This window comes from Lissotriton vulgaris, chromosome 1_1, assembly GCF_964263255.1.
Source record: "Lissotriton vulgaris chromosome 1_1, aLisVul1.2, whole genome shotgun sequence".
NCBI classification, from domain to species: domain Eukaryota; kingdom Metazoa; phylum Chordata; class Amphibia; order Caudata; family Salamandridae; genus Lissotriton; species Lissotriton vulgaris.
Genome location: NC_141685.1, coordinates 105,418,940 through 105,563,118, shown reverse-complemented (window position 1 = coordinate 105,563,118; position 144,179 = coordinate 105,418,940). Strand labels below are relative to the sequence as shown.

At 47.7% G+C, this 144,179-nt stretch overlaps 1 protein-coding gene across 1 annotated transcript; it reads left to right on the top strand.

The window, feature by feature from the left end:
* Positions 1–37,189: 37,189 nt before the first annotated feature.
* LOC147737618 (uncharacterized) lies at positions 37,190–105,674 on the top strand. Its single transcript, XM_086938748.1, has 5 exons — positions 37,190–37,333; positions 58,968–59,018; positions 60,848–60,966; positions 73,532–73,650; positions 103,061–105,674. Exon 5 carries the CDS (start codon positions 104,415–104,417, stop codon positions 105,516–105,518), a length of 1,104 nt encoding a protein of 367 aa, XP_086794874.1. The 5' UTR covers positions 37,190–37,333; positions 58,968–59,018; positions 60,848–60,966; positions 73,532–73,650; positions 103,061–104,414; the 3' UTR covers positions 105,519–105,674.
* Positions 105,675–144,179: the final 38,505 nt, after the last annotated feature.

Here is a 144,179-nt window from a genome sequence, read left to right as displayed (position 1 = left end):
CGCAATTGCAAAGGGAGGTCAGCGAGCTCCAGGACTCTCGCAAATTTGTGGATCTCAAGCTGGATGATTATGAAGGCCGGCTCCGGCGCAATAATCTCCACATCCTGGGAGTTCCGGAGAAATTAGAGGGGCAATTCTCGGACCTGTGTGTTGAAGTCCTTATTCTTAAGCACTTGCAGCCTAAAGGCCTTAGTAAATTCTTCATTATCGAACGTGCTCACAGGGTCCCGGGCGGCCCATGCTGGCTCGAGTCTTGAACTTTTGCGACAGAGATGTTATTCTCCAAAACTCCAGAGTAGTGGCCCCCCTCCGCTACAAAAATGCTGACATTTCCTTTTTTCCAGACTTCACACAGAGAGTGCAGAAGCAAAGGAGGTCATTCATTTCTGTAAAACGCGACCTGAGAGAGAGGGGCCTGAAATACTCAATGCTGTTCCCGGCACGCCTCCGGGTCGAAGCGGAGGGAAGAGCATGGTTATTCGACCAACCAGAAGCAGTGGCAGAGTGGATCGAATATCATGGAGCAAAGAGCCCGACGGATCTCGGTGCGGGGGAGCATGCGGACATCCAACACGCCTGAGAGAAAAGACTTTGAGGACGGCGGGCTTGAACTGAGTAATGGGAATTTGAAGTGGGGCAGGCTGGGGTGGGAGGGGTATTTGTGTCTGATTGCGGGGACTTGTGATTTCATATGGCTTTAAGCCACTTGCTTACTAGGGGTGCTACATGTGACATGGATAGGCGCCGGGACACGGAGCCCATTATTTCCCCTCGCTTTCTTCCTTTGAAATGTCTTTTTTAGGGTGACAGGTACTCTGCAAGGTTTCGATGAGCAGTTCTAAGCCCAGAGTGCAGGGCAGCGGGGTGGGGGGTTGTTGGGTTGGGGTGTTTTGTTTGTTTGTTAGTTGCTACACATGTTACATCGGTGCGGTATATGGGTATACCCGCAGAAGAATTGCTGTAAGAGTGCATGCAGCAAATTTCTGGACTTACGATTTGCATGACAAGCGTGATGGGGATAAAAACGTTAAGATTTTGAGATGGAATGTTAGCGGGTTAGGGGACTAAATTAAAAAAACTGTGGTTCTCCAATACATTACGAGGCATGCACCCGATATAGTCCTGCTCCAGGAGACGCATTTGGTTGAGAATCTATGTAAGGCAATGCACAGGGGGGGTATAAGATGATTGCGCATTCTGGATTCACCTCGGGTTCCAGGGGTATGGGTATCATGACAGGAAATGCATTCCCTCTGGCAGTGAGTTCCACGTGGGTGGATGATCGAGGCCGATACATTGGTGTTTCCGGGATGTGGGAGGGCCGGTTCATTACCTATATGTCCATCTGCATTCCCCAGGCTTGCAGGGCACAACATTCACTGACTTAGGTGCGGTCCTGCTCACATTTCCGGATCGGCTTTTAGTCCTAGGGGAGGACTTTAATGCAGTGCGGGTACATTAGATAGATATCCCCCTCGTGAAGTGAGACCTCGTTGGTTACCGGATTTCCTTGAGGCAATGGGACAGGTTGATGGCTGGAGAGTATACCATCCGGACCAAATACAGCACACCTTTCACTCTGGGGCACACCATAGTCTCTCCCGTTTAGACTACTGTCTTGTACCAGCCACCTACATAAACAAAATTAAACACTTAGACAGAGGTATCTCCGATCACTCGCTTGTTTGGGTTCAACTACTCGTGAATGTGGGTAGGGTGGGAAGGCTGGCCCAATTAACCCTTGGTACCTTCGTAACCCGAAGATCTGAAAAGACCTTATCAAGGCTATTGACAAATATTTTTCCAATAATGTGGGGTCTGTGTCCTCTTCCCAGACCTTGTGGGAAGCATTCAAAACTGTAATTCGAGGACAAGCTTTGTTGTTAATATCTGGCTCCAAGAGAGACAAGCAAAAAGAAGTCTTTGAGCTTGAGGCTGATGTTTATAGACGGGAGGGTGACCTGGAGTCTGGGGTGATGCCGGAGAAGCTCCATCTGCTGAGCTTGAAACAGCCCGACTACAAAGCTCTAGTCTCTGAGAGGGCCAAGGCCCTGAGCAGGGAGCAGCAGGGTAGTAGGATCTACGACTTGGGAGACAAGGCCGGGAAGCTCATAGCGTGGCTGGATGAAAAGGAATGGGTGAGTCGGAACTTAGAGTACAAGGAGGCATCTTGATCAAGGAGCTGCAGGAAATAGTAGACCGGTTTGCTGGCCATTTTCAAACAGTCTATACGGCAGTAACCTCCATCACAGAAGCGGACTCTCAGGAGCTACTGCGTGATATTAAGCTTGCCTGTCTCTCCCTTGAAGATCGGAAATATATGGATAGCCCTCTTACAACTGATGAGATTGCGCAAGTGTTTCGCTCCTTAAATTCTGGGAAAGCTCTGGGCCCAAATGGACTCTCTATTGAGCTCTACAAGCTGAGACCAGATAGACTTGCCCCCGATTTGAAATCTATGTTTGAAGAATCTAGGGAAGTGGGACTGTTGCCCAGGGAGCAGAGAATAGCTACCATCGACACCATTCACAAAGAAGGAAAGACCAAAACAGACTGCGCCTCATACAGGCCCATCTCTCTTTTGAATGCTGAACCTAAGATTTTGGCCAAACTCTTGGGTAACTGTTTGGTGAAAGTGATAGGTGCCTTGGTGCATCCGGATCAATCCGGATTTATGCCCCATATAAATACAGCCCTGAACTTATGCAGAGTCCATGGGGTGATAGACAGGGCCCACATCCTTCGAGAGCCAGCTGTTATTGTGTATTAGGGGCATATAATGAGATCAGTGCTGTTGGCTGGCCGTCCTGTATCCCCTCTAGTTTCGCATAGTGTTTGTTTGGGTCAGTGCAGGTGTGTTGTAACTCAAGTGGCTGATTCTACCTCTTCCAGAATGTGGAGAGGGCACATCCTACACACTGTCCTGGCTGTGCAGAGTGTTGGGGACCTTTTTCCATCCGGTTCAGGCCCCCTCGCAGCCCTCCTCGGCAGTGACTCTTCGAGTATCCTGGGTGTTGGGTATTCGGGGTCCCTGTGTGTCATGAGGACATGTGCTTAGGAGGGATGCTGGCATATATGTTTCTACTGGTCACCTTTACCAATTAATAAATATTGGTGAGGGTACAAAGTCCAGCATGCAGTGGCTCAGGCCTGTGCATGCCCATGCTGGTGCAGTTCATGAGCTATTTTCAGGTAGCTGCCTCCAGTATTGGTGCCCGGTGTAGATATGGGGGGTCGTGTTCTTGTTATCTGGCGTGGTTATGGTGGACTGGCGGTGTGTCTTCCTCTGTGGCCTCCAGCTTGCTCCACGGCTGCTTTTCCCGTATATACTGTGCAGGGGATAAGGGGGGAATGAGTTGGTTTCTCTCCCGATTGCGGTGAGGGCCGCTGTCTAACAGTATGGAAGTAGTGGGGAGGGATTCGGCAGTGTTGCAGGCCTGGGACCTGGACCTATTCCGGTATTTTGGTGGGCCTCACCGAGGCCATGTCTGGTAGACCATTGACATTGGCGGCCCGCCCTCCCCCCCCCCGCGTTAGCTGTTCCCCTCCTTGCCGTGGGTTTGCAGTGTTTTTGCTGCAGGAGTGTCGTCTTGTGGAGCCCCGTTCCTGTAATTCGGATCATGGTCCCTCCGGTGAAGGCAGCCTGGGACGCCCGAGTCCCGGGTTCCAGCGCAAGGCACCTCCCAGCCAGGCCTCGCTGCCAGATCCAGATGCTAGACCAAGAGGGTTCTATAGGACGAAGTCCCTGGTTCCAGCACGCTATGGCGGCATCCTAGTCACCAGCGTGAATACAAGGGCTTGGAATATCTTTGGATTCCCGGCTACAGAAAGAGAAGAGTGACAGACGATTTACTTGGAGTTTGAAGCAACTGCATATAGGAAGGATACACAAAGTGGGCACAATAGGCAGGCTTTTGCCCCTGGAGGTACCCTTCGTTGGAGTACCTCCCCGATTTGTCAGCCCCTGAATTTCAGGGTCCCTGCTTGCATTGGCATGCTGTAATCTTGCCCTTTGTCCTGAGGAAGCCCATAGAAACGAGTGGCTGAAACGCGACCGCAACTGCGTCAACATTCTTTGAAGGAGTCCTTTTCAAAATGTAAACGTGCTCAGATTAAAACATAAGCGCCTTTATAAATATAATCTCTGGGGCAATTCACCTCTGGCGCTTTTTAGGACTACCTAGAAGTGTAGCGCTTTAATTTAAGAGTGCACATGTTGTTACTTTTGTATCTTTGTTTTTGGTTTTTGTAGGGCTTAATTTGTGTATATTTGTTTTGTAAATATTATATATGTGATGTATATATTGTATATTGTACTATATGTAGAAATGAATGTAAATCAAGGTATTTCATTTTTATATAATTATTTGTTGACTTTTTCTTTTGTGCTCCACCTTGTCCTCTGATACGGATATATGTGATTGTGATTTGTGAATTTATTTCCCTAAAATTTATTTTGACACTTCAGGGTTTTTAGTTTATCCCTGTATGCAAATAAATATTGCATTGATCCCTCTGTATTCCTTTGTATTTATACACATCTTTTGATGTCATGTGCTCATGTACATGAGGGTAATTTGGGCATAACCCCCATTTTTTCCTAGCCAGATCCAGATGCAGCAGCTCAGGCCACCTCAAAACTCTTCCAGCAGGATCTCACGGTCCCCAACGATGGTCATAGGGCCGTTGCTAGAGCGCATCTCAAAATTTCAGCATCTTGTGGTTGGTCGCGAAGGAGCAGCTTAATGCACATCTGCTCCGGTCGCCATCTTGGCCACACCCCGCAGCTTCCAAGATAAACGCAGTTACAAAAAGACTGCACATCCCAGAGCCCATTGGAATGCATGAGTACAGACAACTGCACCTGGTGCACCGTTATGGCACACTAGATCTCATAATTAGTCCTCTTCTCTGATAATGCACATTTAAAACAAGGTGCAGCGGATTTTCTGTTTACAGTTCGAAATTGTGGTGTTATTTTTCAGTTTTTTACAAAATGTAAATTTGTTTTAACTTTTTTTGCTCTGTAAAAATTCACAGAATGTTGAGTTTATTTCCTTCTCCTGTTTGTCCCTATTGCCATTTCTAATATCCATCTATCTTCTCCTAACTCTCTTTTTTGAATTTGCTCTTTCAGGTGATGCTTCAGTGTTTTGCTCACCTCCAAACCTGTCTCATTTCCCATCGATCTCTTTCCTGCAGTCTAGTCCCAGGATGTGCAGGATGGAGGTTTGTTTGCATCTGATTATCTCACAAACATTTGACTGCAGCTGGCGAAAGGTTAATGGTCTTTATTTAACACACATTTCCCTATTGCTTCGTTCTTCAAACAAACATTAAAGATTGTCTGAAATGGTGTTCAGTGCTGTGTTATTGGAAGCCAGCGTCCTACTACTCAGTTCTTTCTCTCAAAATACTCCTGGGCTTTAATTGTATTATTACTGTCTGTTCCTGGTCTGTACGCGCTCTACCTGGTCATAGAAGAGAAGCTGCTGAGGGATTAGCACACAGGCTACTACAGGCTCTTCGGACACAATGCAGTCACAATCCACTATCCAGCCGCCTCACCTATCACTCGTTGACTCTAGCACCTTTTTAAAGAAAGAACACTTTGGTGCCAGTGAGCGGTGCTGCTGTAGGAAGGACCAGCTGAAATAGTCAAGAAATGTGAAAAGAATTAGAAGATTTACATAGGCGAACATGACTCAAATTATCAGGGTGCGCAACATAAGCAATTAGGGTGAGAGAAACCGGTGGTGGCTGGCAAGATCACCGATTAGAGGGGCGGGCAAATGGGTGGGGCATAAAATAAATACAAAACATTAATACGTTAAAAACATTTTGGAAAAAAACAACTGCTTGCGCAAGCAGGTCCTCCTCACACCAGTCCTTTTCTTTTCCGTCACATCCAGGGCCGCAGATAACCAATCAAGGCACTGCTTTTAGCATGAGAGAAGCTCTAGGATTGAAGGGAGCAGCGTCTCTCGACGCTTCTGAAGACAGTAAAGGCATGTGCAGGCTCTCAACCCAGCTGTCTAAGAAGGCTGAGTTGAGAGGTTTATAGTGCTCATTTCAGGCTGCCCGTTGGAAGGCGGCTGGCCAAAGAGACATGCGCACTATAAACGAGTGCACAGGAGCCCACCACTGCTGCCACTCACCAGGCCCGCCTCTTCCTGAGTCAGGACGGGTTGACAAAAATTAAATGGTAATTAATTATCTTCATTATCATGGTATTTGTCGTCTCTGGAGCTATTCTGGGGACATTTAAGTGGGGTGACCCACTTTCCCTCCAATGGAGGAGCCGCCCGCAGAGACACAGGTAAGACAGGCAATAATAAACAATAATAACCATCGCAACAACAGTATCAAGAGAGCAAAAGCAAGAACTTGTTCATCAGTAGCACTTTTTAATATTTTTTTAAAGATGCAGGTTCAGAGTTAATTTGGATTTCAGATGGTAGCGAATCCCCGATTCTCTGGGCAATGCCGGAGAATGCTCGATTGTACGTTTTCTTCTTGAATTTCTGCAGTTTCAACAGTAAAGACAACGTGTGTGTGCAATATACATCAGGCGTTGGGGTGTGTGGCTTTGTGTGTCATGCAGGCAATTGAAAATGTTTTTCTTGCCTCGTAAGGGAGCCAGTTTAGTGATTTCAAATAAGGTTTGATGTGGTTATTACATTTGAATCCAGTAATAAGTCTTGCAGCTGAGTTAAGGGTGGAGCTTTGAAAGAGTCGGGAGGCTAGAGATGTTAAATGTTAAATGTTAAATGTCGTATACTTGTAAAGCGCACAGCTGCCCCAGCAAAGGGGCGTCCCGGCGCTGTATACCGCTGGGGAACCCGTCCTGGCTTTCCCTGTGGGATGGTCCCTACTGGGAATCCCCAAGGTGGAGCCAGGCATCCCCGGCGTTGATGGGGCCGTTGTGGAGATTAGGCAAGCTAATGCCCAGAGTTGCCGAGTGGGACCCCAGGTTAGAGTAGGCACCGAGGCGAGAATTGTCGAGTCCGCTGACCCTGCTCCACAACCCTGCCGCGCCGGGAATTGAACCCTGGCCCCGGGCCGACTTCTGCTCCCGGGTCTGCCGCCTCTAACCAGTGAGCCACACCACTCCACAAGACAGGGCGGAAGGTATGTAGATCAGTGTGGTCCGCTGTGGGTTTTTTAAGAATGGCGGTTATCTGTCCAGACTTGAGGCAGTCTGCTATACTGCCATGAATTAATGAATCATTTACTATTTTGATCCAGAGTCGGAGAAGAGGGGTTTTAATCTCACTGAAGAGATTTGAAGGAAGCGGATCTCTGAAGTGCTTTGAAGGTTTAAGTGTTGACAGGATTTTTTTTTTTAGTGTGGTCATTTCATCAAAGGATTTGAATGAACTCCACGCAGCAATATTTTTGGGTGTGTGTGTGCAGGATGCTCAGGCCACATGGGTGGGTGGGGGCTGATATGTGAAGGCGTCGGGAGGAGTTCCAATGAAGTCTTTAAGTAACTTTCAATTTTTTCGTCTGTCCCAGGAAGAAGGCGGCAAGTTCTTCGCGGTTAGGCTGCAGATTAGACCCAGAAAGCAGGTTGGGTTTCCTGATATATTGCAATTTAATGAGTTCAAACAGTTCTTTAGGTCGATTACTGGCATTGATTAGCTGTTTCCTAAAGACGTTTGCTTTTGAGCTATGTATGTGTTTGTTGTAAATGATTCTTAGAGATCTCAGATGCTGGAGGTGCTAGAGGTGTTCGAGCGAGGAGGAGAATCTCCATGACCCTTCACTCAATCTTAGATTGCATCTTTTAGCGTTTAGACTACCATTGTACCAAGGCTCAGAGTCTTTGGTGGATACTCGCCGACGACACCCAGCTGATCCTCTCCCTAACTACGACCCCGCCTCCGCCAGAGCCAACCTGCACGAAGGGATGAAAGAGGTAGCCGAGTGGATGACGACCAGCCGCCTGAAACTGAACTCAGACAAGACGGAGGTCCTCATCCTGGGCTCCTCACCCTCCGCCTGGGACGACTCCTGGTGGCCTCCCGCCCTGGGCACCGCACCCAAACCGACAGACCATGCACGCAACCTGGGCTTCATCCTGGACTCCTCCCTCTCCATGACCAGGCAAGTCAACAACGTCTCCTCGGCGTGCTTCAACATCCTACGCATGCTACGGAAGATCTTCCGGTGGATCCCCACCGAGACCAGGAAGACCGTCACCCAGGCCCTCGTCACCAGCCGACTGGACTACGGCAACACCCTCTACGCCGGTACCACCGCCAAGCTCCAGAAGAGACTCCAGCGGATCCAGAACGCCTCAGCCAGACTCATCCTCGACATCCCACGAACCAGCCACATCACCGGACATCTGAGAGACCTTCACTGGCTCCCCGTCAACAAAAGAATCACCTTCCGCCTCCTCACCCACGCACACAAAGCCCTACACGACCAAGGCCCGAGCTACCTCAACAGCCGGATCAACTTCTACGCTCCCAAACGCCACCTCCGATCAGCCAACCACGCCCTCGCCGTCGTCCCCCGCATCCGAAGAGCGACTACAGGAGGAAGGTCCTTCTCCTACCTGGCCGCCAAGACCTGGAACTCCCTCCCTCCCGACCTGCGCCTGACCCAGGACCACCTCACCTTCAGGAAGAAGCTGAAGACCTGGCTGTTCGAGCAGTAGCGGCAAACCCCCCCCCCCCCCCACCCCCCCTCCCAGCGCCTTGAGACCCTACGGGTATGTAGCGCGCTCTATAAGTGTCACTGATTGATTGATTGATTGAGTTGGAGGGTGCCATAAAGTCTAGATTGTTTGTCATTGAATTAGTCTAATGATCTGTAGGGTCCTGGACATCTGACATGTCCTCGGGAGGGGGTAGTATGTAATTGCTGATTGATGTTAGTTCATTCAGGTTTATGTTTCGAGGTTCCTTTTCCAGTGTCTGTTTTTTTATTTGAACCTTTTTTTAGGACAGTGATTCAGTGATTTATTTTTTAAAGCAATTTTTATTGATTTTCAACACACACCCACTTTTACATGGCACATGTTCAATGGAAGGCACAAATCGAAATACAATGCATGATTATTCAGTATCCACAGTGGAGACAACATCAATATCTTTAGTCTATGACACCTTATATTACATCCTGTTCACCTTATTTATCAAGGACTTCCTCAATATATGTATTTGATGCCATCCCATGGGGCAATCACTCCTCAATCTAGTGCCTCCCGCATGCTCCCGCCCTGCCCTCCCCCTTCCCCTTAACTCCCCCCACCGGTGTGCTCCAAACAACATAAACAAGAATAACCAAATGTCTTTCCGTGCTAGGGAATGTAGGTCTCTGATCTCACTTCAGCCATACTCCCAAGTCCGTTAGTTCTGCCCTCGCTCCCACTCGCCCATGGACTATTCACACCTATCTATGTGTTTCGTGGCCCGACAGCATCCTGAGAACCCTCCAGTGAGCCTGCGTCTGAATCCGCCTCCGAATGCGTCAACGCCACCAATGCTTCCCATGCTTGTGCGGTCTCCATTGCTGTGTCCGTATTTACTCTCCTGGCCTGTTGGATTCTAACTATGCTCTCACTGGCTGCCCATTTCGCAAACTCCACCCTCCATCGCTCCACACTAGGGCCCTGCCTGGATTTCCACTGCCTTGTCAATTCTCGCTTAGCCAGCAACAACCCTCAGTCCATAAACTTGCTTGTGATCTTAGTGCGCTTTGTGTGTGGAAACCAGTGCAATATACACGCCCACATGTCGGACTCCACCTGTCTGTCCGTTACCCCGCACAAGACCTCCATCACCGCCTCCTAATACATTTCGAGCTGCATGAAACTCCACATCGTATGTTGGAAATCCGCCATTCTCATGTTGCACTTGGGACAGCATGCAGTGTCTACGTGAAAATATTTAGCTATCCGCTCTGAGGTTAAGTAGGCCCTATGTACAACGTAGAAATGAATGAGCTGAAACCTGGCATTTAGTGTACCTTTCAATGCCCTTTCAACTACTCTGGTCCATGCCATCTCAGGAATATCCTTTCCCAAGTCCGCTTCCCATTTTCCGCGCAGCTGTGTCAGTGGCTGCAGTCCTTCCTCCACCTTTTGCTTGTAAAGACATGTCACTGCTTTCACCGTCCCCGCAGCCATTACCACATATTGGCATGTCAAGGACGTCTGAGGCTCCAATAGCCCCGTTCCCCAGTATTTCTGAATCGCAGCCAGCAGAGCTGCATGCAACAAATAGCCACCTCTAGGCAGGCCATAGCTGTCCTGCAATGCCTGGAAAGGCAGGAGGGCCTTCTCCTCATATAAGTCCCCAATCATCTGCAGTCCTAAATCTTCCCACTCCGCCAATGCAGACCAGTCCCCCCCATGTGGGAAGGCCGTGCACATGCCCACGGGAATTTCCGGCGCATACGGGCGTGGAACATTACACCTACGTTTGTATCTGTTCCATCTTGCTCTGAGTGTTTTCTCTTCACTGGTCAAGGAATTGAGTCGCAATTGTTGTCCAATTACCACAAATGAGAGATTATACCTTGGTAGCCATCTGTTCTCTGGTCCATCCGGCACCCTAAATTCCCTAGCCACTGCCTGCATAAGCCACTGCAGACGAGCCGCCAAATAATACCCTTCAAAATCCGGGACCGCCCATCCTCCTGCGCCCCTAGGCCTCATCATCGTGGCGAGAGCCACCCGCCGCCTACCATTTCTCCACAGAAACCCCCCACCATGGACCGCAGTGCCCTGAGCACCGAGCCCAGGATCTCGACCGGCAGCGTCCTGAAGTAATATAAAAGTCTAGGCAGCGCTACCATCTTCAGCAGCGGCACTCGACCCGTAACCGAGAGCGGAAGAGTGTCCCAGAACGCCATACTCCCCTTGATCCCTCATAACGCTCTATTCACATTGCCCTCCAATAGATCCGCCTGTTCATGGTAGATGTTAGTTTACAGGTATTGTAGGCAACTAGGCTCCCATCTCAGCCTCTCACTACGCATTATCCTGACACCTCCCCAAATTTCCCCAACTGCTCTGTGGTCCCTGTGCCTACCTCATCGGGCTCGGCCAGAAACATCAATAGGTCATCCGCGTAAAGCAATATATAGTGTACTTCCCCACGGACCTCTATCCCAGCATAATACTTCCCAGACCAGGCTTGCACCGCCAGTGGCTCAATTGCCAATGCAAACAGAAACAGAGATAGCAGGCAGCCCTGTCGCGTCCCTCGTCCCATTGAACAGGGCACTGATACCGCTCCCACGTCGCTGAATCATACAAGATGCGGGTCCACCTCACAAACGTTTCACCCAATCCCACTTTGCGCATTACCTGAAAAAGTAATGGCCATTCCAGGCTATCAAAATGCCTTCTCTATATCCACCGATAAAATCAAGGCCTTCACTGTCGGCTCCTGGCAGTCTGCCAGGATTATCCAAATTACATACATTAAAGGGGACCCACGGGCAATTTAATGACCTGCTCTGAATACATGCCCACCAAACATTAATCACAAAAAAGTACCAGAGGGTCAGGAGTAAGACAGGCTAATTATCGAGGACAGTGAAGGTATAACGCTCCCACTTGCCATATGACTGAAAGAGGAGTGATGTAGAACATGCCAGATCAAGATCAGTGTCTGGTCTCTGGCTCCCATCAGTCACCACTCGGAACCGCCCTTCATCATTTGGGGCTCCGAGGACCAACACTATACTAGATCTTGTTTCTCTAGCAGAAAGAAATCAACCTTCCTGTTAGTAAGTATGTGTTGGTATTATGGTCAAGACCATGTGTGTTGGTTAAAGTAACTGACAGGGTTAAAAAGAGGGTGGTGTGCAGTGCAAAGGAATACCAAGAAAAATAAAGAGGGTAAGTAAAATTGGTTTTAAGGAGCAAAAGAATAATTTAATAGAGTATAGCTCCTAGTACCAATATTAAAAATAGCCAAGACAGGGTAAAATCTATGGCCTGTCTAGTGGTGTAACGTGGTCGACATGTTTCAGCAAAACCGGCCAATAGCCTTGCTTTCTTCAGGACCTTCAATGTACAGCTACTGCAAACAGAAAAACCCAATGTGACAAAAGTATTACAAATGAGTGAAATATAGTGTAGGAACGACACTGAAATGTCACCTGAACCTCCAGGTATGTCTGTTCCAGATCTTCTCACATAGTCAGCGGTGGACTGAAATAAAAAGGCATGGCATGAGCTAATCCCTCCATATCTGTCCGAAATAAGCCTTCTTGTTGCACCTGTTGTAATCATCAACATAGGTGTGGTTCACGTCTCGGAATCTGAACAAACACACTGACCAGACTAGTGTAAAACAATTATCGTGGAAATTGAACCATTTCAAGTTTCACAGAATACTTCTTACCTGGCTAGTAAGAAGTGTACACCTCACCCCGCCTGGCTGCGGCTCAGGACTGGTGAAGCACCGCTCTGAAAAAGGTGAATAAATTCAAAAACAAGAATCATTCACCATGAAGTGCCAGACCTTGATCTATCTGAGCTATGGAGTACTGTCCTCAGTATGACACTCGAGGCTTGTGTAAATTCTAGCAAAGTATGAGGGGCGGTGAAAGATGTCATATCCGCTTCAAAAGTGGGACATATGGAGTTGTTGTCCTGTTAATCAAGTGAGCACATACATCCTTCAGATGCAGAATCTAATGCCAAAGCAGCTGTTCAAGCTAGCAGGACCATCTAATCCCGCTAACCAGACTGAGTGAGATCAAGTGCCCCGTGGTTGAAGAACCACAATAAAGCAGACTACTGATAACTGCTCTGAAGCGAACCGCATGCTGAAATAGCGTGCTACCGCTCGGTAAAATTAAATGAAACTCCAGCACGCACTCACCTATCCGTCGGTACTTCTTAGCGGCATCTGTGCCGTCTGGGGAGGTACCGGCGGTCTGTTTCTATGTTGGTTATATCACGCTGGCCCTCATTGGTTAGGAACACTCACGTGACGCGTCATTGTATACGTCAAGCGTCCGTGATGTTTCAGACCGAATAATTGGATAAGCTTGCGGGCAGACTGCCCAATGGCGTGCTGGGTGAGTTGTAAACAACAGGGTTTGACAGTCGGGTGAGCCTCCGGTTTCTCCGAAAAATGTTCATTTCTATATTTACGCCTGAAACCCAGGGGGATGTAGCCCCGCATGCAACGTTAAAGTCATGGTGTAATAAACTCATGGTGTAATAAACTTGCAAAACCCGAGGAATGTTCATAACTAACAATCCCGCTCGGGCGGCGGCAACAAGTATTGCAGTGCCCATCTCAAGAGTCATGTGGTCACGGTCATCATATGGTCATACGGTAAAGGTCAACATATGGTCATATGGTGCAGGTCGTGAAAGAAAGACCAAAAGTGTGGTGTTGGCGCCAATGATTACAACACAGTTTCATAGAGGTACGTCTGCTGGGTGTAAGTGCTAATAGGGCTTTATATCAGAATCTAGTTACCGCACTCTGTTTAGTGCACCTCTTGGAGATGATTCAAAACGAGGACCAGGGAATGTCATCATTTAACCCTGTTTGATCGGTCCCTAGTTTCAACACCCATTTCTGTTCTTTTTTATGGAGAAAATCACTCACATTGGTGATATGAGAGGGAATGAACGGTTTCTCCAAGACTGTCCATTTGAAAGACGTAGGTGAGTGATTTTGGGTAATGAAATGGGTAGTGAGTTTAGTGGCCTGTCTCTTACAGTTGATGGTACTCCTGTGTTCAGATAGTCTCACCTTTATTTTACGGGTGGTCATACCCACATACCTGAGCTCACATGGGCAGGTTATGAGATAGATTAGTTTATCGCTGTTGCAGTTCATGAACTTCAGCTGTCTCCAGGGCCTGGAAGTCCCGATATCTATCTCTGTGGTTCTGGACGTTTGGGCACATGATTGACATGTGCCACAGGGGTGGTGGCCAGACACTGGGGGTAAATCCCACAGGGTACCTACTGCTCTCGGAGTCTCATCAGGGGGTCTGGTATGTACCATTTTGTCCCGCAGATTGGGTCCCCTTTTGAAGGAGAATAATGGTTGTAGAATAGAGTGGGGTCCTGAGTTTAAAATTGACCAACGTTTCTTAACTGCTTTTTTGATATTATGGGACAATGTGCCAAAGGTATGTACAAAGGTCAGCCTTTCAAGAGGTGCTTTAGGAGTGGTAGGTTCTAATAATGCTGCCCTATTGTTGTTGCTGGCCCGTTTCATGGCCCGATGTACCAGCCGGGGAGGATATTTTCTTTCGACGAGCTGGTCCTTAAGTGCAGAGGAATGTGTTCTGAAAGCAGTGTCCGTGGAACAGTTTCTTTGGACTCGCAGAAACTGACCAAACAGAAGATTGTCCCGTAAGGACTTGGGGTGGTGACTGTCATACAACAACAAAGAGTTCCTGGACATAGGCTTCCTGTACAGTTCGGACTGTAATCCCGTGAAAGTAGCCTTAATCAAAAGATCAAGAAAAGCTAGCCTGTTTTCGCCAATCTCAACGGTGAAGCGTAAAAAAGCATTTCTGCTATTCAGCCATCCCAAAAAGTCTTGACAACTGTCTCTGGAGCCCCGCCATACCACCAATATATCATCAATATATCGTTTCCATGTTCTTATTTGTACAAAGTATGGGTTGGACTCATTCAGGACAAACCGTTGTTCAAAGTAGTGTACGTAGAGGTTTGCCAGGCTGGGGGCATAAACGCTCCCCATGCTGGTTCCAGACACTTGTAAATATATGTTATCTTCGAACTTGAAGAAATTCTTCTTCATGGCTAAGGTAGCACAAGCCATGATAAAATGTACTGGAGTGATGGTGTCTCTCTCGGTTGTGTCAAGTAGGGAATGAATGACCTCGAGGGTTTCGTCCTGGGGTATAGAGGTGTATAAAGCCTCTACATCAAACGAGACCAGCAGGTCCGTATTGATGTCAAAATTGAGGTCAGGCAATAAGCGTAAGACATCGGTGGTGTCCTTAAGGTAGGTGGGCATTGTTTGGACCATAGGGCGTAAAAAATGGTCGACAAACGTAGAAAGGGGTTCCAAAATGGACCCAATGCCCGAGATGATAGGTCTACCTGGTGGTGGGCGTTTCTCCTTATGCACTTTAGGTAGTATATAAAAGTAAGGAGTTACTGGATGTTCAGTATTGAGGAATCTGGCCTCCGGCTCAGTTACCCATCCTTCATTCACTGCCTCTTCTGTCATGTTACGAATCGTCCTCTGTAGGTCTGCTGTAGGATCTTGGTCCAAGAGGCGATAAGATCTTACGTCGCTCAATTGCCGAAGGCATTCAGCTCTATACGTCTCAGTATCTAGGATGACGATTGCTCCGCCCTTATCGGCTGGCTTTATAGTTATGGATTTATCGGCTGATAAAGATTTGAGAGCCTGGTGCTCAGCCTTGGGGAGATTGCAAAATGTTTTTTCTTCGTGTTTGAAGAGCTCATCTATGTCCCTTTCAATCGCCTGTTCAAAAGCCAAGACATTAGCTGGCATAAGATGAGTAGGAGGGTTGAAAGTTGATTTGGGTCTTAGTCCAGTGTTGGTCATTGCTTCTTCTTGGTCTGGTTTCTCTTTGTCAATGAAAAAGAAGTGTAGTCGCACCTTTCTGATGAATTTGGCCAGTTCCACTCGGGTTTCAAAATGTTCATTCCGATATGTAGGAACAAAACCCAGTCCTCTATTGAGAGCCGTTTGCTCAATCTGGGTGAGACTGCGGCTGCTTAGATTGATCACGATGCTGTCTCCGTGGGGGTTTGTTCTTTGTTCCTGGCCGTGGTGCTCCGTAAATTCCGAGTCGAGCTCGTTGTCGGCGGTGAGTTGAACTGCACTTGGGGTTGTGCTGGTGTTTTGGCTGTGGACTGGCCTCTCCTTCTGCCCCGTGACCTGCCGTGGCCATACCCTAAAAAAGGCTGCCCATTGAAGTTAGTGGGGAAGGCTGGTGGAAAATTGGGAGGGAAGGGACCCATAGGAGGTTGAAACGAGTTCTGTTGGTTGGGAGGGAAATTAGGAGCCCCGTACTGCCACGGGTTCGGTGGCCACCAATGCTGCGGGCCTTGATTGTTTTGGTTACCTCGCCAAAACTGATTGAAATTCCTCCTGCCTCGACCTCTACTTGGTCTAGATTGATTCTCACTGCCAGAGTCGCTACCAGAGGCGCTACCATCTGAATCAGAAGTACCATAGTTGGAGCTTGTTTTGCGATTATTAGAATTATACACTGGCGGAGCATAAGACTCGCTGGTGTAAGGATATACTCGTTCAAATTTGAATTTTTCAAGATCCTTCTTAAATTTTTCCATTTTGGTGAAAAGGATATGGTCTTTGTAATCGCTATTGCTTTTATAAGACTCCTCTTTTTTCTTTCGAAAGATTTTGTCTGAGAGGGTAGCCTTAATTTTAGATTCGGTGATCTGTATTTCGATCAGTATGGCATCAGCTGCGGATTTGGAAGTCTTGATGATCAAGATCAGCCAATCCCTCGTGCAGCGCCAAGCAATCATTGCCCAACTCTTCAGAAACTCTTTGTCTTTTAGGAATAGCCTAGGGGCATTAGTGACTATAAGCCCAGTGGGGGCACAATCATTGCGTAGGTATTGGGCCATGATGGTTCCATGTAAAGATGTTCTAGTCATGGATTTTTTAAGGCCTAACAGTTTACCCCATTCCTCTTCACTAGTCACAACTGTTTGGGGTGTGACATCTAGTAAGTCCGGAAAGTCGGCCAAGGCCAACTGAAGATCCGCATCATCAAATGACAGGCCATGATTCTCCGCCATTATTGCTGGAATAAATATGCTCAACAATAGACCGTATCCTGGCACTTCACAGAGCGAAAGAATCCACCCAACTGTGGGTGAAAGAAGTGTAGTCTATTTAAGATCAATACACTAACAAACAAGTCTGCCAGGATTCACAATAAGCGCCTGACATTGATAGCCGTGCTGCGTTTAGGGATAAACCCCGATTCATCCCGGTGCACTAACTGCGTCATGTTCTGGAGTAGGCGTGTCGCCAGGATCTTATTCAGGATTTTGTAGTCGGTCGCCAACATTGAAAGTGGGCGGTAGGCCTTCACATCCGCAGCTTCCCTACCCGGCTTCAGGAGGGGAATGATAATCGCCTCCTGAGTGGTCCCAGGCAGCCTCCTCACTGTGAGTGCCTCCTTATAGACTACTTGCAGTCGCAGGGCCAGAGAGTCCAGGTATTTGGAATAAAATTCTATAGGCAGGCCATCCACCCCAGGTGTCTTGTTGCAGGCCATGTGCCTGATCGCGCATCTGATCTCGCCCACCGTGATCTCACCACCCTGCGAATCTCCCTGCTCAAACTCAGGCTTCAGGAGGGGACTGATAATCGCCTCCCTAGTGGTCCCAGGCAGCCTCCTCACTGCGAGTGCCTCCTTATAGACTACTTGCAGTCTCAGGGCCAGAGAGTCCAGGTATTTGGAATAAAATTCAATAGGCAGGCCATCCACCCCAGGTGTCTTATTGCGGGCCATGTGTCTGACCGCGCATCTGATCTCGCCCACCGTGATCTCACCACCCCGCGAATCTCCCTGCTCAAACTCGGCATTGCAAGCCCTTCCAGATAATTCCCTCTGCATACACGGCCAGCTGAGTGCGGTATAAATCGGCATAATACTCTAGGAACACCCATTAATCCCTACCTGCTTGTGCATCAACTTCCCTGAGGCCGCCCTCAAGCCTAAGATCGGTTCACCCCTTGGTAGTGGGTTGGCTAGCCACGCCAGCAGAGCGCCCGATTTGTCCCCCTCGCGTGTATCCGTGTCCTAATTTCTTGTAATCGAATGAGCGTAACCTCTTCATCTGCACGGCAACAGCTTCCTCGGCTTCTTGCCCCTCAGTCTGCCCTCCGCTGATTCCAGGTCTGCCAGTAACGTTTTCCTGACCCCTGCTACCTTGTTAATGCAAACGCCCCTGACCACAACCTTAAATGCATCCCATTCTATTACCGCCGATGGCGCCGTCCCCTCATTCTCCTCAAAATATCGGGCAATGCCCACCCCCAACCCTTCACTAAAGACTGGATCTTCCAGCGCCTCCGGGCGGAGCCGCCAGGTCTGTATAAGTGATCTCTCTCAGCTCCATCGTATCCGCACTAACAACGGATTATGGTCAGAGATTGTTCTCACTAAATACTCACTATCTGTCACCTTAACATGGACGCCAGGGGTGCACAATATGGCGTCCAGTCGCACATGCATGTCATGGATGCTAGAGTAATACGAGTATTTTAGAGAAACAGTGGTCCTTAGATAGGAAGTGCAGAAGAGACAATAACATATAGACCTTAATAGGTACTATAGATATTTAATGCGGATCACTGAAAGAATATCGACCGACAGAATATCGACCATCAAAAATATCGTTGAGAAAATATCAACAGTCAAAATATCGAGTTTCTATCTACAAACAGGTAAGTACAAAAATATCGAGTTAAAAATATCGTTTACAAAAATATAGTTGTAAAAAATATCGTATTTACTAAAAACAGTGTTAAATTAAATTAATATTAATAATTAATTACTAAAATATACTTAAAATTACTTAAATTAACTTATAATAATTAAATAATTAATGAAAGTTAAATAAATATTTTTTTATTTCATATTTATTAAACATATATATATAGTAATAAAATATAATAAAATAATACCCAAAAACTGAAAACTGACCCTGAACCCTAAAAATACCCCTTTACCCAAAAACTGAAAACTGACTCTGAACCCTAAAAATACCCCTTTACCCAAAAACTGAAAACTGACCCTGAACCCTAAAAATACCCCTTTACCCAAAAACTGAAAACTGACCCTGAACCCTAAAAATACCCCTTTACCCAAAAACTGAAAACTGACCCTGAACCCTAAAAATACCCCTTTACCCAAAAACTGAAAACTGACCCTGAACCCTAAAAATACCCCTTTGCCCAAAAACTAAAAACTGACCCTGAACCCTAAAAATACCCCTTTACCCAAAAACCCAAAACTGACCCTGAACCCTAAAAATAAAAACGATATTACTTCACTTACCTTAAAAACGATATTACTTCACTTACCTTAAAAACGATATTTTGGCTGTCTATATTCTGTCCTGTCGATATTTTCTCCAAACGATATTTTGGAGTCGATATTATGTCCAAACGATATTATGTAGTCGATATTATGTCTGTGCACCATTCAATGCTATAGATATTCAATGCCCAGCCGGACAAAGAATTTGTAATTTGCAATTGGTCAGTAATAGTTTACATAAGGAACAACACAACACAATGTAAAAAAGGAACGCAATCCTGCATCCAATTTAGGAGAAAGCAAAACAAAACGCATACAACACGAAGGGTTTCAGGCAACAAAAGAGCAATGGCTGCTTGGAATAATCATAGAGTCAAGCAAGCTAGCCAAAACAGAGACCACATTCTTCATATAAATTGCTAAACAATGGTACTATTTTTGAAAATGTCGACGACGTTTCAAACCCTATCCCTTAACATACAAGGATCATCATCATCAGGACTAAAGAAATAATTGCCTGGTATTTTTACACAATGCCTTGTAAAAGCGGTGATGCCATCCATAGGGTGAAGGATGACAATCCTGCCGTGATGGATATACTGGGGTAGTCAATAAGGCATTTAGAGTGGAGGAAAGGCTGTAACGGCTTCACTTTGGGATTCGAATCATGTATTGGACCGTGGTATCAGCATAGTTGGAGCGATCGCGAGGAGTTCACGCGTCAGCTGCTACGATGGGCGTGGCACATTGACGCCTCTCAGCCATTGAGCAATAAGGATTTTGCCCATCGTAGCAGCTGACGCGTCAACTCCTCGCGATCGCTCCAACTATGCCGATAGTGCAGGATCAATAATGAAGGTCATGGAGCTGCAGCTGTTTGATAGCCAAGTTGCGTACCTCACTTCAGAAGAGTTCAGGATCAATAATGAAGGCCACGGAGCTGCAGCCATGTGATTGCCAGGCCGAGCACAAGGTGTCTGTTCATTAGATACAAATTAATAATGAAACTCTACGACCCACATGCTGTGTGATAGCCCGGGTGAGCACGCAGCTTCTCTTCAGGAGAGTGAGCAATCATTTATAAATGTCAATGAGCCGCATGTTGTGTGATATTCAGGTTGAGCACAACAGTACGGGCTCATTAACAAAAGTCACAGAGCCTCACATGGTTTGATAGCCAGGCAAAATCACCATTTTACATTCTTGGACAACAATTTCTAGATGGCTAATGGAGCCAAATTTTGAAATGATTGTTCCACAAAAGAAATGAAAAAAAAAAGATTGATTGCACAAAAATAATATATAGCTAGAATCAATCACGGTGCCATAAAATGTACACAATAATTACTAGCTTTTACATGTTAAAAAGAAAGGCATGTTTTTTGATATTTAATAGAATTTAAAAAATGATTTGGATTTTGGCATTTGACTGCTGATTGTATAGAAATGAGATTGCTCCCCTAGCTCAAGATAATTTGTGCTGTCAGCAGGGAGTCTGATAGAGGAGGCAGTAGACGGGGGTCCTGTCTCGACAGTGTGACTTCTGTCAGCAGGGAGTCTGGCACAATGAAGAGACAACGCTTGAAATGAATGTCTAGAGTCTTCCTCATCGGGAGTTGTGAGGGGCTCGATGTGACACTGTTAGTCAAATCTTCAAGGGGAGGTAACAGAGACTCAAAGCCAATGGATTTCAATGTCGAGTAATTGGATCAGGCCCTCTCCTACCACATTGTGTTTAGTATGTATTAGTATTGTTTTTATCTATGAGTTTCTACTGTACCATTCTGCGCATTGATGTTAACTACGATCCCATTGCACTTGTTACTTTCTTATATGATTAGTTGATGTTTGTCCTTCCGTATATATCCTTGTATGTCTTTATATGTTTAACTGTATGTCATTTTGTCTGGAAACAACCAAGAAAAACTTGGTTTGAAATGATAAACCACTAGGACAGCCACTGATGTCAAACTCTTGAAGGGGGAAGAGTCGCGTTTCCTAAACCGCTGCAGTTTGAGCTGACCCTAGGAAGCCACCCAAACTTCACGCAACTTGGCCTCCACTGTGTTGGACAGGCCACATGACGGGCTTGCTCCCTCCCCGCACGACCAGGCCCGAGCCCGGCTCCTCAGGTGTTACACGCAACAACCACCCGTATCCCATCTCCTATGGGTCCCCTGCCCCTGAACATCTCCACCTCATGGGCCCGATTCCCTACCGGCCCTCTCGCCCGGCCTGGGCGCCATCTTGGACACAGCACCACGAGGCCGCGTGGCCTCCGATCGACCCTAACCCTGGGCCTGGCCAGGCCCCGACATCCCGGCACCACCATCCACCCAGGAGGTGAGCGGACTACTTGGCAGGTCAATGGGAGAAAGAGGTGTCGATGGCTCTCCCCCGCCAGGTGCCGATCATCCCCAGCTCCCCCAGGCGCTGGCTCCACCCCCCTGCTGGGTGTCTGGACTCCCTCATCCCGGACCTCCCGACCTCCAAGTGCGAGGGTCCGGACATCAAAGGGCGCCAGACCTATAACTGGGGCAGCTCCAGAGCAGGAAGGCAGTTGTATCCTGGAGTCGAGAGACGCAGTGAAGAACTCATCCTTGACGGACTACTGGCGCTGCCGTAGCCCTGCCTTGCGAACTATCGTCCTGCCTGCTGGCGCTGCCGCAACCTTCTGAAACCTTCACCGTCGTCGGGACCTGCTGGCGTGGCCGCGGACCGTTTGTAATCACCACCTTCATCGGGACCTGCTGGCTCCGCCGCGGACCGTCGCTACCTTCAAGCATCCCGGGACCTGCTGGCTCCGCCGCGGCCCGGTCATCTAGAACGCCGAGCTCGAGGATTGTGAGCTATTTCATCTACCAGATTGGTACCAAGACTGTCCCGCTACCCTTTTCCCAATCCAGAGACCAGAACCGAGGGGACCCCTGAGTCCAGACCTCCTTGTACCATTTTACCGTACTTAAAGAATTGCTTATAAAGTATCGTTGAACCTTATCCTTGTGTGGTGTACGTCTGTGGGGGGGAAGTTACTTGTCTGTACGATCGCTGGAGACGGCTCTCCCCGGAGACCTCTCCCTCTATCCTCGGCCGACCCTCCCGGTCCGTCTAACACACTGGTTCTTTTGGTTGGGCACCGCCAGAACCTCCTTTAGGCTTACTTCAAGAAGTAGTGGGTTTGAAACTCTGTGACTTGGATTACAGTCCGTCTTTGTGTAAGTAGCCCTAAAGTTGTAGGGTGCTTCATTGGGTTAGCATTAGAGTTGGAATAGGAATGTCCCCTGCATTTTATTCTGAGTTTTATTAAGCGTGCACTCGAACCGAAGGTATCGGGGATCATAGTGCTTTATCTGAGCCCCAGTTGCGTTACAGATGGACACATTCATTTTTGTTAGGCACAGGGATATTGAATGATTTGCCCAGAATCACAGGATGTCTCACATGACGGATCTGAGTGCCATGCATGAAAGTATAGAGCTGGGAATTTTAAAGATTATTACGTCACCAACAGATAGTTGGAACGGTGCACTAATATACCGTCCCTCAGGAACTAAGACCAATTTCACGGACCAACTGATCGATCTAATTGCTATACATGTGCTCTCCTCAAATGCATTTCTTTTGTTGGGGGATTTTAATTTTCATGGTGAAAATCATACGAACCCTGAGGTTAATAAACTCCTCTCTACTCTTGACATGATTGAACTCACCCAAAGAGTTACAGGCCCAACTCATCCAGCTGGCCACTCGCTAGACCTAATCTTTTCTAATATTGATCATCTAACCTGTAACCTCCCAGACTCTCTCACTTGGACCGATCATTCAATGATTAGGTTCTCTATCCAACAGCCATGCCCTAAGAGCTCAGACTTAAGTGCAGGGAAAAAACAAGTGGCGCAAGACCTTGGCGAAATCTTTCTGTAGAAGCCTTTAATGAGGATTTTCACCTGGAATCACCAAAGAGGGATAAGTAAGCTCCTACGACTTTGGAAGAATTTAATACCACCTTTGTGACAGTTTTGGATTCTCCCCAATGTCCACCATCAGCCCCCTGGTGCACTTCGGAGCTAAAGATTGAAAAATCCAAATGCAAGAGATTGGAGAGACTTTGGCGAGTTAGTAGAGACCCACAAAACAAACTACGGTTTGAACAATTCTTGTCTAGCTGTAATCTGAATTTAAAATCAGCCAGACTTCTATTTATTATTAACCAAATTGAACGTGCCAGTAACGTCCCAAAGGCCCTTTTTAATATAGTAAAAGACTTTGTATCTCTTCATGTCTGTAGACAATTGCCTATGGAAACCCAAGATTTTTGTAATTCGTTAGCAATCTATTTTCAAGAAAAGATAATTAATATTTATGCTAACTTTTCATTGATCACCTCTCAAGACCTTGAAGCCTCTACTCGAACCGAGGGCTTAGAAAAAATGGCAGCTAGCACCTTAGATTGTTTCAAGTTAACCACGCTTGAGGAAGTTTCCAATGCTCTCTTCTCAAAATCTGGCTCACCCCAAGATCTTTGTCCTCCAAAGACAATGGCCCTATTAGCCACTCGTTGCGTGCCAGCAATTCTAAATATCAATAATTATTCAATACAATCAGGTACCATTCCAATAACATGGAGGGAAGCATTCGTACGTCCAATATTGAAGAAACCGACTGCGGATACCCGAGAACTCAGCAACTACCGCCCTATTTTTTTGCTACCCTTATTGGGCAAGCTGCTGGAAAGTATAATTAACAAGCAACTAAGTCTATGCCTGGAGTCCAACCAAATTCTGGATCAATCACAATCCGGGTTTCAACCGGGCTTCAGTACCGAGACTGCCATGCTCGCTGTAACTGACTCGCTCAGACAGAAAATAGACATTGGAGGATACTGATCCTTCTAGATCTCTCTGCGGCTTTTGATACCATCTCACAGTTAGTGCTTGCGGAGAGACTAGCTTCCCGTGGCATTCAAGGGGCAGCCTTGAAGTGGTTGCAGAACTTTGTCAGACAGAACGCAAACTATCATGCTAGGGCCATATCTGTTAGAAAAAATTGTAGAACAGCTAGGTTTTGAGATAATTTCATATGCTGATGATACTCAGCTTATATTTACTATTGTCCCAAAGATAGAAGCAGAGAAATTGCGGTTCTCCAGCAGAATGCTTGTAATCTCTAGCTGGATGACACAGGACTGCCTCCAGTTGAATCATGGAAAAACCGAGGTCATGCTAACGGAGAAAGCCTCAGCTAGCTGGTCTGATGAATGGTGGCCCTCACAATTGGGACCAGCTCCTGTACCTAAAACATGTGTTAAAAATCTAGGCCTAAAATTAGATCAGTCAATAACCATGAAAGACCACATTGTTGCCACTACTAGCTCCTGCTACTATAGTATGCGTTTACTCCGCAAAATTCTTCCCTACTTGCCCACTAATCAACGCAGAACCTTAGTTCAAGCCATGGTCATCAGCCAATTAGACCATGGTAATGCTCTGTTGGCAGAAGTGAGAGACCCTGCTTACTAAATTACAAGTGATTCAGAACACGGCGGCCAGAATGTTACTGACCCGCCCTGCTGGCGCCCCTTCTGCTCCCTTGCTGAGAGAGCTGCATTGGTTACTGAGCCGCCCTCCTGGCTCCCCTTCTGCTCCCTTGCTGAGAGCGCTGCATTGGTTACTGAGCCGCCCTGCTGGCTCCCCTTCTGCTCCCTTGCTGAGAGAGCTCAATTGGTTACTGAGCCGCCCTGCTGGCTCCCCTTCTGCTCCCTTGCTGAGAGCGCTGCATTGGTTACAGAGCCGCCCTGCTGGCTCCCCTTCTGCTCCCTTGCTGAGAGAGCTGCATTGGTTACTGAGCCGCCCTGCTGGCTCCCCTTCTACTCCCTTGCTGAGAGCGCTTCATTGGTTACTGAGCCGCCCTGCTGGCTCCCCTTCTGCTCCCTTGCTGAGAGAGCTGCATTGGTTACTGAGCCGCCCTCCTGGCTCCCCTTCTGCTCCCTTGCTGAGAGCGCTGCATTGGTTACAGAGCCGCCCTGCTGGCTCCCCTTCTGCTCCCTTGCTGAGAGAGCTGCATTGGTTACTGAGCCGCCCTGCTGGCTCCCCTTCTGCTCCCTTGCTAAGAGCGCTTCATTGGTTACTGAGCCGCCCTGCTGGCTCCCCTTCTGCTCCCTTGCTGAGAGAGCTGCATTGGTTACTGAGCCGCCCTGCTGGCGCCCCTTCTGCTCCCTTGCTGAGAGCGCTGCATTGGTTACTGAGCCGCCCTGCTGGCTCCCCTTCGGCTCCCTTGCTGAGAGAGCTGCATTGGTTACTGAGCCGCCCTGCTGGCACCCCTTCTGCTCCCTTGCTGAGAGCGCTGCATTGGTTACTGAGCCGCCCTGCTGGCTCACCTTCTGCTCCCTTGCTGAGAGCGCTGCATTGGTTACTGAGCCGCCCTGCTGGCTCCCCTTCTGCTCCCTTGCTGAGAGAGCTGCATTGGTTACTGAGCCGCCCTGCTGGCGCCCCTTCTGCTCCCTTGCTGAGAGCGCTGCATTGGTTACTGAGCCGCCCTGCTGGCTCCCCTTCTGCTCCCTTGCTGAGAGCGCTGCATTGGTTACTGAGCCGCCCTGCTGGCTCCCCTTCTGCTCCCTTGCTGAGAGAGCTGCATTGGTTACTGAGCCGCCCTCCTGGCTCCCCTTCTGCTCCCTTGCTGAGAGCGCTGCATTGGTTACTGAGCCGCCCTGCTGGCTCCCCTTCTGCTCCCTTGCTGAGAGCGCTGCGTTGGTTACTGAGCCGCCCTGCTGGCTCCCCTTCTGCTCCCTTGCTGAGAGAGCTGCATTGGTTACTGAGCCGCCCTCCTGGCTCCCCTTCTGCTCCCTTGCTGAGAGCGCTGCATTGGTTACTGAGCCGCCCTGCTGGCTCCCCTTCTGCTCCCTTGCTGAGAGCGCTGCATTGGTTACTGAGCCTCCCTGCTGGCTCCCCTTCTGCTCCCTTGCTGAGAGAGCTCAATTGGTTACTGAGCCGCCCTGCTGGCTCCCCTTCTGCTCCCTTGCTGAGAGCGCTGCATTGGTTACTGAGCCGCCCTGCTGGCTCCCCTTCTGCTCCCTTGCTGAGAGAGCTGCATTGGTTACTGAGCCGCCCTGCTGGCTCCCCTTCTGCTCCCTTGCTGAGAGAGCTGCATTGGTTACTGAACCGCCCTGCTGGCGCCCCTTCTGCTCCCTTGCTGAGAGAGCTGCATTGGTTACTGAGCCGCCCTGCTGGCTCCCCTTCTGCTCCCTTGCTGAGAGAGCTGCATTGGTTACTGACCCGCCCTGCTGGCGCCCCTTCTGCTCCCTTGTTGAGAGAGCTGCATTGGTTACTGACCCGCCCTGCTGGCTCCCCTTCTGCTCCCTTGCTGAGAGAGCTGCATTGGTTACTGAACCGCCCTGCTGGCTCCCCTTCTGCTCCCTTGCTGAGAGAGCTGCATTGGTTACTGAACCGCCCTGCTGGCTCCCCTTCTGCTCCCTTGCTGAGAGAGCTGCATTGGTTACTGAACCGCCCTGCTGGCTCCCCTTCTGCTCCCTTGCTGAGAGCGCTGCATTGGTTACTGAACCGCCCTGCTGGCTCCCCTTCTGCTCCCTTGCTGAGAGAGCTCCAATGGTTACTGAACCGCCCTGCTGGCTCCCCTTCTGCTCCCTTGCTGAGAGAGCTGCATTGGCTACTGACCCGCCCTGCTGGCTCCCCTTCTGCTCCCTTGCTGAGAGAGCTGCATTGGCTACTGACCCGCCCTGCTGGCTCCCCTTCTGCTCCCTTGCTGAGAGCGCTGCATTGGTTACTGAGCCGCCCTGCTGGCTCCCCTTCTGCTCCCTTGCTGAGAGAGCTGCATTGGTTACTGAACCGCCCTGCTGGCTCCCCTTCTGCTCCCTTGCTGAGAGAGCTGCATTGGTTACTGAACCGCCCTGCTGGCTCCCCTTCTGCTCCCTTGCTGAGAGCGCTGCATTGGTTACTGAACCGCCCTGCTGGCTCCCCTTCTGCTCCCTTGCTGAGAGAGCTGCATTGGTTACTGAGCCGCCCTGCTGGCTCCCCTTCTGCTCACTTGCTGAGAGAGCTGCATTGGTTACTGAGCCGCCCTGCTGGCTCCCCTTCTGCTCCCTTGCTGAGAGAGCTCCAATGGTTACTGAACCGCCCTGCTGGCTCCCCTTCTGCTCCCTTGCTGAGAGAGCTGCATTGGCTACTGACCCGCCCTGCTGGCTCCCCTTCTGCTCCCTTGCTGAGAGAGCTGCATTGGTTACTGATCCGCCCTGCTGGCTCCCCTTCTGCTCCCTTGCTGAGAGAGCTGCATTGGTTACTGAGCCGCCCTGCTGGCTCCCCTTCTGCTCCCTTGCTGAGAGCGCTGCATTGGTTACTGAGCCGCCCTGCTGGCTCCCCTTCTGCTCCCTTGCTGAGAGAGCTGCATTGGTTACTGAGCCGCCCTGCTGGCTCCCCTTCTGCTCCCTTGCTGAGAGATCTGCATTGGTTACTGACCCGCCCTGCTGGCGCCCCTTCTGCTCCCTTGCTGAGAGAGTTGCATTGGTTACTGACCCGCCCTGCTGGCTCCCCTTCTGCTCCCTTGCTGAGAGAGGTGCATTGGTTAATGAACCGCCCTGCTGGCTCCCCTTCTGCTCCCTTGCTGAGAGAGCTGCATTGGTTACTGAACCGCCCTGCTGGCTCCCCTTTTGCTCCCTTGCTGAGAGCGCTGCATTGGTTACTGACCCGCCCTGCTGGCTCCCCTTCTGCTCCCTTGCTGAGAGAGCTGCATTGGTTACTGAACCGCCCTGCTGGCTCCCCTTCTGCTCCCTTGCTGAGAGAGCTGCATTGGTTACTGAACCGCCCTGCTGGCTCCCCTTCTGCTCCCTTGCTGAGAGAGCTGCATTGGTTACTGAGCTGCCCTGCTGGCGCCCCTTCTGCTCCCTTGCTGAGAGAGCTGCATTGGTTACTGAGCCGCCCTGCTGGCTCCCCTTCTGCTCCCTTGCTGAGAGAGCTGCATTGGTTACTGAGCCGCCCTGCTGGCTCCCCTTCTGCTCCCTTGCTGAGAGAGCTGCATTGGTTACTGAGCCGCCCTGCTGGCGCCCCTTCTGCTCCCTTGCTGAGAGAGCTGCATTGGTTACTGAGCCGCCCTGCTGGCGCCCCTTCTGCTCCCTTGCTGAGAGAGCTGCATTGGTTACTGAGCCGCCCTGCTGGCGCCCCTTCTGCTCCCTTGCCGAGAAAGCTGCATTGGTTACTGAGCCGCCCTGCTGGCGCCCCTTCTGCTCCCTTGCCGAGAGAGCTGCATTGGTTACTGAGCCGCCCTGCTGGCTCCCCTTCTGCTCCCTTGCTGAGAGAGCTGCATTGGTTACTGAGCCGCCCTGCTGGCTCCCCTTCTGTTCCCTTGCTGAGAGAGCTGCATTGGTTACTGAGCCGCCCTGCTGGCTCCCCTTCTGCTCCCTTGCTGATAGAGCTGCATTGGTTACTGAGCCGCCCTGCTGGCTCCCCTTCTGCTCCCTTGCTGAGAGCGCTGCATTGGTTACTGAGCCGCCCTGCTGGCTCCCCTTCTGCTCCCTTGCTGAGAGCGCTGCATTGGTTACTGAGCCGCCCTGCTGTCGCCCCTTCTGCTCCCTTGCTGAGAGAGCTGCATTGGTTACTGAGCCGCCCTGCTGGCGCCCCTTCTGCTCCCTTGCTGAGAGAGCTGCATTGGTTCCTGAGCCGCCCTGCTGGCTCCCCTTCTGCTCCCTTGCTGAGAGAGCTGCATTGGTTACCTGTAAGGAAGAGATCCTTTTTCAAAATCTGTTGTCTCACTTACAGTGCGCTGAATGGCAGAGGCCCTTACTATCTACAAAAGAAACTCACCTTTCATACACCGAACAGAGATCTCAGATCCAGTACTCTAGGCCTTCTACAGGTTCCTCGTATACGTTTGAGTCAGACTGGTGGAAAAGCTTTTTCGTATCTGGCCCCAAGATACTGGAATAAACTACTGCTGTCCCTAAACAAAATTTCCATATACAGCACCTTTAGGAAACAACTAAAAGCATTACTGTTCTAACTCTGTTCTGACTTTCAGTCCTCGGGCCAAATTTCTAGGCGAGCGCTGAGATGCCCCCGGGTGAGTCATGCGCTATAGAAATTAACCTAACATAACAACATACATAACATAACAAAATACATCCCGTGATCCAGTTGTGGATGCTGAGAAATTCTCGGCCTGCTTGGTGGCACTTGATGGGTGGATGAAGCATAACTATCTCCCCCTCAAAGGTAATAAGACGGAAGTTCTTATCGTTGGTCCCTGCCCCTGTGGACACAGTCAAAAACCTTGGCATACTTCTTGATTCTAACCTAGCCTACACTAATCATGTTGGTAATGTTGCTGGCAGATGCTATGGCATTCTGAAGGTCCTGAGGAAAATCCTTGACCTACTGCCTCCCAGCACCAGAAAAACAATGGTACATGCCTTGGTCACCTCCCATTTGGATTATGGGAATTCCCTACTATGTGGACTCAGTAAAAAAGGCCTAATACAGTTGCAACGCGTCCAGAACGCAGCTGCCAGGCTTGTCCTGAACCTCCCTAGGAGGGCCTCTGGGAAACATGCTTTGCGTTCCCTGCATTGGCTTCCAATAAAGAACGCATCAAATTTAAAACCATGTGCATTACCCATCGCATAGCTCACAAAAAAGCACCTTCATATCTCCAGGATTTGCTTCCAATCTATCGTCCTTCGCGCCTTCTTAGGTCGATGGGCAGCATGCTATTAGTGGTTCCCCGGATCCACAGAGCAAGGATGAGAGGACGGTCCTTTGGTCGCCTGGCCAGTAAAGATTGGAATGACCTGCCCATCGAACTGAGGATGGAACCGTCTGAAGCAAGGTTCAGACAGAGGTTGAAAACCCTTCTCTTCCCCAAGGCATAATTAGTTTAGTTTTCCCTCCGGCCCTAGTGATCCTCCTCCCTGAACTAAGCTGATGCGATGATGAGTGAGATTTTCAGCGCGGGGAAGCAGTGTTCCTTGTGCAACCATGCTCTTAACAAATGTTATTAACCCCTTCACTGCTGGCTCGTTTCCGCCCCTGTGCTGTAAACAAATTAACAGGGGCGGGCCATGACGAACCCCAGCCGTCATCAGCACACGAGCACTGTAGTGCATGACGGCTGGGGTTCGTCATCAGCATGCAAGGGGTTAATAATTAATAATAAATAATAACATGCCTGAATGTAGCTAAACCAGAACCCCTAAATGTGCGCTGCCAGCTTTGCTCAGTTTGACTTCTAATTATTATAGTAGCGCTCCAGCACTTGACAGCTCAGGAAGCCATAAAAATGTGTGTCTTTGCATTTCAGTACGGTGATGCGGACCACCACATTGAAATGTGTTACTCTAACCCCTGATGCGTGGTACTTGTCAGGCCTGTTCCCCTCAATGCAGGCAACCTTGCACTATGGTGCAAGGTTGCCTGCATTGGCACTAGGCAGCTAAATTCAGCACCAGCACAGGGAGAAATGCAGGGCTGCACCGTATTCTTGTAAATACGGTGTAGTCCTGCATTTCAGAAGTGGAGAGCGTGGCGTTAAGCCAAGGAGGCCAACGCTGTGCTCCACCATTTCCTTGTAAATATGCCCCTTAATGACAACAGCCTAACCTATTTTATCATGAGACAGAAAATCCTCTCATTTCAGAAGATGCAACGCCTTGATGTAGCATTGCTCCAGGACACACACCTGTCACCTATTGAACATGATACATTCAGAAGGGATTGGATGAGTACGGTACTACATGCCAGCAGGATCCAGACTACCCTTACACACCCATCTACTCCTTTGGAACAGGGGGAGAGTGGGTTGGACATCTGTTTTCACAAATCCCTGGGGGTTTGCACACTGCAAACATGGTGGGACCACCCTGGGCAGATATATTTTTGTCAAGGTTCAGATTCACAATGAGTCTTTGTGTGTGGGCTCTATCTATGCCTCAGCGGCTGACCAAACTCCTGCTCTCCTTTGGACAGCCAGGGTATTCATGAGGGGGGGTGCTGGAATATGGCCCCTTGACAAGTCCAGAAACCAAACGACCAGGCAGCCCGAGACCGGTTCATCCTCTCTGACATTATTGATGATCATACCTTGATGGATCCATGGTTATGGACGCACCTGAAGGACGCGGACTATACTTTCACCTCCTGCGTCCATTGTAAACGTTTACGCCTTGATCCTCCCAAACAGTACCTCTGATTATGATCTTCTGCAACTCGACCATAATCTTCGACTGTTGCAAACCCCTCAGGCCCTTTAACGTATGTATACAGCACGGTATAAAGCCCCTGAAAACAAGCACAGATGGTGCCAATATCTGAGCCAGTACTTGGAGGAGAACGCTGGGTCCATGTCCGCTGCACAGGTGCTGAGGGCAGGAAGGCCTTTTAGAGGTAATTTGATGAATGATTTGGCTGCCTATAAGTGCCACTGTGAGGCATAACAGCGTTGGTGACTGACCTCATGCTTCTCCTGGCTCAGACGTATAACGCATTGCTGACACCTGCTCTTCTCAAGGAACTGCTTGGAGCCAAGTATGATCTGAACTCCGATTACACAGTGAAGGACCAGAGGGATACGCTCTGTGGACGATATAGTAGGGGACGTTGAGTTGGCCCCCTTTGCTACTCTCATGCCTGATTATGGGCTGCCACAATCGCATCACTGACAGTATAGACACCCTATGCATAGCCTGCGACACATGCTGGGTGCTCCCCCTTATAATCTTAAGACTGCCCCAATGTTGAGTTATACTCTGATGTGGAAAGGATTCAAGGACACTAGGGGCCCGATTCTGATGTGGTTTGGAATGCTTCCGGACCAAATGGGTTTGGGAATGGTTTCCAACCAAATCGGATCGGGAGAGTCCAACCAACTAAGTATGATGCGTCGGGATGCTTCCAGATATGATTTGGTTGGACTCCCATTGACGGTAATGGGAGCCTATGTTCCTAACCTCATCTTAATCGGGCCCGAGGTGGGAATGCTTTCCTAATCGCATCGTAATAGGGCCCTCAATTAGTAAGACACGTTCCCTATCGGATTTGGACATAGCAAATGGTGGCAGGAGGCCTTCCTAACCACATCAGAATCAGGCCCTAAGGTGGGATTGTATGTTACAGCTGTGGGCAGCCTTTTTTAAAGCACTGCTGCCTACAATATATGCTGTTTGCTGGAGCAGAGGTTGGGCCTCTCACTCTCTGATCAGGACTCCCATGACCTTTGGAAAGATCATGGCAGTATACCTCAGGAGGTCAGGTCGAAATCAGTTATTTCAAGTTCCTACACCACTGGCACTGGATGCCGGAGTGTATCTATAAAGCTCATATGGCAGACGATTCCAAGTGCTGGAGGTGCTGATGGTGTAGCGCACTCGCCTGTGACATTTTGCATTTCCTGTGGTCTGTACAGTACTTTGTGCTACTGGGCACCGTTTGGGATAACTTGGTGACCAACCAAGCGGTGGCACCACAATTCATGGCCCGTCAGACCTTGCTTCACAAAATGTCAATATTCCATGATTTAACTCCCCATGGTAAGAGTAAGCTGGCTATGGCCTTTGTAGTGGGAGTTGGTTTTTTGGGGGGCGACCATGGGTCCTGGCACCCTGTCTTTTCTCTTATGTTTCCATGTTCCTTCCCCTCCTGTTCCCCCTCGTTCTCCTTCCCTGATCTTCTGCGGTATCTTCTAGGACGTATAATAATACTTTATTTGATCATAAAAGGGTGGACTTACCACCATGCAAGAGATATTTACAACATAAAAACACGCAGAATAAACTTTGAGTCGAGTTAAAAATTAATAACATGCTCTGCAAAAGTGGCGGAAAAAAAAAGATCTAAGAAGAGAAGAAAAAGTATAAAAGAATAATGGTTAATCAAACAAGAGGCTCGTTATTATTAACTTGTGCTGTGTAAAAACAACCATTGGAAAGAAGGGAGGAAGAGTCTGTGGTCTGCCAAAGCCTGACCTATTGTCCAAGAACCTCTTTGGATGGTGCTCTTTTTTCCAGCTCTACGGAGGCAAGGTTAAAAAATGTTATGGTTTTGCATGATAGTTCAATCCAAGACCCGCTTAGGCATCTTATCACCGCCGCCCTGCAAGTTCTCACCTGGGCTTCTCTTAAGGGAGATCGAAGGAGCGTTTTTCTTAGATTTTGGAGTGCCGGGCATATACATATGAGGTGCAGTAAAGACTCTGCACCGTTGCCGCATAGGCGGCAATCGGGAGTTGCCCACTGCCGTAGCCATTTGGGAGTGAGGTCTTTGGACGAGAAGCAGCCCAACCTTAGAAGGCTTAGTTTCCTTTTATAGTGGTCCCTGAAGCATTCTTTCAAATAATCCTGTGGTTTTAGGTGGGTATATGACGGCAAGACGATCCAGGCATGGCTTTTGCCAGCCACTGCTGCTTTGTCCATGAATAGTGATGATTGTTTGACTGCTTTCTTGGTTAGCAGTTTGAAGGCAGAATATGTCATGGGCAGACGCCAAGATTCATCTAGTTTTAATGCCTCCAGCGCTTGCCTCAAGATCTTGTATATTGAGTCTGGCTGCCCGGCCTGTTTTTCGACTTCTAACCAGCAAAGGTGGGCCAGGGATTCCTCTTCTGCCTCCCTCATGCGCCAATAATATTTGACGAGTGCTCCTTGTCTTGCTGGGAGCTGGTTAGTGAGACCGTACTCCAAGCGGATTTGGGCTTGCGAAATGTGTCTCGGAATTGAGAAAAGAGTTTTGAACAGCCTAGATTGGGTGAGATTTAACGCTGTAGCGTCCCGGGCTGCCAGTAGTTCGGAACCGTATGTCAGTGATGGCAAAAATTTGGCAGCTACGATGTTGAGAATGTGGCCGGTGGAATGACCTTTTAATTGCTTTTGGACTGTTTTGAAGGCAAATTGGAGCTGCTTTGCTTTGGATTCCGCCTGGTCTTGGTGCAGTTTAAACTTTAATCGGTGGTCTAGTAAGATTCCCAGGTATTTGTAATGATTTACCTGGATTAGAGGGGTAGAATTAATCCTCCAGACAAATTTTTTTTTTTTCTAGAGCCACAGAAGCATATGATGTTGGTTTTCTTTAGGTTTATAGTCAATTGTGCGTTCACAAGGTATTGCGACAGTTTAGAGATCGAACGTTGTAAACCGATGGGGGTTTTTGAAAGGAGAACAATGTCGTCAGCGTATTGGAGACTTGTTATAGGCGAGTGGGCCAATTTTGGTGGATCTCCCGGGATGGTGCTTATGACACTTTCTAGGTCCGCAGTGTAGATGTTACAGAGGCTTGGGGCCAGAACGCAGCCTTGCTTTAAACCGTTAGTTGTGTGGAATTTCCTGGTCAGGCGTCGACCATCTCCTTTTTTCACTTGGACCCAGGTATCGGTGTAGAGCTCAATAATTGCTCCCAGCAACTTTGGCGGCACGCCCCATGCTTTCATTTTTGCCCAAAGACTAGGCACTTTATCGAAAGCCGCTTTTAGGTCCAGAAAACAAGTATACAGCGGGGTGGAGTTATGGATAGCTTTGTTAACAAGGAGGGTTAACGCGGATAGATTGGTCAAGGTGCCCAGGCCTGGCCGAAAGCCTGTTTGTGTCCAGGGAATGATCCCAGTACTGCTCACCCAGGATTCCAGCTCTACCAACAAGTTGGAAGCGTAGATCTTAGCCTCCACGTCAATTAAGGCTATAAGCCTATAGTTGTTGGGGTCTGACCTGAGCCCAGATTTGTAGATTGGATGCAGAATGCTGCCTCTCCATGATTCGGGGATGTTCCCGGTCTGTAGGCTCTGACCAAACAAAGGTGTTAGTTGACTGGCCCAAAACGATGGGTCTTTCTTAAATAAGGCGTTGGGAAGTCCGTTTGGTCCGGGCGCTCCATCTGCTCTCAGTGATTTTATGGAGTTTGAGACCTGCTTTAATGAGAACAATTCCATGTCTCCTGTAGCCTTTAATATCTGTGAATTCCCAGTGATTTTTGGAACTGGCATTTTACTCGGGCTAGACCGAGAAAGCTCCACAAGATGCTCGATGTTATTGTCCTTACATGACATGTACGAGGAGTTATATAATTGGTCGATGTGACTACTCCAGAGATTGTCAGTCATGTCTGAGTTAAACTGGCGATGTTTGCCATTTAGCATGAAGTTTATTTTTGCCCAAAAGTCTTTCGAGTGCTGCAATTTACTTGCGTGAAGTATGGAACATGCTAGTTTTTCCCTGTGCATTCGCTTTGCCAAATTGGTCTCTCTTTTTAGTTCTTTTTTTAGAGATTCGATTGTATTCAGCACGGGTTGTGAGAGCTGGGGATCTTTTTTGCGTTCGGCCCGGAGGAAAGCATTTATTTGCCTTTTAAGTTGACGCAGTTTCGGTGTGTACCATTCCCCACCTCCCTTTCTTATGGGTTTGCCTCCTCTGTTGTTGGATCTTCTAGGACACATCACCTCTATCTGGAGATGTTATTTTATTTATCATTTTTCCTGTTATCAATGTCGTCTCACCAGTTCTAGTTTACACAGTATCTTGGACTCTGCTGAATCGATAAACTTCAATCCCTGTTATATGCTCATTGTGTATGAAAGGCAATAAAAAAATTAGATATTTAAAAAAGACACAGGGAGTGGTGTCACTTAACATTTGACTTTGACAATTCCAAAGGAAAAGACATTACTGAATTTATAGACATGATCAGAACAAATGTCAAGTGATAAAATTAACAATCAAATGTCACTAAAATTGACATTCAATTTAACATTCCACTGAACTGTGTGCAGTACTCATGGTGAAATATAAGAAAAGTTTTGCCACTAAAATGTGGGACAGAGGGTCTGCTCTGTGCCGAATAGTCACGTGTGAAGTTCTAGTTAATCCCCATAATTTGGAAGAATGAGCCAGGTTTGAGTGACACTTCCGACCGACCTCCAAATGTGTGAGTGTCACTCGTGATGAGTGAGGTTTGAGGGATCTGATGTATGCACGTCCGAACTAATGTTGCTGTCGAGGCATTCAAGACTGCTTGCATGACAATGCTACAAAGAGTTGACACACTCACTAATCAATGGTGTATTGGTGACGAGTGTACTATGATAAAGGGGCCTATGTGAAGGAGTAGAATATTTTCGAGTAATGAAATGCCCCTCCCCTGTTCTTCAGACCAGTAACACCCACTCATTTTTATGATACAATGCAAAGTGTGTGAGAAATTACTGGTTCATACTTGATATCTCTATCTTAGGAATTAGTTGTTTCAAGGATAAATTGCTTTATTGTTTGTCAGTGAATCTTTGTTGAGAGAGGGCGGTGGTTACTGTAAACAGAACAACAAAGCCTGGAAGAGGCCGCTATCTTAATATTTTAGGAGACAGTTGTGCTCTTAAACCAGAAACTCAAAACCTAATTAGAACCTACAATTCAGTCTTGTTCGAGGATATAAAACTGTACCAAATATAAGGAATAAGCCACAGACATAGGAAAATTAGAAATAAGCTGTTCCTTCAGTTGTCGCTTTGACACATGACCTATGCCTCATTGTCACTGATCTGGTGTCTTAAACTTCATGGTATTTACCTCTGTTTACTTTGCTTTCTAGGACGTGGGTTTGAACAACTGCAAATAATATATTTAAAAGAATAAATAAGCTGTCCAGTTTAATTGCAAAACTGACTGAAATACTCATATATTCATTGAAATACAGATATATTCATTGAAATTCAGATATGTTCTTTGAAATACAGATATGTTCATTGAAATACAGATATATTCTTTGAAATACAGACTGCCACTTCCAGTTGTCACCTTTCTGTAACCACTCTCAAGTCCTTTACATCAGTGGTTGGAAGATGCTCATCTGAAGAGAAGCTATAAATACTTTTTTACAGCAGCAACCAAGTGTGAGGGCCTGTACTTGAACTGTCTGACCCTTAAAAACATTCACGTCTGTGACATCTGAAATCCCAGTTCTTTACAGGTATAAATGCTTGTTTGTGTTAAATGTATTCACTCCTGGAGCCTGGAGGCGGCGGTTCTGTCTGCCGCCATCAGAGGGCGCTCCTCGCCTGCTGAAGAAATCCAATGAGCTGTGCAATGTGTATGAAAAGAAGGGTTTCCTTTTCCGTGTCAGCGGTGGCAGAGACAGCAGCAGCAGCGGTGGTGACATCACTTCCGGTTTCTCCCGGTGTTCTCAGCCTGCTGCAGAGGAGGAAGGAGCCCTGTCTGGTGGGCAGTTACCTCCATCTTCAGACCCTCACAGACCCCAGATCTGACCCCCCTCAGACCCCAGATCTGCCCCTCAGGAGGAGGAGAAAGCCTGGACAGGTTTCTGCTCAGGTAGGAGAGCTGCCAACTCACTTGGCTGCAATTTATTGACCCCCCCCCTTGCCTGGCATTCATGGTGAGACCTGTCCAGGGTTGCAGAGGAGGTGAGGCCTGTCCAGGTGGTGCAGGGGAGGTGAGGCCTGTCCAGGTGGTGCAGAGGAGGTGAGGGCTGTCCAGGGGTGAAGAGGAGGTGAGGCTTGTCCAGGTGGTGCAGAGGAGGTGAGGCCTGTCCAGGGGTGAAGAGGAGGTGAGGCTTGTCCAGGTGGTGCAGGGGAGGTGAGACCTGTCCAGGGTTGCAGAGGAGGTGAGGCCTGTCCAGGGGTGAAGAGGAGGTGAGGCTTGTCCAGGTGGTGCAGAGGAGGTGAGGCCTGTCCAGGTGGTGCAGAGGAGATGAGGCCTGTCCAGGTGGTGCAGGGGAGGTGAGGCCTGTCCAGGTGGTGCAGAGGAGGTGAGGCTTGTCCAGGGGTGCAGAGGAGGTCAGGCCTGTCCAGGGGCAGAGGAGGTGAGGCCTGTCCAGGAGCAGAGGAGGTGAGGCTTGCCCAGGGGCAGAGGAGGTGAGGCTTGCCCTGGCGCAGAGGAGGTGAGGCCTGTCCAGGGGCAGAGGAGGTGAGGCCTGTCCAGGAGCAGAGGAGGTGAGGCTTGCCCAGGGGCAGAGGAGGTGAGGCATGTCCAGGGGCAGAGGAGGTGAGGCCTGTCCAGGGGCAGAGGAGGAGAGGCATATCCGAGGGGTGTAGAGGAGGAGTGGCCTGTTCAGGGGTGCAGGGAAGGTGAGGCCTGTCCAGGGGCAGAGGGGGAGAGGCCTGTCCAGGGGTGCAGAGGAGGTGAGGCCTCTCCAGGGGCAGAGGAGGAGAGGCCTGTTCAGCGGTGCAGAGGAGGAGAGGCTTGTCCAGGGGCAGAGGAGGAGAGGCCTGTCCAGGAGGCAGAGGAGGTGAGGCCTGTCCAGGGGAAGAGGAGAAGAGGCCTATCCAGGAGGCAGAGGGGGTGAGGAATGTCCAGGGGGCACAGGAGATGAGGCCTGTCCAGGAGTACAGAGGAGGAGAGGCCTGTCCAGGGGGGAAGAGGAGGTGAGGCATGTCCAGGGGACAGAGGAGGTGAGGCCTGTCCAGGGGGGCAGAGGAGGTGAGGCCTCTCCAAGGGCAGAGGAGAAGAGGCCTGTCCAGGGGGCAGAGGAGGTGAGGCCTGTCCATGGAGCAGAAGAGAGGAGGCCTGTCCAGGGGCAGAGGAGGTGAGGCTTGTCCAGGGGGTGCAGAGGAGGTGAGGCCTGTCCAGGGGGCAGAGGAGGTGAAGTATGTCCAGGGGTGCAGAGGAGGTGAGTGTGAGAAGTTGGCCTGGCATATGCTCTCCACTAGTTATAGTGGGCACCTTTCACCAGTCCAAACAACCCTTATTGATGATAGATTAAAGAAAACCTTTATTGAAAGCTGTCCTGTGGTAGCTGTGGAAAGCAGCCTTCAGGCTAAGTCTTGAAGGAATATAAAGCAGCTTGTTCTACCAATCTATAATCTCTTGGGTGGAGGAGGTGAGACCTGTCCAGGGGGGTGCAGAGGAAGTGAGGCCTGTCTAGTGGGGTGCAGAGGAGGTTAGGAATGTCCAAGGGGTGCAAAGGAGGTGAGGTCTGTCCAGGGGTGCAGAGGAGGTGGGGCCTGTCCATGGAGCTGCATTGTAGGTGAGGCCTGTCCAGGGGGTGTGCAGTGGAGGGGAGGCCTGTCCAGGGGGGTGCAGTGGAGGGGAGGTCTGTCCACGGGTGCAGAGGAGGCGAGGCCTGTTCAGGGGTGCAGAGGAGGTGAGGCCTGTCCAGGGGTGCAGAGGAGGTGAGACCGGTCCAGGGGTGCAGAGGAGGTAAGGTTGTTCTGTCCAGGGGGGTGCAGCCTAGGTGAGACCTGTCCGGGTGGTACAGAGAAGGTGAGACCTGTGGAGAGGGGGTGAGGGGCAAAGGAGGTGAGACCTGTGGAGAGGGGGGAGGGGCAGAGGAGGTGAGACCTGTCCTGCCGGGGGGAGGTTAGAAGAGGTGAAGCCTGTCCAGGGGGAGGCACAAAGAAGGTGAGGCCTGTCCAGTAGGTGCAGAGGAGGGAGGAGTGTCCATGGGATGTAGAGGGGGTGAGGCCTGTTTGGAGGTAGGTGCAGAGGAGGCGAGACCTGTCGGGGGATGCAGAGGAAGCAAGGCCTGTCCAGGGGGCTCAGAGGAGGTGAGGGAGGCCTGTCCAGGGGGGTGTAGAGGAGGTGAGGCATGTCCAGGAGTGCAGAGGGGGAGAGGCCTGTTCAGGAGGGTGTAGAGGAGGTGAGGCCTGTCCTGTGTTTGGGTGGTTCAAAGGAGGTGGGGCCTATCTAGGAGGGATGCAGTGGAGATGAGGCCTGTTCGTCCAGGCGGGGTGGTTGAGAGCTGAGTTTAAGTTTGTTAATTGTTCTCCCAAGAGATTTGTGGAATGAGTGTAAGTTGCTTGTAAACTGGCCAATTGAAGAGCCACAGAGTGAAGCGCCTCAAAATATTTTATTATATAGTACAAGAGATTAATGCAGAGTTACAGTAAAAGAGGGCGCATCTTTTAGCGTTGCATCCAGAGGTTAGTTCACATATCCAGCAAAATGTGAAGGGCTGCAGACTAACATTCCGGAAGAGATGTTGTTTTACGCAAAGTTCTGTAGTGAGAATTTTGTTACTAAGCAGAAAAATATCAAAGAAAAAATAATGAGCGCTCAGACAAAAATGTTCCAAAGGGGTGACGTAAGTGCTTCTCACGGATTGTATTCTCGTTTTGATTCTGGGTTTGTTGCTGGTGTGAATTTGGATGTGCACGGCGTTGGTGTCGCAGAGTAATGATGTTCAGTATGTGCAAGGAGGAAATGTTGTTCCTCTGGGTCAGGGCCAGACTGGGAACCCAAACCAGGCCTGACAATTTTGACGGACCAGCCCCCTGCCTCTTTTGTTGCTGGGGGTGATATAGCAGCACCACAGCAAAACCAGCCCCCAGTAAGAAATAGGTTTCCCAGCACTGAAGAATCAGCCCCCACTCTTCCAGCCCCCCGGGGAAACACCCGAAGCCCGTTACGGCCAGTCCGGCCCTGCTCGGGGTGTAGGTTTTACTGACAGTTGCAATTTAAATACCTCAAACTCTAATAATGTGCAGAATAAGACACGCTCCTTGCGATGTTTGCAGGAACCTGGGAAACTGGAACATGAATCAGATGGCCAGAATGGGATGTCTCAGTCAATGGTCCCAGCCCAACTGGCCTCCGTGCCGAGCATGCAGAATCAAAGGCAGATATAGTGGAACTTGCCTTCAGTCTTGATGGTCCCACAGCCCAGTGCAGAATAGAACGCCAAATTCTCAACAATTTCAGTATTTCAACAAAATCCTTCAGTGATTAATAAGGATTTTCCACGACTTGCATCTACACTAGGAGTTTCTACTGGAATGAATCAGACTCAATGACGGTGCCTGAGACGGGAGAAGGATTGCATGCTTAGTGCAGTCCTGGAGGTCACCCAGAGTGGCTCTTTTGTAGAAGAAGTAAATGGGAATCCGGCATCTCTTTTAATCAATAAATGTGCCTCCCGTTCCACAGTCAGACTGACGGGAGCTCACGACCCACCCCTCTTGGGAAAGGAGTCCAAGTTGTAGGCATTTCTAATAAACAACTAATAAGCTGTCAGCAAATATTCCCGTACAAATTGGGTCAATGATGAATGGCCAGAAACGTATATTGTAATTAAGATCCATTTATTATGTTAGGGAATTACCTTGTAAAATGACTTGTGGCTTTTTGGGGAAGAGTCACCATTAATTATTCATTTTGTAGGTGTGGTTTATTAAATTACATTTTGTTGTGCCATGTTTTCATGAACATTCATTGATTGCTGTCATTTTTACCTCATCGTGAACCATGTCAATAATGTGTTCTTTCTGTCTAAAAACTTAAGAACTTTTCCTTGATTCCTAACTGAGCAGATTCTATGTCAGTTTGCTATTTGATATTATAAAGAAAATGTTTTCTTATATCTTAGCACACATTTGTTGTGTGTGGTCTGTCTATTGACTTTACATCGAGAGTTATTTCTGATTCTGGCTTTTCATATACTTTAGAGGTTCCCTTTATGTGAGTCTCCTGCAAATATTATGATAATTATTTCTTTGACTGAGTAACCATGTTTATGCCTTCAGTAATTATTTGAAACTTTTAATATAGCTTTGAAGCTTGTTGTACCTCCAAAGGCAAGGGCCTTTACCAAGGGAGCGGTCCTTTAATGGGCAGTTTTGCCTGCGACGGCTGACTATAAGGCCGTTACACTGTTTGCCCCATGAGGGTAGAATGTGTTAATCCCTAAAACAACGGTGTCCCAGAGACCGAGGGGGTTGAGACACCTCCGGTACTCTGAAACCTTTGTTTCAAAGCTGTTGCTGTGAAACTTGAACAGTTAACAGCCTCATGCGGGACACGGCGGTTAATTGTGAAACATTCACAGCAATAGCTGTTAAAGGAGGCTAAAGTCAGACTCTGGTTCTCCCTGGGCTTGGTTGTTTTGTAAATCCAGGACGGTTATTTGTAAAATGTGGTAAAGTGTGATTGTCGTCTGATGCAAAATTATTTCTTTACTTCCTTTCAAGTTATTCTGGGATGACAGGCAGTGCAGCGTGGCTGCCACCCTTGGGGGAACGAAAAAAATAATTGTCAGGTAAAGACTCCTATGACTCTATATTTCCTTTTCCCCTGGCTTTTTCCACGGCTCGCCAATTGTATGGAGGGAAGTGAGTGTTTCACTCTTGCTGCTCTACTCCACTTCCTGTCCCAGATCGATGGGCAGCGCTCTAGTTATTCCTGACTGGCCCAGCTATTTAATCTGAATGCCGGGCCGGACTCGCAGTGAACGCACGCAGCAGGCACGCCTGTCTGTGTCCGTCTGTGCCAAGTTTACGCCTTGTGCCAGGGACGGTGTCCTTTTTATTGTAGACCCTGGTATGCCCCGTGTTTACCCGAGAGGACAGCTCTTGGAGCTTCAAGGACAGAAGGATAGAAGGATGTGCACTGCAGGTCGATGAACTGTGAGCATTGGGCTAATAGGGAAGTGTGGCTCAATGGTTAGAGCAGCAGACCCTGATGTAGAGGTCTGGCCCGGGACCAGGGTTCAATTCCCGCCTCGGCGGGTCTTGGGCTCAATTTCCTCGGACCTGATAATTCTCGCCTCGGTGCCTATTCTAATCATGGGTCCCACTCTGCAACTCTGGGCAATAGCTTGCATAATCTCCACAACTGCCCCAACAGCGCTGGGATGCCTGGCTTCACCTTGGGGGTGCTCAGGAGTGGACATTTCACGGGGAAAAGCCAGGAAGGGTTCCATAGTGGTATGCGTTACAGCGCCAGGACACCCATGGGTATTAGTGCGCTTTACAAGTACAAATTACATTTACATTTACATTTACACTTTACATATGAGTGTGTTCACTGTAAGACAGTCATTCTATTGGGGGTAGCTAAAAAACCCAAGGGGAAACGTGTCCGCCGTACCCTTACCCATGAAACAGTCCTTGTCAGGGTATCTCCTGATCTCTGATTAAACATTGAGCAGAATTTAATGATTTTGTCTCCTTCCGTAGGCTTGATTGGGTATTTATTACTGAAACCTGGTCTAGAGATTGCTCAGAGCCTGACCTGGTGGAGGCCATCCCCTCAGGGTATGCTCTGTCCAGACTTGATAGGGGGGGTTAGGAGTATTTTATAAAGACACCTTCTCGTGCTTCACTGAGGCCCTCACCACTCCCTCAGATCCCTATCAGGCCCTATATTTCTCCTTAAAGATCCTACCCACTGATAGTTTTGTGGGAGTGGTCAGTTACCGGCCTCCCGGACCCAGTGGAATGTTTAATCAGGACTTCAGCAATCGGATTGAGCCTTTTTTGGCTTGATCCAATGTCACTCTTTTGGGTGATTTTAACTTCCATTTGGAGAAAACTCTGTGCTCTGAAACACAGGTTTTCCTGGAAGCTATGGACTCCTGTGGCCTTCCTCAGCTGGTGAGGAGCCCCTCTCATACAACGGGACACATTCTGGACAGGATCTTCTCTAACGATCCGAGGATGGAGGTGAATGATCCCATCCCACTCTCTTGGTCTGATCATAATCCCATTCCATTTTTTCTGCAAATTGCAGAATCCCACCCAGATCCCAATTTTAAGAAAAGGGTGGAGATGAAGAGAAACCTTAGCCGCATAAATAAGGAGGGTCTTCTAATTAAGCTCAGCAGTTATTGCTGTCTCCCCCACCTAGTTGTTAACTCAATCTATGATGATTTTTCCAACTGGCTCTTGACGGCTCTGGAGCATTATGTGGCCAGAAAACGCCCTTCAGCGCCCTGGTTCACCGAAAGGTTGAGAAACCTTAGGCAGGTATGCCGACAGCAGGAAACAAGCATTGGAAATGCAATAGGTCTCGCAGCATTAGAGTTAGTGCTTTTAGAATTGTTTATGGGTTTTTTGTTGTAAATCTTTTGCATTTTTATTTTTTGTAGCCAATGCTAAAGAATTACAAATCAAAAAAGCCATAAACAATTGTAAAAGCTTTAACTAAAAATCCTCTGAGACCTATTGCACTGTGTGAGGGTGAGGTGTTGAGGGTGAGTGAGGGTGAGGGTGAGTGAGGTGTTGAGGGTGATTGAGGGGTTGAGGGTGAGTGAGAGTGAGAGTGAGTGAGGGTGAGTGAGGGTGATTGTGAGTTAGGGTGAGGGGTTGAGGGTGGGTGAGGGTGAGTGAGGATGAGTGAGGGTGAGTGAGGGGTTGAGGGTGAGTGAGGGTGAGTGAGGGTGAGTGAGGGTGAGTGAGGGTGAGTGAGGGTGAGTGAGGGTGAGTGAGGGTGAGTGAGTGTGAGTGAGGGTGAGTGAGGGTGAGTGAGGGTGAGTGAGGGTGAGGGGTTGAGGGTGAGGGGTTGAGGGTGAGGGGTTGAGGGTGAGGGGTTGAGGTGTTGAGCGTGAGGTGTTGAGGGTGAGGTGTTGAGGGTGAGGTGTTGAGGGTGAGGTGTTGAGGGTGAGGTGTTGAGGGTGAGGTGTTGAGGGTGAGGGGTTGAGGGTGATTGATTGTGAGTGAGTGAGGGTGAGGTGTTGAGGGTGAGTGAGTGAGGGTGAGGTGTTGAGAGTGAGTGAGGGTGAGGTGTTGAGGGTGAGGAGTTGAGGGTGAGGGGGTGAGGTGTTGAGGGTGAGGGGTTGAGGGTGAGGGCGGGTGAGGGTGAGGGGGTGAGGGGTTGAGGGGGTGAGGGTGAGGTGTTGAGGGTGAGTGAGTGAGGGTGAGGCTGAGGTGTAGAGTGTGAGTGAGAGTAAGAGTGAGGGTGATTGAGGGTTTCAGTGTTAGTGAGGGTGAGGTATTGAGGGTGAGTGAGGGTAAGGGTGATTGAGGGATTGAGAGTTAGTGAGGGTGAGGTGTTGAGTGTTAGTGATGGTGAGGTGTTGAGGGTGAGTGAGGGTGAGGGGGAGTGAGGGGGAGGCGTTGAGGATGAGTGAGGTGTTTAGGGTGAAGTGTTGAGGGTGTGGGTGAGGAATTGAGGGTGAGGGAGGGTGAGTGAGGGTGAATGGTTGAGGGTGAGTGATTGAGGGTGAGGGGTTGAGGCTGATGTTTTGTGGGTGAGTGAGGGTGAGATGTTGATGGTGAGTGAAGGTGAGGTGTTGGGTGAGGCGTTGAGGGTGAGTGAAGTTGAGGGTGGTTGAGTGAGGATGAGTGAGAGTGAGGGTGAGTGAGGAGTTGAGGGTGAGGTGTTGAGGGTGAGTGAGTGAGGGTGAGGTGTTGAGGGTGAGTGAGGGTGAGTGAGTGTGTGGTGTTGAGGGTGAGTGAGGATGAGTGAGAGTGAGGGTGAGGGGACAGAGGGTTATATATCCTCCTGGTGGTAAGACCAAGGCTGAAAACAGCGTCCAGTAGATTTGTAACTAGAAAGAGTTATTCAACTTGAATTGACAAAACTACACGTCCCAGAATGCAAAGCTGCCATGAAATCATGCGAGTCAAATATGACTGTACCTTTCTGAACATAGGACAAGTGCAGTACAGAGATTGTTTATAGTAAATGTTGAAAGACATAGTAGCGCTCCCTCTAGGATTGCCATAAGCTCTTCTATGAAAACTAAAAAAATAGCAATGTCTAACAGAGTTAGAGGCATGCAGTATCACTTGTGAGAAATGTGTAGTCTCTTCTGCAGCTAGCAAAACTGTGGAGGGATTAGTGAAATGGAGTATAAACGAGAAAATGCACCCCCTCCCCCGCACATCTGCAAGACGGGACTGGGCAGTTTTACATCAGTCAGAGAAGACCTGTCATCCTTGCAGCCTCAAGTCACATATAACAAAAAGAACAGACTATTGGAATGCAATTCTGCTGTGCAAAACAGAAATCACTTATTTTACAGGAATTCACATGCCCGTGAGTGAGACCACCGCAAGAAAATGTACAGTTTGAAGGAGAAAACATGTAACCGGTCCCAATCGCTGGGATGTGTGTGGGTGCAAGCGTGGGCAGGGGGCACAAACATTGCCAACAGTAAGAGATTCTCCCGTCGGCCTGCAAGGACGCTCCCAGGGCCACATGCACTACAAATAAGGAAGAAAAAAAAATGACATGCGCACGCCCCTCCCCCAGAAAAGCAAACACTATCGGCAGACGTCCCAGCCATGACCTCATTAGAAAGAATTGCGCCCGAGGTGGGGGCCGCGGGCGCTTACCCTCATCCCATGCCACAGCTCTGCTCGGTTCTGTTCCAATCGGTTAATTTTGTAGGAAATAAACCGAAATTATTATTATTATTATTATTTTTTAGAAAAGTCATAGCACAAGAGTAAATATGAGTGAGCATTATGGTGCTGCGAAAAAAAAGTGCAGGGCCTCCGTATTTAATCTGAAACGTGTAAAAGCTACCAGCCAGCGCTAAAGTGCGTTATTGACATGCACATTTCACTCTAGCCTTGGCCACCTGAAATAGGCTACGTTAAAACACAAACACCGATCACTACTTTTAAACTGAATTACGGAATTAACATGGATGTTATTTGTATATACACGTTTTGCGGGTTTCAGCTAAACAGGCAGCTTGAAACGTCAATGCAAATGAAGACCAACAGCATACATACATTTTAGTGCGAGATTTATTGTCCACGCTAATTCTATTTAAATATACTGATCCTTAATGGAAATAGTACAACGCTTAACACGAACCAACCGAGCGAATAACATTCCGGTGTATATGGCATTTTTAATGCAAATATACGACAGCTTAAAAATATCACAGAGCACACACGCGTGCATTTATCACATTAGAAATTGTGGTTTGTTGTCGTCCGGTAGCGGCAGGCAGGCAGGGGAGGAGAGGAGGAGGGGGGAGGAGAGTAGGGGAGGCACGGCGGGAGGAGAGGAGGAGGGGGGAGGAGAGTAGGGGAGGCACGGCCTAGCGGCCGTGCAATCAAGTAGTGAGGGGGCGGAGCTGGGGGAGGCTGTGAGAGAGAGTAGGCAAGGCAGGCGGCTGGGGGCATGTGGCACGCGCATTTAAGCTCAATGCGCATGCGCATTGAGCTTAAATTTCTCGTGCACTGCAAGGAATCGCCACGATTCCTTGCAGTGTGGATAAAGAGCGGATAAGTGCCAATACTCTCGCCTTGCTCGATGCGCATGCGCATCGACAGGCGAGACCTAAAAATATGGCGCCGTGAGCTTATCCCAGCCGAAAGGGACCTGCATAAACTCAGATTGAAGGAATATAGGCTAGCTATTAATGAAGAAAAGATTATCTACTATTCCAAGATGACGAAATCCATTAAATCCCAGAGGGAACTCTTTTCACTGTGATTAATTCCCTCCTAGCCCCCTCGGCCTCTGCCAACACCGAGGTCTCCCAGGAGCTACGTGATAAAAGGGCATGCTTTTATACTGACAAAATCAAGGACATATAGACCTCCCTGGAGATATCCAATGTCGTAGGGTCAAAGGCCGATCGTCCTTTGGATTCTCTGGTAGCTCCTCCAAAGGATTGCCGCTTGAGCGCCTTTCCCCCTATACTTCAAGAAGACGAGGAGCGGATGGTAAGGGGAATTAGATATGGCTCCCCTATGGAGCCCTGTCCCCTGAAGATCCTGAATCTAGGAATGGAGGCTATTGTTCCTCCTTTGACATTAGTTCTTAATGCCATTATTACTTCTGGCCAGTATCCGACTGCCTGGAAAATGGCTGTGGTTAAACCTCTCTTAAAGAAGCCCTCTCTGGATCCGGCGGAACTAAAGAACTACAGTTCAATTTCCTGTTGCCCGTCCCAGCTAAAATCTTGGGGAAACACCTGAACCTCCATCTTAGCACCTATCTGGAGGATCATCAGTTGCTCGATGGCTCGCAACATGGGGTCAGAAGTGAGCACAGTACCGAGACAGTGTTAACCGTTGTTTTTAACAACATTCGACAACAGCTCGACGCAGGTCACACCACCTTACTGACCCTTCTGTACCTAACGGCAGCCTTCGAGACCATCTCTCCCCTTAGATTGGCTGGGAGGCTCCGGGAAATAGGGATCGAGTGCTACGCCCTTAATTTGCTTACTTCTTTCATTACGAAACAGGCTCAAAGAGTTACGATGGGTCAATTCCTTTCTGCTCCTAAACGGCTTTTCTGCGGAGTTCCCCAGGGATCCTTATTGAATCCCACCCTTTTAACCTTTATGCTGCCCCGCTTGCCAGGGTTGTAAGATCTTTTGGCCTAGAAGTGTTATCCCATGCTGAAGACACTCAAATCATGATTAGCATCACGGAGAGTGTTGAAGCATCAGTAGCAAATGTTAAAAACTGCATGCAGGTGGTAGCTGCATGGATGGTAGAGAACTATCTAAGACTCAATGGGGATAAAACTGATATTTTAATTTTTGGAGACCATCAGGAGATTTGGTCCAGGGCCTGGAAGCCAGATACGCTTGGATCTGGCCCTCACCCTGGCCTCAGTGCCGAAAATCAAGGCATCATAGTTGATACCTCCCTCTCCTTGGGCCCCCAAATAAATAGAAGTCTCCACCTGCTTCGGAATGATAAGAACTCTCAGAAAGATATGTCAATTTCTCTCCCCCTCCACGCAGAAACAGGCAGTGGTGGCCCTTGTGTTGTCCAGATTGGATTACTGCAATGCCCTTTATGTAGGGATCAATAAGGGTCTCCTACACCGGCTCCAACTTGTGCAGAATGCTGCTGCCAGGCTGGTGATGGGCCCTCCTAAATTCCACTCTGTTGCGGCTGCCATCAAGAGCCTTCCTTGGCTTCCTTTGGGTCGGAGAACTGAGTTTAAAGTAATTCGGTGACTGTGCCTAGATTCAGAAAATCTAGATGGGGGAGGTCCTTTTCGCTTGCTGCGGACAATTTGTTGAACTCCCTTCCTCTTTCAATTTCGATTCTGGAAACTCATTCCGTAAGGCCTTGAAGGCCTGGCTCTTTACCAATACGACTCTGTAAGCCCTCTATCTGTGGACACCCCTAATCATGACACTGATTGTAAAGGAGTGCGGGGGTAACCGCAGATAGAACGTGAGATGGTACGGGAAAGTTCTGATAAAACGCGTAAAGCGGATTATAATGATGCATTTAAATAGCCAACGAACACTAGTCACGGTAAGCGGGGTATGGGGTTTAATTCTTCGATTGCTTAAACTGGAACAGAGATTAGATGGAGGGCTCAGGGGAAAACTGGAGGTCTTGATGTACTTTAAAGTTTCCCCAAAGGATGCGATTGCCAATCCACTAACATGTAAGTTATATTAACGGTTTAGTTTTCCACATCAAAAAGGGAGCTATGTGATGTATTAAATTGAGGAGGGTATTGTGACTGAGCTGTGGAGTTTGAAAAATGAGCAATGAAATGTTGCACACTGTTTGACTGTTGTAGTAGATAGCACTGATAAATGACGCTTTACACTTGGCTTGATGCTTATGTACAGAAACTTAGAAGTTGGATTTTATTGATAGTTGTGTATATATTTTCCCCCAGATAAACCCCTGACGAAGGGTAATCCCGAAATGCAAGTGTTCTTGAATAAATTGTGACCTGTGGAAACACGTTTCTCCTGTGTTGTTGTGAAAAGACGTTGACAAAGAAATGAAATGAGTAAAATAAATCGAAGAAAACAAAGGATAAAAAGATTGATACAAATGGAGTAAATATGGATTAACGGAAGTATAACATGAGTTTGATTTATTGGACTTATTTGAAGGCACGGCTGTGCAGCTTGACGGGGTCATAATTGGCTCCTCTTCAGTTTGGCTTCACAATTGCAGCGCAATTGGGCGGAGCGCGGAGCAAGCTTGCACGCCGAACAAAGGTTGAAAATGAATGAATATGGAGAAAGCTAGAAGCGAACAACAAAAAAGGTGTGCATCTCACCAAAACTGTCTTTGCAATGAATGTTCATTGACCCTCATTTTTGGAGCTGGGTAACTATTTTGAAGGGCCTCAGCAAACATTGACAATTTTTTCGCCTAAAAAGTCTGTGTGATGAGAAGATCGACTTGAATTCTGTTTTTGGCTTTCACCAGACTAAAGGGGGGCAGCCCCGTCAATTGAAAGTGAAAGAAAACACTCACAGTCAGCACTGCCGACTGCGCCTCATTGCTACCTAGGCTTGGGCGTGCACAGCATCATCTGATGTGGCTAAAACTCCCCCTAATATGTCTCAACCTCACTAGGCCCTCAGTAACCAGGTAACGGTCAGCCAATGCCCATCAGGTAAACAAGGATTGGCATGCTCACCATCTCTGAGTGGATGAATTTCAGTCAGCTAAAGCTTAACCACAGCAAGACAGAGTTGGTCTTAACAGGAGGGTCCTCAAACCCTTGGAGTTCCAGCTTTTGGCCCCAAGCTCTTGGCCCTCCACCTTGCCCGGTCAAGTCCGTGAGGAGCCTTGGTGTCATCATTTCTAGTGACCTCTCGATGAGACCTCAAATCAACACCGTTACCTCGGCCTGCTTTTACCACCTACGCAGAATTTGTAAAATCCGAAGGTTCTTATCTATAGAGGCTCTTATACTTGTTATTATGGCCCTTGTCACCTCTCGCATTGACTATGCCAACTGCTTGTATGTGGGGATTCCTGCTTACCACCTCCATCGGCTCCAGCTGGTACAAAATCAGGCGGCCAGATTGGTTTTCCAACAGCCAAAGCACCAACATGTCATGCCCCTGTTGAAGAGATTGCATTGGCTTCCGGTCGCTTCCCGCTGTATTTTCAAAATGGGCTGTACTGTCTTTAAGTCTCCCTTTGCCCTTGCCCCTGCTTTCACTTCCCTCAGTCTTAAACGTTACATCCCCTCGAGGCATCTTAGGTCTTCTGCCCACAACCTCTTAATCACCCCTAGGTTCAAACGTAAAAAACATGGTGGTTCTTGTTTCTCCTTTCTTGCTCCTTTTACCTGGAATTCCCTCCCTCTTTCAATCCGACTCTCTCCTGGCTATATCACTTTCCGTAAATCTCTTAAAACTTATCTTTTTCAGTTAGCTTATGATTAATCCCTCTGTCCACACCCTACTGCTCTGCTATCTCCGCTTGTCTTTGAGCGCCATGAAACCAATTGGTGTCCGTGCGCGGTAACAAATTTTTTTAACATAACATAACATAACATAGCCAGTAGGTCTCGCCTTTGGGACCTTATAAGTGACCCCTCTATCTACACTGATGTAATTGGAAACTTCTCCCCACCACCAATCCTGACGCGCGCTTTCAGGTCCGTATGGAGATAGGCCAAAAAATGAACAAGGGCCTCATCCAGTCCATATTCTAAAAGGATGAACCATAGACGGAACCTATTGACAGAATCGAAAGCTGAGGACTGCTCCATAAAAGCTAAGTAAAGTAGCGAGTGCTGTGCAATAGTGTACTTCCCTTTGATCAAATTAAGATTAAGACTTTGCTCGTTTGTGCAAACTTTACCCCTGAAACCTAGTTGGCATTGTTCTAAAATCTGATTGTCCTCTGTCCAGGTTAAAAGTTTTGAGTATAAAATGCTGCCTAAAATTTTAAGGGTGTTATCTATGAGGGAGATCGGTCTACAGCAACAAGGTTGTGTGCGATCGTCCTTTTTAGGTCGAGGGACCTATAAGCTGCGCAAAGCGCAGCTTCCGGTCCGGAGATTTAATGTTACTTAGTAGGGCTTTAGAACCCGCCTCCCTGCCCTGTCTCTCCTCCATTGGCTGGCTTCCAAAACGGAGGCCAGCCATTGGAGGAGAGAGCCGACCCTCCAAAGAAGCTCCGTCTTTTTCGGATTTGGGGGCGTAAGTTTTGCTGTTCTTTAGACAGTGACATTGTCTGTCACTCAAAACAGCAAAACACGCCCCCGAATCCGAAAAATTTCGGAAGTGTGAGGCCGCCATTTTGTTTCCTTCGCAGTGAAGGTGAGCCATTCCCCGCTGTCCTCTTGCCTTCTTCCCCCTGCCTTCTGCCCCGCTGTCCCTGTATGTTTCCCGCCCCCCTCCCGCTGTCCGTGTCTTTTTCCCGCCCCCTCCCGCTGATGAGGTCGCCAGGGCTGAGAGCCCGGGCTGCTGGGAAGCGAGACGGGCTGTGGGGAGCCGTGAACTGTCCGTGTATGTTTCCCGCCCAGGTTCAGCGCTAGGTGCCTGCTCCCAATGTCTCTTACTATGCCCGGCGCGACTTTCTGCAGCAAGGTAAGGTTGAGAAGGTAAATTTCCAAGTGACATTGAGTCATCAAGTAACCGTCATATAATCTATCTTAGAAGGTAGCGCATAGGGTTTTACAAGGCAAGTGCACAAGAAAAGTCAGCTTGGCTCAAATTAAATGAAAGAGTGCCAGGACTACAAGTCACAGAATGCATTTGGTAGACCAATGAAAGACTCTGTCTGGAAACATACTGGATCCCAGTGACATAAAGCCACCTGGTAACACAACTAAATAAGCATATTTTATGTCCAAAATAAATGTTTAACAACTACATGCCAGGCATATATTGCAGAAATATTGCTCATCTGAAAACACAGGCTCGCGCTCTGTCGCCTCTTCCTGCTTTGCTCGGCGCTTTCCAATTTATACTAATGAGCAATTCTTTTAACAGCTGCCAGTTTTTCCAATTCTGCGGTAATCTCGTCTTTTTTTCATATTTTTTTTATTGTCAGCAAGTGGGTGTGTGGATGAGCGGGTGGGTGGTCAGCCAGCTTTAGAGCGCAGTCTGCAGCTAACAGATGGAAGGGGAATTTGTTCCAAATCCCTCATGCGCTATCTGTTTGTATTTATGCAAGTCATCTTTGCACCTGTGCTGGGAGAGAAAAAAAAAGGCATCCCAGCTCCCCCCCCCCCCAAATTCCCCCCCCCCCCCCCCCCCCCCCCACAGAGGATCAAAGGCGGCAGTGGTTACAAAACGGAGATCGCGCGGAAGGGGCGAGAGCCTTCGCGCTGAATGAATGCTGATCTGGATCTGCGCGCGAGAGACAGTGCTCGGTGGTGGAATGTTGGATCAGGTCTCCAACAACAGAGTATCCAGGCACGCCCAAAAATCATTTCATTAATTTATTTTACATCATAGTGTGTGGTGTGTCACAAATCCCGTTCCCTGGTTCACGAGGGCTCAACACGTAGCAAAATGCACAAGCTTGCTGCTGCCGAAATGATGTTTCTTTTATTTTGTTATGTTTCTGTAGGCTTTCGTGAACGTTCACTGAGTGGTCACTGTGAGTGCCTTCTACAAAAAAGCTAAAAGCAGGAAATGGTTACCATATTGCTACATGTTAGTGGGACCCATATTACCCTGTCCTGGTTGTCCTTTAAAAAAAGAAATCATCATGCTCACGTCGGAACGTGAAAATATGCACTGAAAACATCTTCCAAACCAGACTGCCAAAGCCTTGACCTCACATAAATTTCTCCCTAGAAGTTCAACTAATCATGCGCTTGGTCTACAGATAGTCTAGGGTTGGAGTTACAACAGAGCTCCTGCGTTGCCCATGGGAAAGTACCTAAAGCAATCTAGAGTTTTTCCCTGCACTCTGTAACATTACTCCAAGTTCCAGAATGCAAAGTAAAAACCTAGACTGAATGGGATCCTCACGCTTGGACCATGAAAGTTTAAAAGCTCTGGTTAGAATAGTAAATTTACTGATGTGTGGAGGTGAGAGGGGGCGGTGGTGGCCTAGGAAATGGCCAAGTGGCTGAGTTAACATGTAAACACCACCAGATCCACTTCTCTGGCACCCCTTTACCAAGGCCCCAGGTACTACCTAGTGAGAGGTTTGCATTTCACATCCGCTTAAAGCAAAGAGTCTCTGAAATTTTTAACACCAGTTGTAGATCACGTACTGCTGTGCAAAATGTAAGGCTTTACAAAGAATTGCTACAGACTCCAGTCTATGACCACATCTTCAAGACCAGGCCGGGGGGTTCCTAACAACAATAGCTTACAGCTTCACCACAAAAAACAAACAAGCGAGAAATGGATGTAAAAAACCTTGAAAACTTCCTTTTTAGGTCGAGGGACCGTAGGGCTCTGGATCCTCATCAAACTGAACTCAGATTTTAAAGCGCTACAGTATGCTTAACTCAGTAATCCCTACATGGCCACGCCTCCTGGGTTGTTGATTTGTTTATATATGTCCAAAGAAGGTCTAGAAGGGCTGGGTCAATGCCACTGACTACATATATTAATCACTTTAAATTAATTGTGGTAATTTTTTCATTATAAGGATTTCCATATATACGGCTGAAAAATAGCACAAGGCGAGGATAATGAAATTCAACAGTACTGCAAAAGCATGGCTTACATTACAAACAAAGTCTTGCAGTTGCCCATTGTAAATGACAATGCCATTTATTTAACGATTAAGCTATTGGCAATGTAAATGACAATGCCATTTATTTATGATTTAAAGAAAAAAAAAATGTCATGAGCAATGCCAATAGCTCTACCTTTAATGATGCTGAGACCATTGCATTGTAAATGCTTGTTAAAAATGGGAACAATCGTGCTAGTAGACCATGTCTTAGGCAGTGGGGCATTGGTTAGAATATTAAAAACAGTGGGGCCCAAAAATCGGGTTTTTATTTAATAAGATCGATGGACAACCCATCAGGGCCTGGAGTTTTATTGCCCGCACTCTGACGTATAGCCTCCTCAACCTCGTTTATTGATAATGAGACTCCAGGTGGCACCCTGTTAATAAAAGGGTCGGATTCAAAGGCAGGCTCTTGGTAAATAGTGGAAAAGTGACTTTTCCAGGTAGCGCTCATTATGTTGCAGCTGATGGGAGAGAACGGTTGTCCCATTGATCATAAATCTTTAATAGTAGTCCCAAATATATTCCCATTACTTAAGCTGGCAACATTAATGAGCGCATACCAGTGCTCACCTAATAACTGTTCCTTCCTATTAGCAATAGCCTGCTTATATGTCAACCGTAAGGACTTGACCAAATCATTACACCTAGGGCTTTGAGATAGGGCCTTGCAGAGCTTCCTGTTGACAATTGAGCACTCCTGATTGAACCATCTAGATCGTGCAGTACTCTACAAATGGGTTTAGACAGCAAGGATTTAATGGCTCCACTGAGTTTGGTAAAGGCGCTGATAGCCTCTGGGTGTGCAACAGGGCCTCTAAACAAATGTTAATAAGATTCATGTTTCCACTAACCAGTTTAGAGTACAATCTTGCAACATTCCAGCTTAAGATGAGGAGGTCTGAACTTGCTGAGGCCTTAGTTTGCATAGGGGGGAAAAGTGGGTTGTGGGAATAGTACACTCAGTTACTGGCAGAGCATGAGGTAACCTAATATCAGGATCAGTATTTTCCGCAAAAGTTGATAGTCAGTCTTGGGTCTCTAATCCAGACAAGGCCTGGAACCTAATAGAGGTAGTAATTCAAGAGGATTTGTTGGTGAAAGGAGCATGACTTGGTTTGTAGAAATAACCAAGGGGTAGTGCGCATATGTTAGTGCTATTAGGTGTTATAAATTCGCAACCCCTTAGTAGGTGTCTCACCAAAGAAAGTCTGCGAAAGTTAATTATAATACTTTACACTGGAACAGACTCCCACCTAGCTTGCGGCCGGAGACCTCAGAATTGGTGTTTCGTAAACAACTGAAAACATACCTCTTCCCTTCAGGGTAGAGGGGGGTGGGCTCCTCTGTGGGGATAGAGATAGAGATACTTGGTACTCTTAAATATTGCTAGCCGTATCATAGCGCGGGGACACACTGGCCTTAGTGTAACCAGGCGCTTTAAAAATTTCTTCTTATTATTATTATTATTACCCTTCGATATTTTTTGTAGATGCACTGACTCACCCAACCCTGCGTGCCATAATAATATCCTTTATTTCGGATACATGGAAGCTTCTATGCCTTGATAGCCAGTCCGCACATTTATTGCGTAGCTGGTCCCATGACTCATGCTGATCCCTCTTTAAAGTAGGTACTCCTGCCAGTACCAACACATAAGGGCAAGCAGCGGGCGGCAGACTCAGGACATCCTGATTAGCCATTCATACTTGGGGCGACAGGAACATTAATGCACGAGGTACTAGACAACCTGTTCTGATTCGAGCCCCTGGGCCTGTTTAACCTATTAGCACCTTCCCTGGTGGGGTTGGTATTTGAAATGGTTATTGGTATAGGGGTGTGGGGGGACCCTTTCCTATCTATGGGCAATTGAGGCAGCCCCTGGATTGATCGTATATCGGGTGAAGGGTGATTGCGGGAGCAGTAACTCTGGCGGTTTGCAACACAATTTCGGCATAAAAAATACTCATACCAACACCTACACTATCGATGGCCCTGCTCCCATCAACCTCTTTGATTTCGGCCACCTTTTCCCCCCACTGTCCCCTTAAAACGTTTGGCTACTAAAATAGCCACCCGCCTTCTTATCCAGGGTGGATGAAAAGAACTGCTGGGGAAAGAGTTGTGACCTCATTCTATGCCAGTCTTTGGAGAGGAGCTGTGTCTCCTGGAGGAGGCACACATCTCCCTCCATGTTATCCAGGTAGGAAAGGATGGATCTCCTTTTATTGGAATTGTTGAGGCCTCTCGCATTCAGAGTGAGAATTTTCAGTGTGGGCTGGGAAATAGCGTGTCATAGTGAGTGCACCAGCTTTGGCCTGTATTTGGGTCCCTGTGATCCCTCTTACCCCTGAGCTCCCAACGTCTGCCCGGCCTCCATTGCCCTGTGATCCTCTCTTCAACGCCTTTAACCTGCATACCAGTTCTCCACCCTCCCCTCCCTAACCCAAACTTAGAAACCCATTAACCTCAAATTGTCCAGGGCCCGCCATTCATACGTGCGCGTCCTTGGAAGTCGGAATAGTTGGGAATGTGTGTGGCCTGTTACCCATGTCTCTACACTCCCCGTGTCTCTACGCTCCCCACAGACTTCTTCGCCGCCCAACAAGCCTTGAAAATGTCACTTATCTGTCCCTCAGTCGTTCACGTGTCATCATGGGGGAATGTCTCCTTCGACAATGTCTTCAGCACTGCCAGTCTTTCTTGTGCCATGGTCTTGGGGTCCGGTCTCGTTGCTCACTCTGTTGTACGCCTCCCGTAGACCTTATGCCATCTTTCTCGAGGAGTTTTATTTTGTGGGCCCTCTATCTCCTCCTGGATTGGATTCTCGATGCCCAGCACCTGGCAAGTGTCCTGCATGGATCTGAGCTGGAGGAGTTTGCCCTGCCATATGAAAATCAGCCGGAAAGGGTGACCCAAAGAATACGGTATTCCTTGATTTTGAAGACGCGTGGTTGCCACTCGGAACACCCAACACTTTTGAAGGGGTATTAGAGCCAGGTCCTGGTACAAAGCTATAGAGTGGTCCTGATATCTTAGTGGTTGCTTGTCCCTGGCAGTACGTAGTGTACACTCTTTTAGTTGAAAGTCTGGAATGTAAGCCAAAATATCCGGTGGGGGTGCCCAGTATGCTCCTGAAGAGACCCTGCAGGTATTGTGTGATGTCTGGCCCTTCTTCTTTAGGTGGAACTTCCTTAACGCGGATGTTGATTCGCCAAGACCGATTCTCCAGGTCTTCTGTGTGTGCCTGGAGATCGCTATGTTGAGCCTTGAGCCGGAATATCTCTTGCTGTAGATGCTCCACCTCCTCTTCCCAGGCTTGCTCCTGATCCTCGAAGGAGGCCACACGGTCCCCAACGGCATCGACATCCCGCCTTATCATAAGGCGGGACGTTGATGCTGTTTGGGAACGTGTGGCCTCCATCGGTTATCTCCTTCATCTTCCCCGCTATTTCCATTTTCAGCGTCTGCAAGTCGCCTCTTAATGCACCAAATAGCGACTCTAACAAGGCGTGGGTAACTGGGGCTTCAGAGGTGTCTACATCTTGGCTGATTTGTGTCGTTGGGGAGAGCCTCCCTTCTCCGCTGCCAGTCATCGTGAGCTTGGTCAGCATCTTTTTTAGATTCTGATCCTTCTTGTTTCTCGCTGAGGACATGGCTGCTATATCTCTTACCACATCACCAGACCAGCCTGCCTTGTTGTGGGGGACCCAGCCCCAGTGGGTGGCAGTCACCGGGTTGTCCTCCCGCTGAGCTCCACTACGCTGTTGCTTGATGGTGAAGGCCAGAGTTGTCACTCCCTTTCAGTCTCGTCCGGGCCTTGCTGCCTTCAACCGTCTGCTATTGTCCTGCTGGGCATCTGCTGCCTGTTCTCAATACTCTAAGCACTTTGCGCCCAAACCTGTAGTGAATCCCCCTGTAGGCCAGCAAGCCTATCTGATCCTGGAGCACTAGATGTCTTTTTGGACCACTGCGGCTAATTCCTGCACTATGTGCTTGCAGGACGTGGCCTCCGGTTTCCTCTGACTTGGCAGTCAGCTCCAGAGAGACTACTCTATGCCCGGGCCATTCATCCTTTGGCACCTTGTGATTCTTACAGCTTTATAGTTCATATCTAATTCCCCTTAATGGATTTTGTCATTTTAGTGTCATTTTGTGCAATACATTTTACTTTATTTTTCTATTTCGGTTTGGGTTTTTTATTGTTTTGCATTTTGACTTTTACTTGTTTGGTTTCTGCATAAATGTTTTACATATTATCTTAAGTTAAGCCTGCCTGTTCGGTGCTTAGGTACCAGGGGGTTGATCCTAGGTTAATTGAACGGCTTTGAAAGTTCACTCTGACAACGGTTGGGATTGTTCCTCGTCTACCGCAAATAATAATTCAGTTTCTTACTGAAACTATCTGAAATTATCTGCAAAACAGGCAGTTGATAACCTGCCAGGGCTGAAACACCCTGTGGACAAACTGGAATGTGGGACGAGTATTGTGTGGCAATAGAACCTCTAAAAAAATTCAGCTTGCAGATGAACCAAGAATCACACTTGAATGTCACAACTTTTAAAAACAAGGTAGTCAGGAAAGTGTGGCAAATATATTGCAGCTCTTTGCATTTTGACAGCCCCAAGCAAATTTGAGAACAGAGTGGATGTATGTAGCAGAGACAAGTCTGTTCACCCAATGTGAGTGGTGATATCCGCTTTGCTGATCTGCCTGAAGTTATAATGCTGCTGACAGTAGCGTGTCGGCTAAAAGCGATGGTGTGATTGGTGGAACAATAAAGCCAAATAAGAGAAAGTTATCTTCCGACACCGCAGTCTTCGTGACTGAGACCAGTAATACTGAAGACTCTGAGACTCACAGCAGTAATTTCTCCTTTCAGAGCGTTATTGCTGCAGATGGAGTGAAGCCCAGAAGTAAGCACATTATTAAGGTACCAACAAAGTTTAATATTGTTCATTTGTATTAACTGTTTCTCTTTTGAAGCATTTGGAAATGCATTTTCTAGTTGTGATGCTTTTTGGTTAGTTTTTTCTTGTAGGCTGTTACCTTTGGTTTAAAGGGAAAGATTTTGTAGTGTGTGACCTTAATGCTGCAGTTTGCATTTCATTACCATCATTTGCTTACCCTGGAGAATCTCTAGGGTGTAGGAGTTTTGCTGTTTCAGAGGTCTTTCTTCAGCTTCTGGGCAGTTGTCGCTCTGAGGCGATCTGTGGTCCTGTTTCTCTGCTCTTCTTGTAGCAGCTCCTATCAGAGCTTCATCCTCCCGCCAACGATAATATGATGCCAGGCACCACCCAGCACACAACACAGCCTATGATGGGCTACGTCTATCTGCTCGGTGTAGTTAGAGCGAGGATAAAGTTCTCCGGACCCATCAGGCTGTGAATGTAACCTATGGGATTAAGATGAAATGAAGAGCTTACCTCCTTCCTGAGTGGCTCCAGTCTGCTGTGTGCAGACCCGATAGCTGGCAGCACCCTGGAGGATGTATGTATAAATCAGATTATGTTGGAAGTAACCTGCAATATAGTGGCAGGCAGCACCCTGCCATAGAGTAGGATTTCTCATAGTATTTTATTTCCTGACACGTTATTGGAGATTGTCTTTTAACTGGCAGAAGAACAACACTGACCATACATTTTTCTGGGTTTGTCTTTAAAATGACGTACATATGAGGTATGGCATTTTGTTCTGCTGGAATAATAACACAAGTTATCTTGCACTCTATGTTGTTGCATGGATTTTAGGCTGCAATGCATTCCATGTTTCATTCAAACGTGCTTTCTACAGGGCACATACATGATTTGCTGCTGTAGAGAAATAATGCTCCTGTGTTCTGTGGCAGACTCAGAAATATTGAAAAACTTCATGAGTTCTCTTTCAGCACTTCAAAGTAAAACCTTTCAATTTTTGACTCAATCATTTGGCAGAAACATAACTTTGTACCATTAAAATAGTTGTGATGGGGAACATTCATGTGGGGTTAGGTTAGTTGCTTGCTGACTCGGAGGAGTATGGAGTTGACCACCTTCCCTGGTCCGGTGTGGAACCAAGCCAGCGATGCTTTGCTGCAGGCTCATTTGCCCTGATAGCTGGTCAGCAGTTTGAGGAGGAGGAGGTGAAGAGCTGGCTAAGTGTGCCATGAGGCTGGCAATTCAGTACATCCCTGAGAAGTGAGCTTTGAGTCAATGTAGTGTTCCTCTTATACCACGTGCAATTCATCCTCTCCAAAGCCTCAAGAATTCCTGGGTGTGAAGGGCGGCTGATTCTGATTGGGTGCTGGATAGTTTTCCAGAAACTCATGTTCTTGATTGTTCATGTTTGTCAGTAGTTAAATAAACACACCCAGGGGTTTTATCTATTCAGTGAAACAAGCTGCAATAAAGGTTTCTTTGTCATTGCAAAAAAATATAAACGACTGACGAGCGTCTGTCTGTCAAAGAATGGAAGGGCTGGTGAACTGTCATTCATCTCACTGCTAAGCAGAGCAGTGTCATGCTTCACCCTCACTCAGGCCTCTGATTTTAATCAACATCGCTTAGAACACTGGGACTTTAGAGCCCATCCTTTTAATGAGAAAAACAAAACTACAAGTCCCATAAGCAATAGTGGCGGAAGGGGTCATGCATGACCTGGGACAACATCTGATTCAGCACATCCAGTTCCATTTTTTAAGTATTTGACATAATATTGAATTTATAACCTTTTTTTTATGGTCATGAGTCACCAGAATACTAAAAACGTGTCTTTTATTTTCAGGGTCAATTAAGTAATGGTCACCAGCTTGGAAGCTCTGTTAATCTTCAGTATTTGTCATTGATCTCCATGTGTGGCTGGTTTCGGTCTCCTCCCTGCATCGATCCTGATAACTCACACAGGTAAGGAGCTTGTAGCAGCAACATGATAACCCCATACTCGTCTGTAAGAAGTGCGCTCCGAGGCAGGTATCCGATCATTTTTGTGAAACAAGCAAGGGACAATATCTGCTATGTACATTTGTTAAAATAAAACACAGTCAAATCACAGTATACTGTTCCGGAGGCTCAGTCCCAGCGACATTATCTGTAAATGAACGCAGTCACCCTAGGAAGCATGTGCTTTTAAGACATGTTGCGTTCACTCACCTGAAGGTGACATGCTTCATCATTGGGATATACTCCTCACCAGGCCGGCGCTACAATGCCTGGCGGGCACCACCAGAGGGCACTTTGTTGCAGATCTTTGAATAAGTACGCCGGATGAGCATAGTAGGACTGAGGATGTTGTGTCATAAGATGTGAGATTGGTGAAAGTCTGAATATAAGATCAACCATCGACCAGTTGCCGCAATATAGTTAATGTGATCTTCCTGGTCCATGTTGAGATTAAAAACAGTGGCAGAGAAATTGAAGAACTAATGGCCCCTATCACTCCGTGAAAGTGTCGATTACTTATGGATCTGCTGGTAAGCTGGGGTCTATACTTCAAGTCAACTTTTTTTATGCCTTGTGTAGTCAAGTCAAGTCATAAGCTTTTATTCGATTTGAGAAATACAAATCATACAAGCATAAAACATATAAAAACAATTCATTGCATACGTAATTATTCTAAAAACAAAGTGACTCAAGTGAACTCGAGAATAATTCATAAAAGAAGAAGAGAACATACACTGGCGTACGCTGGGCAACAATACATAGTTAAAGGTATAATTTAAAGCTAAAAAAGGGTCATGCATGTACAGACAGGAATAAATAGAATTATCACACAAAGTGCTTTTCTTGGCAGCTGTACATTTTGAAGCAAAGGTTCCAATATGGCTCGGGCAAACACGGAGAGGTTAATTCATGTGTAAACAAAAAGGTAAAAGACCATACATTTACATACGATGGGTATAATGCATGATTAAAATACGATATACTGTTAAAAGAGACATATATGTACAGACAGGAATATATAAAGTTATAGCAGCACTATGCTCTTCCTGGCAGCTGTACATTTTAATATAAAAGTGGCAACAAAGAAACAGATATCCACGTTCTCTAGGGAAGATAGTAACTCTAGAGCGCTCTTTGAAGATCGAATGTTGTATTTTAAAAGGATAGGTTTTAGATACCTTACCCTTAAAATGTGATAAAATTTACAAAAAAGTAAAAAATGACAGCAGCTCTGGCGTGAGGTATTGTGACACGGGCAGGGAGTCTCGGATCTTGTTTTCTGGTCTGGGAATGCAACAAGGTGATGTACAATACCCAACCTGACTCGGGTTAGTACAAATTGATGGGAGGGACGAGAGACATTCGAAAGGTAGGCTTGAAACCCCGGAGTTAAGTTTAGTTCCTTGTAGAAATTCACGGTGGCTAGCTTGCCATACACCTTATCTCGCCCTTTCTTTTTAAAATTTTAAAATGTTTGTTTGATTTCTTTTTTGGGGATTGCAACCGCCAGTTCGGGGTCGAGGAGAACATCAATTTCAAATAAAGTTTTATACCAGGAATGAATGTACATCTTTTTGGAGCGAAGAGCCCTCAATTTGACCCCACACACCCGCCCCGTACAATGCAGAAGAAACACAACGTATATTATATATGTTAATCATATCTAAGAGGCTTCTCGTTCCGAGCTTGGATGCAAATGGAATATACTACTGGTAGTCCGCATCATTTTCAACCTGATGTTATCGAACTCGGGTACCCAAGACCCGTCGTTGGCGTAGGTGATTCCCAAATAACAAAATGATTTAACGTGTGTCATCTTGTCGCTATCCAAGAAAAAGCTGTACTTCAGTTTATTTGCAGACTGCCCGCACAACATTACATAAGTCTTAGTTTTGTTCACGCGGAGCCTCCTGTTTTGAATAAACAGCATGAATCTGTCAATGAGTCGCTGTAAACCAATCTGAGTGCGGGATAAAAGAACAGCGTCGTCCGCATATAGTAAGATTGGGACAGGTTTGCCTCCAATCAGGGGAGCATCTGCTGGGGTATCGGCCAAGATGCGATCAATATAATTAATAAAAAGGGAAAATAAAAGAGGGGCCAGTACGCATCCCTGGCGAATACCCCGTGAAACTTTGAGAAACGGCGTACATTCGCCTCGGGTGCCATAACGGACCTTACAGGATGGTTTCTCGTAAAGCCTGGCCAGAAAGTGGACAATTTCCTTCGGTGCCCCTGACTCCAGCAAAACCTGCCAAAGAATAGCGTGATCAACTAAATCAAACGTGCTGCTCAGGTCAGCGAAACATAAAAAAAGATTGCCCTTTTTGACTACAGTGTATTTGTTGATAATGAGGTCCAAATTTACACATTGCTCCAGGGTGCCCATACCTTTCCTAAAGCCATATTGCACTTTTGTTAAAATGTTCATGTCTGTAGCCCAAGTTTCTAGTCTTTTGAGCAAGATTCTACTCATGACCTTTACTGAGGCGTCCAACAGAGAGATCGGACGATAATTGGAAGCCTCAGATTTACTGCCTTTTTTGAATAGGGGAATAATAACTGATTTTGATATTTTATTTGATATTTATTGGCATTTGTAAAGCGCTACTTTCGCTCCGGAGGGAGCATCTTGGCGCTGAGCACACAGAAGGTCGACTATGGGGGGCGTGGATCAGATAGCTGCGAGAACTGAGGAGTCAGATTGAGAGTAAATCCAAGTTTTCAGGGATTTCCTGAAAAGGCTTTCTGAGGGAGCGTGCCTCAGGTTGGGGGGGAGACGGTTCCATGCCTTAGCCGCCAGAAAAGAAAAGGTCTTTCCGCCCTTGGATTTTAATTTTATTCGGGGTTCAGAGATGAAATTAGCGCCTGATGACCTCAAACAGCGAGTTGGAGTGTAACGCTGGAAGCGCTTGGTCAGGTAGGATGGACCCGTGCACCTGGTAGCTTTAAAGACAGTAACTAGAAGCTTGAATAAGATTCTCTTATGGAGGGGCAGCCAATGGAGGGCGTTGAGGGCTGCAGAGGCCGAGGACCTGCGGGGGAGTTTCAAAACAAGCCTAGCTGCTGCATGTTGAACACTTTGTAGTTTTTTAAGAGAGGATTTCTTGATGCCTGCTAAGAGGCCGTTACAATAATCCAGCCGGGAGAGGATAAGCGCCACCGCGACTGATTTCCTGGCTGAAATAGGCAGAAAATTAAAAAATTTCTTTAATTGCCTGATTAGACTGAAACAGCGCCCTGCGGTAATGCGCACATGCTCATCGAAGCTGAGGGAAGCGTCAAATTGAACGCCCAGATTGCGGGCTGAAACGACCGCGCTCGGTGGTGCTTCGGAGTTATGAGGCCACCAGTCTTTGGGGGAAAAGAGTGTGCCTTTACCTAGGGGTATTATCTCTGTTTTGGCGCTGTTGCATTTTAGATGATTCAGGTTGAGCCAGGAGAAGACTTCTGACAGGCAGTTTTGGAATCTGATGGCAGCATCAGGGAGTCTTTTGTCGATAGTGACGACAAGCTGGGTGTCGTCAGCGTAGGATGTCACAAGAATCCCATGTGACTCGATCAACGTGAGAAGGGGGGCCATGTATACATTAAAAAAGAGAGGGCTCAGGATGGAACCCTGGGGCACCCCTGAGATGATGGATCGTTCGCCAGAAAGAAAGGGGCCTAAGGAGACCGTTTGAGAGCGGTTGGACAGAAATGAAGTTATCCAAGCAAGCGCGGAACCCGAGACACCAATCTCACGCACTCTATTAATTAGAATAGCATGTGAGATGGTGTCGAAGGCCGCGGTTAAGTCGAGCAGGATGAGGACAGCCTGCCTGCCCTCATCCTGCAAGAACTTGATGGTGTCTGACAGCTCAATCAAAGCGGTTTCTGTGGAATGGCCGGGGCGAAAGCCAGATTGCTGTGGGTGCAGGATACGTTTATTTTCTACAAAATTTTTTAATTCCTCATGGACTAGTTGCTCGGTGATTTTGCCTAGCGCAGGGAGAAGGGAAATTGGGCGCATATTAGACAAATCAGTAGGGGTTTTATTTTGCTTTTTCATGAGGGGCTTGACTATGGCCTTCTTCCACTCAGTAGGAACGATACCGGAGTTGAGGGATTCATTCACAATCGCATTGATTAGAGGATTGACGGACTCGATAAGGTGGTGCAGGATGACTGGGGGGCAAGAGTCCGTAGGGGCACCTGATTTACAGGCCAAGATAGCTTTTTGCGTTTGCAGTAGGGAGACTGTTGTGAATTGATTTAGTGAGGGAATAGTTGTGTCAGGCTCTTGGGTTGGAATGGGTAAGGGGGGGAAGTCCTTGTGAATATTATTAATTTTCTCCTCAAAGAAATCAGCGATTTGGTCGCAGAGAGTTTGTGAGGGGGGGATTTCAAGTGCCAGTGCTTTGGGATGAGTAAAAGATTTTACGATATTGAAAATCGTTTGTTGTTTCTGTTTAGCTGAGTCTATTGCTAGAGAGAAGAATGCCTTTTTTGCTTTTTTTATATTAGAAAGATATTGTTTTCTCTGGAGAATGTATATAGATCTGGACGTAGGATCATAGGTTTTTCTCCATTCTCTCTCCAAAAGCCTACACTTAAGGTGACAGTCAGTGAGGGCCGGAGTATACCAGGGGGCATTGGGTTTCTTTTTTCCTCGGACTGGTTTTTGAGTAACAGATTTTGAATTGGCAGAGACTACTCTGTCAATCCACAGATGGAAGTTTGTGGAATCTAGTGAAGCGTCACCCATGATAGGAGGGGGGGGGACAGCCGGTTGTGGATTAAGTTTGATGTACTCAGCTACCTTCTTCCAATTGACAGGGAAGGGGGTGTGAGAGTGTTTAATGGGAGGAGGGGGCAAGGTTTTGGTATTGATGGAGAAAGGAATGAGACAGTGATCTGTCCATATTTGTGGCAAAGGGATAGAAACATCTAGGGAAGTCAAGTTTGTGCAAATGCCGTCCAAGGTGTGCCCGGCACAATGGGTAGGATGGGAGACTAATTGGGAGAGACCAAAAATCTCAAGGGAGTGGCGGAAGTTGAGAGTGTGGGGGTCAGTACCGGATTCCAAATGAAGATTGAAGTCCCCGAAGAGGGTGAAGGTGGGGTAATGGGTAAGAAGAGCTGCCAAAATTTCATCAAGGGAGTCCAAAAATGGAGTGGCATTTCCGGGGGGGCGATAGACGAGTGCTCCTGAAAAGGCGGAGGAAGAACTGGTTTGGATAACAAATCCCAGGGATTCACAATCCTTGAAGGAGGCCAGGTCGAATGTATGGCACTTGAGTGCTTTCTTTACAATGATGGCCAGCCCGCCTCCCCGACCAATGGGTCTATCCCGCCTGAAGATGGTGAAATCAGGGGGGAGGGTGGTAGCAAGATCGGGGTTTGAGGCATCATGCAACCAAGATTCAGTAATGAATAAGGCATCAAGATCGGCTGTTATAATAAGATCATAGATGTCTTGTCCGTGACGCGCTAAAGATCTGGCGTTGATGAGGCCACTATTAAAGGAGGTTGTCTTATGCCGAGGGAGAGGGGGAAGGGGAGGAATAGGGCTGACGGGGCTGGAGGATGACCAACCACATGATCGGCAGATGAAAGGGCCCCAGAGGTGGTCAGAAAAGGAATGAACACAACAGGAAGGACTAGGTAAGGTGGGGCGCATAGAAAGCAGCGCGGAAGAGTCGTACCTGAGTACTGGGGATGTAGGAGCAGCATGGCCCACGCCCGGCGCGGTCCTGGCGCGGACGGGCGCAGACGGGCTTGGCTTAGGCGCGGCTTCGGCGCGTATCCGGCACGCCCGCTGCGCCAGCCCGCTGCGCCGTCTGGCTGCTTTGCACATTATGTAGGGAGATAAGAGGGTGGGAGTAGGGCGCGACTAGAGCGCTCTCCCCGCCTGCCTCACTCAAGATGGCGCCCACCGCCGCCGAGTGTCGGCTGAGGAGCGGTAGGGCGGAATTAAAAGAGAATGAGAGGTGTTAAGGTGTCAGAGTGCCTAAGGTATCGATTCCCCTTAATTTTAAAGCCCCCAAAGATGAACTTCAAGCAAATAAAAAAAATGGTTAAAAACGCTCCAAATGCAATAATCACAATGCTGCTAAAATTGGGAATCCAGATAGCACGTTCGTGTACACATCAGCCGCTCGCAGCCCCAGTTCCCCTCACTAGGGAGAGCTTCTGAAGGGCGCCGAGCGCTGCAAAAGTTCGATTAAAATACACCAAGAGGGCGGGAGTAGGGCGCGACTAGAGCGCTCTCCCCGCCTGCCTCACTCAAGATGGCGCCCACCGCCGCCGAGTGTCGGCTGAGGAGCGGTAGGGCGGAATTAAAAGAGAATGAGAGGTGTTAAGGTGTCAGAGTGCCTAAGGTATCGATTCCCCTTAATTTTAAAGCCCCCAAAGATGAACTTCAAGCAATTTAAAAAAATGGTTAAAAACGCTCCAAATGCAATAATCACAATGCTGCTAAAATTGGGAATCCAGATAGCACGTTCGTGTACACATCAGCCGCTCGCAGCCCCAGTTCCCCTCACTAGGGAGAGCTTCTGAAGGGCGCCGAGCGCTGCAAAAGTTCGATTAAAATACACCAAGAGGGCGGGAGTAGGGCGCGACTAGAGCGCTCTCCCCGCCTGCCTCACTCAAGATGGCGCCCACCGCCGCCGAGTGTCGGCTGAGGAGCGGTAGGGCGGAATTAAAAGAGAATGAGAGGTGTTAAGGTGTCAGAGTGCCTAAGGTATCGATTCCCCTTAATTTTAAAGCCCCCAAAGATGAACTTCAAGCAATTTTAAAAAATGGTTAAAAACGCTCCAAATGCAATAATCACAATGCTGCTAAAATTGGGAATCCAGATAGCACGTTCGTATACACATCAGCCACTCGCAGCCCCAGTTCCCCTCACTAGGGAGAGCTTTTGAAGGGCGCCGAGCGCTGCAAAAGTTCGATTAAAATACACCAAGAGGGCGGGAGTAGGGCGCGACTAGAGCGCTCTCCCCGCCTGCCTCACTCAAGATGGCGCCCACTGCCGCCGAGTGTCGGCTGAGGAGCGGTAGGGCGGAATTAAAAGAGAATGAGAGGTGTTAAGGTGTCAGAGTGCCTAAGGTATCGATTCCCCTTAATTTTAAAGCCCCCAAAGATGAACTTCAAGCAATTTTAAAAAATGGTTAAAAACGCTCCAAATTCAATAATCACAATGCTGCTAAAATTGGGAATCCAGATAGCACGTTCGTGTACACATCAGCCGCTCGCAGCCCCAGTTCCCCTCACTAGGGAGAGCTTCTGAAGGGCGCCGAGCGCTGCAAAAGTTCGATTAAAATACACCAAGAGGGCGGGAGTAGGGCGCGACTAGAGCGCTCTCCCCGCCTGCCTCACTCAAGATGGCGCCCACCGCCGCCGAGTGTCGGCTGAGGAGCGGTAGGGCGGAATTAAAAGAGAATGAGAGGTGTTAAGGTGTCAGAGTGCCTAAGGTATCGATTCCCCTTAATTTTAAAGCCCCCAAAGATGAACTTCAAGCAATTTTAAAAAATGGTTAAAAACGCTCCAAATGCAATAATCACAATGCTGCTAAAATTGGGAATCCAGATAGCACGTTCGTATACACATCAGCCGCTCGCAGCCCCAGTTCCCCTCACTAGGGAGAGCTTCTGATTGACCCCAGGAGGGAGGAATGTTACCTTCTGCTGCGCAGTTAAAGGTCCTCACCAGAATAGGAGCCCACAAGTTTGGTTCTGCTTTTAGTAAATCGATGGGGACCCCATCGGGGCCCGGGGCCTTTCCCCCCCTTGCTGTTGAAAAGCCCTTCGTGACCCTCCTCCAAGGTTACTCCCAAAGGTAGAGGTATCCAAGAGGAGGACTCGGTCGCTGATACGGTTAGGGGTTTCCCTTCCGGGTTAAAGATATTAGTAAAGTGGGTAATCCACTCGTTGCATGCAACGTATGATGTTATTTCCGGGATACCATCAGTGTTTAGAAAAGGGCTGTTAATTATTTCCCAATAAAGTTTACAATTTTTGGTCTCAGCTGCTTCTTTCAGCTTATCCCAAGCTTCACTTTGTAAAACCTTTTTCCTGTTAGAAACTGCCATTTTATAGTTAACCCTTAATTGTTTTATTCCATTGCTGTCTCGGGGTTTGATACCTAAAGCTTTCTTCAGTTCCCGTAGGGCTGCTGTACAGGGTTTATCAAACCATCCCCGTTTTATAACTCTGTTAGATGGGGATTTCTTAGTAAAAATACCTTCAATGATGGTGTTGATCTTGATAAATTGTGACAACAGGAAATCGGGGTTAATGACATTTTTTAAACAATAACTGATTTCAATTTTACAACTAACTATGACCTCCCTCTGTTTGGCCATGGAGCTGGTTCCAGACCATTTAATCCTCAGACCATTTGGTCTGATCGGAACGATATCGGTGGAACAGGTTTCTCCAGTCACTAGTTTTGCACCCCGTCCCGGTAGGGTAACGCAGATGCTATTGTGATCACTTAGACTTTCCTCCCTGATACACAGGTTTATAAAGTCTCCTGTGCTGGAGAACAGAATATGGTCTATAAATGTCCCAGCGTCCCTCCCTGTAAAAGTGGGGCAAATGTCATTCAAACTGTTTTTGTTACAACTTAACAGGTATAGGTCTAGTTTGATTAACAGTTTGTTTAAAATTGAACCATAGTGGCAATGTGGGAAATGAAGGGAGTCCTCACTCTCACCCACACCCCCCCTATGATTAACCGTCTCCGTTCCAAAGCCACAGGGATTCCCTATTGATAGTTGACATGGCTGCAGATTAAAGTCCCCTGCCCATAGAATGTCTGCCCTTCTGTTTGAGATGCCCAGAACCCTTACGATTTCCTTTTCCAAAGGGAATAGAATATTCCCTCTGGAGGCATCAAAGATGTTATTATAAAAATTAACAAGGACCAAATCATTTCCCATGCTACATTCAACCCTCACTACCTGGCTGTGGGTTCCCACAATCGAGCTGCTTCTGACTTTGCAGTTACAAAACGTATTGGACAGAAGTAGCAGAAGGCCCCCCGTAGCCCTTCCTGAACTGGATTTAGTGGCGTTGAGGCAATGGGATGAATAACCTTCTATATTTATTTGCTCTTGGCACCAGGTTTCTTGAAGGAGGATTATATCAAATCCTTCCCCTATAAACTTAGGCCAGAAGGGGGTGTCTAGTTTCCCTGCAATTCCGGCAATATTCCAGGAAATGAGGGTAAGGCCTGCAAACTCGGTTGGACCATAGATAACCTGCTCCGACTGAGAGGCGCGGGCTATGATCGAGTTATCCTCTTTGGCACTCTCGCATGGGGCAATCTTGGGGGCACAGAGAACCACACACGCTTCATTACTAATACATGGAACACCTCTCCGAGGGTACATAACTACAGGCCTGCAGGTGGTAGTTTGGTTATTGCAGGGGTAGGGTTTGAGAGGGAGAGGTTGTGTAGGGCTGCCTTCCTGAACAGAAACCTCCCGTATGGCCGCATGTCCACTGGGGGGTACGCAATCCGTAATAGAGACTGCTCGATCGCTAGCGTGGACATGTTGCATGCGTACGTCCGACCCTAACTGCCTATTATCGGACTGGCTTGATGATGGTGAAGCATGAAGTCAGTCAACCATCTCAAGACAATCAAATCTATTGTTAGTGTGAATACCTCGCCACCCGTCGCCCATAAAATGGCCTTTGTTGGAATACCAGGGCCGAGGTACCCATTCCCTGCTCCTGCTCTTTTGGGTCAGCCATGGACCTCCATAATTCCAGGGTTGTTCTGGAGGTAGAACCCAGTTTGGTGGTGGTATTGGGTGATGATAGTTATATACGGGGGGGGTAGAAAAAGGAGAGTCAATGGGCGTCGATTCCCCCTTTCTTCTCCAGATCTGGCCACAAGCAAATATGATTCACGGTGGACGCATCATCGCAAGTAACAATGACGCAATCCCCCTGAATACTCTTCGGGCTCGCCCCCACCCATGGTACTCTGCGTACAGATGATATTCTACTGGTGTTTGGGGGCTGTAATGGCCTATTGATACTAAGCCATTGAAGGATTTTATTCAGAAGGGACCAGGGTTGTTCATCTGATCCTGCTGTTAGTTCGGGTACTCTCGTTAGGATCACAGTAAATGGGGATACCTCAGGTGACAGATGAACTGGGCGTTTGGGTCTAAACCCCCTCTTAACCTGTGGAGGATGTGATTTTGGGGGCACCGGGGGTTTGGTTTGAGATGGCTGCGAGGACACCTTGGCCGCGGTATGATTGGCAGCTAATGGTGGGGCTACAGGGGGGGGGGGGGGAGGGAAGAATTTTCCTGACTAGATAAAGGTGACTGAGAAGGGGTTTTAGCTGTTGACTTAGATTTTGCACAATTTTTTGAAGCTGATGGTATGGGGGTTGATGGCTCTTTTGTTTTAGACTGGGTTTTGGTCATAACGGGCGGTCTATCTGAGTTAGCTGGTATAACCCCAGGATTGACCACTGTCGAGGCCCCCCCAGATTTAACAATTCCCGCCCTGGTCTGGTTGGGTAATTTAACGAGGAGTATGGCTTTTCAATTGCCATAATACTCCGTTCCAGAGGTTGGAGATGGTATTTTATTAAGTCCCTGAATCTAGCGAAAAGCTGCGGAGTATCACAGCCAATCAGACTGAGGCCACCCTCTTGATCATTGTCAGATGTGGGGCATTGTAGATTAGATGAGCCAAGTGCTAGAGGGGGCGTTCTTGGATGGTGGTACGATGGACCCTTTCTTTTTATTGGCTTTATGATGGTGTTTGGTGTTATTCCCCTTTTTTTGGAGTTCTGGCTGCTTAGGAACAGCACCTTCTCTAACCCCCTTGAGCCGGGATACTTGTACAGGATCTTCAGACAGAATCTGCCCAAGGTCCGGGGTAATCTCAAGGTTCCCTGTCGAGGTTGATGGCTGATAGGTCAACAGCATTTGGGATGGAATGAACTTGGGCTGTTGCACCAGACTGTATTAGAATTGGGATAGGAGAAGCTGATGGAAGCGGGGTTAAAGCCGCAGCTATGAGGCCCATTGAGGATCTCCGGGCAATCGCAAGGTCCTGAGACACCTTGCGTTCTAATAAAGAAATATTTTGATTAATTGCCTCATTAGTTTTTGAGATGAACTGGTCAATAGGACCTGTAAACAAGGCAGTTCTAAGTGCAGACTTACTTCTGGAACCCCTGGTCATTGTTGTGAATGTTCGAGGTCTAGTTCCAAAGGACACAAAGCACACAAATGTCAAAAAGTCAATACCTTTGGGAGATGGGGGCAACGTCTGGTAAGTGGGATCCAAGGGGGGTAGCCCAGCCCAGCCTGGAACAGTCTGGAACGGGCTGAAACGGGCCTGCCCTTGGCCCGGGCTTCGCCCGGCGTCCCGCTCGGGAGGTTGTGCGCTACTTTTATGCGCCTCCTGGCGCTTCCTGATGGTGCTTGGCGCAGTGCCCGTTGGGGAACGCAGTTCCCCAGACCCCGCCCCCCGCTCAGTGGCAGTCTCCCTGGGCCAGCAGGAGGCGTGCGGCGGGGCTGCCCCTGTGGCGGTTCGGCTGCGGCAGAAGTCCTCGAGCACCTGGCGATATGCAGTAAGGTCAGCCAGGCGGTTTGCAATCCGGTCTGCTTTCAGGGTAATGTGCTAGTCAAAAGGTTTCCCCCGCTCTGCAGGCTGTGCGCTACTTTTATGCGCCTCCTGGCGCTTCCTGATGGTGCTTGGCGCAGTGCCTGTTGGGGGATGTAGTTCCCCAGACCCCGCTCTCCGCTCAGCGGCAGTCTCCCTGGGCCAGCGGGAGGCGTGCGGCGGGAGGCGGGGCTGCTCCTGTGGCGGTTCGGCTGTGACAGAAGTTTTCGAGCACCTGGCGATATGCAGTAAGGTCAGCCAGGCGGTTTGCAATCCGGTCTGCTTTCAGGGTAATGTGCTAGTCAAAAGGTTTCCCCCGCTCTGCAGGCTGTGCGCTACTTTTATGCGCCTCCTGGCGCTTCCTGATGGTGCTTGGCGCAGTGCCTGTTGGTGGATGTAGTTCCCCAGACCCCGCTCTCCGCTCAGCGGCAGTCTCCCTGGGCCAGCGGGAGGCGTGCGGCGGGAGGCAGGGCTGCTCCTGTGGCGGTTCGGCTGTGGCAGAAGTTTTCGAGCACCTGGCGATATGCAGTAAGGTCAGCCAGGCGGTTTACAATCCGGTCTGCTTTCAGGGTAATGTGCTAGTCAAAAGGTTTCCCCCGCTCTGCAGGCTGTGCGCTACTTTTATGCGCCTCCTGGCGCTTCCTGATGGTGCTTGGCGCAGTGCCTGTTGGGGGATGTAGTTCCCCTACCCCGCTCTCCGCTCAGCGGCAGTCTCCCTGGGCCAGCGGGAGGCGTGCGGCGGGAGGCGGGCCTGCTCCTGTGGCGGTTCGGCTGTGGCAGAAGTTTTCGAGCACCTGGCGATATGCAGTAAGGTCAGCCAGGCGGTTTGCAATCCGGTCTGCTTTCAGGGTAATGTGCTAGTCAAAAGGTTTCCAGAATACTAAAAACGTGTCTTTTATTTTCAGGGTCAATTAAGTAATGGTCACCAGCTTGGAAGCTCTGTTAATCTTCAGTATTTGTCATTGATCTCCATGTGTGGCTGGTTTCGGTCTCCTCCCTGCATCGATCCTGATAACTCACACAGGTAAGGAGCTTGTATCAGCAACATGATAACCCCATACTCGTCTGTAAGAAGTGCGCTCCGAGGCAGGTATCCAATCATTTTTGTGAAACAAGCAAGGGACAATATCTGCTATGCACATTTGTTAAAATAAAACATAGTCAAATCACAGTATACTGTTCCGGAGGTTCAGTCCCAGCGACATTATCTGTAAATGAACGCAGACACCCTAGGAAGCATGTGCTTTTAAGACATGTTGCGTTCACTCACCTGAAGGTGACATGCTTCATCATTGGGATATACTCCTCACCAGGCCGGCGCTACAATGCCTGGCGGGCACCACCAGAGGGCACTTTGTTGCAGATCTTTGAATAAGTACGCCGGATGAGCATAGTAGGACTGAGGATGTTGTGTCATAAGATGTGAGATTGGTGAAAGTCTGAATATAAGATCAACCATCGACCAGTTGCCGCAATATAGTTAATGTGATCTTCCTGGTCCATGTTGAGATTAAAAATAGTGGCAGAGAAATTGAAGAACTAATGGCCCCTATCACTCCGTGAAAGTGTCGATCACCTATGGATCTGCTGGTAAGCTTGGGTCTATACTTCAAGTCAACTTTTTTATGCCTTGTGTAGTCATGGAGCAATCTGTTGGCATTTCATCAGGACCAAATATGGGAAAACGGGTAAATGTGACCTAATCTTCTCCACAGCGTGAGCAGCTCTGTAACTCAAAGCCCTGCACCGTGCATAGGTGATAAGGTGCCTATTACCATCTTACTGCCACAGGTGAGCGCTGTCTAACAGAGTGCACTAGTTACGGTAACCCTTCTAAAATTCAGGACATACTGACTTATCCAATAGCGAGGACGCCCATCAGAGGGCAACTGGTTTGAAAAGCACATGCTTCCTAGGGTGCCTGCGTTCAGTTAGAGGTAATGTCTGTGGGACTGAACCTCCCGAACAGTATACTGAGAGTTGATTTATATGAAGAATGTGTATACTGGACTGTCATTTTCCTCGTCATCTCTTGTGCTATGTAAAATAAAACACAACACACCTGGAGGCCAACAAATCTATCATACATTTAATGCAAAAATAGCAAAAGGCCAAGCAAACTAACAAGTGACAATTGTCTGTGCAATGGACGAGAGCATCCACCCTAAAGCAAGTTGGAGTATATAATGCTAATGCTACACAATGTATTTTTATGCACTTTTCTCCTAATACAAGTCAATGAAACATGAACACGTGATAGAAACAGTTACTAAAACAACACTAATGGGTAGGAGGCAGGATCTACTCTCGAGAGGATTGTGAGGAGTCCGTGAGGTGCAGATAAAAGCTACACAGACAAGCTGCAGAATTCACTGTTTCTGGAAATAACACTTCTGTTTGTCAATATTCAATTTACTACAAGATGCAGGAAAGTGTGCAGATAGACATCACTAAATAAAAGGGTTCTGGGCCCTAATAGAATCATGTAACTTTGCAGGCATATTAAGGCGAACAGACACATCAAATTAATATAAAATTATTGTAATTTGGTAATGTAATATATCAATGCACGTTGTGGCATTCATGTGTAACCAATTATCGGAATTAAAGAAACCAGTATATCCAGTTATGCTTTCTCAATTCCTTCTTCCTAGAGGCCACCACTGCTGCTATCCAGCTGTATTCAGCAGTGCCTCCTGTGACCTGGAATCCTGTATTTAATCAATACCGAAGGTTGTCAATGCTTCTAGCCAACTCTGGTCACTGGTGCCACTCGCACCCCCACCACCCTTGGGCCTGTTATTCTTTAAGCCATCTCCAGTCAGTAGTGGCCCCTTGGAGCTGTATGTAAGCCTACTAGCCAGCTCCTGTTGGTACTGGCCCCTGGGACCTGTTATCATTCTAGCCAGCTTGAGTCATTAGTAGCACCTTGGGACTAGTGATCATACTAACCAGCTTCAGTCAGTATTGGCCCCCTGAGACCTCTTATCCTGCTAAGTAACTCCAGTCAGTAGTGACCCCTGTACCTTAAATCCTGCAAATATTCAAAACCAGAGGTCAACTCTACTGCCAACCAGTTCTAGTCAATATTGACATGTATTGTTACCCTGCTTTTAATGAATACCAGAGGCCAGCGTTGTTGCTAGCCAGCTCCAGTCACCAGTGCCCGTCACATATTATCCTCAATAGGATCAATGCCCAAGGCCTGTGCAGCTGCTAACCTGCTCTAGTCAGTAGTGACCTCCCAGACCTGTTATTCTGCATATAATCAGCAAGGCTTCGGCCCTAATAACACTCACCCCACACACATCCTTAGGGTATATTAGCAATGTAATTTACTTACATCATACGGTAGGTACCGCACTATATCACACGATCCCAAAATCAAAGAAAATCAAAATTTTCCTAACCGTTCAGCACTCCACCTTGTCAAAAATGACCAAATCACACCAAGCACTATAGCCTGCCACATCACATGGCACACTCAGCCACAACATGACAAGATACCACGGCAGGGATTTGGGGCCATTAATCCTCTGTTCGAGGCATGTGTGTTGTAGATGCACATGCTTTACATACTCCTGCCATCTTGTGTTGGGTCCGGATGTTTGCAAGTTGTTTTTCTTTGAAGAAGTCTTTCCAGTCACGAGGTAAGGTGACTCCTCCATTCGGTGATAGTGCGCACGGGCATCGGCTCCATTGTTAGATTGTTTTTTACCCCAAACGAGTTCGGATGCATATTGCTGCACACCGAAACCGCTCTTTGGGTTAGCCTCAGTGCGCAGTCCACTCTACCCTCAACGGTATTGTTTCAGTACGCGTTTCTGTGTTCTCCGCGTTTCAAATCGATCAACAAACTCTCCATTTTCGATAGAAAACCTCGTGGGCAACCGTCTGGCCTTGCTGCGTAGGGCCAGCCATCTGCAAATGGAACGGACTCCATTCCATTTCTGTCCTGGGTGCAACGCCAAGTACCCTCGCACCGACCTACATCAAGAGGAAGACTGCGACGCTTGTAAGTCGTTTCCGTCCAAGAGGACTGTACCCGATCATCAGGCTCAATGACGAGAGAGGCAGCGTCAAAGCATTCAACACACTCTGGATATCTTCGGGGAAGAATCTGAATAAGACGAGATAGAAGGGTCTGCCATAGAAGAAGAGGCCCATCTCTATGCCAGAGCGCAATCGTTGGGGCAATCTGGGGCAGCCATGTGATTGCAATTCTACATCATGGCAGTACCATAGGCGACTGACGAAATGTATAGGTTATCTTGCGCCCTTCTGGCATCTAAAGAGGCCTAATAAACAGTATTTGGGTGTCAGCTCAATACTTAGTTATGTGGCATGAACCATTTCTTCGACAGCTAGTTGCCAGAAGGAGTGTATTTCATCGCAGGACCATGGTTAATATAAGAAATCAGACCCCACAGTGTTGCAGCGCAAGCATATATCTGGGCAAGACCAGACCATTCGATGAAGGTGTTGTGGCGTTAAGTATGTTCTTTGCAGAAAATTATAATGTATCGGTCGAAAATGGGCATTACTAGAAACCATGCGTATTAGTTCACAGGCCCGCTGCCAGTCTTGATCTTCAATTTGAATGTCAAATGTCAATGTGATCAGTTACAGTAGGCACTCTCGGGCCCGTGTGTAGTGCCTACTGTATCTGATCACATTGTTATGTAAAGATGCATAATTAGGTGTCTACATACACCATAGGTTAGCAGTATCTCAAGGGTTTGAGTATGCGGCTGAGCTGTCGCATAGCATGGACAGGTGTGCTTAGTTGTCTCTGCCAAGCACCACATGTTGTAAAAAATTGCCCCTGGCTTAGACCAACCTCTTTGCGGGCATGTTAAAGGCGATAAGACTCATCTGGGTTCTCATCTGGGTACAATTCACCCTATTACTCGCATCCCCCTTCCTCCATGCCTGGAAGGACATACTGAGTGCTATCTGCCTGATTGGTTTTAATGTCCAGATTGGGAGCTCCCTATGGAATGGTGCGCACATAAGTTCTCTCACTACAAACCATTGCCATACTCTGGCCGTCTGTCGCAAAATATATGGAGTATCTCTCAGTGTACCTGATTCCTCCATTAACAGCTCTGGAAGACAACCTGCATCCACCATTCCCGCCAAGAGCCGCATTTACCAACTAGGGACTGTGTTGAGCGATCGAGCTGTGTGCAATTGAACAGCATAATATTAGAGGTCCAAATGTGGGACCTCCAATCCCCCGCTGCATAAGTCCTGGTCAGTGTGGCCAAAGCCACTCTGCTATGTGTAATGACCTTGTTAAAAGATTTAACAAGATCATGAAGGGCATGCTCAGTGGACTTCCTGAAAAACTCAAAAGAAGATGGGATGTCTTACTTCCATGCCTTCTTTTTGCCTATTGGGAAGGGCATAGAAGGGAGTGGGGTCCTCCTTATTTTAGCTTCTGTTTGGGTTTCCTGTCGGGACCACTGTGCCTTGTGAAGGAGGGATTGGAGAAACCTCTTGTTGAACCTTAGCAGATATAGTGGACTATGTGCTTGACTTTTGCTCCAGGATGTATGAGTACGTGGAAAAAGTAAGCAAAAAACGTTGTGGCCAGCCTAGCTCCAGAAGCTCTGGTAAGGCTAAAAGGCTGCTATGGTTGAGTTCCAGCCAGGGCAACATTCTGTCCATCATCTTGTGTGTTTGGCTGTTTACCCTATGTGGGAAGGGTATGCCCAGACGTGGGTCCCATGCTCACTATGCCACTGGAGTCAAGCTATCCTGACTGAAGACGGCTGATAGCCAGAAAGCGGTCCTAGGATGCTTGATGCCGGTCCAGGGAAGACATGGCTTGGCAGTTCGGGCTGGACTGTTCCCACGAGGCACAGGGTCAGACTGATTTGCATATGGCCATGTCTGAGCTGGGGTGGCAGAGTGAGCTAAAGAATGGTGATGGATTAAACCCAGATCAGTTGACTGGGGGTGAGTATTTGATTTGCTCAAACGCTCCGTCCATCATCGCCTTTTGTATCGCTTACACCCTACTATGACATGGCAGATGTGACCATGCTCATGGTTACAGATGAGGATCAGGAAGCAAAGAGTGAACCTGTCCCTGACCTGCCCAACAATCCAAAAGATGGGTCAGTGGAAGGTGTGGTCTTGTCAGACACCCTACCTGCACATCAGGAGGCTAATTGCAGGCAAGTCCCAAATCAGTTTGCTGAGTTATTCTTTTTGACCTCTCGCCAGACTAGCCGGTGTATCCATTATGTAGACGCTGATGAAAGCCTACCTGTCGAGAATAAAACATACAGGTCGACTGAACATGTGAAAGAGAGCAACAAAGCTAAAGTAAGCACGATGCTGGAATTGGGAGTTCTAAAGCCTTCTGAGAGCCCCTGGACCTGCCCAGTTGTCTTAATCCCCAAGCCTCATAACCAGAATGGTAAGAAAGAAATGAGGTGTTGTATGGACTATTGGGGCGTGAATGCTGTGATCGAAAGCGATGCATACCAAACTCCATGGGCAGATGAACTTATTGACAGGTTGGGAGCAGCCAAGTATCTGAGTATGTTTGATCTCACATCAGAGTACTGGCTGATAGGTCTGACGACTCTAGGACCAAAAGAAATATCTGCATTTTCAACCCCAGATTGGTATTATCAGTTCACTGTAATGCCCATTGGTTTGAAAAATGCACCTGCCACTTTTCAAAGGTATATCGACACAATATTGCTGTCTTTAGCTCCACCTGGCAGGATCACCTGGTCCACTTTAGGAAAGTACTGGAGGCTCTGAGAAGTGCAGGCCGCATTATCAAGGCATGCAAGTGCCAGATAGAGCAGGGAAAGGTTGCATACATGGGTCACCTTGTGAGTGGAGGCCAGGTTCAACCCTTACAACCCAAGATCTAGACCATTCTGGACTGGGTGGCTCCAACTACCCAGACTCAAGTGAGGGCCTTCCTTGGCTTCCCTGGTACTATTGGAGGTTTGTGAGGGATTATGGCACCATTGTGGCACCCCTCACAGAACAAACTTCTAAAAGAATGCCCACAAATAGTGAACTGGACTGTGAGCTGTCTAAAGGCTCTTGACACGCTGAAGGAAGCAATGTGCTCTGCAGCTGTTCTGAAAGCTGCGGATTATGTCAAGCAATTCATTGTACAGACTGATGCCTCTGAAGATGGTATAGGACCAGTGCTATCCTAAAAACATGCCCAAGGTCAAGATCAGCCACTGTCTTTCATCAGTAGAAGGCTAATCCCCAGGGAGCAGCATTGAACTGCCATTTAGATGGACGCCTTTGCTGTGGTTTGGTCCCTTGAGAAGTTTAGGTCAAACCTGTTTGGCTCTCACTTCCTAGTTCAAACCGACCACAGGCCTCTCCGATGGTTAATGCAAATGAAAGGTGAAAATCCCAAATGGCTAAAGTAGTCCATCTCCCTACAGGGAAAAGACTTTGAAGTGAAACAAAGACCTGGGACTGCCAATGCAGATGGACTTTCCAGGTTGTCCCATTTAGACAATGTTAAATGCTATGTTATGCTAAAAATACTTATAAAGCGTGCGTACACCACAAGGTTTCATGGCGCTGCGGACAAGGTAGTCCTGCCGCTAAGTAATTCATTCATAAGCCTGGCAAAAGAGCCAGGTCTTTAAGATTTTGAATGTGGATATATCTCTGGACCCGAGTACATACAGACACTGGGCAGTTGCTATGGAGCGCTTTAAAGAGGAGGCATCCTAACTTGAATGCACTGCGTTCGACTACCAGAAGCCAATGTAACTTTTTCATAAGAGGGGTGACATACTGCATTCTTGCCTGGCGATAGATTAATTTAGCAGCCTGGTTTGGCACTAGTTACAGTCTTTTAGATTGGTATGCTGAATGCAAAGAAAGAGTTAGTGTAGTTAATGTGAGAGATGGCTAAGGCTAAAGCAACTTGGGTAAGAGCTTCAGTAGTGAGAAATCTGCTGTTCTCCAGTAATGGGGAATCTTTCATAGATTCACATGCTTGAATCATTCCCCGTGGTCAAAGTGGGAGTCCCACGCTACATAGAATAGCAATATAGCAATAGCATAGCGAAAGCATAGCTAAAAGAGCAATAGGAAGTATTGTAACATAGACGTTTACAGGAAAACACTTGTCCCTTTAATAACTTGTCCAAGTCATTAGATATGGTCCAAACTCCAGCCAATCAGGCTACAGCACCCTCTGGAACCTTCTCCTCAGAGGCTCAGGCTCTCAGATTTTCTACTGCACGTCGTGTGAAGGGAGTCTCCCTGAGCTCTGCTCAGTATCTCTACCTTTTCCCTTCAGAAACTCTTCAGAATATCTTCACTGCTTTGTCTACTACAAAGAGGTCACTCATCAGACACTGTGAGTCTTGTGGGAAACTCCGGCTTCATTCCGAAGACCCTCACAAAAAGTGTATCTACTGCCTCCACCCTGAACATCAGGTGGGAGATTGTAAAATCTGCAGGACTTTTCCTCAAAAGACTTTAAGAGACAGAGAGGGACGTCTACTTCTGTGCTTACAGAAACTCAACACCAAGGATAATCCCTTATCACATGTTGAGAGGATTCCTCTCTCAGGACTGTCATCTCTAAGAAGAGAGCTAGTGAGGGGGGATGGTATCTGCTAAGGTGCTCAAGAAAGACCACACCTCTACTCTTGAAGGCCAGACTTCTTCCTCAAAAAGGGCTCCTGCTCCTTTTAAGGGACTGCCTGTCCCCTACCAAATGGGTCCATTGTCCCTTGTCGACGAAGACTTCAGTCGCCACTGCTACAACTGCTACAACGACGACTTCCACCTTCTCTTCTCCTCAACCTACAATGATTATGTCATCAGAGTCTTCTCCGTTGATGTTTGTCATGGTGTCGGTGAAGCCTCACTCGTCTGCCACCTCCCTCCGTCGGTCGTCGTCAGATGCCTCCTTGCCGGCGAGACGGTCGATGACTCTCAAGGCTCTATTCGCTTCGTCGACGGATGCCTCGACGTCGAAGGTTGCCTCATCGTTGACGGGTGCTTCGCCGACGATTGCCTCATCGGCGGTTGCCTTGTCGACGGTTGCCTTGTCGACAGCACAGATGCCTTTCCTTACAGAACTTCAACTACGCTCTTTGTCGTCGACCACTGAGTAGTCGGCGGCATCCTTGGTTCCACCTTCAGCTTTGATGTGTCTAGTCCTCTTGAAATCTTCAGCAACACTTTTGCCGCCTTCAGGAACGACGGATGTTTCCCTACTTCAACGTAGGAATTCTTCTTTGGATCTATTGCCAACACAACCATCACCAAATCTTCCTGTGGAGCTTTTGACTATGGCGCTAATGAGGAGGATTCGGAAGAGGATGACTGGTTCCGTGCTGTTCGTACTCCTTCCGAGCTTCTCATCAAATGGCAAGATATTGATGATGACCAAGGATATGATTATTACCCTGAGCCTAATACTCAACCACCACTTGAGTATCCAGCTGTGCAGATGCCCATGTCTCTCATCTCTAATTTGCAACATATGCTTGATGACTACTACCGCTGATTTCCTCCCTCGGAGTCGGGCTCATCTGTCCCACAGATGCCTCTTCCTCTGCCTTCATCGCCGCCCCGTCCAGTGGCATCAATGTCTCATTACCCGGAGGACGCACACACAACTGAGCACAACAGAGAAGAAGGGGAGTGGGTGATAGATCCCTCCTTACTGAGTGGGACAATTATCAAATTCAGACTCCGTCACCTTCCACTCCAATTCCTGTTGACTCTCCGTCAGCTGACATAGGTGGGTTTCATGTTCTCATGGACAGGCCGGCCAAGAGATTCCAACTTCCTAGAGTCACCAAGGACGACGACTGTTTCTTGTATGATTTCAAAGACCAGCCTCAGAAACAGGTCTGGGCTATCCCAATCATTGACTTCATCTGGCAGGACGGTTTGAAGGTCATGAAAACCCCTGCTTCCATTCCTGCAGTCCTGCCGCGCCTGGATATTAAGTACAAGGCCCCGGATGATTCACCATCCAGTCTTATTGGTCAACCAAAGTCGGATTCGGTTATCTCCCAGGCGGCACAACCTCGTGCCAGGAATCCCTTGTGTCCGTTATCGGCTCCTCCTGATCAAGATGGCAGACGCCTTGATTCCATTGGTAAGAAGTTTTGAACCATGGCGGCAACTACGTTCCGGGTGGCCAATTCTTTTGCTGTTCTAGGCCGATATGACAGGCAAATGTGGTCGGACATTTCCCCCTTTATTGATTTGTTGCCCAAGGCCTCTAAAGCAGAGGCTTTCAGGATCCCTCAGGAGGGAGAACGGATCTCCTCCGAGTTTATTGATTCTGTAGTGTCCTCCACAGGCTTTTCCCATCTAGCGGAGGCAGCAGGCCTCTGGCATCAAGGCAGGTTAAAAGCTACTTCGTTTTGGCAAGAAGTACAAACAAAGATTATGGACATGCCTTAGGCCGGCGAATCACTTTGTAGCCAGCACAGCAATAAAGAAAGACGCTGACACAGCACTTGCTCTTGGCACTCTACAGTTTAAAGCAGGTCTTAGGTGGTGCGAGGGGTTGTGGCTCCTCCTCTTCCTTTCGGGGAGGTTACAACCAATACCAGCAGTAACAACCCTATCCGGACCAACCGCGTTACTCCTCCTCCCTGCAACAGCAGTCTTTTAGACAACTGCAGGCTGCCTATTACAAGCAGTACAGAGAGAAATCCTCCTGCAGGAGTGGGATTCCTCAAAAAAGCAGTGACCGCTGCCAACCACTCTTCCCATCAATCCGACCAAAGTTTGAGGGCGTATCTCCCATTTCTTCGCAATTGGTCCGCAATAACTACAGATCAATGGGTTTTGGACATAGTGTCCAGAGGCCACACTCTGGAATTTGTGAAATTCCCTCCAACTTCTCCCCCCAGAGGTCCTCCCCCTGCCCATCTGAAGAAACTTTTATGCCAAATCAATCTCATGTTAAGGAAAGGAGCGATCGAAAAGTACAGAATCTTCAAAGGGGTGCAGGCTTCTGTTCAAGATTCCCTCAACAAGTTCCTCAAGAAGCAAACTTTCCAGATGTTGTCTCTCCTAGAAGTGCTTCAATTACTGTCTCAAGGGATTACATGACAACACTGTACCTTCAAGATGCCTATTTTCATGTCCTTATCCTACGCAGACACAGAAAATTCCTGCGCTTCAGAGTGGCTGGCAGAGATTTCCAATTCCAAGTCCTTCCATCTGGCCTTCGCTCTGCGCCCGAGTGTTCACCAAAGTCTTGGCACCGGTGGCAGCACATCTTGGTCAAGCTGGTGTCCAAATATTTCCCTACCTCGACAACTGCCTCATAAAGGCGCAGTCGTTTGCAGTCGCAACCAGACACACTGAATCAATCTTGTCTCTGTTCCAGTCTCTGGGTTTTTCCAGCAATCTGGAAAAGTCTCAGTTCACCCCCTCTCAAGTGAGGACCTTCTTGACGGCCATCATAGACACACAGCAACCAACGGCTTTTTTCTCAAACGAAAGACAACAGTGGATTTCCAAAATGGCAACTCTCCTGCGCACAAAAAAGTCAGTTTCTGTTCAACAGTTCAAATCGCTTCGGGGGATGCTGTCTTCCTTTATTACCCTAATTCCCAACTGTTGCCTCAAAATGAGACCCTTACAGGAGGAACTCGACAACCAGTGGCAGCAATTCTCAGGGTCTTTTGACGATGTCATCAACATCACGTCTCGGATACGAAGAGCATTCCTATAGTGGACTCGCATACCAAACATTTCAGCCGGTCGTTCGTTGGTAGTGGACGCTCCAAGTTTCATCCTCACGACAGACGCCTCCCTAGAAGGGTGGGGAGTGCATCTTCAAGCCCTCACAGTCAAGGGGAAATGGGACCCCTACCAATGAACTTGGCACATAAACTTTTTGGAGTTACTGGCGATATTCCTGGCTTTTAAGTCCTTCCGCACCCTCATTCAAGGAGCTTCAGTGTTGAGCCGAACGGACAACACAACAAGCATGCATTATGTGAACAAACAAGGGGGCACGAGATCCACTTTGCTATCCCTAAACGCTCAGCAAATTTGGGATTGGGCGATTCAACATCAGATCACTTTAACAGCAGTCCATGTTCCGGGAGTGTCCAACCTTCTAGCCTCCTTGAGCAGGTCGGCCTCGTCAAAGCACGAGTGGAAACTTCATCAGCCGACGCTGGACCGCATCTTTCAGCTTTGCGGATGCCCCAATCTGGATTTATTTGTGACCAACCTGAACCGCAAATGCCCATTCTATGCAAGTTGGCTTCCCCACCCAGAATCGTGCGGGAATTCGTTTTTAATGAACTGGTCAAAAATGTACGCTTACGCTTTTTCCACCGATTCCTCTAGTCCCAAGGGTACTTTGGAAAATGCGGAAAGAACCCTGCTGCATCCTTCTCATAGCCCCCAGAAGGCCTTGCCAGTTCTGGTTTACAGAACTCCTCCTTCTCTCGGAGTGCAATCCAATTTGGCTGCGCCCAATTTCGAATCTTTTTACTATCAACCACGTCCTGATCTGCCATCCAGTTCCAACTTTTCTGCAATCGACAGCCTGGCGCCTGCACACTATAAGTTTGCCAATTTAATTATTCCTCCAAACTGCAGGGAGGTGCTCACTTAACGCTAGAGCACCCTCCACTATCAAAATCTACAAACTCAAGTGGAAACGGTTCTGTCTTTGGTGTGAAGCTTCAAATGTTCACCCTGTTCACTCTACGCCAGAGCAGCTTCTGCTTTTGTTCTTACAATGAGCAAAATCCAGCCTCTCTCACTCTACCCTAAAGGTTTTTATGGCCGCAATTTTCAGATTCCGGCAGGATGACTCCAATTCTTCAACAATTTTTGAAAGGCCTATTTCGGATTTTCCCCCCAATTCGACGCCCGCCTCCTCTTTGGCATCTGAACATTGTATTGGCCCAACGCATGAAGTCCCCACTTGAACCCATTTATAGGGCTTATCTTAAATTCATCTCCTGGAATAAATCACTGTTTTTAGCTCTTACTTAGGCTTGGCAAGTCAGCGAGATATGTATGTGTATGTATGTATGTATGTGTGTGTTCTTATATAGCGCTCGACTTACCCTTGGGCATCTCGGCGCTTGCATTGGGAACCCGTCCTGGCTTTTCCCTGTGAGATAACCTGTACTGGGCATCCCCAAGGTGAAAGCCAGGCATCCCGCCGCGGGGGGGGCGTAATGGAGATTAAGCAAGCTATTTCCCAGAGTTGCAGAGTGTTAACCCCTTGATTCGAGTAGGCACCGAAGTGAGAATTATAGAGTCCGTGGACAATTGGGGTCAGACCCTGCCGCGTCTGGAATTGAACCCTGGTCCCGGGTCTGACCTCTGCTTCCGGGTATGCCACCTCTAACCATTGAGCCACACTTCTCCTGAAGTGTGGCTCAATGGTTAAAAGCTTTTACTATCAAACCACCTTTTTTTCATTTCACCAAAGACTCTGTGGTGCTCCGCACTAATCCGACCTTAATTCCTAAAGTTCCATCTGATTTTCACCTGAACGAGCCTGTCATCTTAAAGACTTTTTTCCCTAATCCACAGTCGCCAGCAGAAAAGACTTTACATTCTCTAGATGTTAAAGAGATGTTTGAAATTTTATTTGCAAAGAACAACTAGTATCCGTAAAACTGATCAGCTCTTCATAGCCTACGGCAGAAAGCGTAAAGAACCTCTAGTTGCTAAACAGACTATTGCACGTTGGATATCTAGAGCAATTTCCTTTTGCAATCAGCAAGCAGACAAGACACTTCATGTAATGATTAAAGCGCACTCTACTTGAGCAGTCTCCTCTTCTACTTCTCTCTTTGCTGGTGTGCCTCTTCATCAGATTTGCAGAGCTGCGACCAAGCACTGCTGTCTGGAAGCTGCCAACAATGCCGAGTCAGCTGTGGGGCAAGCAATGCTATGTAATCTTTTTAAGTAAGGTGAGCCTCTGTTTCTTACCACCTCCTGCAAACAAGGTATATATTTCTGCTTTTGCAGATGTGCCCATTTTACTGCTATACTGTAATATACGTATATGTATTCTCTCGTACTCTGTTTACAGTGTACTTATGGCTTACTATGCACAGTTCTCGAATTACTGCTATCTACTCTGATTGAAGCATGTGAATCTATGAAAGATACCCCAATACTGGAGAAGAACATAAGTTACTTACCTGAAAACTGTGCTTCTCCAGTATTGGTATCTTTCATAGATTCACATGCGATCCACCCACCTCCCCTCAGAGGCTCCCCTCTTCTCCTTGGCTCTTATGCTATACTTGTGCTCAAAAATCGGAGAGCCTGAGCCTCTGAGGAGAAGGCTCCAGAGGGTGCTGTCGCCTGATTGGCTGGAGTCTGGACCATATCTAATGACTTGGACAAGTTATTAAAGTGACAAGTTTTTTCCTATTAACTTCTATGTTACAATACTTCCTATTGCTCTTTTAGCTATGCTTTAGCTATGCTTTCGCTATATTGCTATTCTATGTACCGTGGGACTCCCACTTCGACGACAGGGAATGATTCAAGCATGTGAATCTATCAAAGATACCCCATTACTGGAGAACCGCAATTTACAGGTAAGTAACTTATGTTCATCTTCCTGATCTTCCGGAGCGGAAAAAAGCAGGTAAAGACCACCGTCCCAATCTGGGATTTCACAGACAGATCGCAGTCAATTGTGATGCCAAGGCTTTTAGTTGATCTAGATGGTAGGGGTGGGTCCCAACTCAGTCGGCCAAAAATTAGAGTTCCAGGGCCCTCCAATTAGGATCATTTCAGTTTTGCCTGGGTTAAAATTGAGGTGGTTACTGTTCATCCAGCTACCAATATGTCACATGGTAGCTGCAGACTTGTCGATGTCCTAGATCAGTTGATGAGCGTCAGCGTAGTTGAAAGTGCATACCTTCCTTTTGCCTAAGGATTGAATTAGAGGATACAGGTACAGATTAAAAAGGTGCGGTGACAGGGAGGAGCCCTGCGGCACCCCACAAATCAATTTGACTTTAGAGGTAGAGAATTGGGCAAAGCGTACAGCTTGAGTCCGATCCTCTTGGAAAGACGTAAGCCACTTAAGGGCAAGGCCCTGTATCCTTGCATTACTCACATTATCCACCAAGAGGACGATGAATACTGTAGTGGAAGGTTAGTCTCATCTCTTTCATTTGTGGGGGGAGGGTGTCATGAATACACGTGCCTCTTTTGGACATTGTAGCCCCCAGTTGTTGCCTGGAAAATATTGTGGGTTCGACTGGAAGTGCACAGAGTCCCTGCCAACCAGGCCTCCTGTGCCAGATCTCCATCCCTAAACAGTACCCGTCAGTTCCACAATTGGCACCCCTTTGGCTCACATATAAGTTCCTAGTAAAAGGTACCCCTGGTACCAAGTGCCTTGTGGTTAAAGAGGGTCCCTAAGGGCTGCAGCACAGATTATGCCACCCTAAGGGGTCCCTCACCTAGCACATACACACTGCCACAGCGGCCTGAGTGTCTTGTTGCAGACAAAACAGAAGAGCTAACCTGTGTGCCATACCCATGAACACTGCTAGAGGGGTGTCTTACCCATATCTCAGTAAGTGAGTTAAAGTTCACAGATGTATATAGTGCGGCTCATTACCTGTGAGGGTTTCCAGACGCTGTCTATGGTCACGGGGTTATAAAGTGATTTGCCCAGAATCACAGGATGTTGCGCTGAAGCAGAGACTCGAAACCGGATCCCCAGTTCCCGAGTCGGCAGCGATGGCTTCTGCACCACATTCTATACCTTTTTTTTTGTGATAGGTAAGGACAGGAGTACTGTCCTCGAGTTCAAGGTGTGCACACTCTTTATCATGGACCGTGGATAGTCCTCTTAATCCATAATGTTATTTCAATGAAAAATCTTTAGAAACAATGTCCTTTATGTCATATTTATTTGTGTATTTTTAATGATGATTTCTCATTAAATACGTCGTTTTTCAAATATTGGCAGGTTTCAATGGTACAACATTACACTTTCACCCAATGCATTTCGGGTATGTTAGACGGACCGGGAGGGTCGGCCGAGACTACGGGGAGAGGTCTCCGGGGAGAGCCGTCTCCAACGACTGTACAGACAAGTAACTTCCCCCCCCACAGACGGACACCACACAAGGTTGAAGTTTAACGAGACTTTATATGCAATTCTTAGGTTTACGATGATATGGTACAAGGAGGTCTGGACTCAGGGGTCCCCTCGGTTCTAGTTTCTGGCTTTAGGAAAAGGGGTAGCGGGACAGTCTTGTTACCAATGAGTGAAAAATAGCTCTCAATCCTCGAGCTCGGCGTTCTAGATGATCGGGCCGCGGCGGAGCCAGCTGGTCCCGAGATGGACGAAGGAAAAACGACGGTCCGCGGCGGAGCCTGCAGGTCCCGGTGACGATGAAGGATATGAAGGTTGCGAAGGCTGTGGCAGCGCCACCAGGCAGGACGATAGTGCACAAGACAGAGCTACGGCAGCGCCAGTAGTCCGTCAAGGATGAGTTCCTCTTTACGTCTCTCGACTCCAAGATACAACTGCCTTCCTGCTCTGGAGCTGCCCCAGTTATAGGGCTGGCGTGCTTTGATGTCCGGACCCTCGCACTTGGAGGTCGGGAGGTCCGGGATGAGGGAGTCCAGACACCCAGCAGGGGGGTGGAGCCAGCGCCCGGGGAGGCGATGGGCGAGCGGCACTTGGCGGGGGAGAGCCATCGGCACCTCTTTCTCCCATTGACTTGCCAAGTAGCCCGCTCACCTCCTGGGTGGAGGGTGGTGCCGGAATGTCTGAGGCCGGGCCAGGCCCAGGGTTGAGGTCGATCGGGGGCCAGGCGGCCTCGTGGTGGAGTGTCCAAGATGGCGCCCCAGGCTGGGCGCGTGGGCCGGCAGTGGATCGGACCCACGAGGTCAACATGCTCGAGGGCAGGGGTCCCTGAGGGGACGGAGGACGTGCAATGGTGGTGTGTGGTACTTGCGGGACTGGACTCAGGCCTGGTTGGGCCGGGGGAGAGCGGCCCTTCATGTGGCCTGTCCAACATGCGTCCCCCCCAGCTGAAGGCGGGGAGAGTTACCCATCCTCTTGGGGACTCTCCTCGTCGAGGCGGAAAAACCGGGACAGGCCATCCGCGTTGGCGTGATCTGGCCCAGGCCGGTGTTCGACTGTGAAGTCCATACCTTGCAAGGAGATGGACCAGCGTAGCAACTTTGGGTTTTCCCCCCGCATATGCATCAGCCACTGCAGGGGTCGGTGGTCGGTCTGCACCCGAAAGTGGGTGCCAAAAAGGTAGGGCCGGAGCTTCTTGAGGGCCCATACCACAGCGAAGGCTTCCCTCTCTATGGTGCTCCAGCGTTGCTCCCGTGGTAGGAGTCTCCGGCTGATGAAGGCCACCGGTTGATCAAGGCCTTCGGTGTTCACTTGAGACAGGACTGCCCCAATGCCCTGGTCGGAGGCGTCCGTCTGGACGACGAACTCCCGGCTGTAGTCTGGGGCCTGGAGCACAGGGGCGGAACACATGGCGGCCTTCAATTGTTCAAATGCAGTTTGACACTCTGGGGTCCAGTTGACTTTCTTGGGCTGATTCTTTGACGTGAGTTCTGTGAGGGGCCCCACTATGGTACCATAGTCTTTCACGAACCTTCGGTAATAGCAAGTGAGGCCCAGGAAGGCTCGTACCTCGGTTTGGGTGATGGGGGGCTGCCAGGCCTGGATGGCGGCAATTTTCAGCTGTAGAGGGGCCACTAGGCCGCTTCCCACCTGGTGTCCGAGGTAGGTTACAGACCCTTGCCCAATTTGACACTTGCTGGCCTTGATCGTGAGGCCAGCTCGCTGAAGGGCTTGCAGCACTGCTCGGAGGTGGTGGAGGTGCTCGGTCCAATGGTGGCTGTATACAGCGATGTCGTCTAGGTAGGCGGCGCTGAATCCTTCGAGCCCCGCCAGGACCTGATTGACGAGCCGTTGGAATGTTGCTGGGGCATTCTTCATGCCGAAGGGCATGACCGTGAAATGGTAATGGCCATCGGGGGTGGAGAAGGCAGAACGTTCTTGCGCCCGGGGTGTGAGGCCGATCTGCCAATAGCCTGCTGTCAGGTCGAAGATGCTGAGGTAGCGGGCAGCTCCCATTCGGTCGACTAGTTCATCTGCCCGGGGGATGGGATGTGCGTCTGTTCTGGTGACCGCATTCAAGCCCCGGTAGTCGACGCAGAACCGGAGTTCTGGTGTGGTGCCGGGGGCAGCTGCTTTGGGGACCAGTACGACAGGGCTGGCCCAGGGACTGTCTGAGGGCTCGATGACCCCGAGCGTGAGCATCTTGGCTACTTCTTCCTGGATGCAGGCCCGTACCCGATCTGGCACGCGGTAGGCCCGGTGGCGGATAGGGGGGCTGTCCCCGGTGTCCACATCGTGCACACACCAGGAAGTGACACCTGGGGTGAGGGAGAACAGGCTGGCGAACTGTGATAGGAGGGCTTGACACTCTTGGCGTTGTTCTCTGGTGAGGGCCTCCGAGAGCCGGACCCCATCCACGGAGCCGTCTTGCTCCTGAGTCCGTAGGAGGTCAGGGAGAGGCTCGGAGTCTTCTTCAACCCCATTGTCTGTGGCCATCAGGAGGCTGAGCTCTGTTCGCACAAAGTGGGGCTTTAGTCTGTTAGCGTGGAGGACCCGGAGAGGGTTCCGGGAGGATTCCACGTCGATGAGATAGGTGGCAGGACCCTTGCGCTCGATTACTTTGAAGGGCCCCGTCCATTTGTCTTGTAGGGCGCATGGCTCAGTGGGGGACATCACCCATACCTGTTGGCCAGGTTCGAATTCAATGGATGAGGCATTCTGGTCATACCATTTTTTCATGTCCTCTTGACTGGCCTCTAGGTTGGCTTTCGCTAGTTCTCTGAACCGCCGGGTCTGGTTGCGGAGGGTGAGGAGGTACCGGAAGACATCTGGAGGGTTCTTTAACGGAGGCATCTCCCAGCCCTCTTTGACTAGGCTGAGCGGCCCCCGCACTGGGTGTCCATATAGCAGTTCAAATGGGCTGAAGCCTAGGGATTTCTGAGGGACCTCTCGGTAGGCGAAGAGGAGGCACGGCAGCAGCACATCCCACTGGCGGCGGAGGGGCTCTTCCAACCCCCCGATCATTCCCTTTAGCGTGCGGTTGAACCGCTCAACAAGTCCGTTCCCTTGGGGGTGATAGGGGGTCGTGAATCGGTAGGTGACCCCGCACTGTTGCCAGAGGGATTTCATGTATTTAGAGATAAAGTTCGTGCCTCTGTCGCTGACGACTTCTCGGGGGAAGCCCACACGGGAGAAGATCCCCATCAGAGCCCGGCCGACTACCGGGGCTGTCACAGTTCGCAGAGGAACAGCCTCAGGGTAGCGGGTGGCGTGGTCCACTAGCACCAAGATGAATCGATGGCCTTGTTTTGTGCGCGGGTCCAGGGGCCCCACAATGTCTATTCCGACCCTCTCAAATGGGGTAGTGACCACAGGGAAAGGTTGCAGGGGGGCCTTTAGTTTGCGGCCGCTCTTTCCACTGGCTTGGCACGTGGGGCAAGATCGGCAATGCTGGTGCACATCGTTCCTCATTTTGGGCCAGAAGAAGTGGGTCACTAGGCGACTGTAGGTTTTATCTTGTCCCAGGTGCCCTGCCAGGGGGACATCGTGGGCCAGGTTTAGCAGAAAGTCTCTAAAACGGAGGGGCACCACTAATACTCTGTTGGCCCCCAGCTCGGCGATTCTTTGCTCGCTGTACAGCAGATCATTGTCCCAGTAGACCCAATGAGTTCCGGAGGTATCCCCGGCGCTTTGGGCGAGCGCTTGCTGGCGGAGTCCCTCGAGGGAGGGACAGGTCTTCTGTTCTTGGCGAAATTGTTCTTGCGTGGGCCCTCCCTCTTGAGGCCACTGGTCGAGGTTAGCGAGGTCGGAGGGTTGAGCTGGTTCGGGGGGGATGTCATGGTCGGTGGTTTCGGCTGGGGCGACCGGAGGCGGTGGCGCCGGCCATTCGGGTTCTTCTGGGCGGTGGTTGGCACGGGCGGCCATGGACCGGGTGGTGACGCACGCCCAGTCTGGGACGCCTAACATCCCCAGGTGTTCTCTTCGCTCCACGGCTGCCCACGGGGAGCTTTCAAGGTCATTTCCAAGGAGGCAGTCTACGGGGGCGTCGTCTCGGACCGTTACTTTCAACATGCCGGAGACCCCTCCCCATTCGAAAGGGACGCAGGCCATCCGACACAAACTTTCCGAGTTATCGGCTGATCGTACAGGGCAGAGAATGTTCGGTAGATACTGTTCTGGGGTCACCAGGTGACAGCGGACGGCTGTTACACTGGCCCCGGTGTCACGAAGGGCTTCGGCCCGGCGTCCATTGATGCTCACCCATTGGCTGTACTTCTGGGTGTTAGCGGGTAGGGGGACCCGCGGGACCATGTCTTTTCCCCCTAAGCATGCTAGAGCCATGGCGGCTGGCTCCCACTCCTGATGCTCTTGTTCGTATTCTTCCTGCTCCTCGGAGATCTGTTCTTCTCCTAGGGCCGCGGCGGCCACTTGGCGGGGTCTTGGGCTCTGGTACTGCGGGCAGTTTGGGTCGTTTGCGTAGTGGCCGACTCGTTGGCATCGGTGACACGTGACATTGGCTCTGTACCCCGGTCGCGCCGGGGTGCTGCCCCGGTTGGCCGGGGGGGTGGTGCTGGTTGCGGGGGCGGTCGGAGCGTTGTCTCTTCCTCGTCCTTGGCCCCCTCCTCCTCCTCTGGGTCGGTGCTGACCATTGTTGTTCCGGTTCTGTTCGTAGAACCCATTCCGGCCTACTCTGGTGATCTCCCACCGGTCAGCTTCTGCTGCGAGCTGCCGGGGATCTGTTAACTTGCTGTCGAGGAGGTGCTGGCGGAGTTCAATGAAGCAATTGTTCGACAGATGCTCCCATACCATCAGATTGAACAGTTGTTCGTAGGTCGTGACGTTGCTTCCTCTGATCCAGCCCTCGAAGGCTCGGCTAAAGTAGGTTACATAGTCCACCCAAGTTGTACCCGGGATGCGGGTGCAGTCTCGGAACCTCTGACGGTACATCTCGGGTGTGAGGCCATAGCGGGTGAGGAGTGCCGCTTTCATATGGTCATAGGAGGTCATCTGGTGGTCCGGGAGCTGTAGCAGGGTATCGCGGCCCTCATTGAGGAATCTCCCCCATAGACCGGCTCCCCAATCGCTTCTATCGATCCGGTGTGCAGTCATAGCGATTTCATAGGCCTTAAACCATTGCTGGATGTCGTCCTCTCGGAAATATTCTCGGACAACATCCTTGGGGATGTGTACCTTTTTCTCTGTGGCCCCTGAGGTGTGGGGTCGCTCGGGCACCCCTGTTTCTTTATTCTGCTTGCGCAGGTTGATCTCGGCTAGGTTCCGTTCGTGTTCGTACGCCAGTTTCTTTTCCTCGAGCTCCCTTTGTCTCTGTTTCTCCTCTCTTTCTTCTCGGAGACGCAGGTGCTCTAAGTTGATTTTTTGTTCGGCCAGCTTGAGTTCAATGTCCATCTTGAGTCGGGCCATTTCCAGCTCGTGTAGTCGGGTTCTTTCTCTTTCCTGGATCTCGTCTTGCGAGAGACCCGTTCTTTGCCCTTCAGGGGCCGTGGTGGTTTTTTCTGCGGTGCTTTGATCGGGGGTTCCGGCAGCCCCGGTCTCTGCCCAAGATTCTAGGGCATGCTTGAAATCGTCTTTGGTGCTTAGTCCGGTGGTAGCGATACCCAGTTCGATGCAGAATTGTTTTAGTTCACGATGGCTGTACTCCTCCAGTTTCTCCATTTGGAACTTCTCGGTTGATCCGCTTTCTTTAGTTGTCATTGTGATTTCGTCGTGGGGTGAGCTACTCTCTGTACGTTATGCGGTGATTCGAATCGCGCCGCTGGCCACCAATGTTAGACGGACCGGGAGGGTCGGCCGAGACTACGGGGAGAGGTCTCCGGGGAGAGCCGTCTCCAACGACTGTACAGACAAGTAACTTCCCCCCCCACAGACGGACACCACACAAGGTTGAAGTTTAACGAGACTTTATATGCAATTCTTAGGTTTACGATGATATGGTACAAGGAGGTCTGGACTCAGGGGTCCCCTCGGTTCTAGTTTCTGGCTTTAGGAAAAGGGGTAGCGGGACAGTCTTGTTACCAATGAGTGAAAAATAGCTCTCAATCCTCGAGCTCGGCGTTCTAGATGATCGGGCCGCGGCGGAGCCAGCTGGTCCCGAGATGGACGAAGGAAAAACGACGGTCCGCGGCGGAGCCTGCAGGTCCCGGTGACGATGAAGGATATGAAGGTTGCGAAGGCTGTGGCAGCGCCACCAGGCAGGACGATGGTGCACAAGACAGAGCTACGGCAGCGCAAGTAGTCCGTCAAGGATGAGTTCCTCTTTACGTCTCTCGACTCCAAGATACAACTGCCTTCCTGCTCTGGAGCTGCCCCAGTTATAGGGCTGGCGTGCTTTGATGTCCGGACCCTCGCACTTGGAGGTCGGGAGGTCCGGGATGAGGGAGTCCAGACACCCAGCAGGGGGGTGGAGCCAGCGCCCGGGGAGGCGATGGGCGAGCGGCACTTGGCGGGGGAGAGCCATCGGCACCTCTTTCTCCCATTGACTTGCCAAGTAGCCCGCTCACCTCCTGGGTGGAGGGTGGTGCCGGAATGTCTGAGGCCGGGCCAGGCCCAGGGTTGAGGTCGATCGGGGGCCAGGCGGCCTCGTGGTGGAGTGTCCAAGATGGCGCCCCAGGCTGGGCGCGTGGGCCGGCAGTGGATCGGACCCACGAGGTCAACATGCTCGAGGGCAGGGGTCCCTGAGGGGACGGAGGACGTGCAATGGTGGTGTGTGGTACTTGCGGGACTGGACTCAGGCCTGGTTGGGCCGGGGGAGAGCGGCCCTTCATGTGGCCTGTCCAACAGGGTACAAATGGACCCTTCGTCGGGGGTCTCAATTGCCTTTGCAAGAAGTTACTGCCGAGGAGGTAGAACGCTGAAAGAGCTGCGTTACAGATTTTAGTCGACTAAGGCACCAAGCATCTCAACATAGTAAACTTGCGCTGGTTCCAGTGTTGATTTTATTAAAAATTGCACACAGAGGGCCCCTTAGAGGGGTCCCCTGAAACCTACCAATCCTTAGTGTGGTCATTGACTGGCCCGAGCCAGCCTGCTACCACCAGAGTGTGTTCTGACCTCAGGGGAGAGTGCCTGCGCACTCTGAGGCTGAGAACAATGCCTTTCCTGGGTGGAGGTGTTCACGTCTCCCCCCTGGACAGGAAGAGCCATCCGTGGTGGGGAGCTTCAGAGGTCTTGCCTCCTTTGTAATGCGACCCCAGCCTCTCCTGTTCGAAGGAGCTGGCCTCCATCTTGTCCTCACCCCCTTTTTAGTGTCAGGACAGGCCGGAAACCTTTGATAGAATAGGCGATGTGCCCCCCTCTGCCAACTACACCCCGCGGGTGCTGGAGGCTAGGTCAAGTACACTTTTCAGTGCACACCATCTTGAAGATTATAGGACTTATCCAGTTAGGGCTAGGACTGTGTCCTCCTCTCACAGAAGTTGGGCATGTTAGAGGGCCTAGACACCCCAGGCAAAGGGCCCATTGGACACCACCTGTCACTCCCTTGTAGCACCCTTAAATCTAGTTTTTAGGTGGCATCCCCAGTCCCTGAACTTCAGTTCCTGATGACCTAAGAAGAGCCGGGCTCTACCGATGTGCACCAGCAGAGAATATTGCAGAGAACTACTGTACACAGGTGTTCCAGGACCTTTTGTCTAAAGTAAAATCTGGATCCCCTACGGACTGCTGCCCACCACACGTCCTAAAAGAAGCCTTCACCGTCTCCCGGGTCCAGACCTCTCTCTTCTGAATGAATCCCTATTCCAGGGCTGTGTCCCTAAGGCCTTTAAAGAGGCAATTGTGGTTCCCCTTCTGAAGAAATCAGGGGCAGACCCCAGATCCTGTTGAATTACAGCCCAGTCTCCTTGCTCTCGTACCTGGCAAAGGTACTGGAGGTTCATGTGGTGAAGTGCCTGTCCAATTTTATTGAACAATCAAACTATCTCGACTCACACCAAGCTGAGTTTTGGCCTGCCCACTCAACGGAGACCGCAATACTGGTGGTATTGGACTCCCTGCGAGAGAGGGCTGTCATGGATACTCCTCAGGCTCTGGTGCTGTTGGATGTCTCGGTCGCTGTTGACACTGTCGACCATGGGATCTTGGTGAAGCATGTCAAGGAGGCTGGCATTCAGGGCTCAGCCCTTAGTTAGATTAGCTCCTTTCTAGAGGATCGCTCCCAGTCAGTCTAGAGCGAGAGTCCACCATGAGCGGACCTCTTTTGGACTCCTCGAAGTTACCTGCAGCCTCTGCAAGGAGACCCCCCTCATCCTTGACGTGCTCTGGTATGCCTTTTCTGACACCAAGAGGCACCGCTGCAACCACACGTCCGGGGCTTTGGTGAAGAGGACAAAGGGTGTCGCTATGTTCCCGAGAATCGAAACTTACCATTACAGCTTTTGGTTTCCTTCGACCGGCCTCCTGGCCCGTGCCTTCATACCTTTTCCAACTTGGCCTGTCTTTGATGCTGTGTTGGCATCTTGCACCCGGTAGTCCCTGTGCCGCTGGTGGTGTGGTGTAGTCATGGTGCTGCCTTGGGCCATGTCCAGTGTTGGCCTCAACCCCCAGAGACTAGTTCCCCCAAGCCGCTGTTACTTACCTGTAAGCAGCCTCTGTCCGATTGCCCAAGTCCCCCTTAATTTGTATTTGGTTTCCAACCTTGAACTTGCACCTGGGCGCCCCTGTGCCGCTGGTGGTGCACTGTTGGTTCTGAACGGAACCATGTCCAATACTAACCTTAACTTCTGAAGAATGGTCTTCTAAGTAGATGTTACCTATACGTATGTTGAATGTTTTCTTCACCCCATAGGTTAACATTGCAAAGTCTGGAAATTGCACTAATTTTTCACTTTTTATATTGAACATATTGCTATTGCAAAGCGTATTTACTCAAGATGAAATTCTGTGGGTCTGCAAAATAAATCTAACCAAGTATCATTTTATAAATTGGTCTCAGATTTATTCATTGAGTGTGTGTCCTTTATTGCCACTGCGTGTACAACAGTGTGCGTCATTTATTGCCACTGTGTGTACAACAAATGCTTAAAACTACCCTTGTATACTGCTCCCCCACACTACAACAAAAGAGCAATAGTATTATCTACTTTAGCCTCTGAAAATCTCTGGGGATCCACTGGACTCTCTGCACACTATACCTCTTTTTGGGGTAGACCCAGGCACGACCAGCAACAGGAAAACCACATGGTTCACCGACGCCCTCAAAGACTCAAAGAAATCCTGCCGTACTCTCGAAAAAACCTGTCGCCATAAAAGGACGACAGAAAACATGACAGCCCTCAAGAACGCCACTCGCGAATACCACCAGCTGATCCACACCACCAAAAGGACATCGTTCAAAGAGCGGCTGGACAACAACACCCACAACAGCAAGGAACTCTTCAACATCGTAAAAGAGCTCTCCAACCCCAGCGCCAGCAACAACAACATAACACCGTCGCAAGACTTCTGCAACTCCCTCGCCACGTTCTTCTACCGTAAGATCGCAGATATACACAACAGCTTTGACGGCCAGAATCCGCCTCCAGTCACCAAACCAACGACCCCCACCACCACCCTCAGTGCCTGGACCCCCATCAGCACAGAAGACACCACCCACGTCATGAACACCATCCACTCTGGCTCTCCCTCTGACCCATGCCCCCATCACATCTACAACAAAACCGACACCATCATCGCACCCTAATTCCGGAACATCATTAGCAACTCCTTCGCATCCGTCACCTTCCCAGAAAGCTGGAGATCAACGCCCTTCTGAAAAAAAACCACAGCAGACCCTAAAGACCTCAAGAACTTCCACCTCATCTCTCTTCTTCCCTTCCCGGCAAAAGTCATCGAGAAGACCGTCAATAAACAGCTGACTGCATTCCTCAAGGTAAACAACTCGCTCAACCCATCCCAGTCCGCATTTCGAGCCAACCACAGCACCGAGACCGCCCTCATCGCAGCCACCGACGACATCAGGACCCTGATGAACAATGGGGAGACAACCGCCCTCATCCTCCTAGACCTCTCAGCCGTCTTTGATACCGTCTGCCACCGCACCCTAATAACCCACCTCTACAACACTGGGATCCAAGGAAAAGCCCTGGACTGGATCACCTCGTTCCTCTACAACAGAACCCAGAGAGTCCGCCTCCCGCCGTTCCGCTCCGTGGCCACCAAGATCATCTGCGGCGTACCCCAAGGCTCCTCGCTCAGCCCAACCCTCTTCAATATCTACATGAGCCCCCTCGCCGCTATTGCACGCAAACACAACCTCAAAATCATCTCCTACGCCGACGACACCCAGCTGATACTCTCCCTCACCAAAGACCCAGCCACCGCCAAAACCAACCTCCAGGAAGGAATGAAAGAGGTTGCAGAATGGATGAAGCTCAGTCGGCTGAAACTGAACTCAGACAAGACGGAGTTCCTCATCCTCGGACAAACCCCATCCGCCTGGGACAACTCCTGGTGGCCCACAGGGCTGGGCACCGCACCGACACCCACGGACTACGCACGCAACCTGGGATTCATCCTGGACTCCTCCCTCACGATGACCAAACAAGTAAACGCCATCTCATCCTCATGCTTCAACACCCTGCGCCTGCTCCGAAAGATCTTCCGGTGGATCCCCACCGAAACCAGAAAGACTGTCACCCAGGCCCTCGTCACCAGCCGACTGGACTACGGGAACGCCCTTTACGCAGGAACCACAGGCAATCTTCAGAAACGTCTTCAGTACATACAGAACGCCTCCGCACGACTCATCCTCGACATCCCTTGCCACAGCCACATATTTTCCCACCTGAGAGACCTGCACTGGCTCCCCGTCAGCAAGAGGATCACGTTCAGGCTCCTCACCCACGCACACAAAGCAGTCCACGACATGGGCCCCGAATACCTCAACAACCGCCTCACGTTCTACACTCCTACCTGCCAGCTCCGCTCCACCAGCCTTGCCCTCGTCACCATCCCACGGATTCGCAGAACCACCACGGGAGGAAGATCATTCTCCTACCTGGCCGCCAAGACATGGAACTCCCTCCCCACACACCTACGACTGACCCAGGACCATCTCACCTTCAGGAAACACCTCAAGACCTGGCTATTCAAGCAGTAGTGCCTCCCCCCCCTTCAGCGCCTTGAGACCCTCATGGGTGAGTAGCGCGCTTTATAAATGTATTGATTGATTGATTGATTGATAGTATAGTGAGAGCCGGCTCCCCACGCTCAAGTACTCACACACACTCAGACATAGACAGACAGACACAGACACTCTCTCTCTGTCTCTCTCTCTCACAGACGTTCTCACACTTACCCACCCTATCTCACATCAGAAACATATGTTTAGCTTCTAAATGACACCTTCAACTAGGACCATTAGTAAATAGGTTCATGCAGAATTCATAAGATCCTACTTGTAAGGATATCTGTGCAGTCATCCCCATGACAGGAAAGAAGAAATGCAAATGAATTAATAAAATGCTTTAGGAGGCTAAGCATTCTTAAATTAAGAAATGACTGAAAGATAAACCAGGAATAGAGAGAAACAGAAAAAGAAATAAGAAAGACAAAAAAAAGAGTAAAATAAAGATAATAAAAACAAGGGAGATAGAAAGTACGAAAGAAAGAAATGAGGCTCCCATATATTATATTCAGTGGTGCTGGTAATATCGCGGCCAGGATATCCGTCACGTTTGTGTCTGAGTAACCCGGCCAGCAAACTCTAAATCAGGCTCTTGACACTTTGCAATGTTGCTGCTGTTAAATGTGCACCTTTACTTCCTCAGAAGTCACGGGCAAGAGACACCTGGTCGCCTGTAACATACTTTTTATAATTACAAGTGTGTGACAACACCACATAACACCGCATAAACAACAAGTGCAGATTAAACAGCAGGGTTCAAATAAACCCCCACACACACCGTAAGATTACGCTGTACTAAACACACAAGCCTCAATAACAGGTAACTAATACAAAGACCAGGGAATACTTGGCAGTCGTGATGGGAGTTTCTTTTTAAATGAATCCCAATTCCTGGGAGAAAATTAATCAGGGAGAAAGTTCCAAGGGTGTGAGAGTGATTAGTTATTGGTTTTTAAAAACAAACTCCAGCTTTGGAAGCTTGTTGTTGAAAAACACAAAAGTTGGTGAATGGCTGCCTGAAACATCCCCAAGGGATCCAGAGAATTGTAGATCAACTTCCTATAGATGGTTGAGATTGCTTTTTCGGTCAGGGGGTTAGTTAGCAGCTGGTCCTCCAGTAGGGATGCATCAGGCAACTTCCCCCCTTCCCAGATGTGACCTTGCAGAGCGTGACCCACCTGCAAATGTAAGAACTGTTTTTAGTCACCTAATTTATACTTTAGTTGTAGGATCGTGAAGGACACAAGTGCCTGTCCCCTCCACACATCCCCCGGCCGCTCTAAGCTAACCAATCCCCATTTTGTGAAGCCCTGCAATCCTCCCACTGCACTTAAGAGATCACCATCATACAGTGGAGTAATTTCAGTCAGCTTACCTTCTCAGCCTAAACACTTGGTAGCCTCTCTCCACACCCTTACCACTGTTTGGTTATGAGTAGATATGGTGCACTCATACTTTCTTCAATACAGCACCGGGGTGAGGTAACCTCTCTTGCCCATGGCCAATCGATCTACCCGGTAAGCAGGATCCTCGCGGTCCGCAAAAACCCAGTTGTTGACTGCCACCAGCTGCGTGACCCAGTTATACTTGAGAATGCTCCGGACCGCCAGTCCACCTTAATCTCCCCTCTATACCTTACTAAGCACGAAGTGCAACCATCCCACAACAGGAGCCAAAGTTCTCAGTCTACCTTTTGAAAGTAAATATCTGGTGGGATCTTAAAGGACGTTTTTTGCACAATGTACAGGAGACCCTGGAGGGTATTCACTTTAAATAGGGCAACTCGGCCCAGTAAGGAGAGCGGGAGCGCCTGCAAGTGTGGGGCATCCCAGCGAAGCCGGTCTAATTTCTGGAGTATGTTCCTGTCTGTGGCTCCCTTGTAATAAACACGCCCAAATATTTATGGTTTAAATCTTTATTAATTTTTAGACAGAAGAAAAACAGGACCCTCAGCTCCCACGACAGAATGCAAAGGAGACCACAAGGTCGTAATTTTTAACATTACCACAGGCAAGAAGCATGGAGCGGGTCGACAGAATCAACAAGAGAAGAACAAATAAAGAATTTCCCAAACTAACCCGCCACCCGCCCCTTGTCCACCGAAAAACGTAAAATTGGAAGGGATAAAGGGGAAGGCTACGCCCTGATCAGCGTCGTCTTGTATGAATTTTCATGGAACTGTCACTAGGAGTCTGCGTGTCTGGGAGACGCAGTAGTCGAAGATATCTGGGGCATGTCAACTCTCAAAATTCGGACACCAGGAGGGTCAAGAAGGGTCACCACAACTCAGGGAACTCCGACCCCCTACCAGCCAGTGTGAGTGTGAAGTTCTCCATACTCAGGATCATCCAAAGCCGTTGGAGCCAGTCGGAGAGTGTAGGGATTTGGGCGGTGCGCCAGGGGATCAAGATGTTCTGCAAGGCCTCCCCTATGGCAATCACTATTAGTCGTCCCCTTCGGGATTTAAGTGGATACATCAATGGGTTAGGCAGGCCCAGGAGGATATAGGAGGGAAAACGAGGGAGCCAAGTTTCTAAGTGAAGATCTATTTCATCCAGTACTTGGGACCAGTATGGCTGTATGTGGGTGCAACTCCAGAGGATGTGTTCCAATGTTCCTTTCTCCCCGCACTTCCTCCAACAACAGATCGCTACATCGAGGATCAAAGCGATTCACGCGCTCCGGCGTATAGCACCAGTTAGTAACTATCTGACACATCAAAGTATGCCTTAATTTCATGGCCCTATATTCATTCTCTGGACCATAGTTGAGGGATAGGTCTAGGCATAGCCCTTGCAACACACTATAGATTTGCGTGCGGCAGAGGCCAGAACTCAAAAGCCACGGTACCAGATACAAGTAGGTGGTAACTCAGGGCAGGGGAAAACACCTGTTTTCCGTGGGAGGGAAATACCCATCTCAAAAATCTACATTAAAAATAAATTAATAGTATTCTTTTTTAAATATCTGTTTGGTGCCAGTCCATATGACTTTAATATCTGCCTTTGGGGTTCTATGTTACAAGTCCATAGGGTACATGTATCCTTTGTGAGCTTAATAAAATGTTGGAAATTCTACAAATCGTCACTCCTACATCCAAGTACTCTCAGGCTACCATTCTACACTCTACTTGTAAATTATTTTTGTGGAAATGTACATGTATTATGCATTAACTATTTAATTTTAATACTATAGGTGATTGAAATTACGGACGAAGAAAGCAAGATTTAGCACCAGGCAACTGAATGTTAGTGCCATAAGAAGGATTATTTTGAAAAACTGAAGGACATCCAGCATTCTAAGTTTAAACAATTTCCAGAATCTAGGTGTGGCGAGGAAGTGGGAGCTGAAGAAAGTACTATATCTGTAAGTGAAGTCTCTAATTTAGCATTTCATTAACACAGAGCAAAGCCATATCTGTGCACACAGCATCAGAAATAATCCCAGAAAGACCAATCACAGCATCCTCATCTGAAATATTATCAGAAAGACAAACTACCTCAGCATGACAGAATAACTTTCATCTAAAGCATCATGTAATTTCAGAGAGGAAGCACACACTGCATAAAAGAAAGATATAACAAAAGGTTTCTTCTGTAAACCATCAAAGAAAAGACACTGAAAGAAGACTCCAAAGCTCACACGTTAACAACCAAAAGATTGGAAAATCGCCTCTGTTCAACAACCATTTTTACCCAGTTACACAGGTTTGAGACTATCTGCCTCGGGATATAACACCTCGACCCACTCTGCTCTGGCGAAAACCTTAAAAATCCACCACTTTATTGTTTTCATGACTATCTCAGATTGTTTCTTTTTTAATGTGTACTGTTCTGTAATTCTATGTAAATCACCTCAACATTATCTGTTGTGCAGGAGTGATATGTAAAAACTGATTAAATGAGCATCGTTGCGCTATAGCTAATGTAAATAAATCCTCGTCTTCAGAACTACACCTTACACCAAACAGAGAAAGGGTAAAATTAACTGATGTTCTGCGACTGGTGAGCCACAATAGTACTGTCCATTTTCTAATGTTCTCAGTTACTGCCATTACGCCAGTGTAAAAAGGTACTTCTCAGTTTAATCATTAAATATCAGACTAACACCTTATCACTGTATTGATAAGAACCTATACAAATAGATTTGAGAAAAACTTTAGTCACAAAATAAGTTGCTGCCGGAGAGGCTATAACCAAAAGACTATTATCTGCTAGAAACATTTCGACAGGTGTTACAGGGCTGCTTCTAGACATATTTTGCTCAATTAAAGTGTTAAGAAGATTACACACAATTTCTTTTAGAGATAAATACTGAACATTATCTAAACAAGCCCGACTCTAAAATCGGGTTCACTCGTACCGTGGCATATAAGCAAGAGAAAACTAAATGTAACGCTAGTAATACACCTTATTAAAACACGTGCTGTGATAACAAATTCAGTGTTCAAACCCACCTCAATCAAAGCAAAATAACCCAAGTTGGGGAAATAAGTTACCTGTGCCAAAAAAGATTCAGCCATCAATCTCATCTCACTGAATTTGAGAGAATGCACACTGGGAAAAACCTCTCTCAGTGCTCAGAGTGCCAAAAAAGTTTCAGCAGTAAATCTTATCTCACTGAGCATATGAGAATCCACACTGGGGAAAAACCTTATCAGTGCTCTGAATGCCAGAAAAGGTTTAGTATTAAACGGAGTCTATATCGACATGAATTAACCCACTCTGTGGAAAACCCTTATCAGTGCTCTGAATGCCCAAAACATTTCAAACTTAAATCATTTCTAACTGCTCATTTGAGATTCCACACTGGGGAAAAACCTTATCAGTGCTCTGAATGCCAGAAATGTTTCATTGACAAAAACAGCCTCAAACGGCATACAAGAACCCACACTGGGGAAAAACCTTATCAGTGCTCTGAATGCCCGAAATATTACATTGCAAAATGCCATCTCACTCAGCATATAAGAACCCACACTGGGGAAAAACCTTATCACTGCATTGAATGCGACAAATGTTTCAGAGACAACCCCAGTCTCACTCAGCATATAAGAACCCACACTGGGGAAAAACCTTATCAGTGCTCTGAATGCCAGAAATGTTTCTGTGGCAAAGGAAGACTCACTAAACATACTAGGACCCACACTGGGGAAAAACCTTATCAGTGCATTGAATGCGACAAATGTTTCAGTGACAAACGCAGTCTCACTCGGCATATAAGAACCCACACTGGGGAAAAACCTTATCAGTGCTCTGAATGCCAGAAATGTTTCTGTGACAAAAGAGGTATCACTAAACATACTAGGACCCACACTGGGGAAAACCCTTATCAGTGCATTGAATGCGACAAATGTTTCAGTGAGAAACGCAATCTCACTCACCATATAAGAACCCACACTGGGGAAAAACCTTATAGGTGCTCTGAATGCCAGGTATGTTTCAGTGAAAAAAGACGTCTCATTCAGCATATAAGAACCCACACTGGGGAACAACCTTATCAGTGCTCCGAATGCCAAAAATGTTTCAGCCAAAAATCTAGTCTCACTGCACATGTGAAAATCCACACTGGGGAAAAACATTATCAGTGCTCTAAATGTCAGAAAAGATTCAGAGGTAGAGATGGTTTCAAGCACCATAAGAAAACACACCATTAAAATAATTCAGTGCTCCGAATGCCAGAAAAGCATTATTTTAAACTCAATCTCACTCTCCATGAGCAGGCGCACACAGGGAAAAAACATTACCAACGCTGTGAATGACCGAAATTCCTATTTGATAGGCACAGCCTCACTAACCATAAGCGACTGCATACTGATGAAAACCTTATGAGTGCTCTGAGTGCCAGAAAAGCTGCAGAGAAAAACGCTATCTCACCATGAGAAACTCCACACTGAAGAAAATCCTTATGCCATAAAAGCTTGAATGTGAAAGACAGTGTTATGCTTCATGAGAGATCCCACTCTGGGGAAAAACCTTATGAGTGCTCGAAATGCAAGCAAAGTTTTGGTTACAAATTACTTCTCACTTGACATGAGCGAACTCACACGGGGAAGAAAGCCTTATGTGTGTTCTGAATGTCAGATAAGGTTTAGTCTTGAATACAATGTCACTTCACATGAGAGAATTCACACTGGACTAAAGCCTTATACAGGAGGGGAAAGCCAGAAACGTTATACTCAGAAAGGAGATCTCACTAAACATGAGAAATGCACCCACACCAGGTGAAAAGTAAGGCGTATCTTGAGTTGCAGAAAAGCTTCTAACAACCTGACTTTACACGAGTGAGCACATATTGTAGTTGCAATAGGATTAATCAAGAATTTCTTGCAGGATAACTTAGGCTGCCCGCATGCAACCTCCAAAGAAATTTCAGGCCTTGAGAATGTTTTAATTGCATCAAAATCAACAATTTGACTATCTGAAAGTTACAAAACTCTCAAGGTCTTTACTTGACACAGAGAAGTGTTAGTACTCGCAAAAATCAACTAATTACCAAAAAATTCACAATATTAATGCCTTAAATATTCCCCGCCCAAAAGGTTTCTACTCACCCTTGTTTCTTAACATATGACTGAAATCTAGATTTTCATGATAAGATTAGGCCTAGGCGGCGTTCCTCAATGAAGAACTCCGCGAAGTGTCAAAAAAACTCAACCGCTCTACGCAGAGTTCTGCGACCAGCGGAGTGTGTTGGGGTCATGCAGTTCGTGGTGATTTTGATCTCCGATTGTTAGTCCCACCCTGTAAAATTAATCGTGAATGGCACCATGTGCAGCGCAAGAGAGTGCAGCTGCTTCTACTGGAGCAGCAGCTTTGTCAATGCGAAGGAAGGTTTCTCAACGCGAGTGGTTGTATCCTGCCGCGACTACTCGCATTGAGAAATCCGACGACGAATCTCGTTAGGAAGTTGATTTTTGCTCGCCAACTAGACCTTGACAAGCGCGAGCAAGGAAAAATCCCATCAGGAGGTGGATTTTCCTCGCTCCAGTACATGGCGTTGAAGAGCACGAGCGTGGAAAAAAACCTCGCTACGCTCCACAGCGCAGAGTTTTTAGGAACTCCGCAAGCTCCGCTGATTACGGATAACTCTGCTAGCGGAGTTCACCACCCGGAATTAGATAATATACGAAAGCAGGAAAACCTAACAAGCCAGTTACTTGCCTTCGGTAACGCTCTTTCTGGTGGATACTCCTTTACCTGCAGATTCCTCACCTTGTGAGTATTTCCCACATGCCAGGATGGATCCACGAACTTTAAAGCAGTCCTGCTGCACGGGGGGCTCTCCCTCAGCAATGGGAGCCCTGCACAGGCAGGCGGCAGCATTCTCCTTCGGGCGGTGGCGAGCGCGGGACTTCCTTTCAAAACCGAAAGTCCCGCCCGCCGTCAGGCACTACGGTGCCTGACTTCCTGTTTTGCCGCGGGCTGCGGCGGTGATCTTTTCCAGCAATAAAAGGGGTAGGCTCCCTCATAAGTACAAATATACAGCGGGTGGGCACCCGCATAATCAGGCAAAGTCGCGGGGTGGGCACCAGAGCATCAATAAAAAATAGCACGCTTAGACGCAGGGTGGGCACCTGCATACCATAAATAACAAGATAAGTGGTGTATGCACCCACAAGTCTCAAGAGGAGAGGGGAATCCCTACAAGGGGGATTCCCTCAGCCCAGGCTGCAACTCCGCACTGCTCATACCCCAGGCTCTCCCTCGCTGGGGGCACTAAATCAAAAGCGCGCCCCGTCTTCATATAAAGTGCAGGAAGGCTGTAGCAAGTCTTGGTTAAAGCAGAACACAGAGCAATAGGTCCAAGAAGTACTGGGCATCAGGGAGGGCAGTGTAGGACCCATGGGCCAGCACACAGGGCACGCCAGCAAGGCCCTCCTGGGCCCCACCAGCAGCAAGCCCCTCTCTGTCAGGATCCAAAAGTAGAAGGGTCCCCAAGAAGTCCTCCAGGAATCCAGGGGCAGGGCAGGGCCCCGGGAGGCAAGTCTTCCCCTGGGCCCCAGCAACAGCACGGCCGTGGTAGATTTAAGTAGCAAACAAGAACATTTTCATGGGGTCACAGTCCCTTATTTATACAGCTAAATCCCTTTGTGACACTGCACAGGGCTAGGAGAGAACCAGTTATAACTGGTTCAGGAGCACTTGAGCACTTTGTTTTGCTCAGCTCCTCTCCTCTAGTCACAGGACAGGCCAGGGACATCAGACGCACCACAGGAGGTGGAGCCAGCATTTTGGAGGGAAGGCCCAGCCCTATTCAGGTCCCAGATGCAACTCCTCCCTCCCATCTACATGCAGATCTCCCTATTCACCACCGGGCAGACCCATCCTGGCTCCTGGAGCCAAGCACACCAGCCAGCTCCTGTCAATCACAAGCCAGACAGTCAATTCACATTCACTGCACACAGAAATGCCAACTTCTAAAAGTGGCACTTCTCCACTAGTCACATTAAATCAGCGCACACCATTGCATAGCATTTAATCTCTCGAGTCCGCACATACCATAACTTGCCCCTAGACTCCTCTCACATCAGGAATTATCATGGACATTCATATCCCCCATGCATTCCTATGGGAGGGCAGGCCATTCTCACCACACGCACTCAGAGAGCGCACACACTTTACACTGGGCCACAGTGCTAAAGTGCGCAGAGGCCGCAAATCAACTAACATCAGGTCAGAGTTCAAGGCAAAAAGTTCAGGGGTGAACCTGCTTAAAGGGCCAAGTCCAACAGTTTGGCAATAGAGACAATGGTAGGGCAGGGGTCAGTTTGGGTGGGGGTGGCAGGATAGAGGGCAACGTTATGGCAGAAGCAGACAGTGTAGCCATATATTGTTTTGAGGGTAGGTTGCAGTGTGGGGGATTAGTTTTAGGGCGAGCAGAAAGGGCCAGTGTTTTGTGGGAACGGATGACGGCAGTGTTTTGGGGAAAGGGGCTATGGTTTTCAAGGTTAGTGTGGTGGGGTTGGTGGCAGTGCTGTGGGGTAGGGTGACATGGAAAAGGGCTAGGCTATTCTAACTCCTATTGGTTCTTGTGTAGAGTCGTGGATGCTAGATTCTGCTGGTTCTAGGGCTCTTGGGCTGTAACTACAATTTACTCTTGTTGCTTCAAGACTCCGGTCAGTCTGGGGTTCAGTACACTTCTGGGAAACTCAGAACCTTGTGGGCTGGATCCATATTTTTGGACTCCCACTTGAAAAGGGTGGAAGTAACATGTGCCCTCTCCCTTTCACAATTTGCATCATGCCTGTCCTATCTTTCCTAGACAATTGTTGCAAGTGTAAAAACAGGCCCCCTTTCACAGGATTGGCCCAATGGAAACTCTTTGTTTTGTAGCACATTTCTGTTTTTTTTGCATTTTTCAAATTATTTGATTTTCGGGATATTAACTGTTTACAACAGGGGTCTTCAGCCTTTTCTGAAGTGAGAGCTACTTCTGATCAGTGAAAGTCTTGAGCTACTCAAGGCTAATCCTCTGGCACATTGTTACCAGACAGTTTGTCAAGTAGGGCCTTTTAGATTGAAGACTAACCGTCTGTCTGCGCCTTCCGCGCCATGGTACTCCTATGATCTCAAGAAATGTAAAAGAAAATGTAGGCACCAATAGCAATGTTGGAGGAAGAGTTACAGCCTATTGTTCAACACAGTTAAATCACTTTCATCCTTTGGTTATAAAAATTTAGTAACTCCCAGACAAAAAGTTGTGATGAAGTAGCCGAATTCTTTTTTCCAAAGTTAATAAAATATTCCTAGATTTTACAATAACACCAGATAATCTTTAGGGATAGATACAGTGGAGGAACGTACGATGAATAAACTAACTTACCATTTCCTGGTAATGAGTACATTCACCCCACTTTCTGAAGACAAAGTCTCTAATCTTATCAACACTATGAAATGTGGAGCCCCTGCAGATTCTTGCCCTCCATCCGGTTTCATCTACCATTTCTGCTCATCTCATTTTGTTACTAACAATGGTGCTGAAGTCCTTTTTTTCAGTTGCTTGGAAAAAGGCATCTATTTTGCCACTTCTAAAGACTCCTTCCCTCAATCCCTCAGATGTAAAGTGCTGCGGATCCAAATTGGTCTTTCCTCTTCCCGATGAAATTTTAGAAAAGGCCATGAATCAGGAGATCACCGCCTTCTTTGAAAATACCGACTGTCTGGATCCTGTTCAACATTGGTTTAGACCTTACTACTGTACAGAGTCAACCTTATTGCAGCAACTGAAGAGATCAGATCCATTGTGGATAGAGGAGATTAATGCAGCCTTGATATTATTGGATCTTTCGGCCATATTTGATCAGGTTAACCATTTCTCTTTGGTAAGCCGTTTAGAAAGTAGCATCAAACGGTACTGCTCTCAAACTGACCAGATTGTTTTTGTCAAACAGAGAGCAATTGGTACCTTTGGAAGATTTTACCTCTGCCCCATTTTCACTTCCTTGTGGGGTCTCGGGGATCTTCAATAAGTCTGACTTTGCCTAATGCCTACAGCACTCCATTAATTGAACTAGTTCAATCCTGTTGGTTCTCTGCATTCTTTTATCCCAATGATACCCAAATAGTGGTATTGGTTACTGCAGAACCTGAAAAAGTGGCAAAAGATTTTAAAACGAATATGACTAGCATCGCTTATTGATACAGAAGAATTTCTTACAATTGGATACAGAAAAAACAGAGTTAGTGCTATTTTGTAAGGATTCCTCCTTTTGGTGGCCTCACAATCTTGAGCCTTTTCCACACCCAGTCCAGACGGCTAGAAATGTGGGTATTCGTCTTTGACTCAAAACTCACTTTTATTGACCACTCTAATCAGGTAACCTCTTCCTGTTTCCCCATGTTAAAAGATTCAAAGAAAATCTTGCCCTTCCTTCCCATAGAGCTTAGGAAAAGTGTCATCCTGACTCTTGTCGTATCTAAAATTGATTATTTTATTGATCTTTATATGGGCTCCTAGTTGTTTTCTCAATAAGTTGTAAACAGTCCAAAATGTGGCAGCAAGAGTGCTGAAGAACCTCCCCAAATTCTGCTCAGCCTTTGAAGCCATTTAAGAACTCTATCGGCTGCCTATTAGGACAAGAATTAAATTCAAAGCCTCATGCAGTGCCCATAAGGCACTGCATCAGGTTGGCCCTCGCTTCCTACAAGATTTTCAAGTGATATGCCCCTTCTCGTACTCTATGGTCCAGCAATACTAGGCAGGTATGTGTACCCAGAATAAAAAGTGTCCATTGGGGAGGGAGATGTTTCTCCTACTCCACCTCCAGATGGTGGAACTCTATCCAATCATTTGAGGTCAGCCTCAACTATTGAAGTTCAGGAAGGAACTTAAGCCTTTTCTTCTCAGCCCATAGTTTAATGTTCTCATCTAACTGCTTAGCAAATGTTTAGGTATTTTATATCCTGTACTGTCAGGTTTCAAGTGACACGAGTGCCAGGATGCCTTTTTGGTAATCGTGCGCTTGATAAAAAAATGAACATTAACATCAGACTCTGCTAGCTGCAGCCTGATGATAATAATATAAAATAAACACAGCCTTCCCTTAAATTAAAAGGAAAGTATGACCTTGTTCTTATTTAAAAATTAACTCAAAGCTGTGAGTTAATCCAGTGGTGTCTGGGAGCTACTGGTACCTCGTGATCGACTGGTTGGAGACACCTGCTTTACATTTTATAAAATTCGGCCAAAAACCATTCCAAATATTTAGGTGTTTGATGTTTTGGGGTGAGGGCTCTGTTGTGATTTTGAGCCCATACATTCTTGTTTCATCCTTTTTACATCATGAGTTCTTATGCATCCACTGTATTCCTGTTTAAACTGTATTCCTTTTTTTGGTGTTTTTAAATACCTTTTCTAAGAACGTGAATTGACGAGGTTTCTTTTTTTTTCTCCCAGTCGATCTATTTTCACCCTCCTTTGTGGATTTTTTGCAAACTGTTCAATTTTTTCCATTCTTTGGCACCACCAGTGTTGCATAGTGAATAGGTTTCAGTATTTATTTCCCTTTTTTGCTGAGGGTGATTTTGGTATGAATCCGGATTTTCCTTACGCACTTTTACTCTCACTATTTCCTAATCACGTTCGGTTACCAAACAGCAGACTTTGAATTTGAAATTCACCTTACCCTTGTCATCTGATCTTATCCTGTTTTTTTCCCTGACTGCAATGGACTTCTATGCACCTATATTTAAACTCTGTTTATACAAATTTGCTTCAAACATTTTTGTTTTCCCTTTCTTTGCAGGTGATTGATCTTGCCCTTTTTTCATTTCTCTGTGTTCATGCAACCTCATTTGAAAAATGTAATGTTTTCCATTGTGGTTTTATTTCTGTTGCTTTTTATTTTTTTTTGTTGCACTTACTTTAAGCAGGACTGGTTGCTTTTTGAAATAAGTTTCACCAGCAAACACAACGAGATGATGGACAGAGCGCTTAAACTTTTCAGACACACACCCCCAGTCACAGATCTGGTTGAATCCATTATTATTCTTTAGCTCACTTCGCTACCCCAGTTCAGATCCAGCCATATGCAAATCAGTCTTGACCCTGTGTCTCATGGGAACTGTACAGACAGTACTTTCAAGCCAGGTCTTCCTTGGACCAGAAATAATCATCCTGGGACTGGTTTACAGGTACAGGTAACTTTAGCTTCATTTGGATATAAAATATCCATAAAAGTGCAAGTCACAGGGTACCAACAACAATACAAATTATTATAAAATAGCAAAACATAAAAACAGTGGGTACATAAAAACTTCCAAATTGGATTAGCGGACTTCAGTGGCGTACATGTGTTAAAAAGGGAAAAATATACACAACAACCGTAACAACAATGACATTTGAACAAAAAAGAAATTTGAGGGCTTAACAATAGCTATGTTGTGCTGATGGATGCAATCAATTGGTCAACAACTAGCAGCAGGTAGTAGGAAAATGCAATCAAATGTAACCAATGTTAGCAACATTTAATAAGGTGCGATTTAATGTAAACTGTATGCCTTTAGAATAAAAACGTTGACCAGCCCTTCCGGTTTCAGTTTTCGTCTGCGCTGTGGCGCAAATGCTGGGCAGAGACAGACGACATGCTCTAAAGTTTCAGCCGTCTTGCCACACCCCCTGCACATTACATCCTCTGACGTACGACGCCAGTGAGGTAAATCCTTTAAAAATTGCCAGTCACCCAGTCTAAGAGCCAAGAAGCCAAGCTTTAAAAACAAGGAATAAGTGCAAGACAGATAGGGGAGGGGAGTGGCCAGCCCATAGGAATTCATTATTGCCCATGCATGTTTGCGTTTAGCAAAATGAGTTTTGTCAGCAATTCGGGACCTCAGTCGAGTGCGTTACTTGATGCTGATTATAAAAGCGTCCTTACTAGGGTTGAGATCCCATAGTTCGCCCGCAGCTAATTGCTTGACTGCATCCTTGAAGAGACAGCCATACGACCAACCTGGATTTTTCTGGGCGATATCTGACCAAAGTAGTGACTCCAGAGTACCTGGCTCTGCTTGCCTTAGTTTGTGGCACAGATTCAAATAAAAGCCAGGGTTCGTAAATTTGTGGTTTTATAGGCCCAGTTCTAATCTGATCTGTGCTGCAGAAGCAGATTTAGGCATGTGCAGGTTTTTTTGTAGATTTTGGTCACATGTTGGTTTAGGTTGCCATTTAATTTTCCCCTAAATATTTCAATTCCGTATGACAAAGTTGGTCCGATTTTTGCTCTCATGACTTCCAGTAGTGGTGATAAACTCGGACCGGACAGCTTTTTGGAGAGTTTAGAAAAAGTTACCTGAAGGTTCATGGCTTTTATTGCTATTTCACTGCGTTGTTTTACGAAGGAACCTCTGGAGTCAAAATTGACCCCTAAGTATTTATTGTTTTTCCAACTGTGAGGTTCATCTTGTTGTATAACCATCCACCTCCAAGGTAGCGTTTTCTACCAAAGATTACCACTTCAGTTTTCTTTAGGTTTACCTCTAAGGAATTCATAGTAGTGTAGCTGTGCAATTTATTCAGTAGCCTGGGACTGGTTTCGGGGTAACACCCCTCATCAGCCAGGCTAGCTTGAATCCCAGAATGCTTGTTTCCGGTCCAGTTGAGACCTGACTTGGCAGTTCGTTCTGGACTGTTCCCACCTACTGACACGCAGGGGTACTGCTAAGAAAAAATTCCATGGATCCAGTCTGACGCCTGGGGGTAATTCTAAGGTAAGGAATCTATAACTAATACATGTCTCTTACAGATACATCGTTGCCGAAGGTAAGTAACTGGTTTGTTTTGTGCCTGCCAGGTATGGTGCATCAATTGAGGGTAGATAATATACAATATTAAGATATAAAGAAAACTGGGTGGGTGGCAGTGCAGAGTCTTGGCAAACACCTAATTGATAGGAAATTGTTCAGTCGCCTGGCCCTGAGTTCTCCAGCGAACCTGGGCATAATCGTGGATATCTTCTTCCTAAACACTGTCTGAAAGGGGATACGTTAGCCTTAGTAGCAGTCCATTCCTCATTCTTGCTCAAGATCAATTGGGCAGGAATTTTCTTTGCACAGTTGATCAAGCTGATCAGCCTATAATTGGCTGGATGGAATCTATCCTCCTTCTTATATATCGGGACGACGTCCACTACCTTCCAAGAGTCCGGTACGGCGACACCCTGATAATGGCACAGTTGGTCAAATGTCTGAACCAGATTTTTTCAACCCATTCTTATATTTCCTATGTATGTATTCTTTTAGGTATCACCAGTGAATTGACCACTCTATGAAGATTAATATGATCACTAGATGGTTTTTGTATATTAAAACCCTTCTGTATACTTATATTGGTTTATACACCATTTTTAGGTCTCGCCTGCAAGGCTTTTAGTAAGGGCTTTAAACTCTGAACACACACGTGTGCGTGTGCTTTTGTTTTTTTCATCACCAGCTATTAGCCTTTGCATTTGTTTTTCTAAGATAGACAGCATGCAATTGGCCAAAGGTGGGTGCATGTCCCGCCTTCTCTCTCCCCTGGCCTAGGGAGCTTTGGAGCGAGCAGCTGTGCCATGCGTTTCCGGTTATCAGGCCCGCGTCTTGCTGTTGCGTTAATTGGAAACAGATGGAGGTCGCGCTGGCCCTGGTGCACTTTTGCTCCAAACGCAGCGCTTTCACTTTCGCCGCCGACCTGGCGCGTGCGGCTGCGCTTGTTCATCCTTGCTGTCTCTCTTTATCACCTTCCCCTTTTCAGCCTTTCCCTCTCTTGGTTTGGGACCTTTTGAATGTTTAACAAAAAGCTGTAGAACCTGCTGACCGATAGTTGTTCTTTTAATAAGGCGTTTTTTTAAATCACCCTGTGCTTGGAGGCCTTGGCAGATTGGAGTACGACAAACCCATGAAAAATGGACCTTGTCTGCCAGTTTCTGAGTATTAACCAAGGAGAAATGAATTGTGTAATAGCTTGGAGAGATGAACTGACCCGTCATAGATGCCGCAGCTCCTTCTTGCAAGGAGTTCTGGGAACCAAATCATGCACACTCCGGAGCACGTCGTGCCCTCTGACTTTTTGCAGGCGACGTAGTTAATTTTAAATCCCTCCTTGCACAAAAAATTTCAGAATGCCTAAGAATCCATTCTTTTGAGATCCAGAGAATGGGGTCTGTCTTCTATATCTATGCGTTTTAATACCAAATATCGAAAGCGCCTAGACTTTTGCACCACATAGGTCAAGGTAGTTTACGAGAATGATGCGTGCCCCTTGCATCATTACAGGAATCCGACCCAGAGCTGGAGACTCCTGCCACATTCCTGTGCTTTGGTAGCCTGGTTCATCGAATTGTTGCCTTCTGAAACATTTAACCCCGGTTTGTCCAAAATGCCTTCAGTATTGATACAGTGCCTATTTATTACTTTACAATTACTTTCCAGTTGGCCCAGTAACATTTTCTTTTTGGGAGGAGGTATGTTTTCCACAGGGGATATTGCATTCACTGTGTATCCTGCCTGCTATATGGGAGACGGGTGTGGGCCGGAGCGTTTTTCAAAATCATCCAATTTTCTTTTGTATATTTAGAAAGCTTTTTTCCTATCCTTGTGCTTGCAAACATGTATTGTGTTCAAAATACAAGCCTTGACTGAGCCAATAGACTCTTCGATAAATATTGTACGCTGTGTTTTTCTCTGCCAGGCGCACAACATATAGACTGTTCACACACTTTCTGTAGTATGCTTCGTTCTTGGCAGATAAACGCTAAGCCCCACTCTACTTATATCCTCGTGTTAGTGCAGCTTGATGTAAACAGTAATTGTAATGTATTTGCATTTATATAACTCTTACTACCCCTGACAAACTTTGACGAGCTTTTTCGGCGAGTAGGATGCTACTCCAGGATCCAAAACTGATTAGTGGTGAATTAGTATAGGGAAATATAAAATGTAATAGCTCTCTTTTTTTCAGACAAAATTAAACTAATTGAGCAATCCTTCCTCTCTACTGCGATCCCTACCACCAATCCGAACACCTCTCTTAATATCCCACCCTCCATCAGAACTCCCCCTACAACCTCTACGGCCCATCATAACTCTGATCTCCCTTACCCCTCCTTGCCCCCCAATTCCTGGACTCCAATCATCCTAACTCCCTTACTAAAAATAATGCCGTTTGGCTTAACTTCCAGCCAGTCACGGAAAGAGACGTCTTTAACATCATTTCCAAACTCAAGCCTTCCTCCCACACCAAAGACCCTCTTCCCTCCAAACTTGTCCAAAACCTCAAACATATCATCACCCCTACCTGGACCTCTATTATCAACAGCTCCCTTGCCACCGGTTGTGTCCCCAACTCATTGCAACTAGGTCAAAACACCCCCATTATCAAAAATCCTTTGGCAGACCCAAACGACCTCAATAACCTTCGTCCCATCTCCAACCTTCCCCTTCTTTCTAAAGCCCTGGAAAAATGTGTTCTTCTCCAACTAGAGAGACACATTGAACACTTTAACTTACTAGACCCCTTCCAATCTGGCTTTAGGAAAGGAGCAGCGGTGAGAGAGGCACTCGGACCCCCCTTTTTCTGCTACGCCAAACAGCCGGTATTAATTCCAGGCGCCAATATTTACTTATTGCCACAGCGACGAACGCGCTAACGGACCCCCAATACTGTTAACTCTGGTTATCTTTTTCAATTCAAGTAGGACCCTCGCCCAAGTAAAAGTGACTGAGCGCTACTCGAATCGCCGCATTGAGAGATCCAAATAAACCAGTATTCTCTTGAGAAAACCGACAAACGATTCAGTTGTACTGTCAAAACTACCTTCCTTGCCTTGTCCTGATGATGATCTAAAGCTATATAGATCGAAACGCCGTCGACCCACCCAAGGAATTTCACTCGTTCTATTGTATATAATTGTTGTGTTTTTAACCTTGTTGTTGTTGTGTGACAGTCTGTTCACTTTGATCACTTATGTCACGTCCTGCACCGTATTATTCACTTGAGCACCTGGGACAGTATAATTATTTATGTATATCCTTAAAAAAGAAAGAGTAAAATAAAAATAAAAACTCCTACCTGTACCTACTATTCTTGCTCCCTAGCGACTTATTAAATACTCGCTTTTGTTCATCTCCCCCCCAGGACCTTCTTAGGCCTACCTTGAACCATTGTTTCTTTAAAAATATCTCTCTACCCCAGGTTCTACTTAATGGGGTTCCCTTGTTTATAAAAAACCTTAGGAAAGGATGCAGCACTGAAACCGCGATGCTAAACATTGTTGATGACATCCACCACTCACTTGACAATGGTGAATCTAGCCTTCTGATCCTCCTTGATCTCTCTGCAGCGTTTGATACTGTTAACCACTCTACTCTACTCAATGTTCTTAGAGATTGATTCGGCCTAAATGGTACGACACACAAATGGTTCGTCTCATACCTACAACACCGTTCTCAACAAATCAAAATCCAAAATTGCCTATCTAACCCTACCTCCATCTCCTTAGGAGTTCCGCAAGGATCCATCCTCTCTCCCTCTCTCTTTATCCTTTTCATGGAACCCCTCACACTCATTCTTAAACAAGCCGGGATCAACTACCATCTCTATGCCGATGACACCCAACTCTATTATAAGATTAAAACCCAGGCTGACATCCTTCACCTCAACAACACTCTCATCAAGATTCAAGCCTGGTTCTACACTAACCACCTCAAACTCAACCCTAAAAAAAAATGAAATTATTCTTTTCTCCCCTAAAAACAACCAGCTCCCTATTCAGAATTGGATCTCTGACCTTAATGCCCTCAACTGCTCCTTATCTTTGTCCTCCTCAGTCAAATCACTAGGTATCTCACTTGACGACCTCCTAACCCTCAAGACACACATCAATAATTCTGCCAAAGGAGCCCTCTTCACTCTCCGCCACCTTAAGAAAATCAAGCCCTTCATCCCTATCGATGATTTCAAACTAGCAGTCCAATCCCTTGTTCTTTCTCGCATCCACAACGGCAATGACATTCTCACCGGAATTCCCACGATCCACCTCGCACCGCTCAAATCTGTGCTGTACCTTGCAGCTAGGCTTACCTCAGACTGCAAGCGATTCGACCACATCTCCCCTACCCTTAAAATCCTTAAATGGCTCCCCATTGAAGGTAGATCCACGTACAAAACAGCCTGCATTACACACAAAATTCTCCATCAGAATACACCGACCTACCTCGCTAACAAACTCACAAAAGCCGGTTGCTCCCGTTCCTTGAGAAGCACAAACACCTTCCTTCTTATCCCCCCCCCTTCAAAAAAAGAAAACCACCCAGTCTCGGTCCTTTTACGGCAACGCTCCATGCATTTGGAATGCCCTTCCAACTGACCTTCGTTGCAACCCTTCCTACCCTTGCTTCAAGAAAGAACTCAAACTACATCTCCTCAATAAATATTGGGGACCATAATCCATATCTGCTATCTTCCACTGGCCACATCTGTCCGACCTCAGATACATCCGCCCTCCCTTCTTTTCAGCCTTACTTTTCCCTTCCTCCTCGTCACTTCCACCTCCCTGTTTACCACCTTCACTCCTCCCTGCACCCCCCCTTCCCTTGTCCTCCGTCTGCCCTCATTTCTGCCCCTCCTGCTCTCGTCCTTACTAGCCCAATCTGACCACCAACCTCCCTATCCTCCTCTGCAATTTTCCGGCTCTCTTTTCAATGTATGCCTGGTTATAATTGATTATCACATCTCCCACTTTTCGGTGTTCTTATTTCCCATATTTATCATTTTGAAATATGTCTGGCGGAGACTTATATGTTGTTTATACTCATTTATGCTATGTATGTCCCATGTCTTACTGACCTTCTTGTCTCAAAAATGTAAAACGCTCTGATACCCCTGGGTCCAGCCAGCGCTATAGAAAACCTCTAAATAAATAAATAAATAAATATTAGAGAGCTGGAAATGTTGGTCTGTTAGTTGGGTTGAAAAAGATAGTGGAGGGATAGAAGAGGGAAGGTTTTGCATTTATATAGCGCTTGCTACCCCTGATGAAGTGTTGAAGTGCTTTTCGGCGAGGAGCATGCTACTCCAGAACCCAAAAAGATGAATCGATAGATCAATTATTGCGGGTAGGTTGTTTTATTATATAAATACAACGGTATGAAAATTTATAAAATTCTGTTGTAAAGTTGTATCCAAGAGGCAAGTATAGTCTCTGATAATAATGTATACAATACTAATAACTTTTAAGTTGCCTTGCCATCAAGACTGATGCCCCGTAATATTGATGCAAAGTCAGCTGTGCTGAAGTATTTTAGACTCTTGTTGAATTGTACCATCCACCTTGTAGGTACTGCTATTTGTATCAGGTCCACGTTGTAGGCAGACACAAACGCCTAAATTGTGCACTATTTATATTAAGCATAATGTAGGTGAACAGATTACAGTAACCAATGTACAAGCTGCAGTAGGTGCTTAGAAGTAGAGTGACATAGAGGGCAATAAACACTCCACTTACTCTGTCACTAGCTTAGTACAGACGAACGCCAAAGGCTTCGTACATGATGAAGCATCAGAGTGCACCCTCTTTCTGCGTCCCATGGGCATTTTGTCTTTTGTTCTACAGAAGAGGCTGCAGACACTTCCATAGCCCTTTATGTAGCCTGGATCACGTAGGAGAGATTCTCAGCGGGCATGCTTTCCTTTGTATTGGGCATGGCCACATTCAAATTGGGAAAACCTTTTGTCTTGCGACTGCACTGTATTATTGACACGGGCGAAAGGGCAAACAAGCAGTCAGGAGGCGCACTGATTGTTAACCCCCCACCTGACAGGATGGTGACAGACCCCAACCACCTGCAGGGGAAACGTGCCACCTTGTTTAATAGCTGCCAGACGCTTTACTTTGTAAGCAGACTGGTGGTTTACAACGGTACCTACGTTGGGGCACCACATGCTTTTTCCAGCATAATCTGGTGTACTCCCCTTGTGTGACATGACAGCACCTGCTGAAGACTGCACCGTTGTGTAGTCTGGGACAGTGCACCTTCCCTGTAATTCTGAACTGGGCCTTTAAATACGGTACTATTTTGTGTGCCTATTTAATTCAGGTATACAAAGAATGTGGTACTACTTGTATACTAGGGTAAGACAAGGAAGATTGAATTCCTACGGTGGCGGCAATGTGTTTGTCAAAGTGCTTTATGCCCTAAACACTCCCCCGTACCCTGAACATAATGAGATTACATAGAATACACCTCTGCGTGCCTAATGCTGCCATTTGTATTTCAAGACCAGTGATTAATGTGGCTTTATCAAGTTTAAAGCCATTAGGCGTTTCCGACCTGTCTGATACTTGCATATGGAAAGATGGGTCATTTGGAACCTAAATATAGATAAACATATTCATAGGTCACGATTTAAGTCTGCATCTAATATAAAACTGTAAATTAGGAGAGGTGAGAAGTTAAAGGCAGCCGCTAATCGAGCTGCATTTGTAAGTAGGCCTTCCTATATTATGAGATCTATTCCTGCTTTAGTCCTTATTGTTCTGTGGGCCCCTCAGGCCTTTGTTTGAGCTGTGACAAACAACAGTTATTAGGGTTCAGTGGGCCTTTAAGGCGTCTGGGACCTGGTGCCACTGCACCTGCTGCACCAATGGGAAGCTAATCCCCTGCCCTTAACAGCTTCTATTCTAGCCCCACTGGTGAACTGAACCAGCCAAGTACTGATCTGGCCATATCTGCAGGCATGCAGCCGCCTCTTCGACTGAAGGGATTTAAGTCACATGAAAAAAGCAAGCGGGAAACAACCATTTCTGAGGCAGTCAACCAACCTGAATCCATTTAAAACCAGGGATGAAAAAACGGTTCATCCTCATCTCTTGCTTATCAAAAGTGTAAAACAGATTCATCTAACACTACAGTGTACCACATAAAAAATTGTGATTCTGTGTACAAATTAAAACTAGCATGCATAAAGAAAGGGGAGCCTTTGGTCAAAATAGCCATTTTCCCTACCCATACGACTAACGCATCTTATACAAAAAAATGCTAACTACATTGTCATCCGGAAATAGTCATTAGCGCCTACTCATAAGCAAATGACATTTAGAACTCACTTTCACTTCAAGCTTTCATAAAAGCAGTATTGAATTTTTATGACATTGTGTAGTCTTACCAAAATTTAGAGCATCAATTTTATATGACACGCCATAGAAAAAAGGAGTTCTTCATATATACTAAACCTCCAGAAACATTCGAATAACCAGTTATAAAGTCACGTCTAGCTAAGTTAGTTTATAGTCTTCTTTTTTAAGAGAAATTCTTTCACATTGTTACTGGATCTGCATGGCTAAACACTTATAAGGTCCCAAAGGCGAGACCTATTGGCTATGCCAATGCTTGTTATTAATTGAGTACAATGAGCAGCAGCACTTTGGATTAGGTCCTGAAGAGAGCCGCAAACACCTCTTTGGAGGGTTAATAGGCTGAAACATGTTGACCTCCTATTAACTTTCACTCGGCTGCCCCCACTACCCTGAGCTCATTTTTGTGGTATTTAGTATACCTTTCTCTATAACAAAACATGCCTGAACTCCTCCGTCTCAGTGAGGGGGCTGTACCCTGTACTGTGACTAGTTATAACGGTGGGAGGAGATTCCGAATGAGGAAGCATGCCAACTATGATGGGTGAGGGAAATCTTCCCTTTAAAGGGATATTTCATCTTAGCTAGGTCTTCATTTGCAACAGTAATCCTCATTAACCCAGGGGTTTCTAGATTATGGTAGAAATTAATTTTTACCCCTTCATAGTACGTTTAAGCACAGACCATTGCTTGAAATGTTGTGATCAATGTAGGACTGAGAAAATGTGTTAAAATAGCGTAAAAGTTGATAATCTCATTTAATACCTTCTCATACCTGGATTTACCTAGAAGAGAAGTATGTTAATTCTAGCAGATTTTTGATACCACAAGGTATAAGAAATTAGGGGATCTTTATCTGATCTCTTTACCAGTAAATTATCTGAAATTATTGAACATAAACGTTTGCAAGTATTATTTCTAAAGATAAAGAAAGTTCTATATTTGTCTTTTCTCTGTGATTACTTTTAAATACAATGGGTTGCAAATTAATGCAACCCATTTTACTTTCAGAATCACAAATGTCCCCTTGGGTTACTACCTCCTGTTACTGTTTTTCAGCCCACATATGGTTTCAAAGCTTAATACATACCTTAAGGATGTATTACATGTACACTATTAACATTCCCCTTCCAAATTCTGAATTGTTAAATGGGCTTAGTACATTTCAAAAAGGGGTTTAGCATTTGCAAACTCTGTGAATTACCGAACCAGTGGATTTTTGAACAATAAAACCCTTGGTACATGAGTCAATTTTTCTCAATTCCCTCAAAATGAAGTTTGCTAATAATGTTAGTTGAATGATAACCAGTGCATGTACCTATTTAGTGTTAGTGTTACTTAAGATCAAATAAAAACCATCACAAATGACTCTAACACAATGCTTAAAGACAGAATTTCTGACATCCAGCTTTAATGTTTTGTTAAATATATTGTAAATGTTGTCACTTAAACAGGAAAGCATCTAAACCGGTCTCTGGACATAAAATAGGATGTAATCATAATCTTTAGATACAATTTCTGAGTTTCAGGAACAATGTGTGTCATCTAAGTTTACTCTAAACCACTATAATAAACATATTCAATGCTTTTATATTTGATCTGTTTGTACTTGTTTCTGTTGCAGACAATAATCTAGATTTAGAGCAAGGATCAATTCCACCCATGGCTTTTAAAATCTATTTATCAGTGATCTCTATCAGTGTTATCGCAAATAAAACTGTAATAGAACTGATTTGAGAGATGGACCTTCAAGTATTATGTCTAGTCAATTTATTGAACAAACTGTGGAGTTGAAATCTGAATAGATTAGATCCACAAGCATTGCCTGGCCACTGTATTAAACATCAAAAGATTACTAATCCGCACATGTTGTCTAAGTACAATTCACTCATCTTCAATTTGTCTCGGAGCTCATGCTGGGTCTGTTTGAATTCTTTTAAAATGTGACATTTAAATGTCCAAAAGTTCAGGAATTCTAGTTTCAAGCCTGGTCAAACCTTAATGAAATTAAATGAAATGAAATGAAAGCAGGATTTGTATAGCGCATGGCTGCCCGTGAGCGTCCCAGCGCTGAGATTGCAAATACAGCTGAGGTGAGGAAAAGGGGAGGGGAAAAGGGAAAGAAAGAAGAGAAGTTTTATTGTGGGAAGAGGTGCGTCTTGAGCAATTTTCGGAACTTCATGTGGTTGGGTTCGGCCCGAAGCTGAGTTGGAAGCGCGTTCCAAAGAGTAGCGGCTGTAACCGAGAATCGGCGTCCTCCAGTGCGGGCTTTCTTTACTCTGTGGACCGTAGCCAGGTTTCTTTGAGAGGAGCGGAGGGACCTGTTGGGTTTGTAAGGGTATATCATGGTCTTCAGCATTGGTGGACCTAGGTTTTGCAGGGCCCTATGGGTGGTGCATAGGGCCTTAAATATAACTCTTTCTCGAATCGGCAGCCAATGGAGTGCTTTTAGTGCTGGTTTGGCAGAGAGTCTCCGAGGTGTTCCTGTCAGCATCCGAGCAGCGGCATTCTGTGTTCTTTGGAGAACATTAAAGGTGGCCTCTGGGGCTGCCAGGAAGAGGGCGTTACTATAATTTAACCTCGATAGTATTAGTCCCTGTATAAGTAGTTTTTGAGATTGTACAGGGAGTAGAGGGAGAATTTTCCTGGCTGAGCGGAGTAGGCCGACACAGGTGCCAGCAGTTTTTTTGGCCTGTGTCTTCATAGATAGATCCTGTTCTATCCAGAAGCCTAAACTCTTTAGTTCCGTCTTGGGCTGAGGAAGGGGACCTAGGCAGGAGGGCCACATGGCGGACGGGAGAGGTGACAATTGGTGACCCAGCAGCATAAGCTCGGTCTTGGAGCCATTGAGTTTTAACCTTGATTTAGACATCCACTCGTAGATTCCCTCAAGACAGTCATGGAGGTTTTTTATTTTTTCACCTTCAAGGGAGAAAGACACAACCATTTGGGTGTCGTCGGCATATGTTACCGCTTTTATCCCAAAGGGAGTTACCACATCCTCCAGGGGGGCCATGTAGGTGTTAAACAATGTAGGGCTCAATGAAGAGCCCTGTGGAACCCCACACTGGAGGTAAAATGGGTCAGATTTTATATTGCCTTCACAGACCTGGAAAGTTCTGTCCTTCAGGAACGAAGAAAACCAGCTGAGTGCTTTGTCTCTCACTCCCAGGTTGAGTAGTCGCTGGATCAAGATCTTATGGTCCACCGTGTCAAATGCAGCGCTTAGATCCAGGAGGATCAGTAAAACCGATCCCCCTGAATCCAAGATGCATCTGGCTTCCTCGACTACCTTTACCAGGGCGGTCTCTGTCCCCTGGCCGGGGCGAAAACCTGTTTGTGATGGGCGTAGGAGATTGTTGCTTTCAAGATAATTAGATAGTTGCTGGTTGACTAGTTTCTCTGCAATCTTACTCACACCTGGTAAGAGAGAGATTGGGCGCAGGTTCGAGAAATCTGAAGGGTCCTGGCCTGGCTTTTTTTGAAGGGCTTTGACGATCGCATGTTTCCAGTTTGGGGGAACTATTCCTTGAGTGAGGGAGGCATTGATAAGATTTGTTGCTAGGTGTGAAATGACAGGGCCAATTTGTTTAAGGATACGGATGGGGGCAGGATCGGTGGGTGAGCCACTTTTCATGCTTGAAAGAGTTTTCAAGAAGTCTTCATTGGACAGTAGGTGAAAGCTATCTAAGGTTGGGCCAGTTGTGGAGGGCACCCGTTCCTCAGGGGGTTCATGGTTTGTTATGGGTGGGAGGGTTTGTAAAATATTGATGATTTTATTCTGAAAAAAGGATGCAATTTGATTGCATCTGGAGGTTGTGGGTTGCTCAGAGGAGGGTGGGTTAGGGGTTTTGAGTAACTCTTTAAAGATTTTATAGGTCTCTCTGGAAGAGTTGGATGCATTTTTTATTTTTTCATTGAAGAAGGATGATTGTGCTGATTTTCGTGCTACTTTGTAGGTTCTTATAGCTTTTTTATATTCGTCTTTAATGATAGGGTCCCAATTTTTCCTCCAATTCCGCTCCTTGATCTTACAGATTTTTCTAAGGTTTTTCAATTCTTGAGAATACCATGGGGATTTGAAGGTGGTGGTTTTTTTAGTTATGATTTTTTTGGGAGCAACTGTATCCAGAGTAGATGTGAGCCATTTGGTAAAGTTTTCGTCAGCTTTTATGGGATCGGGGAGAGCAGAGGGGGCCGAGCTTATCAATTCTTGAGTCCAACGTTCAAATGAGAGTTTGGACCAAATTCTGTCATGTTCTCTTATTGATGACGTTAGGGGGGTATTAGGGTCAATTTGCCAGGTAAACGGGATGAGGAAGTGATCCGACCATGGTAGTGGGAGAGTTGGTCGTATTTCTATTTTCGGCAGGTTGGAGAAAATAGGGTCTAACAGATGACCTTTGATGTGGGTTACCTCTGAATTTAAGAGGTGTAAGTCCAGTGATTTAAGTTCGGAGATAATATCCTTTACGGTGCTGTCTGAACTGTCCTCAAAGTGGAGATTCAGGTCACCCAGCAGGATAAAATTGGAGGTTGTGGTGCAGGATGAGGTCATAACCTCAAGGAGAGAGCCTGCAAAATTACCTAAATTACTAGGTGGTCGGTATATGAGGGAGCCTGAAAGGGATTTGTTAGGAGTAATTTGGAGGGAAAAGAGTGTGCTTTCGCAGTCATCGATTCCTCCTTCTTGTATCCTGCAATTAATGGAGTTACGGTAGACAATCGCTATACCGCCTCCTTTTCCCTTAGGTCTGTTAAGATGTTGTATCAGGTAACCATTGGGTAGCATATTCACCATGTCAGCTTCAGAATGGGGAGTAAACCAAGTTTCCGTAAGGAAAAGTATGTCCAGATTAATATCTTGGATTAGGATTTTAATTTCTAAAGAGTGTTTACAAGCAGATCTGCAATTGAGAAGGGCAAGGCTAACAATGTAAGGTGAGTGGCAAGTGACTGTCTGGGGGGGTTGGCACGATGGCGGGGGTGAAGGGGTAACGGTAGGTGAGGCTGTATCGAATTGTAAGAGGTAGTCCCGAGAATGGACAATTCGATGATGATGGAAATTGGGCATAGTGGATGGCCCTGTGCCCGGCCTGGCCCGGACGGGCCCAGACGGGCTTGCCTCTGGCGCGCCTCCGGCGCGCCATCGGCGCGCCCGCTGCGCCCGCCCGCTGCGCGGACGAGATGAGGACTTCATTTTGTAGTGGTTGGGGCGAAGTCGCCCAGCCACTAGAGCGCTGTCCAATCCCCCTTCCAATATGGCGCCCGTGGAGTGAGTGCCTCGAGGGGTGTTGCTAAGGGAGACCGGGAGCCTAGAGAAGCTTCAAGTCATGCAATTATTCTGCATGAGAAAGCGACTCGCTCCGGTCAGAAGGTGCAATTTGGCTTCTGCCACAAATTAAACACAGTAATTACAGTGACACGATAAAAACAACAAGTAAGAGTTTTTAAAAAGGCGCTAAGCGCTATTAAAAGCGGCGCTTGTCAGTTTCAGGTAATAGTTTTTAAATCAAGGGTTTGGCCTCCCGGCTTCCGCCTCAGGAGAGATGCAATCAGGGAAAGGAGAGGACGTGATTGGAGGCTCTTTTGTAGTGGTTGGGGCCAAGTCGCCCAGCCACTAGAGCGCTGTCCAATCCCCCTTCCAATATGGCGCCCGTGGAGTGAGTGCCTCGAGGGGTGTTGCTAAGGGAGACCGGGAGCCTAGAGAAGCTTCAAGTCATGCAATTATTCTGCATGAGAAAGCGACTCGCTCCGGTCAGAAGGTGCAATTTGGCTTCTGCCACAAATTAAACACAGTAATTACAGTGACACGATAAAAACAACAAGTAAGAGTTTTTAAAAAGGCGCTAAGCGCTATTAAAAGCGGCGCTTGTCAGTTTCAGGTAATAGTTTTTAAATCAAGGGTTTGGCCTCCCGGCTTCCGCCTCAGGAGAGATGCAATCAGGGAAAATGAATGCTACACCAAAAGATGCCCTTCTGTTCCTACATTTTATTGTGCACCATGATTCTGAAATGGCATGTTTTTGCTTTCGGAGGTAAAATACTAAACATATCTATTGTTGTTGCCATCTGAAACATTATCACTAATTGGGAAGATAACAACAAATGGCCCTGTGAGGCTTGCTGGAATGGGAAGCGTTTAATCAAAAGGTGGATTGAATTCAAGTTTAGGTGACAATTTTACAAAAGTGTATGGATTTTGTATATATTTAAAATTGTTGATCTCCAAAAAGGCCTAAATCAATAAATTGAATTGAAATTCAAGTATATCACTTTAATCCTATTGTTGGAAAAGATGTGATTTTGAACCCCATGAGGCGGTTCCTTTCCAGAAAGCATTCAGGTTGTAATCATGAGTCAAATAATGCAGAGGAGGTTAAAATATTCAAATTGAATTCTAATTACACATGAAATGTTCATTGTTCAATATATGTCTCTTAGTATTTTAATGTGAGGATTTTATTGCTTAAGGAAAATAATTAGTATTTGTTTTTCTATATGTAGGAAGCATTACATTAATGAAACTACTGTATCCCACCTTCTTTGTTTCCTTTCCTGTTCTTTATGTATGTTTCTATTGTTCAACTTTAAAGATTGCCTGAAATTAAGAATTGTGCTCTACATTACTTTGCTGTGTTACAGTATGTTGATTTTTATGTACAACTTTCGTCTCTTATGTGTATGGCAACTGATGTTCTGTTTTGCTTTAATAATCAGCTTATGTTTATTAGGTTTCATTATTCAATAAAATGTTTCAAACACAACAAATGGTAGTTGATATGTATTTACAACTGCAGCATTTTTATTGTATGGGCAGTTTCAAAGCGGCCAAAAATATGGTCTGTGGGTTGACGGAGGACCACATTGGCATCAGCAGGGAGAGGTTTGGGCAGGTGATTGGGGATGCATGTAAAGTTGGAAGTAGAGAGAACAAAGCATGTACATTGTGTGGACTGTGACTCCTGGAGTTATTGTGAGGGATACTATGCTACCCTCTAAATGAATCCCCTAGTGATTATTATCAACAAACTTGATTCGGTTTTACAAAAGAAAACCATAAAAGTCATACATAAAATGATAAAACTTCTTCCAAGTTACAGATTGACAAATATAATATGTCCTAGTTAATCAGAAGATCAAGATAAAAATTTCATGAATTACAGCACAGAAGCTTATCGCAGCTTGACCTGAGTCTAACAGCGACCCATAAAAAGTTAAGCGTATGCAAAACTGTGTCATTAGAGAGGAGTTGTTAAAAGATAAGAGCTGGTCTCACCCACCTAAAACCCGCTATTTGGAGAATGGGAATAATACATAACTTTCTAGGGACAGCATAAAAACTACGAAACATTAAAAAAGTGCATCATGTCCTGAGGAGACTCACCGTTGCAGGGCATGAGGCACTAGCCTCTGTGGAAGGCGCGAGGGTGTGCCAAGAGGTAATGGAAGAGGCTGAGCCGAAACTGGGTCAATAGAAAACGATCATGGATGCTTTTAAGCCCTAGAAGATAAAGGTTCGGTGGTTGGTACAGTTTTTAACACAATGTACTTACGGACACTAGGCTTACACAGCTCATTTCCCTCTCTATCACAGCAAGTCATTCTTTAAAAAACACTCTTGGACCAGAGAAAGGTCCCTCTCACATATGCGCTCAGGGTTAGCAAATAGTTCCTACCTACCCTGGAGAGGCCAACTCTTATATACTGGAGCCATCGGATGCTTGAGACATGGTCAAGTGAAAGTCATTCCCGTAGGGCGTCTTTGCTAAGTGTATTTTCTTAATTAGCCCAAATATTAAGCCACAAAGCCAGGGGACGGAAAGCCAGTACATCTGAGAGGAAAGGCATTCCCAACTCTTCGTGCATGACATAAAACGGGGTGCTTTGTGGGACAGAAAGGGACCATCGCAGGAAAGAGTTTTCAGCACTTTGAACTGCCCCTACCACAATGTGGCCCCATATCTCACTCCCATAACAAACCTTTGAAATATATTTGTCTTCATATGTCTTCAAAAGAGCCCCTATTGGCTTCCCTCCCACTCTGCTGGCAAAATTAAAAACAGCTGCAAAAGCTTTCACTAGATCCCCTTTCTTCCACGTAAGCAAAGGAGGCAGACATTCCAGCACCTCCCCAAAGGCCCACTAGCTTAGCAGCAGGCATCAGCAGTGAATGTACTCTTTCCTGGTGTGCTGGAGCCTGCCATGGTCAGGTCAAGAGAGCAGTCGGTCTGCAGCATCCTAGCGCCAGATATCAGTGACAACTCGAACTACTTCATGTCTGCAGCCAGCAGAATCGCATTCAGGTGGACTAACAGCAGCCCTGAGCCTGGGTCTCAGCATGAGCACCACTGCCACGTCACCAGTGAAGCGCTCCGATGGGCAGACACGCTACCCCACGCACTTGTGAACTAACAGCCTGGGGGAGTCCTGCAATAGGGCCCAATTCACAAATGTAAACTGAGACGAAAGTCTATCTATACTACTCGTAAATCCCATTTGTGAATACCGAAAGTCGTAAAGTTAGACCTTTGTCTCAGTTTCCCTTTGTGAATCAGGCCCGGAGTCTGTACTGAAGTTCACTCTGACCGCTGCAGGCATATGTTGTAACAGTGGTAGGCCGTAATTCCAATCAGTTTACACCAAAATGAGACAGAGGCATAGTTTTCTTCATTTATATCTCACTCATTTGAAATGGACAAAAATTTTATGCAAGAGTGAAGGAAACATGCACGAAAAATATGAGATGGATGTTGTGTCTTCAGGGACTTCTTAGAGTTTGTCTTTGCTCAAATGGGTCTCATTTCTGATATTTATGTTCCCTATATGTTTCATTGCTTGATTTTCCTTGCGAAAAAGTGTCACTCATAATCATTGAAATGTCACTCATAATTACACTGAAATTATGAAAATGTTGCACATAGCGATCTGAAACCTTGGCAGGTCTGTGAATGTTTTCAAGATATGCTCATTCAAGTGCAGGCCTCATACTTGGTTGCTGCTAGAAAAGTAGTTATAGCTTCACTTCACGTGAGCATCTTCCAAAACCTGCTATTGAGAACTAAAAGTCTATTCAGAAAGTTGACATCTGGAAGTGACAGATTGTATTTCATGGGATAAATGAGAATATCGGTCAGTGGTGCAATTTTTAAGAACGTTATCAGGTTTTTTCAAATGCACAGTGTGGAACATAGCAAAGCAAACAGAGAAAAATACCACACAGGTTTATGCACTAGATCAAATAAAGTGTGTGGCATAGTTCATGTGTCAAATCAAACATTTTAAGGAAAGATTGCTAGTTTTCCTATGTCTGTGGAAAATTCCTAATATTTAATATGGTTTGACATAATTTTTTTTTTTTTTGCAAATGTTTTCTTTATTAATGGAAACAACTTACAATAAGACTAACAATCCCAGCTCAGAGACAGGCAAAATGCCTATATTGAGATCCTAATAAAAGTGGGTCATGACAACGAAGCTCACACATGAGGCGGAGCTTCATATTAGTAAATTGAAAACCAATTCTTGCCAGGGGCACTTGGCCTGTTGGATCAGCTTAACAATTAGCTCTTCTGATATCTATGTTTAAACAACTGGCACCAACCTTGGCCCGTTTTTGTTAGGTGCTACATTCACATTGGGATCCTTCACAGATCTCACCAGTACAAATTGCTTCCTGCCTCCAAAAATCTTTATTTTTTCAGTTTATGTAACAGATACAAAAAAAACCTCAATTTGCATCATGACAACACATGTACACAGTTCGACCCTCTCATTATGCATTATGGCACTTGGGGATATAGGCTTCGCCTGGATAGGTACGGACACATGAGGAATAACAGTTTAGCAGGCAAATAAATACCATTATGAGGAAGCAGCCAGGCCACGCACAACTCCCTGTAATAAATAAACACTAGGAAACCCCCCTCCCTCCCCATCAGACCCCGACCCTATTGGCGACAACAATTCGTCACTTGCCCCATCAGACTCGCCCTGGGAAGACCGCTCTCTCTCCACCAGTCCCGAGGTACACATGCTTCGCCAGGCAAGTAAATCTTCCTGCAGTTTCTCATCCCTCCGAGTGAGCTGCGTATGAGTTTCCTAAGCCAGGGACCACTCTCTCACATCTCTAAGCCAAGTGGGCACCTCTGGGGCCCTCTGTCCCATCCAAGTAATCACCACCCTATGCCTGGCAAGCACCAACATCTGTTGCAATAGTTTATAGGAGAGTTTCCTTTTCTTGGGCTTGGGGACTAACGCCAGTAAACAATGCAAGGGATTTATTGCTATCTGAAGGCCTGTAGTGGTGACTATGTGATCTACCACGCCCGCCCAGAAACTCCTGATCAAAGGGCAGTCCCAGGCTAAATGCAGGAAGCCCGCTCCCCCTGCACTACATCTGGGGCAGCTGTCCCCCTGTCTCCAGACAAGCGCCTCAACGAGATCGGGGTTAGGTAGGTGCGAGCAGGAAATTAAAGTTTATCAATTTGAATCGTGCATTGCTCGATACTTTGCGTTTGAGGGACCCTATTCGCTTCCGCTGCCCCTGTTCCAGTGGAGCACCATTATCTGCCTCCCATGCCGCCCAGGACTGCGGCACCAGTGAGGTGGAGTCCTGTTTCATAGCCGCATATAGCAGAGAGATTAGTCTACGCCCCCTGCCGCAGGAAAGAAGAATGTTGAAGTTGTGTGTCATTGGTGGGGCATCCGGGCACTGAGGCCAGGTCCCCTTTACCACATCCTGCAGTCCCCGATAGTGCAGGTACTGCCCTCTTCCTAGGCCGAAGGCCTCCTCCGCCTGCTCATAGGTCAGGAAGGACTTGTTGAGGTAGAGAGCAGCCAGAACCTCGCATCCCCCCTCCCGCCAGTGTGAAAGGACATATGTTTTTCCATAGCAACAAAAGGGGCCAGTATCCAGACCGGTAGCTCCCTATGGAAGGGCGCCAGCTGCAAGACTCTCTCTCCAAACCACTGCCAGATGCCCGCCGTGTGACGCACAACATAAGGCAGAGTTTCGTCCGCTCCCCTTCTCTGCATCAATGCGACCTGTAGCTCCTGTACGGTCGCTCTACCCGCCAAAAGGCACGCTCCCATTTATCCGCGTCTGCGAACCACCTGGCCGCAGGCTGTAGTTGTGCCGCGTAATAATATAAGTCGAAGCGCGGTGCCTCCAGGCCTCCCTCTTCATAGTTACTCACGACAGTGTGGAGAGCTACCCTGCTGCACCGACCCGTCCAAAGCAGGGACGTGAGCAGCACGTTGAGAGTGTGAAAGACTCGTGGGGGCAAAGGACACAGCGAATTCTGGAGGACGTATAGCGTCCTGGTAAGCATTACCATCTTGGCGACGGCTAGCCGTTCCATTAAAGAAAGCGGAAAGGAATTCCAAAAGGACATCGATTGCCTAGGGACTTAAGTATCCGATCGATATTACGGGCCAGCAACTGTGAGTCCACCGGGGCCACCTGAATACCGAGATAATGGAATCCCTCCCGTTCCCATCGCAGCCCGAGATCTGGCAAGTCTTCTAGTGGCACCGAGTCAAAGCCCGCCAGCAGGAAAATCAAAGACTTGCCGCAGTTGAGTTTCAGTCCCGACGCCTCACCGAACTGATCCAGGTGGTGCAGCAATATTGGCAGTGCCTCTCTTGGAGCTGTCAAATAAAACAAGGCGTCATCCGCATATAAAGAGATGACACTGCATGCGTCTCCCACCTCAATGCCCCACTGTGCCATCTCTGTTCGGACTCGAACAGCAAAGGGCTCTATGGCCAGGGCAAACAGGAGTGGTGAGAGGGGACACTCCTGGCGTGTCCCCCATCCTAGTCACCACTCTTCCAACCGTGCAGCTCCAAGTCTTGTCCTGGCGCGAAGGGCCATATATAGGATGCAAATCCAGCTACAAAAGTTGGGGCCCAACCCCTCTGCCTGGAGGACCTCCAGTAGATACCCCCATTCGACTGTATCAAACGCTTTAGCGAGGTCGATCGACACCAGAACCATCTGCTCCTCCCCGCCACGCACCTCATGCATAATGTGATTTAATTGCCACAGGTTCATGGCCGTGTTGCGCCCTGGAATAAACCCTTGAATGCCTGATAAAATTCAGGAGGGAACCCTTTGCTCCAAGGGGACTTAGCACACGGCAAGCGGCCCAATGCTGCACCCACCTCACTCAGCGTTAGGGCCTCATCTAACTCCTCCTGTGCCACCTTGGGAAGGGCCTGCAGGGTCAACCTCTGGAGGTAAGGGAGATAATAGGCCTCGGTGATAGCGGGGTCTGCGGCATATACCTGTCGTAAGTGGGACTGGAGAACTCGGAGGATGCCCACTTTTGAGTGAACCATGGCCCCTGTAGGGTCCCTCAGGGCTACAATACGCTCCAGGGCCTGCTCCCGCCGAAGGATTTAAGCCAAAAGGTGACATGATTTATCGCCCTCCCTGTGAAGGCGCTGTCTATATTGGCCGAGGGTATATTTGTCATGCCGATCGAGGATGTCATGTACGCGAGACCAAGCAGTCTGTTCCTCCTCCTGCTGTAAGGCATCAGGGGTCGTCGAGGTTTAAGAGATTATCCTTCGCCTTCCGTAGGTCCTGGTTGAGCTGTCTCCAAACCCCATAGGTGAGACCTATGCACGCCCCTCTCACCACCGCTTTCAGCGCATCCCACCTAGTGGCTAAGGGAAGCCCCCCTCCCAGTTAAGGTCCACGTATTCGTTAAGACCTTTCCCCACCTGGTCCTGAAGGATATCTGCCGGCAACCTCCAAGTCCGGGTGCGGGAAAACGGAGCTCCCCAATGCACCACGCACGCCACTGGGGAGTGATCAGATAAGAAACGAGCCTGAGGGGTAACCTCAAGGGACATATTTGACTCTGTGTTTGCCACTAGTACCCTATCCAAGCAACTATGTGTGTTGTGAGTGGGGGAAAAGCAGGTGTACACTTTCTGTGTCGGGATTCTCTGGCGCCAAACATCAAGAGCTCCTATATTCCCCATGACCTCCATAAGCTTCGTAGTCATACGTGGCTTTGTGCCAGCTCGGGGCAGAAACCTATCCAGTGCGGGATCAAGGACATAGTTAAAATACCCGAACCAAAGCACCGGCGCCTCCAGGTCAGGAATTAGGACTTCCTGAAGGGTCTGGAAAAAGACAGGGTCATCTGTGTTGGGTGCGTATGAGTTCAGTATGGTGACATCCCTGCCATCCAGTTTCTCCCGGAGGAGCAGGTAACTTCTGAGTATGTCCACCTCCACATATTGGATAGCAAACGGGACCCCGGGTGCCACCCATATCAGGAGCCCTCTGGCATATGTGGAAAATGAAGAGCGGAACAACTGACCCGCCACTTTTTCCTCAATTTTTGGGCTCCATCATCTGCAAGGTGGGTCTCCTGGAGGCACGCAATGGAAACCCTATGTCTGCAAAGGAAGGACAGGACCCTATATCTCTTACTGCATGTGCCTAGCCCCCTCACGTTCCAGCTCATAAACTTATACCCCATGTCTTTCCATGCAGGCACAGATCCAATCGGTGGCTGGTTCTTGCGTTGGCCTGCTCAAAATGCTGAAACAGTTCCTGCCCCTCCTGTCTGTCACCCACAGAAAAACGGTGGTCCAGGCATTAATAATCTCCAGGTTGGACTACGTGAATGTACTCTATCTGGGGCTGCCTGAGTATGTACCGACTAGACTGCAGGTGACCCAGAACGCTGCAGCAAGAACCATACTCATGCTTGGCCCCAGAGCCCGCATGTCCACACAGCTGAAATCCCTACACTGGCTCCCGGTCCGCAACATGATCCATTTCAAAGCCATGGTTTTGGCTTTTAAGGCTCTCCACGGTTTAGGGGATGGGTACATCGCAAAGAAAGTCCAATTTTACCACCCATACCGTGTACTCAGGTCTGCAGCACTGCAACTGGCTTGGACCCCCAGATACCTTCGGGCACGTATCAGGGGTCATTCCTTCCAGGTGCAATTGTGGAACAATGTACCAGTGGATTTAAGGTTGACACATGATCTCCTTGTGTTCAGAAAATCTCTAAAAACGTGGTTGTTTCAGCTGTAAAAATTCCAGAGCTTGGTTTTCCCCACCTGGCTTGGCCTTCATCCTGCTTCAGTGCCGGGACACTCAATTGAGTAGATGTGCGCTCTACAAATGAACATTTAACATAACATAACATAGTCCAGACGGCTAAGAACAAGAGCTTGCATCATGGTTTTTCTTGTGGAGGAAGGTAGCATGGGATACACTCCTCCATGAAGGCTGAGTGTGTGATAGCAGGTACCAGCGGTGGTAGTGGTGTGTGCTTCAAGGGTAAGATTCTTGTTGATCCGGACACCTTGGTTCTTGACTACTCCTTTTGGAGTGGGAGCAGATCCCAGTTCCTCCGGCCACCAGCTGGGAGTCCAGCTTATTGCTGCACCTCCAAACAACATGAACTCTAACTTTTCAGCATTAAGTTGTTGGTATTTTGCTCTCATCCAGGCAGCGATGATCTTTATGCCCTCCAAGAAGGAGAATTGTATATTGGAATTGGATTTGTCGAAGGTGAGTAGGAGCTGGGTGTCGTCTGTATAAGAGATGGGACTGAATCCCAGGATTCTCATCAGATTTGCCAAGGGAGTGACATAAATGTTAAAGAGGGTAGGGCTCAAGCAGGAGCATTGGGGTACTCCCTTGGTGACTTTGGTGGTCTTAGATCTGAAAGTACACAAATTGACTGCGTTCTATCTGTTAGAAAGTCTGTCAACCCTTTTAGAGTGACCCCTTGAAACCCGATGTCCTGGAGTCTTTCCAGGAGTATTTGGTGAGAGATACTCCACACTAGGCCACTCCATTGTAAGACACTCCGATCTATCACACTCCACTCACCCCACTGCCCTCCTCCCCACTCCACTGCACACCAATATACCCCACTCCCTTCAGTTTACAGCAATATACACCACTCAATCTATCCCGTCCGAATCTACCCTACTCCACTCCAATCTACTCCAATCTCATCTAACCCTATCGACCACTCCCCAATGTACCACATCCCACTTCTATCTACCACAATCCACAAAAGATTACCAGACTCTGCTAGTCTACTCCAATCCAAACCATTGACTTCCAATCCAACCCACTGTACTCCAATCTACCCCCGTCTACTCTAATCCAACCCATTGCACTCCAATCTACCCAGTCTACTCCAATCCAACCCATTGTACTCCAATCTACCCCAGTCTACTCCAAACCAACCCATTGTTCTCCAATCTAACCCAGTCTACTCCAATCCAACCCATTGTACTCCAATCTACCCAGTCTACTCCAATCCAACCCACTGCACTCCAATCTACCCCAGTCTACTCCAATCCAACCCATTGTACTCCAATCTCCCCCAGTCTACAACAATCCAACCCATTGTACTCCAATCTACCCCAGTCTACTCCAATCCAACCCATTGTACTCCAATCTACCCCAGTCTACTCCAATCCAACCCATTGTACTCCAATCTACCCCAGTCTACTCCAATCCAACCCATTGTACTCCAATCTACCCCGTCTACTCCAATCCAACCCATTGTACTAAAATATACCCCAGTCTACTCCAATCCAACCCATTGTACTCCAATCTACCCCACTCTACTCCAATCCAACCCATTGTACTCCAATCTACCCCAGTCTACTCCAATCCAACCCATTGTACTCCAATCTACCCCAGTCTACCCCAATATATCCCAATCCAGTTTTCCACACTTCATTCCAATATTCCACTCTAAACTCCACTGCAATCTATCCCATGCCGTATCAATCTACTCCTCTCCAATTGACCCCACTCCAGTCTAGCACAATGTACTCCATTCAAGCACATTGTACCCCAGTCTACTCGACTCTACCCAACTCTACCCTTCCCCGATGTACTCCATTCTAGCACATTGTACCCCAGTCCACTCCACTCTACCCAAATCTACCCTATTCCAGTCTACCACACTCCACTCAAATCTACCCCAATCCACTGCACCCCAATCTGCCCTATTCACTCCAATCCAGCCTTCCCCTGCAATGTACTCAACCCCCACTCCACCCTAATGTACCACTCTACACTCCAATCTACTGCACTCTACCTCACTCCACTCCAATCTTGATTCCATTCCAATTTATCCAACTCCACTCCCCCACTCTACCCCATCCACTGCCCTCACTCTTCCCCAATATATCGCACTCTACCACACTCCAATCTACCACACCCCAGCCTACTCTAATCGACACCACTCCAATCTACCCTATTCTACCTCTTGCACTTTACCACACCCCACTCTACTCAAATCTACCCCACTCCACTTAACTCCAATCGACCACACGCTACTCAAATGTACGCAAACTACCTCACTCCAATCTCCCCAGCTCCACTCTAGTTTACCCCACTTTGCCCCAGTCTATCCCACTTCACCCCACTGCAATCTACCCCCCTCCATTCTAATATACAGAACTCTATTCTACCCCACGCACTCATCCCCTTTCAATATCGACTCCATTCCAAACTACCCCCTCCATTCTAATATACTGTGCTCTATTCTACCCCACGCACTCTTCCCCTTTCAATATCGACTCCATTCTAATCTACTCCCCTCCATTCTATTATACCGAACTCTATTCTACCCCACGCACCCTTCCCCTTTCAATATCGACTCCATTCCAATCTACCCCCTCCATTCTAATATACCGTACTCTATTCTACCCCACGCACCCTTCCCCTTTCAATATCGACTCCATTCCAATCTACTCCCCTTTATTCTAATATACCGTACTCTATTCTACCCCACGCACCCTTCCCCTTTCAATATCGACTCCATTCCAATCTACTCCCCTCCATTCTAATATACCGTACTCTATTCTACCCCACGCACTCTCCCCCTTTCAATATCGACTCCATTCCAATCTACTCCCCTCCATTCTAATATACCGTACTCTATTCTACCCCACGCACCCTTCCCCTTTCAATATCGACTCCATTCCAATCTACTCCCCTCCATTCTATTATACCGTACTCTATTCTACCCCACGCACCCTTCCCCTTTCAATATCGACTCCATTCCAATCTACTCCCCTCCATTCTAATATACCGTACTCTATTCTACCCCACGCACTCTTCCCCTTTCAATATCGACTCCATTCCAATCTACTCCCCTCCATTCTAATATACCGTACTCTATTCTACCCCACGCACTCTCCCCCTTTCAATATCGACTCCATTCCAATCTACTCCCCTCCATTCTATTATACCGTACTCTATTCAACCCCACGCACTCTTCCCCTTTCAATATCGACTCCATTCCAATCTACTCCCCTCCATTCTATTATACCGTACTCTATTCAACCCCACGCACTCTTCCCCTTTCAATATCGACTCCATTCCAATCTACCCCCTCCATTCTAATATACTGTGCTCTGTTCTACCCCACTCACTCTTCCGCTTTCAATATCGACTCCATTCCAATCTACTCCCCTCCATTCTATTATACCGTACTCTATTCTACCCCACGCACCCTTCCCCTTTCAATATCGACTCCATTCCAATCTACTCCCCTCCATTCTAATATACCGTACTCTATTCTACCCTACGCACTCTTCCCCTTTCAATATCAACTCCATTCCAATCTACTCCCCTCCATTGTAATATACCGTACTCTATTCTACCCCACGCACTCTCCCCCTTTCAATATCGACTCCATTCCAATCTACTCCCCTCCATTCTAATATACCGTACTCTATTCAACCCCACGCACTCTTCCCCTTTCAATATCGACTCCATTCCAATCTACTCCCCTCCATTCTAATATACCATACTCTATTCTACCCCACGCACCCTTCCCCTTTCAATATCGACTCCATTCCAATCTACTCCCCTCCATTCTAATATACCGTACTCTATTCTACCCCACGCACCCTTCCCCTTTCAATATCGACTCCATTCCAATCTACTCCCCTCCATTCTAATATACTGAACTCTATTCTACCCCACGCTTCCCCTTTTAATGTTGACTCCAACCTATCCAACTCCACTCTATTCCCTCCTATCCACCCATCTCTACCTGCAGTCCACTCTAGGCCTATCTATCCCTCTACACTCTACCCCAATATAACCCACCCCACGCCACCAACTTTTAGCCATGCTGAGCAGCTGCCACACTGGTGTACAACAGGGCTAAAACGCATTGCCAAAGCCAATGGCTCTCGCGGAGGCGAGGCCTATTGGCTTTGCCAATGCTTGATGCGCTCTAGTTGTGTGCGCCTTACTTTTGTTCACATGATGCTCTGAATCAATCACCTTCTTACAGAAATAAACAGTGTACAGTGGTTAACTTCAATGTACAATGGCTTCCTTCAATGGACAGTGGCTAGTTTGCAGTGGGGTGAAGTGGGATAGACTGGGGCAAAGTGGGGTAAACTGGAGTGGAGCTGGGGATATTGGAGTGAGGTAGTTTGGGTACATTTGAGTAGCGTGTGGTCGATTGGAGTTAAGTGGAGTGGGGTAGATTTGAGTAGAGTGAAGTGTGGTAGAGTGCTAGAGGTAGAATGGGGTAGATTGGAGTGGTGTAGATTAGAGTAGACTGGGGTGTGGTAGATTGGAGTGGGGTCGAGTGGGATATATTGGGGAAGAGTGAGGGCAGTGGATGGGGTAGAGTGGCGGAGTGGATTGGATAAATTGGAATAGAATCGAGATTGGAGTGGAGTGAGGTAGAGTGCAGTAGATTGGAGTGTAGAGTGGTACATTAGGGTGGAGTGGGGATTGAGTACATTACAGGGGCAAAGGCTGGATTGGAGTGAATAGGGCAGATTCTGGTGCACTGGATTGGGGTAGATTTGAGTGGAGTGTGGTAGACTGGAATAGGGTAGATTTGGGTAGAGTGGACTGGACTTGGGTACAGCGTGCTAGAATGGAGTACAGCGTGCTAGACTGGAGTGAGGTCAATTGGAGTGGAGTGGATTGATATGGCGTGGGGTAGGTTGCAGTGGAGTTTGGAGTGGAATATTGGAATGAAGTGTGGAAAACTGGACTGGGGTAGATTGGAGTACAGTGGGTTGGATTGGAGTACAATGGGTTGGATTGGAGTAGGCTGGAGCAGAGTGTGGTAATCTTCTCTGGAGTGTGGTAGACAGAAGTGGGATGTGGTACAGTTGGGTGGGGTTGATTGGGTTAGATTGGAGTGGAGTGGAGTGGATTGGAGGGGAGTAGGGTAGATTTGATCAAAGTGAGTAGATTGGGACAGATTGGGTTGGAGTGGTGTGGGACAGGGTAGACTGAGTGGGGTATATTGTTGCAAACTGTGTATGTTGGTGTTCAGTGGAGTGGGGAGGAGTGCAGTGGGGTGAGTGGAGTGTGATAGATTGGAGTGTCTTACAGTGGTGTGGCATTGTGTGGAGTATGTATGGTGTGGTAGCCCACTGCCATTACAGACAACACATTTTCAAATGAAAGGACCATTACATGTGCACCGAAATATGGCGTTACTGCATAAAACCGATAATGTGTGCTAATGTCATCACCTAGTGTATTGATGTGTCACATTCAAATATTTGTTTCCACCACACTTCAGAATAAAACATAAAAGAAAATTTGTACTACATCAGCGTAGTTCATTTTTGTAGTGTGCTAGGAAGCAAAACGACCAACAAACTCTCCTCTTACATGGGTACTTAGCAGGACTGTCACATAAATGCTCTCACTTTGAAGTCAGAAAAAGAAAAATTAACACCAAGCTCCTTGAAAGAGAAAGCCTGACATTTGACCTCTGTCTCTGAATGCAAAGCAAATGTGATAAGAACAAGATTTAAAAGCGAGTTAGCAGATAGCAAATTTGTAAGAATACAGTAAACAAGGTTTGGACAACAGGAGGCGCGAACTTGTGCTGGACAGCATAAAGCAAAATCAAGCCAGCAAATAGAAAGCCAGAAAATGTGATTTACAAACCACAAAGCCAATGGTAAGCAAAGGGTGAATGCATTCCTAGGTCAGTTTTCTGAATCTCCCCAAGATGTTTTCTGCAAACCAGACAACTGCGCTGTTTGGCAGGCTTTAACCTAACAAGCATTTGCAATGCAATGGTCTCGGCATCATTAAAGGTAGAGCTATTGGCATTGCTCATGACATTTTTTTTCTTTAAATCAAAAATAAAACTCTGCCCTCACCACTCTGCACTCACCACTCTGCACTCACCACCACTCTGCACTCACCACCACTCTGCACTCACCACTCACCACTCTGCACTCACCACTCTGCACTCACCACCACTCTGCACTCACCACTCACCACTCTGCACTCACCACTCTGCACTCACCCCCACTCTGCACTCACCACCACTCTGCACTCACCACCACTCTGCACTCACCACCACTCTGCACTCACCACTCTGCACTCACCACTCTGCACTCACCACCACTATGCACTCACCACTCTGCACTCACCACTCTGCGCTCACCACTCTGCACTCTGCACTCTGCACTCTGCACTCACCACTCTGCCCTCACCACTCTGCCCTCACCACTCTGCACTCACCACTCTGCACTCACCACTCTGCACTCACCACTCTGCACTCACCACTCTGCACTCACCACTCTGCACTCACCACCACTCTGCACTCACCACCACTCTGCACTCACCACCACTCTGCACTCACCACCACTCTGCACTCACCACCACACCACCACTCTGCACTCACCACCACTCTGCACTCACCACCACTCTGCACTCACCACTCTGCACTCACCACCACTCTGCACTCACCACTCTGCACTCACCACTCTGCACTCACCACTCTGCACTCACCACTCTGCACTCTGCACTCTGCACTCACCACTCTGCCCTCACCACTCTGCCCTCACCACTCTGCCCTCACCACTCTGCACTCACCACTCTGCCCTCACCACTCTGCACTCACCACTCTGCACTCACCACTCTGCACTCACCACTCTGCACTCACCACCACTCTGCACTCACCACCACTCTGCACTCACCACCACTCTGCACTCACCACTCTGCACTCTGCACTCACCACTCTGCACTCACCACTCTCCACTCACCACTCACCACTCTGCACTCACCACTCTGCCCTCACCACTCTGCACTCACCACTCTGCACTCACCACTCTGCACCACTCACCACTCTGCACCACTCACCACTCTGCACCACTCACCACTCTGCACCACTCACCACTCTGCACCACTCACCACTCTGCACCACTCACCACTCTGCACTCACCACTCTGCACTCACCACTCTCCGCACTCACCACCACTCTGCACTCACCACCACTCTGCACTCACCACCACTCTGCACTCACCACCACTCTGCCCTCACCACTCTGCACTCACCACTCTGCCCTCACCACTCTGCCCTCACGACTCTGCACTCACCACTCTGCCCTCACCACTCTGCCCTCACGACTCTGCACTCACCACTCTGCACTCACCACTCTGCACTCACCACTCTGCACTCACCACTCTGCACCACTCTCAACACTCTGCACCACTCACCACTCTGCACTCACCCTCACCACTCTGCACTCACCCTCACCACTCTGCACTCACCCTCACCACTCTGCACTCACCACTCTGCACTCACCACTGTGGATGAGTAAAACATCCCTTATGTTAGTGTGAAAAAACCCCACAGGAGGCACCGGCATGTGCGCAGCTCGGAGGGTATAGTTATTAGCTCCTGTGCACTATTTTGATATGGCCGCTAGCATTGTACTCTTATTAGTGTGATCACAACATATAGGCTGTACAATATACTTACAGTGTGAGCTTTAACCTTCAATGTGCACTCCCTCTGTGAGCTCAATTTGGGTGTGTACAACACAGTATCACTGTGTGAACGCAGTGAATAGTTCACGAATGAGGACAATTTTCAGTGTATGTGTACCACACGTGTGTAAATTATCACGAAGTACCTACACCCAGATTTCCTAACTTTTGTTTCTCCGTTGACTAGGGTGGCTAAACCTTTATAAATCAAAAGATGATATGGAGGGGGGGGGGTGTATAGTTCACGAAGCATGCACACAAAGACCTGCACTAACACACACCCCAATGACAGAGTGATGATGTGAGCCAATGGCTTGGAGTGGACGGCGTCATCCTTTCCCGTCTGGTGACGAGTGTAGCACTTATAGAACATTTCCAAATCTCTGCTGTAATATTGTTTCCCAAGTTCATCAGTACAAAGCGACAAGAGCCGCAGCGCCTCATAGGAAGAGAGGGTCCAGGACTGCTGAGTCACATCCAGTGCTGGAATGGTATGAAAAATCATACACTGGGTTTCAGTGTGCAGCAGAGAAAAGCCCGTGGATTCTCGCGAGGCAGACTGGTGAAATCAGGGTCTGACAGTCAACAAATACATTTATTTAAAAGAAAATAAATTGGCTGTTCCAGCTTATTCGTTCCCAGAGAGGCTGCGTTTAAAATCTCTCACAGGGTTAAGACACTCGCGGCCGCCCCGGAAGTCAGGCACGGTCGCCTGTGACGGGGGCGGGGCCACGTTCACACGTTTAAAATCTCTCACAGGGTTAAGACACTCGCGGCCGCCCCGGAAGTCAGGCACGGTCGCCTGTGACGGGGGCGGGGCCACGTTCACACCGGAAGAGGAGGCAGGCGGAGTCGTAGCGTCTTGCGGCCCGGGGCTCCTGTGAGCGGTGTGGAGCCCCGGGGCCGCGCCAGCAGGAGGTT

What these genes read in the sequence shown, in the direction of transcription:
- LOC147737618 (XM_086938748.1), top strand. Translation starts at nt 104,415, where the DNA reads ATGCACACTGGGAAAAACCTCTCTCAGTGCTCAGAGTGCCAAAAAAGT.